The 144,179-nt window shown below is 28.7% G+C and overlaps 4 protein-coding genes and 1 long non-coding RNA gene across 11 annotated transcripts in view; 2 read left to right on the forward strand and 3 right to left on the reverse strand.

Annotated features, from left to right (window-relative positions):
* Positions 1–7,910, forward strand: part of LOC136089234 (NACHT, LRR and PYD domains-containing protein 9B-like) — a 63,504-nt gene extending 55,594 nt beyond the window's left edge. The window contains exon 4 of one of the 2 annotated variants that reach the window (XM_065815039.1): positions 7,245–7,910. In XM_065815039.1, the coding sequence (XP_065671111.1) occupies positions 7,245–7,837 (593 nt within the window). In that variant the 3' untranslated portion in view covers positions 7,838–7,910. The remainder of the gene's footprint in view (positions 1–7,244) is intronic. The other variant, XM_065815040.1, reaches the window with a different exon arrangement.
* A 6,040-nt stretch (positions 7,911–13,950) lies between these two features.
* On the forward strand, positions 13,951–87,533 carry LOC101237122 (zinc finger BED domain-containing protein 4-like). Of its 6 annotated transcripts, XR_010642881.1 has the most exons (5): positions 13,951–14,090; positions 35,379–35,648; positions 56,521–57,921; positions 65,400–66,842; positions 66,943–67,498. XR_010642881.1 is itself a non-coding variant. In XM_065815043.1 (4 exons), exons 2-4 carry the CDS (start codon positions 35,381–35,383, stop codon positions 87,404–87,406), a joined length of 2,262 nt encoding a protein of 753 aa, XP_065671115.1. In that variant the 5' UTR covers positions 13,951–14,090; positions 35,379–35,380; the 3' UTR covers positions 87,407–87,533. The 6 variants fall into 6 exon arrangements, 5 of the variants coding, with proteins under 5 accessions (XP_065671115.1, XP_065671117.1, XP_065671118.1 ...); XM_065815043.1 differs by lacking the exons at positions 65,400–66,842; positions 66,943–67,498 and adding an exon at positions 86,814–87,533; XM_065815045.1 differs by lacking the exons at positions 65,400–66,842; positions 66,943–67,498 and adding an exon at positions 82,732–83,034.
* Positions 27,865–28,500, reverse strand: LOC136090056 (uncharacterized). Its single transcript, XM_065816164.1, has one exon. The coding sequence runs from the start codon at positions 28,498–28,500 to the stop codon at positions 27,865–27,867; it is 636 nt and encodes a 211-aa protein (XP_065672236.1).
* On the reverse strand, positions 82,395–85,746 carry LOC136089237 (uncharacterized). The gene is made up of 2 exons (XR_010642883.1): positions 85,582–85,746; positions 82,395–85,454 (listed from the first exon to the last, which is right to left on the reverse strand). It is a non-coding gene; the product is annotated as an uncharacterized LOC136089237 (long non-coding RNA).
* Positions 87,534–98,474: 10,941 nt separating the features above from the next.
* Positions 98,475–105,674, reverse strand: LOC136090057 (uncharacterized). Its single transcript, XM_065816165.1, has 4 exons — positions 105,457–105,674; positions 104,611–105,313; positions 103,153–104,400; positions 98,475–98,621 (listed from the first exon to the last, which is right to left on the reverse strand). Exons 1-4 carry the CDS (start codon positions 105,672–105,674, stop codon positions 98,475–98,477), a joined length of 2,316 nt encoding a protein of 771 aa, XP_065672237.1.
* Between the last annotated feature and the right edge of the window lie 38,505 nt (positions 105,675–144,179).

Consider the following 144,179-nt stretch of genomic DNA (forward strand, 5'->3'; position numbering starts at 1 on the left):
AGAGAGGTTTTGAGTGAGTAAGACGATCTTTGAAATTTATAAGATGTGCAACGTACTTCTGTTGACAATAAAGAGGATTTTAATTTACTTCTGTAAGTGCGTCCCCATGCAATATTGGCAAAATTAAATTTTACTACATAAGTTTCTGATGTGAATTTTCCAAGATAAATTTTCGTATATAATAATACCTAAAACGTTTGTCGACATTACTCGTTTTATTTGAATATTAACATTATAAAGTAGAGGCATACCACTTGGGGGTAAACGCTTTTTTAAATGCTAATTGAAAAGATTCTATTTAGTCTTTTCAATATTGAGCGATAGTTTGTTTTATTTGAACCAATTAGAGATTGTTGTTTTCAATGTTCATACCATTAAAAAGTTTATTGATACTATTAACTGATGAGACGAGGTATTATCAGCAAAAATGATTGTTCGTAATTTCTTCTCCTACATTCCGGATGAGGGAATTACTTACATTCAGAGTTAAGAAATTACTTCTCCTACAGCACGATGCTCTCGGTGACTGGTGATAAAACTTAATTTTTCAGCATATCATTACGTAATAATTTAGATCTTCTTATATTTATGAATAGCAATGTACACGATGGGTCATGTACCCTTAATCTTCTTGGATAAACTCTTATTTTCGATCTTTCTTGGAAACATTATATCAGAACCATTGCAAAATTTGCATCTGCTAAGGTTGCATCTCTTTATCGTGCTTGATTAGGTGTTTTTAGATTGCGTGGAAAAACGCATTATAAACACAGTTAGACCTGCTTTTGCAACTAACATTTAGCAATTGTTAGATTGTCGTAATGTTGTTTCTCTTTCTCTTTTTCCGAAATACAACAATGGGCTGCTCTAAAGAGCTAGCATCGATTGTGCCATCTACTAAAATTCATTCTCATGTTACTTGTCATTCAATTAAGTTTCATCCTTTTACTGTGACTGTTCCAAAGTGCTCCAAAAATTCTTTTTTGTCTAGTTTTTTTTCTCGAACATCAGTTCTTTGGAATTCGCTCCCTTTATCTTGTTTTCCCAATTCATATAATTTGCAATCTTTTAACTTGTCTAATAATCGTTACCTTGCTTTATAAATTTCATCTTTTCTCTTCCAGTCATTCCAAATCTAATTGTGGTTGCTTGCAGCTTCGTCGGGAGTGAAGATGTTTAGAAAAAAATAAAATAAAATTGCCTAAAATTAATAGCAAGTATTTTTAATAAGACTACTTTAGAAAGTGAAGTTTTATATATAATTAAATAAAAACAATATTTCAAAGGAGTATAGATACCCTTGTTATCAAATATAACATAAATATTTGTCATCGAACATAAGATAAATACTTGTCATCAAACATAACATAAATACATGTCATCAAATATAACATAAATACAAAAACCGTTAAAAACAAAACAAAAATAAAACAAAAAAATTCACGGTCTTATTAGTAAAGTAAATTTGGCAGTAAAGTTGCACTGATACAATCTACCAATATTGAAATCTTTGTTGATTCACCGTATGAAAGACAAGTTGCTTGCAACAACTTTTATCATTCTATACTCTCTGCCCAAGACATCTGCCAACCTCTAAAATCAACAACGCTCGTTTTCCCTAAGCCTTGGATGACACCACTTATTCAAGGCCTTATAAAAGAGCGTCAACAACTCTTTTTCTTCGGGTACGACAAAGAGTGGAAAGCACTTGCAAATCAAATTAGTAAACTAATTACCAAAAGAAAGAGAATCTATAACAGGCGTTTCACTACTGGAAAAACAGATTTTTGGCGTGAAAAAATCAAAACTAAAATCAAAGCAATAATTTCTTTTTATTTAAAAATTGAAAGATTGGTTTCCAAAAGGTAGTTGTAACGTAACCTCCGTCATACTGATTCAGACCGCCGTCAGAAGGTGCACAATGATGATATCGTATTTCATGTGCCTCCTTCAATTTTCGGTTGAAATTATTGCCTTCAACTTTTAGAGTGTTTTTACTGTTACATGCAAAATTACCATGCAAAATTACCACTGTTTTAATATTCCGCTACTACTGAAATTTCGCATTTTACTTCGTATTTTTTTGATGCTGGTAAATACAATATCAGATTTATAATTTTGTTTCACAGATATAACATTTTTTGCAGAAGCATTCAAGTTTGTATACACATGGATAAGAACTTATAGGAAGAGGAGGTTTATTTTTATGGTAAGTATAAGTTTTTTGGTGATTTAAGGATTGGTGTGTAGCCTACTTTTTTGAAAACTTTTCTTAACTTTGAGCTTATTTCTTGAACCCACGGTTAAGATACAATATTTTTTGATGAAATGGATAAATTTTTTTTTTTAATGATAAACTAAATTATTTGTTTTTTGTAATGTACAGTATTGGACAAAACATTTGCAACCAACATCGAACAATGCTAAAAAGTGTTCCTAATTTTACATGTCTTAAAAACGAAACGAACTATACTACCACAGCAAACAGTTCAGGAGTCTGGAGTCATAGCACGCCATGACATGAGCAATCAGCTGACAGGTGACAGCACACAGGCAGAGTTTCGTTGACAAGTGCTATTTTTCAGCGGACAAAACAAGTGCAACTTTTTCGGTTTGTTTCATTTTTTTTAAGTCTGGTCTGTGTCAAAGTCACGGAAGTTTTTTAATAATTGAAGGAAGTATCAAGAAGTTTCCAGAAGCATGCAGAAGTTTCCAGAAGAAGCATCTGGAAGCATCCAGTAGCATCCAGAAGTATCCAGAAACATTCAGAAGCATCCAGACGCATCCAGAAGCTTCCAGAAGCATCGAAAAGAAGCATCTAGAATCTTCCAGAACAGGTTCACACAAGTTCATTTTACTATATAAGAGACATGTAAATCGACATGTAATTCACTCAGTATATGGAAGTCAATCAGTCAGTATTATCAAGACAGTTTATCGAAGTGAGTTTTATCAAAGTGTTTTATTGAAGAACATCAATACAAGAAGTGAAATACAACAAGTGTTTTATTACATCAATACAGTCCACATCCAACCAACACGTTGTGTTCCACAGAGCATTATTGTATCATCACAAGGTAAATGTAACACGGTAAGCCTTGAGAAGCGTGATTATTTATTTTTATTATTTTTATGACTTCAAGTGCAAAAATGGCTCCCGACAGTCTTGGGTTGGAACTAAGAAAGAAAATTATTGGCGATTACGTAAGTGGAATGTCACAAAAAAGTATTTGTGATAAATATCGCGTGAAAAAATGGTCCGTATCAAGACTATGTTCCAAATATCGTTCTACGGGGAAGTTGGCAGCAGACAACAAAGGTGGAAGACCGCGTTCCACCACTTCTAGAGAGGATTCTATGATCGTCGGATCCGTCAAGAAGGATCCCTGGATATCATTAGTTGAGATACAAAAGCAATTAGAGCTGCCTGTATCGGACCGAACAATCAGACGACGTGCTGTTGAAGCCGGATTGTTTTCTCGACGCCCTGCAAAGAAACCGCTGATTTCACTAAAAAACCAGAAGAAAAGACTCTTGTTTGCTACATCTCATATTGACTGGAATGTGCAGAAATGGCGAACTGTCCTGTTCAGTGATGAATCGAAGTTCAACATCATTGGGAGCGATGGCATTTGCCGTGTACGTCGACCGGCCGGAAAACGCCTCAATTTACGTTACAGCCATGAGATCGTGAAGCATGGTGAAGACAATATAATGGTCTGGGGGTGTTTTTCTGCTAACGGTCTAGGTCCAATACATCGAAACGATGGAATAATGGACCGTTTCATGTATAAAAATATCCTGAAAGATGTTATGTTACCTCATGCTGAATGGAATATGCCAATAAAATGGGTTTTTCAGCAAGACAACAATCCGAAACACACTGCAAAAGTAGTCAAGCAGTGGTTTCAAGACTACCACCTATCGGTGATGGATTGGCCGCCTCAATATCCGGATCTCAACCCTATCGATTACCTGTGGGGATCGTCAACCGCAGAATTAATCGTGAAGGTGTTCGTAATAAGGATCAACTGTTTGAACAAATCCAAAAGGCCTGGGCAGGGATTCCACAAAGTTTCATTGATCACCTGATTGAATCTATGCCTCGAAGATGCAAGGCTGTGATCAACAACAAAGGATTCGCCACGAAATATTGATAGCGAAATACAGCTTGGTCAACATTTTGTCGAGTTGCACTTGTTTTTTCCAGAAGGAAATCAACTTTTTTTAATACTTTTGATTAATTTATTAATTTTCGTGTACAAATAATGAACATTGTGATGAATAAAACTTGAAAAACTTTGTCTCTAAACAGTTACATAGTTATTTCTCTAAATTGAAAAAATGCAGCACTTTTATATAAAGAAACTAAATCAGCATTATTTGGTTGCACTCGTTTTGTCCGATACTGTATATTTTCTTTAGAGATTTTATAATTACTTCCAGGCTTGTTTTTTTTTCTATCCTTTATCTTCAAAAATATTTATTAAAGATAATAACTCTTTCTCAAGATAATTATTATAGGATAAATATAATACCCTATAAACGAGTCCTTCGAAGACTCCAAAAATAATTTTTGAATCACGGAATGAATTACGTTTGAAAAGGAAGTTAGTAATAGCATCTTAAAGGTAAATTTTAAAATCTTACCTACCAGTTTTATTTTTAATAATAGTTATGTCATTATAGTTTTGCGTGTTATTTTCATTTTGGATTTTCTAGGTGTACTGAATATTTTTATTTTAATTATTAAGTAATAATAAAAAACTTTTCGCATATTCAGTAGAGTTAAAACGAGAATTGTAGACATTGACATATCTTTTAAATGACTTAACATGAATATTATTAGAAACCGCTTGTGCGATAACATTACTTTCGTGAAGCTGGAAAAAAACATTCAGCAACTACTACCATAAATTCAAAACAAATAGGTCAAGAGTATTCTAGTTCATAAATATTGTGTTTATATAGGGTGTCCCTAAATTAACGCAAGATTTGAATTTGTTGCCGTTTGTGCAGTAAAGCTTTGGCAACCCTAAAAAAAAAACACTTCGACAGCTGACAGTTTAGGGTTAGTAAAAATGGAGCGTTACACGATAGAACAACGTGTCTCCATTATTAAAGAATATTTCAAAAATAATGAAAGGTTGACGGCCGCAGTTCGAAAATTTCATACAAAATATGGTCGGAATAGCGTTTTAACTTCGTTAACTATGAAGAGATTAATTAAAAAATTCAGGGAGACTGGATCCGTTGGAGACGCCAAACACACTGGTTGTCCAAAAACAAGCCGTTCAAATGTCAATATCGAAGCAGTGCGTGATAGTGTTGGATACAATCCAGGAACCTCAATTCGGCGTCGTGGACAAGAATTGCAAATTTCAAGAAGTTCTCTTCAGCGTATACTCACTCAAGATCTGTGTCTCAATGCTTATAAATTTCAATTAACACAAAACTGAAGCCTAATGACCATGCACAGCGAAGAGAGTTTGTTGAATGGATTATTGAACATTAACAAATGAGTGCTGATTTTTTTAGCAAAATTATCCTAAGCGATGAAACACATTTTCACTTTGATGGCTTTGTTAATCGCCAAAATTGCCGCTTTTAGGGTTCCGAGAACCCACATGTGATTGTCAAAAAACAAATGCATCCACAACGTGTTACTGTTTGGTGAGGATTTTGAGCTGGAGGCATAATTGGACTATACTTTTTTGAAAATGAGGAGACTGGTTAGGCAGTGACTGTTACTGGTGCTCGATATCGCGACATGATAACACAGTTCTTTCTACCGAAATTGGATGATATTGATGTGGCCAATATGTGGTTTCAACAAGACGGTGCCACACCCCATACAGCCCGTGAAACAATTCAATTAATGCATGAGACATTTCCAGGTCGTGTACTTTCTGGTTTTGGTGATCAGAATTGGCCCCCTAGATCGTGTGATTTAACACCATTAGGTTTCTTTTTATGGGGTTATTTGAAATCGCAGGTCTATCTCAACAAGCACCCTTGCATTAAAGGAGGAGATTTAACGCTGCATCAACGAAATTCAGCCACATTTATACAAAATGGTCATGGAAAATTTTGACAAAAGAGTGCGTATGTGCATGCAAAGCCGTGGAGGCCATATGCCCGATGTGTTATTCCATAAATAACCCTATCCTTTGTACTTTATGATTCAATAAAAAAATAACAATCAAAAGACTAAAAACTGTGTTTTCTATTTAATTCAAATCTTGCGTTAATTTTGGGACACCCTTATAAAAAATGAAAACGGGAAAGGTATATAAATAAAAGTATTTTTATTTCATCAAAAGTAAATTTAATGTAAAACTAGGATCATTTCCTAGGATGTAATGCAAGAAGCGAACTTAAGTCAAGTTAAGTCAAGTTAAGTCCTTTACATTGTAACCAATAGCGGCAGAGTATTTTTTAAGGGGAAAACCCAGACTCTGCCGCTATTGGTTACAATGTAATGTTAAAGTCGAACCTGACTCAAGTTCGCCTCTTGCATCCCACCCCTAATTTTTAATGGAAAACGGATATATCTTTATGCTATTGTCTTTCTTGATCTCATATTAAGCTTTATGTTGTTTTTTATCTTGGTAAGTTTTATTGACTTAGGCATTTTAAAAAATAATTTATTTATTTTTTTAAATGCCTAATATAACATATAGTTTTAATACATATGTTTTAACATATATTTAAATATAACATATATTTACCACAAAAATAAACCTCCCATCCTATAAATTGTTATCCAAGTGTATACAAAATTGAATGCTTCTGCAAAAGATGTTTTATCGTTGAAACAAAATTTAAAATCTCATTTTGTATTTACCAACATTAAAAAAATACAAAATAAAATGGGAAAAGTCAGCAGTAGAAGAACATACAAAATATTGTCATGGTGATTGTCATGGTAGTAGACGCCCAAGTTAAATGTAAAAGTTTTAAAAATTTTTTAAAAATTTCCAATTTTCTTAAATTACTTTTTTTAAATTTTTTATTTGAACTTGTTCTCACATTTGCATTATATTTGTTTAATAGGGTATTTCTTCAAAAACTTCAAGTTTTTATTTTAAGATATTTAATTATAGTATTTTTTAATAGTATAAAATTATATTTTTCAGTATTAAGTTATTAATAGAACAAAGTTATATTTTTTTAATAGAATTTATTATACAAATTGTTATAATTTTTATTTTTATTTTTTTTACTCTATTTTTTTTTTTTAGGTCTTATACATTATAATTGCTCGAGGTATTACAATAATTTATTTATTGAGTGTTTTTATGAAAGTCAATCTTCATTTACAGATGACATGAAACCAACTATCGATAAACGAATGTGGGGGATTTTGATTAACGATCGAAAATGTTATTACGAAACTTTTTGCCAAAATTACTTTGTTAATCATTTAATAAATTCTGGAAGACAGTTATCGAAGTTAACCGTTTGTAAAAATAATCTAAGCGATGAAGAAAAAGATCTTTTAATTCAATGTTCGAGTAATGTTCGCAGTTTAATCTTTCGTTGTCCGATAAAATTCGAGGGATGGAAACGAGAAAATAATCTTGAATGGTTGAGGATACGCATTTCAAATTATTTAATATCAGAGATCGATTTTAAAGAATGTTTTCTTTCGTGGATGAAAGTTTGTGAAAAATTAGAAGTTTGCCTTCATGACGAGATTGAATTTATTGACAACTTTTACAAATGGATTCATAACTTGAATATTCAGTGGTTGTTGATCAGTTATCGTGCAAATCGTTTTAACCTTGAAGAATTTAAAAACTTTATTACTTCAAAGATTTTGTTAAATGAGTGACAAAAAGATTTTTGCAAATAATAAATCCATAAAAAGTTATAATAATAAGTAGAATATTTAAAAATTTTATAAATATGTTTTAAAATATAATAAAATAATAATTAAATGATAACACTGGTCAACAGAGAAATTGTAACAAAAATAGCTAAAATGTGCTAAATCAAGGGACACTGAGGGGCGCTGAACACAAATCTGATATTAAAGTTTTTTGTTTGGTTCTAGTTTCAAAGATACAGTTAGAGGTCTTGTAAAATGGTTTGATAGTTTTTCATTGAATGTATTGACTTCTTCTTTAATTGTGTACATATGTTTCATATGTTTTTCATGCAACTTAACTATTTTATCTGTTTGTTTCAGATTTTATTATAAAATATAGTGACATTATTTCATTAATTTTAATCAAACATGTCAAAAAAGTGTGTCAATAATACGGATTTGTTTTGTTATATCTGTGGCAAAGTGACATTGATTTCTCAGAAATGTACATTAATCATAGCAGTGCTTACGTACTAGTGTGATAAATGGTAAGCTTCCTTGAATACTAGTAATCAAGGAAGCTTACCATTTGTACTTTAGTTGTAAGTTGGGAGATGAAGAACAACCCTAGGCTCTCTAATTTGTAGTATTTATTGTAGTGCATGGCTTTCAAACTGGTTACATGGCAAAGACGAGTCCTACCATTTTTGGTACCAATGATTTGGTGGGAACCATTTTACCAACTGTTAGTTTTTCATGGTACCCTCTATACATCATGGCATCACAAAGAAGAGGATACAATCAATACAATATCCAAATATTCCAAGTGCCTTGAGACCAGTGCTCCACGGTGAGGGTCTTCCTGGCCAGACTATACTTGAATTATGCTAAATTCAGTATGCTAATGAAGAATGAAAACTGTTCATAAACTCGTCCAAAAAAAGTCTCAAGGCTATATTCTTACACAACGGAAACACTCTACCATCAGTTTCCATAGCTCATGCATCTCGATTGAAGGAAACATATGACAATATGAAGCTAGTTCTAGTCAAGAACATCAGTGTTATGGTGACCTAAAAGTTGTAGCACTTATTCTAAGATTGCAGCTCGGTTATTCAAAGTTCTGTAGCATTCACTGTATGAGGGCGAGAGAGGGTGGATCATTAAATTAAAAGGGAATAACCTAAGAGACAATCTTTTTTTTTTTTTTTTTTTGCTGTTTCATATATTTTTAATAAAGACATGATTTTCAAGTTCCCTAAGTTAAATCTGGAGAAAATCAGGGAGCTAATACGCGAGCTAATGGTGAACATTCAGTTTGACGACACCCTTGAAGGAGATAAGAAGACTGCTTAGGGGAATTTTAAATCGGTGGTGAGAAATTTCTTGGGGAAGCACAGAACTCATAATTAACATTTAAAAATTGACAGCCTTTTGGACTCATATCAAATACTGGGCTCCGATATGTCATAGGAGCTACACTTTAACGCAATGCGCTTTCTAACTTTAAAAGTTGATAGTCACCTTTTTGTACTTGATTTCTAGCGTACGAAGTGTTAACTTTTCCATGCCGAGTATATTTTTACATGTATATTTCTGCTGTTCAGTCTAGCTCGGTTCATCTTTATGACAGGCAGCAGTAAACATCCGCCCACATTCAATGTTATCTCTTCAAGAAAGCACCTTATTTTTGCTTCGTTCTTGTACTATTGCAACATTATGGTGGGAGGCTTTAATGTTTTCTGAGGTAAACAAATCTTCGGAAACAACGTCAACAGCATCATCTGCTACTGCTCCTTCTACAGCTAATTGAATTGCTTCTTGGTCAACGATGTCATATGATTGTCGACCTGGTTAGTGCGCGTTAAGAGTACACAGAGACAAAATAAACTGGAACAAAAAAAACTTATAGATAAATTTGTTGGCATGTTTGGTATCAATAACAGACAACTCCAATTCTTGTTTAAAAAATAAGTTTTATTTCAAATAAATGTAGTGAGTTTTTTCGTGTGTGCTACGTTAACTATATACATTAATTGTATCATTAAAATATTACTGCTACAGTACGCCGTTGTTAACTACAGCGTCCTGTCCGTACGATATAAATTTATGTTTAATTTTGATGAAAATAAAAAGCATGAAAGTGGCTTGTGGTCCCTGGACCCCCTCCCCCCCCCCACACACACACACACCCACCTCCCCGCCTCTCGATGGCATCAGCCATGCATATACTAGAGTATAAAACAAATAAATTTAAGTCTGATAAAGTTAAATAAAACGTTGAGCAAACGTAAAATATAACGTAGAATCAACTTAAAATACAACGTTGAATTGACGTAAAATATTACGCAAAGCCAACTTAAAATAAAATGTTGGGCCAACGCTGTTATTTGGTTGTTGGCGGCGTCGCATTTGCAACCAAAGTTATATAAAAACAACATTGGCGGTCGATGTTGGGCCAACTCAACGCGCAACATTTTTGTAACTTTTTATCAAATTATTTTTATTTTTATTATGATTTCAGCATTTTGGGTGTTTACTTAATATTAGTTGTTTTACTATTTGTAAATATCTAAGAATGTAATATCATTCTTCAGATGTATATAATTGATTGATTCATTGAGGAGCTTTGATTTTAACTGTTAGAATTTTGGAATGTGACCAATCAAATGACGGACTAATCAAATGTCAATTTACTATCTATAAAACAAAACTCTGTTCAAAAAATTCATTTTTAATTGACCAAATTATAGGCTCGGTATCGGTAGACACTTTATGCTTTCGCAAATTGTACAACTGACAAAAATGCAACTTTTCGCTTGAATTTGTTTTCTCACTTAAAGGAGATTTGAAATTTAACTTTTTGTTTTACTTTCTTGGATGCAGTAAATTAATGTGCACTCACTAATGTGCACCTACTAATGCACCTACTAATGTGCACCTACTAATGTGCACCTAATAAAAGAACATTGCTGTTGGATACCAAAAAAAATTTTTTTCAAAAGTTAAATATCTTTTATTTTTTATTTTTTTTATTATTTATTTATTTCGCCATTCAATAACTTTTACAATTTAAAAGTTTATAAATAAAGACACTGGCGGGGCAAGTAGAAGACATTATTTTGTCTTATCACCCGAGCCCCAATCGTACGTATTTACAATAGCCGTATAATATATTTATACTTTATAAACTATTTATTGAAAATTATAAATGTAAAAATAAATAACAATTAGTTTAAGAAATACTTCAAGGACAATATTCATGTTAAGAGTAATAATCAAGTAAACAAGAAAAACTGAAAAAAAAGTAAAAAAGAAAAACAAAAAAAAATAAATTAATTAAAGAGCACGTATTTACAAGAGCCACATTATATACATATATTATACATAGTATTTATTGAAAAATATGAAAATAAAACTTATAACACTTTGTGATAAAGTAATACTTAAATAAAGAACAAAAAATTCAAAATAAAAGAGTACTTAGTTTAAAAAATTTGTTTTATATATGTATATTATAAAACCAATTTAATTAAAAGTAAAATAAATAACAATTCATTAATAGTTAAATAGTAAAATGTTCAAGAACTAAGATTTCAGCAATAACTTTTAAGATTAGAGGAAACACCATAACTGAAATAATAAAAGAAAAAACAAAAAAAACAAAAAACAAAATAAAAGTTGATAAATTCTGAGACATATTTTATATGATTGAATATTAGTTTAAAAGATGCATTTAAAATCGGATATGTTAAAATCCTTAAGTAACAACACCTGTTTCGATTCATTTTTAAACTGATGTATACTAACTTTTTTCGTATTTGCAATATTAGGAATCTTTTTCCACAAATAGGGTCCACGATATTGAATTGAATATGCAATTTTTTTTGAATTATATTTAGGGACAATGTAGTTATTATTTGAAAATTTTGTCGAGTATTTATGCACTACTTTTTCAAAATAGGACTGAAATATTTTAGGAGATAGTCCCATTTTTGTTTTATACATGAACATTAAAACTTGATGTAAGTTTATTTTATAAACATTTAATGCGCCCAGTATAGGCATAAGAGGCTCGCATGGTACAATTTTATCAGCTCCAAACAATATTATGCAGGCATGTTTTTGTTTACTATACAATTTTTTTAATTTTGTATGATTTGTACTTGCCTATGCAATGTTACAATAAACCAAATAAGAATGAATGAAAGAAAAATATAAACTTTTTTAAGATTTATTATTTAGAAATGGTTTAGCCCTATATATCATGGCAATATTTTTTGATAATTTTTTCTAAATGCTTTTTATATGATCACTCCAATGTAAATGTTCAACTAATATTACGCCCAAAAAGTTAACTGAAGTTTTTCTTTTAATGTTAACGTTATTAATTATTAGATTTAGCAGTTTAAGGGAATATTTTCTAATTTATTTACTTTATGAAATAAAATAAATTTGGTTTTATCAACATTTAGAGACAGTTTATTATTTATAAACCTTACCCAACTCTTCGTCATCACCATCAACCTTACCCAACTCTTCGTCAGCTGTTTCAAAAAGTGTTTTAATATCTCTGTGAGAATAAAAAAGATTGGAGTCATCTGCAATTTAAGAAATGTGCTACTAAATTTAAATTATTTATGTATACTAAGAATAATAAGGGTCCTAAAATGGAGCCCTGGGGGACACCACAGTTGTTACAGCATATGGAATTGTTTGTTTTTGCGCATATTGGATAAATTGCTTTCTATTGGTCAAACAGCTTTTGAAACAAAGTAAGTTTTTATTTTTTACTCCATAATATTCAAGTTTTTTAATTAGTATGTTACGGCTTACAGTATCAAAAGCCTGACAGATCAATGAAAACTCCTAATGTAAAGTAGTTAGAACATAATGCGTTTGTTATTTGATTGACTATTTCAAGCACTGTATGTTGAGTGGAACATTTTTTTTTAAAACTAAACTGTTTTGAGTACAACATATTGTTTTCTGATAAATAATTAAATAGCCTGTTGTACATTATTCTTTCAAAGCAATTTTGAGAAACACGGTAATATAGATATAGATCTATAATTAGAAATAATAGAGTCATCGCCAGTCTTAAAAACCGGTGTGGTTTGTGCAATTTTTAATTTTTCCGGGACAAAACCTGTTTTAAAAGAAAGATTAAAGATGTGAAACAATAGAGGTTTGATTATATGATAAACAGATTTTACAACATTAACGTAAATTTTATCAAATCCAGCACTTTTATTAGTTTTAAGATTATAAAAGGCGGTTCGCAATTCAATTAATTTAAGATGAGGTTCATCCATAACTTTATCATAATTTTTTAAATAAGACTCAAATGAAGTTAAATTCAGAGAAATTTTTGATGCCAAATTTGAACCTGCAATAATAAAAAAACTGTTCATTTTTTCATCAATAATTGATTTATCGTAAATATCTTTATGTTACATTCTGAATTAACCGTGATATAGAATATATTTATGCAAACTGCGTTCTGCTAACATACTATAGGTAATACATAGGTTACTATAGGTAATACATAGGTTACTATAGGTAATATATAGGTTACTATAGGTAATATATAGGTTACTATAGGTAATATATAGGTTACTATGGGTAATATATAGGTTACTATGGGTAATATATAGGTTCCTATAGGTAATATATAGGTTATTATAGGTAATATATAGGTTACTATAGGTAGTATATAGGTTACTATAGGTAATATATAGGTTACCATAGGTAATATATAGGTTACTATAGGTAATATATAGGTTACTATAGGTAATGTATAGGTTACTATACGTAATGTATAGGTTCATAATAACTTTCTATAGTTAATATAGGTTCATCAATATAACTTGAAAATAATTTTTAAAATTTTTTAGAATAATAAAAATACTTAAAACATTTTTAAATAAGTTTATTTTGATGCAAAGTTTTTTATATTTTAAAGAAAATAAATTTATAAAAAGGAAATACGGCATAATTTACTTTTTTAAAAACGCCACGGTTAAAATTTTGCGGATAAAAGCTTTAACTTGAAAGGCTAGTATTTTTGAAATCCGAAACCATAACCAAGTAGCTTATTCAAAACTTTCACAGATTTTTTTAGCCAATTAAATCTCAGATAAAATAAAGTTTTGTTGATAAACTGAGGGGTTTTTTTTATTATTTAAACTTCTTTGATATACTTTGTTCATATTCGTTACGCTTTAATGTCTTTCTTCATTTCTCTTTGTAACAATTTGAAAAATTAATGCAAGAAGTAAGTTTTTTTATAAGATATTCTGATTTGATAGTAAAAAAGTAATTTAAATAATAATTTAATTTAAGTAATTCATATTTTCAGCTTATTCTCGTTAATTTATATTTTTTAAAATGAAACCAAAATTTAAAAATTAAAAACTATATTAAATTGATAATCATTAATTCAACCACTTGCATATTTCAAAGGGATGGATGGATTTATCTTCTTTCGTAAATATTTTGATAACGATCTCCTTTAACTTAGAGTTATTGGATATTGCTTTTGTACTGTCTTGAGCATAAGGTTTATTGTTTCATTTGATTAAGTATGAGAATGAAATGTATTCTCCTAACTAAGTTCATATTTTTAGTGATGTTAAAAAATATTAAAAACTGTTTCATTAAGAATTTGTTTAGCATTTAATTCTTCACCAATGTATTAATTTTATTTCTTGAACAATGTTGTTATTTAATATTATTAAAATAAAATTATTGCGCTTAAAATAAACTCAATTTAATATTAATATATATTTTGTAACATGTAGTGCAATATTTAATGGTAATAATTTTGAGGTGTCAAAAAAAGAAGAAAAAATCCTGGCAATAAAAATTTTACTAGACAAGTTATATAAATAAAAATTAGATTTAATGTGTACTAAAGCTTCAAAATAAATATATATATATAAATAAATAGCAAAGATTTTTATAGCATAATACTTTTAGAATATAACTTGATATTTTTTGACTTGGATTGATTATTTTTTATAAACCATGCCTATTCCTCTGGGTGTAGGTTCAAAAAGTTTAGAACTGCCCTCAATAAGCATAGGAAATTCCCAGCAAAATTTTTTCAAAATTTGGGAAAATCTTAGCAAAGTATTTTAGAATTAGGGAAAATCCCAGCAAAACTTTTGTGCATAAGAAAGTCCAATCAGTTTTTTAACATTTAATTATACATAGTTTACGGAAATACGTAGTTTAACAATAAGATAACAATAAGATAATTCTTATCTTGTCGTTACTATTATTATTTATCGTAATAATACTATAATATTATAATATTATTTATCGTAATAATACTATAATATTATTACGATAAATAATAATAGTAACGACAAGATAAGAATTATCTTATTGTTATCTTATTGTTAAACTACGTATTTCCGTAAACTATGTATAATTAAATGTTAAAAAACTGATTGGACTTTCTTATGCACAAAAGTTTTGCTGGGATTTTCCCTAATTCTAAAATACTTTGCTAAGATTTTCCCAAATTTTGAAAAAATTTTGCTGGGAATTTCCTATGCTTATCTAGGGCAGTTCTAAACTTTTTAACCTACAATATAACCTACAATACGATAAGATAATATTATCTTATCATAAACTATTGCATTATTTTATCGCAATCTACCTAAATTAGGTAATATTTGAAGTTAATGTTGTTGAGGTTTTTAAAATAAGTTTATTATGTTCTTCTAAATTTGAAGTAAAACTAATTTTGTTTTCAAATTTTGATATGGTTACAGAGAAAATAGGCAAAAATTATATTTCGTATGTAAAAATAATACAACTTAATTATATAAAAAGAGAGCTCTAAGCCCTGGCAATCTTCAACCTACCGTTCGTAAAAAACTTTCAAAAGTATTTTTGCAATTTTATTTTTTGTAGCTTGATATAAACATTTAAATTTCTGCAATTTCTCTGTTAAAATTTTATATTTTTTTTACTCTCTAAAAAAATGTAAAATTGGCTCCTCTTCTTAAAGACTTCATTTAATGTCTACATAAACACTTAAAACACTTTTGACACATTTGTTCTCAACAAATTTCTGATTAAACTAGCACATGACACCAATAGATAAGTATTAAAATTGTACCTAGAAAAATAATCAAATACAGTTCAAAGTTTAACGATATATATCTATAAATATATCTATATATATATATATATATATATATATATATATATATATATATATATATATATATATATATATATATATATATATATATATATATATATGTATATATATATATATATTTATATATATATATATTTATATATATATATATATTTATATATATATATATTTATATATATATATATATTTATATATATATATATATATATATATAGATATTTAAACAATCTTAAAATGTATTCTACAAAATAGAGTGTTCAATGTTTTTAAACAAACAGAGCAATTATATATTAGTAAATAATCACTTAACGAATATTTTTCTTATTAAACCCTGTGTATTACTTATCAGAAATGAATGATCAAATTAATAAAACTTTAATTTATACCAAAAATTGAAATACAGGAAGTCGCAAATGTCTTAACAACTGTAAACTTTCACACATTTGTGGAATTTGCTGACACAATCATAAAACTAATTCTTTGGAAATGATTACCTATGCTTTTTTAGAAAAATATTTTTAAAAGGGGGACTTAATGTAATTATTATTTGGGCCCATTTATTTTTATAGTTTTTTAGGAGAAACTTATTTTCGTGCCTGCATTTAGAAATTAATTCCAATTTTTTGTTTAATAAACATTCTTGGTTTGCATGTGTAATTATTTCAAATTTTCCTTGAAGACAGTATACATTTTTTGGAATTATTGTTATGTGCAGGCGCTGTTTTAAGGAGGGACCAATTCAGAATAAAATCATCAATATTTTTGTCTTTTAATTCCCAAATATATGTTGACAGCATGCTTATCGACCAATTTTAAAAACACTTTGCCTATGTTTTTACTAACATAGGAAAAGTGTTTTTAAAATATATATATAAAGATAATAGTAACAGATATATGCAATAAAGGGGTTTTAAAATAAAATTTGATTTTTGTTATTATATTACTTACATAATTAACTCCATGATCTTTGTTTGGTTTTTATAAATTTACTGCATCAACTAGTTTTTTTTTTCAGTAGGCTTGTTATTGCCCAATATAGTGTTGTTAGAGTTTACAAATGTTTCAAAAATAGCTTTTTATAGTTTGTTTTTTTTTGAAGCCAAATTTAAGACTGCTTTTTTTTTTAATTTATTTACCGTTCGTTGCAACTACAACAAAAAAAATAAATATTGTTGTTCAAAACTTGGTGGAAACAAGAAGAAAAGAAGTTGTCTTATTACCAGGCCCCTTTATTTATTATTTTTTATGTAATAAAACTTTTATCACATAATAAATGATAAATAAAGATAAAATATTCACACAAACATTAGCAAAATAAATCAGCGATTAAAATAATTGTTGAAATTTTTTTAAAATATAACTATTAAAACTTTAATTAGTAAAAAAGTAACTGCTGAATATATATAATGAAAACACAAAATTAGATCACTTAAAAAAATGAAAAAATAAGATCTTATTTGATAGTGCTCATGCATTTTTCGAGGGATAACTTACAAAATCTCTAAGACAGAAAATAAGATGTTTTACTGGAAAAATTCCCTAAACATTTGATAAATAACAATTCATCTAATATATTGCGAGTTAGAGCCCTAATAAAGTTTTAACAAAAAAGTTTACTTAACTTTGGTCTTTACTTAACGATCAGTTGATGAAAAATAATGTATATTGAAAAAAATATGTTTTTTTACACTAACAAAACCTACAAAATCTTTTCATACTGTTATAATATTAAAGTTGTGTAAACATAAATATAAAAAAAGCTCTTTCTTGACAAATATTTGCCTTAAAAAACATTGTTTTTGGTATATAAAACGATATTTATTTACGTATTGTTAACAATTATTTTGGTATTTATTTACGCATTGTTTATCTTAAATTTAGCAATTTCTATATAAAAAAAGAAAAATGTAAATTTGGCACAAAAAACGCAGTTTGGTCCCACTGTGCTTAATAAGTTTTTGCTTTTAATTCCATAATTTTTTAGTTTTTTTTTTGAATTATTTCATGGAATACTGTGTCGAAAGCTTCGGGTAAATCGGTAAAAAAACCTATGGTTTAACAATTTCTATTATATATGTGTAACTATTTCTATTATTGAGTTGTCAGTAGAATGGCTTTTTTTTCTAAAACAAACTCAGTAATTTTATATCATAATGCTTTTAGTTAAAAAATTTCAAAGTCTGTTATACATTCAGTCATACATACCTTCAACAAGTTTTAAAAAATAAAATAGGTCTTTAGTTTGAAATATTAATCTTGTCACCAGATTCGAAAACTAGTGTTAATTTAATAATTTTAAATTTATGCAGAAAACCTAACTTAATTTGAAGGATTAAAAATATGAAATAATTAAGGTTCGATAATAATAAAACCGGATTTAATTGCATTAAAACTAATTTTTCTTATATAAGAAAAATTCTAAATTCAAAAAAAAAAATTCAAAAAAAAAAATTCAAAAAAAACTTTTTCAAAAAAAAATTTGTCAAAAAGTTTGTCAAAAAATTTGTCAAAAAATTTGTCAAAAAATTTGTCAAAAAATTTGTCAAAAAATTTGTCAAAAAATTTGTCAAAAAATTTGTCAAAAAATTTGTCAAAAAATTTGTCAAAAAATTTGTCAAAAAATTTGTCAAAAAATTTGTCAAAAAATTTGTCAAAAAATTTGTCAAAAAAAAATCATTCAAAAATTCAAAAAAAAAAATATCAGTTATATAACTGATTTTTTTTTTTTTTTGAGACAATTAAAGCATTTCAACGTTCAGTTCGGCACTAAGTTACGTTCATACATCATTATACGAGTCGTTGTAAAATATGATTCAAAACATTTTTAACCCTGCTGCTAAGTTTAGAACAACATCAAGTATGGATCTGTATGTAAGGATCTGTATGTATGGGATCTACCTGTCACGAAATTTATTGATATTGGAATCTACAAAAATTGTTGAAACAACCGTAATACATATAAGAATTTTTTATTTTAAAAATGGGCTAATTTGGCGTATTTGCATTCGTATTGTGCTTTATAAATAAGTTCTTAAATATTTATATTTGTATTGAACTTGATTTAAATGTATATGTAGATCCATAAACTAGGTTAATAAGTGTTTTATCGGGATAAATATAAAAGAGGCTCGTTTTTTTTTCATTTTTTACACTAAAATAAATTAATAGAAGAATTGTTATTAAGGGGTACTTAATAGAAGAATTGTTGTTATGGGGTACTTAATAGAAGAATTTTTATTAAGGGGTACTTAACAGATGAATTGTTACTAAGGGGTACTTAATAGAAGAATTGCTATTAAGGGGTACTTTATAGAAGAATTTCATTCTTCTAAATATTAGCTTATTTTAACATACTCGTCTTTCTTGAAAATATTACCAATTTTTTCTTAACCTAAATTACAAATATTTGTATTAGTATTTGCATTTGGAAAATGTAATATTGAGCAAGCAGTACAGTTCCTTCCAGAAAGTATGAAAAAAATTTAAATTTGTCTTTACGTGGTACCTTATCCACACGAGTCCCAAAATGCAGCCAATCATGCTAAACCTATGAATGAATTGCATGATCGTTGGAAACTACCAATGTCTGCAGTATTATTACTACTACGGATGTAGAAAATTTTTAACCATTTTTTGACTTGCCCATTTGGTTATCGAAGACGGTTTTCTCAACAATAAACACATTTTTTCACTAATCGCCACCTATAGAAAAATTGTGGAACATTTTAAGCATTCAAAAAGTTCTTAAAAACTTTTGCTAAAATTTCAGGAGATTTTAGGACTGCCCAAATACAGCATCATTCATGATGAGCCAACTGGATGAAATAGCATCGCTCAAATGCTAAACCGTTTAATTAAAATGGTTGTGCGTTAAAAGCTGTTAATGAAATTTATATTATTATTTATTATTTTTATTTATCATGCGGTCATTTTTGATTAACTTATATCAAATTAATAAAAAATGACCGCATCAGAAGTTATTGCAATAAATGCACTTAACGTCAATTTATCGCATCAAGGACTATAGAGATTTCAAAAGATCACTGTATAAATCTTTGCATTGACGTTGTGGAGACTGCGAGAAAGTATCCATATATGCATTTGCAAAAATATTAAATCCCATATTAAAAAACAACACCTTTAGGAGCAAGAAAGGACTGAATAAGCTGTAATTTTATTTATTGGCGAGTTTAATATCTTGAAGATCTTGAAATTGCAGTTGCCGAAAATCAAGAATGCAACACATCTGCTCCAGGTGCTGTCTAGTTATCATATAACTGATGAACAAAATTTTGTAGTAAGTATTATCAGGGCTTCTGTATTTTTATTCTACTTTAAATACGCCTATGAACTGAATATCTTTTATAAACTTAGATTTGCACTCCACATTGCACAATTTTCTACTTGCAAGTTACAAAAACGTGCTTGAATACGCGAGGAGATCCAAGTTTACAATTATAAAATTACGAGCAGAGACAAATTAAGAGGTCTCTTTCAACATTATCTTTGGAGCGGTTATTAAGTATTGCAGAGCTTATTTACGACCGGAAAAGAAGCCTTTTAAGTTTCAAAGCAAGTGCAAATGCTAAGCGCATCTAAATACTAAAAATATAACATTTTTCTATCTGATCTTTTCTACTATTACGGAGGCTATATAATTTGTTACTTATTAATAATAAGTTGTATACAACATACATTTTTTGTCACCTGTCCCAAAAGAACCGTTGCAGATTTTTTCACCATTAAGATTTGTATAAGTATGAAAATAACAACGCGTTTTTAATTACCACTAATTAATTATCATTTTAATTGCATTAATACAGTTAGCGTAATTAAAATATTTTGAATCGTCAAAGAATCGGGATTGCAAAAGAATTGGATTTGCAACAAAGAATCGGAATCGGATTCATAATTGGTAATATTTGGAATCTCGAATTTTCTCCCTAATTGATTCTTTTTTATTATTATTGAACTTTCTATTTATAAAAAGTTTTGTTTTCCCAATTATTTATTTAATGACAGTCTGTGTTTCTTGAGTAGGCTGGGTGAAAAAAAAAAGCAATTGCTTTTACTCAGCGTTTTTGGAGCTCATCTTTACGTTAGTAAAAATTTGAGCAAAATCGCTCAAATTTCACGTAAAGCTGAGCAATATTCTCCAAAGCGCTGAGTAGAAGCGAATGCTTTTTTTTTAATCATCCAGCCTAGTGCTTCCTTTTTGTTTTTTTCCAGCATATTTGCATAATATTTTAATTTTGACCGCTTTTTAGATTTTTCAAATAAATTTTCGTAGTTTTTTTTAACTATTTTTTATACTTTCTTATTAGTTTTATGTATAAAATTTTAAGTAGGTTTTATATATTAAATAAGCGTAATCATTTTTTACCTCGTGCGGTTGTTATATAATTTTAATCAACAAAATCATTTGATAAAGTTTGAAATTGGCAATGGAGTTTTGATTGAATTGCCTTAAAGGCACTAGGTCTAGTCAGTGTTATTCATTTGAAGGGCGTTGCACTACAAGGCGTTAAGATGCAAGTAATTAGAAATATCAGAAGTGATCAGTTAAGTCGGTTTTGATTACGGCCGTTTTAATATATATACATATATATATATATATATATATATATATATATATATATATATATAATATATATATATATATATATATATATATATATATATATATATATATATATATATATATATATATATATATATTTATATATATATATATATATATATATATATATATATATATATATATATATATATATATATATATATATATATATATATATTAGACCAGTTCAAAAAAAATATTTTTTAATGATTAAGTGGCTAGATGTTTAAATGTTGTTAATTGATGAAAAAAAGTAAACCATTAAAGTTTCAAAGCATTATTCCAATATTTTGTAACAGCTCAATTAAGTTTACTTTTCAATGGGGTCCTAAAGTTTAAAAAAAAAAGTTCCTTAAAAGTAGGTCAACCTGGTACTCAAAAGAAGCAAAATAATATATAAATTTCAAAAATAATAATTGTTTTATAAAAAATAAATTAAAAAATTTTTATTTTTATTAAAAACTTGTAAAAATGTACTTTTATTTATTTCTAGTTAAACCATAGTTTTTGTGCATTTAAATCTAAAATAATAATTGTAGTATAAAATTATCTTTTTTTTTTTAAAATTTTTAAATTTTTAAAATTTTTAAACTTCGCTACTTTAAAAACACAACATGACATGCTTTTGAAAAAACCTTTTTTTTCAAAATAATAGGGACCTGTTAAAAAGTAAAGTTAATTGAGCTGTCCCTAAAACACATTATTTAAGTTTGCAATTTTGATCTAATTTTCCTGACCACAAACCACATCAAATCAAAGGGTAGCCCAAATAAAGTTCAAAAATTTTATATAAACAATTTTGAAATGGTCTAATATATATATATATATATATATATATATATATATATATATATATATATATATGTATATATATATATATATATATATATATATATATATATATATATATATTAGGGTGGCTCTTAAAACAACATTTTTGAAAAAAACCTGTTCCTACCCCTTTACTTTGTTATATATAATACTAAAACACTAGGTTTAAAATTTTTTTGAACAAAAAATTATTTTAGGGGTAGCTCAAGACCCTTAAAAATTTGACTGGTCCCTAAAATTTTGAAAATAAAAGTTCTTCTAAAGTATGTCAACCTGGTACTCAAAAGAAGCGAAATTATATAAAAACTTCAAAAACAGTAATCACTTTACAAAAAAAGCATGTTTAAAAAAACTATTTTTTTAAAGCTTGAAAATAATGACTTTTTTTATTTTCAGCTTAAAAACAATAGTTTTTATGCATTTATTTTAGAAAAAAGTTATTTTTTTGTAAATTGATTATTATTTTTAAAGTTTTTATATAATTTTGCTTCTTTTGAGTACCAGGTTGACATACTTTAGAAAAACTTTTATTTTCAAAATTTTAGGGACCAGTCAAATTTTTAAGGGTCTTTGTAAAGTGATTACTGTTTTTGAAGTTTTTATATAATTTCGCTTCTTTTGAGTACCAGGTTTACATACTTTAGAAGAACTTTTATTTTCAAAATTTTAGGGACCAGTCAAATTTTTAAGGGTCTTGAGCTACCCCTAAAATAATTTTTTGTTCAAAAAAATTTTAAACCTAGCGTTTTAGTATTATATAGAACAAAGTAAAGGGGTAGGAACAGGTTTTTTTCAAAAATGTTGTTTTAAGAGTCACCCATATATATATATATATATATATATATATATATATATATATATATATATATATATATATATATATATATATATATATATATATATATATATATATATATATATATATATATATATATATATATATATATATATATATATATATATATATATATATATATATATATATATATATATATTATAGGTTATAAATATATATTATGTACTTTTAAAGGTAAAAAATTGCATAAATATAATTCTCGTTCCGCCCGGAATTTTTTTAACAAAATCTGGCAGTTTCGGTTCCAGCCGGAATTTAAAATTTCCAATTCGGTTTAACCCTACTTCAAACACTTTCGCTTCACTAATGCTTCAACACTTTCGCTTCACTATTGCTTTAACCACTTTTGCTTCACTAAAGGTGGAATGCAAGAAGCGAACTTGAGTCAAGTTCGACTTGAACTTTACATTGTAACCAATAGCGCTTCTTTTGAGTACCAGGTTTACATACTTTAGAAAAACTTTTATTTTCAAAATTTTAGGGACCAGTCAAATTTTTAAGGGTCTTTGTAAAGTGATTACTGTTTTTGAAGTTTTTATATAATTTCGCTTCTTTTGAGTACCAGGTTTACATACTTTAGAAGAACTTTTATTTTCAAAATTTTAGGGACCAGTCAAATTTTTAAGGGTCTTGAGCTACCCCTAAAATAATTTTTTGTTCAAAAAAATTTTAAACCTAGCGTTTTAGTATTATATAGAACAAAGTAAAGGGGTAGGAACAGGTTTTTTTCAAAAATGTTGTTTTAAGAGTCACCCATATATATATATATATATATATATATATATATATATATATATATATATATATATATATATATATATATATATATATATATATATATATAATATATATATATATATATATATATATATATATATATATATATATATATATATATATATATATATATATATATATATATATATATATATATATATATATTATAGGTTATAAATATATATTATGTACTTTTAAAGGTAAAAAATTGCATAAATATAATTCTCGTTCCGCCCGGAATTTTTTTAACAAAATCTGGCAGTTTCGGTTCCAGCTGGAATTTAAAATTTCCAATTCGGTTTAACCCTACTTCAAACACTTTCGCTTCACTAATGCTTCAACACTTTCGCTTCACTATTGCTTTAACCACTTTTGCTTCACTAAAGGTGGAATGCAAGAAGCGAACTTGAGTCAAGTTCGACTTGAACTTTACATTGTAACCAATAGCGGCTGTAACCAATAATAGAGTTCCATGCAAAAAAAAACAAAAACGGATCCGTTCATTTCAGAGTTGAGTATGGTTGTGTAAATGCATGATTAAATTAAATGGAACTTAAAGAATCATTTGCAGCTTTACAATTATTTATCACAACGTTTTTGGAAAAACCATCGCTGCTTATCATTTTTTTGCATAATTTTCTCCCTTCGTGATGCGCCACGTTTTTTCCCAACTGGCACAATAACGTTTAAATAATCTTGGAATATAAAGTTGACAAATAAGGTAGATAAATGGTTAACTTCTCGGTTAAAATGGTTACGCAAATCGACGTTAAAACATGACGTTAGACTGATGTTGAAACAAAATGTAAAATAAAAGACAATTTTCAATTGATTTAATCAACTAATATAAGAAGGAATAAAAAGTAGAAAACACAACTGTTGCTTTCAATTTCCACTCACTCACAATATTTCTCACAAAAAATAACACAAACATTATTTTAAAAGATGTTGTGGCAGAATCACTGCACGTTTTGTTTATTAAGGTTTTTCAATTATTGTCAAGGTTTAAATGTTCACAATACAACGAATAAAATAGTGGAATGTATATATCTTTATACATTTTTACAAATCTTGGACTTAATGATCTACCATGAGAAAGAATGACTAATATATTTGTCATTCTGCCTCCTTCTTCAAGAATTATGGAAATATGAAAACGTTACACCACTTTTTAAAAAAGGAGACAAGAAGGATCCGCTTAATTACAACCAATCTCGACAAGAAAGGTATATATGGCCCACATGTGGCCATAGTGTAAACAAGTGGAACAAAAGTGCGAAACTCTATTCCAGTTGATGATTGACATATATGCTGATGATCAGTGTGGCTCACATGTGGAACGCATAATGCATTTACATAATTGTTCCATTTAGTGTGGTATAATCCTTAAATAAATACGTGCTAAATTTGATGTGGCTATCATACGGACCACACATAAAAAACACAATCTTGCCTCATTTTGAATTTTAAATTTTACCCAATTGTAAACTACGATTCCATTGAAATGTATTGTAGTAAACTCTAGAATATTACATGATATCATGTAGGTCACAGTTTTTATAATTTTCAATTCATAGTTGTAAGTATGTTTGAGCGGCTTTGTAATGAATATATTTGAGAACTGTTATTCAAAATAAACTTTAAATAAAATTTGTAAATCAAAGTTAGGCTTGACAAATAAAAATTTGTTGTTATACTTAACGATTTATACTTCTGTTATACTTATTCTAAACAGAGTTATACTTAATGATGTAAAATTGTCACCAGAGTTATACTCAACGAAGATAAAAATATCTTAATATGTTGGGTTTGCTACCAGAAAACAATGTTAGGTTTTAAAATGGCAGGCGATGTTAGCAAGCTTTCGTTATTATTGATTTTTTTCTCTCAATTTTGTTGGTACATGGATTTCATATAAAACTATCTTTAGCTACTGTTCGAAGACATTGTAAGAACGCCAGATAAAGAATTTGACGAAAATATTGCATCTTCATTGCATGATTCATCAGATTAGTTTTGTGTACAGAACTATTACAAAATAAATTTTTTAAATTTAATGAAAAGTTGTTTTACGTATTTATTTTTCTGTGAATAAAATTATAAATAAAAGCGAAAAGTATGATGTTTTTCCATTTAAGTTTTTTAACAGCTATTCCTGTACAAATAAGTATACATACAGTATGATACTTATTTGTATAGGTATATATATGCAGAGGCGTAGAAAGGAATTTTTAGTGTTCGAGATAGGTAACTTCCAGACATAAGTATAAACATATAAATGTTTGGAGCAAACTCCAAACATTTATACGTTAATACTTATGTCAAATAATGAGGGTTTGCAAAAAATGGCAATGATTGGAGGCTGGGAACAAAAAAGCCCAAAAATTTTCGCCCCCCTGCCCCAAACATGAGAGCAACAAGTTGATGAAGTATTTTTTGTACTATTCTTAACTAGACTTATATTCATCGCTAATTTTAGATTTTATTTTAAAATATTTTAGCGTTCAAAAATTATGACCATATAAAGTTTAAACCCCCCTAATAGATAAAATCTCGAACACCAAAAAATTCTTTCTACGCCTCTGTATATATGTATAATTATTTGTATATTCTATTCAAAACAAATCTACTGACTTGTTTAAATATGATATTTAAACAAGTCAGAAGATTTGTTTATCTTTATGTTATAACTTTCCTGTAGAAAAATAATGCGAATTTCGTTCTTATTTAGTGCGGTTTTATTCGGATAAACATTAAAGCCTCATATGGAACGCACCAACGCAATCCCATAAAGGAGAGTGATAAATATTTGGCTAACATATGCTTACCACACGTGGGTCACATTAAACTTTCAAGCAAAAATGAAGTGTGGCTTTCTTTCTTATTTAGTGTGTTTTTAGTGGGATAAACATTATAGCCACATATGGCACGCACCAAAGCCATCCCATAAAGGAGAGTGGTAAATATATAGTTAACATGCAATTGCCATATATGACCCACATGAAAATTTCTTGTCGGGATCTCTTTAACATTGATACCAAGAAAATTAATGAAAAAATAAATAAAAAAAAACTAATAATTTATATAATAGAAAACAATATATTAACAACTCAACACAATGGGTTTGTACAAAAAAAGGTGCCAAACAAACTTATAGAAAATTTTGATATTACTACAACTGAAATTTAATATGGTTATCCAACTAATATATTGTTCCTAGATTTTGCAAAGGCATTTGATAAGATGCCCCACCATCAACTTATATATATAAGACTTCAGACTTTCGAACAAAAGCACTGTTTTAAATCGGATTAAGACTTTTTTTAAAAAACAGAAAGCAAAGAGTGATAATGAGTTAAGTTATATCAGATTGTCGCGAGATTTGTTGTTGTGTACCATAGAGTTTGAAATCAGGTCCCTTTTTCTTTCTGTCACATGACAATGATCTTTCTGAATGTATCTGTTTAGCTGAAAACTATATGCAGATGATACTAAAGTCAAATCTGTTATAAAAGACGATAACTATGTAATTAACATGCAAAATGACATTGATTTGTTAACTGAATGGTCAAATCTATGATTAATGGAATTTGACATACGTAAATGCAGTGTTATGCACATCGAAAATAAATATCAACTACAACTATGCAATCAAACAAAACAATCAAAGTTTTTTTCCAAAAACAACAACAAAAGAACTAGACTTGGTGTAATAGTTTCATCCAATATGAAATGAAATCATTAGGTTCAAGTAGCTACATCTAAAGCACAAAGAACCTTTCATTGGTTCAAACACAGCACGGTCTAGTGGCACGGTCTAGTATCGCATGAGGTGGTAGGGTAATAATATGAATGTTATTACTTTTAGCTAATTCTTGGGCAACATATGAAAGATGACTTTCATAGCTGTCTAATATTAATATCACAGGGTAGTTTTTAGTTGGCCAATCATATTTTATAAAATGGCGTATAACTTGAAGAAAACTGTTACTGGTCATCCAACCAGAAAGACGGGCAAGTCCAAGAGAGCCTTCTGGTGATCCATTTAACATGAAGTTTTTAAACTGCTTTCTTGGAAAAATAAAAACAGGTGGTAAAGTGTTGCCGGTGGCTGAAACAATGCAGCACATTGTCACAAGCTCACCACGTTCTCCGGAGGTAACTTGACCTATTTGCTTACTTCCGCGAGGAGCAATTACTTTAGGAACTTTTTGCACAATCGTCACACCAGTTTCATCAATATTGAAGATCTGCTCGCCGCTGATATTTAGTTTTTTGAAAGATTCTTCCAACAAAGTGAAAAATGTGTTGACATTGAATTTGTTGAACGCTGTAGCCCGTGGCAGTGATGTGGCTTCTGGCTGTCTGAGTGAAAGTTCTGGATGGCGTATCATAAATCCAAAAAGCCACTCTCTTCCGGCCATTGAATTGGTAATCTATGATGCAGGGCATTTTATGTTATTCACTGTAGCCATTTTAAGGGCAAGAGCACGAACATTTTTTGTTGTTAGGCCATAAAACATATTTGAGCACCTAGCCAGGTATGTTGCTAAACAATTTTCTTGCTCTGCAGTAAATATCAGGCTGTGCTGATAGTTAGGACGCAGGCTAGTTTGTTTACTTTTTGCCTTTTTAATGTTGTTAATCAGTGTTGATCGGGCAACGTTAAATTCTTTTGCCGCTTGTCGAACTGTCATGCCCTTCTCAACAGCAGACACAGCATCTATCATAACTGACTCTGGCACTTTACCTTTGTCAGTTTTCTTTATGTAAACTTGAGGCATTTTTACCTAGAAAAAAAAAAAAAAAAATTTGTCATTAACTATGTTTTGACTTTTAAAAATCTAGATTAGATCCAGAGCTAGATCTAATTAAAATAGAACCAGCATTAATAATTAACAGATTTATTACAGTAAAGATAAGACATACATCTATATAGATTCAAAATTCTAATTATAAGCATATCATTCCTATAAAAATCTACTGCCAATCATGAATCAAATGAATGGGGAGAAACGGACCTCTTGTGGACCATTCCTCCCCACTGGTACCTGAATTGGTTAAAACACTATAAAATTTTTGTTTATTAAATTTGTAAAGGCGAAAGTTATAAATTATTATAAAGAAATGTTGGTTTCACAGTAATACAAACTTACCTTGAACTCTGATGTAGATCCAATGAAATATAGACGTGCATATTGGTTAAGAAAATACTTGTTTTGTGACTGAAAAATTTCCGTATGCAAATAAAAAACGTGCATAAGAATTACGGAAAAGGAAATGGTTTTTTAAAAACATCTCATGTTACTAAAGTTTTTTTATTGTGGTCCAAAACAATATGGTTCACTAGTTTTTAAAAAAGCAGGGGGTGTCCATTTTTCCCCACTCTCCCCTATTCCGATTTCGGGAACTCTTCCCAACAAATGCTGTTGTTTAATTTACCCATCATCTTGTTCCATCATCTAAAACTCAATTTTGTGTGACTCGTCTCTCACCAAAGTTTTATTTTTTTTAACTTGAGCTGCTCTTTTATGTTCAAGAAATGCTTTTGTTTAACAAGATTTTTTCACAAATGATATTGCTTAGACTTGCTTACTCTCGTTACTCTATTATTAAGGACTCCTTAAGAAATGTTAAAATTGTGTCTAAAAATAATTATCTTAACATGCTGTTTTGTAAAAATAATTATTTTAACATGTTGTTTTGTAAAAATAATGATAATTTAGGAATGATTGTAGGCATTTGTTTGAGACATTTTGTTATTAAATTATTTAAGTTTTTTTTGCCAAAACGTGCATGAAGTAGATTAGCTACAAATAACATTTTCACAGAGTTCTATTAACAAATTTTTCTACTAATACATAATAGCTAAATACAAAATAAAACTTTAGTTAATTACATGAATCAGTGAGGAGAGAAAAAAATGTATCATTGTGAGAAAAATATATAATGGTGAGAAATAAAATAATAATCAAAAGTAGTAAATATATATATGTATATAATTTTTTAAATAAATATGTATATAATTATGTAATAAATAAATAAATATGTAATAAATATGTATATAATTTTTATTTGATTTCATAACTGAAGTAACAAAACACACCTGTTATTTCTTTAATGTTTTCTTTAAACAATTTCTTTAATTTTAAACTCATATTTTCTTGATTTGACTTGTTGAACTTAATTTAAGATGGTGAAAGAATCAGAGTTGGTTGAGTCTTAACACTTTAAAGATACCAAGAGATGTTTGTAGGTAATGAAGACATTATCAGGGTTTAAAAGTTCAGAAACTCTTGTTTCACATACACTAAAATGTATGCATGAAAAAGTTCTTTAAAAACATTAAATAAAAGTATTATTGTGACTCAAGTAAAAATATTAAACATTTTACGCTAGAAAAATATGTGTAATTTAATAAAAACTATAATAGACTTTAAATAGTTATTCACGAAGCTTTTATATTCTAACCCATATAATATAGGAGTTTTTTTGATATAGAACTTTTAAAACGTAACAAAATAATATTTTTATTTTATATACTTAAAATTTTTAATTTTTTAGTAAAAAAGAGAAAACATTTTATGAATTATAATTTTAACATAAAAAGGTGGGTTAGAGATGATTATTAATATCATTAAAAGATGTTTTTATAAATACATTTTACAATCAAAACCATCTCATAACAAATAACCATAGTCTGGACCAGCGTAATTTGCTTTGTAAAGACGGTTTGTGTAGAAGAAAATACAATTCTATTAAGTTGGATGAAGAAAAGTTTTGTCTATTGACCAAATTGATATGTTAAAATCTGAAGTAAAAAAAATATATGAGCCAACAGGTAGTAGCTCTAAGTTTAAACTAAAATGTGATAAATTTTAATCATTTTAATATATTATATAAAAATGATTACAACATAACAGTATTTACTTGTTAGAGTAAAATACCATAAATTTTCTTATTTTTTATAATTATTGACTGCAGGGGCGGATTAGGCTTTTGAAAAGGCCCGGGAAATGCTATCATGAAAAAGGCCCACCAAGTGACCTTTTTTTTTAAATCGTATTCGCTTGTAACCCCTCACTTTTAAATACTTTTGTAACACTATTGAACAATAAGGACTTGTATACACTTGTTTAAAACCAATAAAGATGTCATTTAAGTACATGTGTTATATTTGTATTATAAATTCATATTTACATCACAAAAACTAAAAATCATAAAAACAGTAACTTTTTTAATTCACCACTCGATTTAGCAAGTTCATCAATAATTTCATCGTTGGTTATGTTACTCAATATGTCCTTTTCAATGCACATCATCAACAGTGAGTCCAAGTGATCTTCTGTCAACTGACTTCGCAATCTTGTTTTGACACATTTCAACTTGCTGAAACTCCTCTCACAAGCCACTTGGGTAATTGAAATTGTGAGCATGAATTTGTAAGCCCTGTGCAGCATGCAGTAGCTCTTGCCGTAAAGATTATATTTTCGAAGCACATGGTAGCAACAGTAAATGCACGAGCGAAACTTCTTTAGAGGGCCGCATTTATGGTTGGTGGCGTAATCTTCATTTTCAACCTCATCCTCATCAATCGTGATTCGATCAGAACAATCGTAACTCTCTTCCAATGTTTTTTTTAAAACTGGCCACTTTTTTGCAAAGTCCAACAGCTCAAGCAACAGCTGCGCTTCTTCGCCTAAAATATAAAAAGATAAAGATAATCTTATAAATATTCAAAATAAAGAACAAAAGAGATAACCTTATCTAATGCTAATTAAAAATTTAATGAAGTTTACCAATTTGGAAACAAAAATACTTAAGCAATTACTAATAAAATTTAACAAGAAACCAATCAGTTATATTTATAAGTAAATTTACACACCTGTTGCCGAAATATGACATGAGATTTTCTGAAGGGCTTTTTTTGGAATATTACATTCCAATAACTCAGAAAATCCGTTAGGGTCAAAACAACTCATATCAGAGTACAGTTCACCGTGTGATGCAAACCGAGCCGACAGACTTCTTAACACTGTGTCTAGAATACCATTGTGGACCTCTACTTCAAACTTTTTTAAAGGATCTGTAAGTGGATCATCATTTGCTAATTCTCCTGCCATTACTTTTCTTATTCTTTTGGGTACAATTGGCAAATCTGTCTGTATAACATAATCACATTCTTTCTCGTCAAGAATGGTTGCGGACACATTAATGAAATGGTCTGCAGCCACCTTAACTTGATCAAAATTGCGTGATTGAGTCTGAATTTCTGAAATAGTTACTTTAACCATCTCAAACGCCTTTATAAAATTCAATCCAGACGTCTGTAGGTATTTGGACAGTGGTGTGGTTGACTCAATTATTCTTAGATATACAAATCCCGTCAGTACAGTCTTACACTTCAATAAGGACGTTAATAGACACTGCGCATCATAGCGTGCTTCAACACTTAATTTAGTGGAAGAGACTGCTATTTCCAGTACTTGAACAACGTCTGTGTATAATGCTCCTTCACCGTCGCGAAACGTACCAAAAAACTTTTGAAGGGCATTGTGTTTGGACCCCCATCTAGTCGCACCGATAACACTTAGTCGTTTGTGAATGTTTTGGCCATTTTTTTCTTTCATGTGATCAGTCCAAAGGTCCATTCTCAAGTAGGACTCACGAAAAAACATAGCAGCCTTTTGAAGTATACCAAAAAGTGTCATTAAAGCTTCATTACTGCTGGTGGCGTCACATACGACCAGATTTAAAACATGTGCATAACACCATGTGTGAATGTGTCCCGGAGACGCTTTTTCTAAGAATGTAGTAAATCCATTGTATGCCCCGGCCATATTAGACGCGCCATCAGTACTATCTGACACACGTTTAGTAATATCAATGCCATTTTGTTCCAAAACATTTGACATCAATTTGCACAGATCACTGCCTTTTCCAGAATGTGAATCGACAACACCAATAAGTCGCTCCTCAACTTTGTCGGTAACGTATCGCAGGACTATCGCACATTTATCCGCTTGTGTTACATCTTGAGTTGTGTCAAGTTGCACTGAGAATATTCCCGCTTGTTGTACTTCTTCAGCAATGGCACTTTTCATTAATTTAGCGATTCCTAATATAATTTGGTTTACAGTGGATTTGGAAATGAAAGTATTTCTGTTAGCTCTATTCCACTTATCCTGTTTATCATTCAGCATGCCTTTGTCGATAATTTCCTTCAAATGCGCTTTTAGAATTTCATCGTACTTCGCAACAAGAATCACGATTTCAAGAAAAGTTCCATGATCCACTCTGTCGTTAGCCAAAACATTGACGACTTCGCAATCAGCCTTACCTCGATATGGCATACCACGTTTACCAATCACTTTGACAATTGACACTACTCTGTCCACGATCAATCTACGATGTAAAACTTGCTGTTTTCGTAGACTATATTGCTGACCTTGTACAATATCTCGAATGGTTCGATTAGCAGAGAAATGTAGATAAGCCTCGACACATTCTTGGTGTCTCTTTGACGATTCGTGTTCCACAATACGTTGATGAATATGAGTCCAACTGTTAAAACCTGTTACAAACGAACTTGGTTTCTGCTTCTCATTTCCATGTGCCAAACAAACACTGCAAAACAGGCACTCTTCTTCTTCTGAAAATGAAAGAAACATACGCTGCATACCATCTTCAGGACGATAATAAACCATTTTTGAATTAAAGTGACGTGTTTCAGGCTGATGTGGGTGATATTTATAGAAAATTGTCAGTTCATTCAGGTGAGGCTTATTAAACCAATCATTCACTCGGGTAGTAGTTTTTTCGTTATCACCAGTAGGTTCAACCATGCTTGAAGAAGCTGTGATGTTTAGAATGAGGATTGGTTGGGTCATTTCATTAGTGTCAGTATGAACGCCATCTTCATCATCAAGGTTTGTTTGGGTCTCTTTAGCAACGTGAGATTGAACCTCATCAACAGGCTCAGCATCAGCATGGTGTTGCGGGGTATTTGAATTCAGTTTAGAAAACATGGATAGTAGATTTTTAGTTGTTTTAGCATCTTCTCGCAGAAGCTGAATGTTTTTCTCACGTAACTTTTCATGTCCACTTTTTCGCTTAGACATCACACCTGTAAAAAAATAAAAAAATAAACATTTGTATTAGCCTTTTAACTACTATGATAGTTTTTATTGATTATTTTTAAATAAGTGTTATGAATGGAAGACCTGCGACTGTATTGTTATTTGTGTGAAGTTTGTTAATCTGATTATTTTTAAAGAATATAACTTAAAATTTTAGAATATACTAATTTTAATATTTTTTAAAATAAACCTACATTTTATTAAACCTACATTATTATTACCTACATTATTATTAAACCTACATATTTATTAAAATAAACCTACATCTTCATTAATAATAAATCATTTATATTTATTTTTATAAACTGTGTAGGGATTTCTTGTTAATATTATACATACTATATAAAATATAAATAGATTACTTTTAATTTTTAAATAGTAAAATACCATATTAATAAAAAACCAATATTTATATAAATACCTAATTACTTTTTTTGTTAGATATTTTATATTATATTTATAATATTGTTTTGATTTAAAAAATGTTTATTGAAATAATAAATTATAAAAGAAGCGTTACATTAAATTAAAAATTCTATATAAGATATGTATAATAAATTATTTAACGCGTTTTTATTTAACTCGTTTTATTTAAACAATAATCAATAGTGAAAACAAAGTTGAATAAAGCAAAATCTGAAGAAAATTTCAACTCACAATTTTTTATTACTATTCTAGAAATTTATTAAAAAAATTAAAGAAAATACGTTTTAAAATATTATAAAATTTTAAAATGTTGTATTGCTGACGGCCCACCGGGAAATGTCCCGGTGTCCCGGTGGCCTAATCCGCCCCTGATTGACTGTATCATTTACTAGGGATTGGTATGATAGTTTCAAGTATTAGCAAGAAATTAGTTTGTTTTTGATTAGTAGTAGTCATGGGAGTAAGGTTATGAAACAGTTGTATCTGCATGATCTTATTCTTTGGTGACCAGGAAAAATTAAATCCATATTGACTATCAGAGTATAAATTGTTGGACTTAACCTGAGATATTATAAATTTTATAATTTAGATCTTTAAGACATTTAATTTGCTAACAATAGAACATTCAAAACTTATTAATAAAACAATGTCATGTGACATCTTAACTACATTTAGCAATTTTAAACTTAAATTAATTTAAACATTATAAAAGCATTTTCATATAAAACTTTTTATAGAAATGGATACCGAAGTTATAGAAATTCTTGTGAACAAAGTGTCTTCTGAATGGCAAAGATTTGCTTTTAACTGGTTTCCTAATATTGAGTTAGCAATTCCTATTATCGAACATATAAATGCTGATCAATTTACTCCAGAAAAGGAACCAAGAATGAGAAGTTTATTAAAAAAGCTTTATGAACATTATCCTTATGATTATAAATCAAAGATTATGTGTTCACTGAAAAGTTTGAACAGAAATGATGTTCTAAAAGATATAGCAAACTTAGGTATGTTTATTTTTGTCAGTTGTTGATTTTTTCAGTTCTTGTTTTTAACTTAGGGCTACAAACTGAAATGAATTAGTATATATATATATATATATATATATATACTAATTATATATATATATATATATATATATATATATATATATATATATATATATATATATATATATATACATATATATATATATATATATATATATATATATATATATATATATACATATATATATATATATATCCTTCATCAAAATGACTTGACGTGGTGATTGCAGTTGGGATATATACAGACACTGCCTACACTTATGTTATATTAAAGTTAAAAAAAAAAAAACTTTCGTATTAATATTAGTAAGCAACTAATAAGTAAAGAATTAGATTTAAAAAAGTTATGTATATTTTACATTTAAAAGTATAAATGTCACTTTTATTTCTGTAAATCGTTAAAAAACATTGCAAAAGTAGTATTTAATTAAATACCTTTTTAACAGTTTTAAATGTTTTTAAACTGTTTTTTGGATATTTTAAAGCTATTATAAGACAATTTATATTAAAAGTACTTTATAAAATAAAATTTACCACTTCCTTAAAAAGATAAATCAGATAAGAAATTATTTTCATATTTTAAATATAAAACCAGATTTGTGTTATTAATGTTTCACAACTTTAACATATACTCCAAATTCTATTAAAAATATTTAAATAAAAAATTTAAAATTGACGCATCTTACTTCATTATAAAAAATCGCAGATTTATTCAAAGTGCTCTTAACTATATTATTTCCAAAAAAAATTTAAGTTAAATTCAAAAATAAGCAATCAACAAGCTAACTGACAAAAATTATAAAACAATATCTCAGCAAACAAAACAAAGATGATAAATTAGTCTGCTTAAAATACCAAAGTCAAACATCTGCATGTTGGTTAGGGTGTGTCATTTAAAAAAAAAAAAATTTAGATTCATAAAAGTTATAATTAAAAAGTATTAGGATTTTACTTAAAAATAAAGAAAATAACATAAAGTTTTTAGTATTTTATCGCTAGCTACATTTTTTCAAGTTTTAGTTTTACTATTGATGACTAATATAGAAATTACTAAATGCGCACCCATAAAGAAATGGTTGGCAGTTTTATTGTGTAAATTTACTGAGAAACAAAATAATTTCCTTCATGTTTGGTTAATTTCTAACTATTTTATTTTTATTTTGTGTGAAAATTGATAATTTGCCGAATAGATTGCAAAAAGATGATAATAGAGATGCTTTTGAAAATAATGAAATTGCAGAAATATTTAAAGAATTCTTCATAAATATAGGGAAAAAACTAGCCAGCAAAATTCCTAAAATATCTTGGAAAAATCAGATTCCTTCATGGATGAATCAGAGCTTTCCATTTATGAACTTCGGCTAGCGATGAGAATGCTGAAAACAAATAAGAGTGCAGGACAGGATAAAATTAACCCTGATATTGTAAAAGCAGTCTCAGATGTTATAGAGAGACTTCTTTTTAAAATTTTTAGTTTTTCTCTAAAAGACGGCATTTTTCCTGACCAGTTAAAATTAGCAAAAATAATTCCATTATACAAAGGCAGTGGTGACACGATAAAATCTAACTATAGACCAAAATCCATACTTTCCTGTTTTTCTAAAATACTAGAGCATATTATTCACAATTATTTTTAACAAAATAATATTTTTTATCATTTGTACAATTATCTTTAACAAAATAACATTCTTTATCATAAACAGTTTGGTTTTCTCAAAAACCAATCCACAGAACATGCAATAATTGATCTTGCAAACCAAATTTTGAATGCCTTGAAATCAATAGTTACATATTCGGAATTTTTCTCGATACTGTCAATCACAAGATTCTTATCTATAAACTGCGTAATTATGGAGTAGTTCACTCTAACTTGAAGTGGCTGTAATATTATTTAGAAAATCGTAAACAAGGAGTACCATTTGATTTAACATACGCACAATTTGAATCAATAGGTTGCGGCGTACCACAAGGATCAATACTTGGGCCTTTGTTGTTTTTTTAATTTATATAAACTATATTTATTTGTCCTCAAAAGTACTTAATTATATTATTTTTGTTGATGACACTAATGCTTTTTTTTCAGATTCAAATTTAAATAATACTTTTCGTTATGTTTATACGAATTTAATATAACTTAAGGTTATATTAAATCCGTATAAACATAATGACACTTAAATTGGAAAAGCCAAATAAAGTTACAAGAGAATAAAGTTTCAAAGACTTTGGGGATTATGTACAAGAAAAAACATCTTTTGAACAAAATATGTTTAAAAAGTTTATACTATTCATTTATGCGTAGTCATATTAACTATTGTAATATTGCATGGGCAAACAATCATTCATCTTTCCACAAAAATATTTGTACAAAACAAAAGCAAGCAAATTAATTAGTTTTGGGCGCAGATAGGTACGAAAGTGCTGAGCCGTTACTCAGGGGCGGATGCAGGTTTTTAAGGGTGGCTAAAGCAAGGGTGGATTCGGATCATGAAGTAAAGGTGGAAGGGGGGCCATTTTTTCAATTCGGTTGATCCGACCAATTGATTTACTGGTTTAATGATTTTTTAAGCAGACAGGCGCAAAACAAACATCCTCCCAAATTTACCTACATTTTTAAACAATGTACTCAATGTCTCAAAAAAAAAAAAAAAAAAGAAAAACATCTAAGGAGGATGGAGGAGGCAATCACTCCAATAGCCTTCCCCTCATGTATCCCTTTAAACCTTCCTGGATTTAAAGGGATTTTCTTTCTATTGCAGCGAGAAGCTCTTAGTTTTATTTTAAAACTTTTTTGTCAAAAAGTTTCTTATTCAAAGAGTATCGAGCTTTTATAAAGTTTTTTTTTCTACCAATTTAGTATGACATATTACAATAATAAATATATAAACCAACAAATAATTGTTTCGCTCAATATCAGGGCTCATCAGCATTTCTAGGAATATATTTTATTCCGGACATGGACGATCGGAAAATGAAAAATTAAGAACAGAAAAGAGAAAGATGTAAATTCAAACAGATTTCTATACATAGTTAAATAAAAGGTAATACATATTTTTATATTACAAGATTTTTAATCAAATGAAAAGAAAGGTAATAGTTTTTGAAAACAATTACAGTAAAAAACTGGCAGAAAAACCTAAGAAAATTATTGGTTTGATTGAGAGAAAATGTATTTAAAATAATTTTTATTTTTTTTATTTTATCGCTAAATTAGAAAATAATAGAAATAAATTCTCAATGTCAGAAAGAGAAGGTCAGTGTTTGCCTGAACTATGACCATAATCATATTGCTAATCATAAACAAAAGTGAATGGTTACTTTTTGAAATCAAGTCGTCAATTTTTTATAGAAAATCTGATAATAACATTATCAATACAAGGAACAATTTCTTGATGAATATACATTAATGCCAAACTGTTAATTCGAACTTCTGACATTGTTGTTCTTGAATAATCTTTTAACAGACGCATAACAGAAAAACTCCTCTCACATTAAGTATCCTTAACCTATTTTAATATTTTCAAACCAAAGAAATGATATTGATTTAAGAGTTAAGGACATATTGTCAGGAAAAGCCCTAGAGAAACTTTCCCAATATTTTTCCCAAAGAACTAGTTCTCCATTCATGACACTGATATTAAGAGAAACCATTTTTATAAAAATCACAGAACATTTTAAACTGACTCCTTAATGCAATTGCGTTTTGGGTCTTTTAAGAAAAGAAATCATAATAAATGAAATGATTGCTTACCCTTTATATGCAGCCATAGATTCTGGTTTAAATCTTTTAGATACAAATGTAAATACATGATCTATAAGAAGGATAGTAACAGCTCTTTTGAAGTATTGTGAAACAAACTCTGATGGAACCTTAGAACAACTTTTTTAAATAAAACAGGTTACTGGTTTCAAAACCAAAATGGCAGCTGAACTTGAAAGCAAACATATGGTTCGTAGCAGCTATTTTAAAAATTATATATAATTTCTTAAAAATAAATGTATATATTTATTTTTAAGAGCTGTAATAAGGTACAAACACTTTTGATGTCTAAGACATCAATAGTTTTTGATTGCAGTATACGAGTAACACGTAAAGTAAAATCAAAGAAACGTGATGTCACAACTAAAGTAAAGATTAATTGAAAAGTGCTAATGAAATTTTAAAAAGTAGAGGATTTATTATGTGCGCCTTTTTTAACAGAACTCTCAGGGAAAGCATATTACATAAAGCATGGGAAATAATACATAAAGCATGGGAAAACGATAAATAATGTTCAAGAAAAGTGTTTAAACTATCTATACGCTCAATCCACCTAGTTCTACAAACATCCTTTAATTTTTAATTTTGCGCTTGAGGTTCAAGCTCTAAAATACAAGCCTATAAAAACTTTGTCTGCTTTCTGAATAATTAAAAAAATAAGAAAGTTCACAAACTTTATCAAAAACCTCTGAGATTAATTGGACATTACACGATTCACAAACAAATAAGTTCAGTTGATGGCTATGACAATGTGTATACAGAGCCTTTAATTTTATATCGTGAACTTGAGCAGAAAAACCATTTATATACCCAGAGACAGACCTGGCTTTATCATATCCTTAACCCCTACATTTTTTTTATCTGCATATAAGTTGCTTACACAATTAACACAGATTAACTTATTGTATTAAAATATAATAAGATAATTATTTTTAAAGAAAAAGTAAAGTGACTTACCTCAGAGCAATGGAATGCTTTTTGTTAGTTAAGTAAGACGGGATACAAACTTCTGCACATATATTTTTCCATATTGAAAATAATATATGTGCAGAAGTTTGTATCCTCAGAGCAATGGAATGCTTTTTGTTAGTTAAGTAAGACGGGATACAAACTTCTTACTTAAAAACAATAATATTGTGCCATCAACAAAACGACTTAAAGGATCTTCATTAGTAACCATTTTGTTATTGTTATTAATAAATTTATCCAATAAAGTTTCATAAAACACATTTACAAAATCCTAAAACAAGATCGTCGGTTTTAGAGCATCTTTTTAGAACATCTTCTATTAAGTTATAGGCCATGCTTAGAAATTAAAATTCGAAATCACGATTTAAAGGAAATACTTTGTTGATAGAAGTACATAGTTGGAAAAAAATGAAATATTTCTTGATGTCATGACCCAGAAAAATCTTTTTGGGGTATGATTGTACTATTATTGGTGGTTATTGGAATATAAGTCTAGTTACAACGTCTGTGGAAGAAAATCCATTTTCAAATGTGCATAAAATCGCATTGAAAAAACTGCAATATATTCAACTGCAGAGCAATAAAACTTAATTTTTTATAACTGATACTTTCATCCACTTCATAAATTTTGACAGTTTGTGTTAATTAAAATGTCTTAGAAAGAAAATAAATAAAAAATTACAGCTTTTTTTAATTTAAAAAAGAATATACGAGTTATTTGTACCAAAAAAATTTTGAGACTTATATTCCAATAATCATATAATGGTTATACGAGTTATTTGTACCAAAAAAATGCAACAAATTCTGAAGCAACCAATTGACTTTAATGATTCAAAAGTCCCAACTGGAATTTGTGAGCGTTGCCGCTCCAACCTTAGGAGGCTTGAGGAGGGGAAGCTTCAAACCCAAATACAGCTGTTTGACTTCTCTAATATCAAAGTCCGTCCGGTTACAAGAAATTCAGTTTGTGATTGTTTGATTTGCTTAGTCGGTAAAGCAAAGCACAATTCTCCACATCTAGTCTTGGCAACCCAGAAACTTAAAGCAAACCAGAACTCAGTTGAAAAACGATGTTCTCAATGCTTTTCAATAGTTGGCAAGGGTGTTCCACCCAGTTGCTAAAAGTCCACTTTGAGAAAGAATTTAGCAGAAGTTGTGTCAAAAGACTCAGTTGCAGCTAAAAAAGTTGAAGCATCAGTCATTGCCAAAAAGAAAGCTTCAGCCCATGGAACTGTTTGTCTTAGTAGACCAGAGAGAATAGGAGGCCACTTTATTCCAGTTCTTCCAGGTAACATTGAATTAGATATTTAAAGTTTTAGCTTCATATTTTAAATCTATGTAATGCATAATAATGTAAAATCTTCCTTAATTATTTCAAAGATTCATCTTCAAGAGTAAGTAGACTCTTCAATAAAGAACCAGAACTAACAGTAAAAGATCTTGTTTATGTGCAACACAACACAGGGCTGTCCAATTCTGGTGTGAAAAAGCTGGTGTCAAAACTAAATCAAGTTGCTTCAAATCGGATTGTAGAAAAGAACTTCCTCTCCAAGTTTGACCAGTTAAGCAAAAAACTTGAAAGTCATTTTATCAAAACTTGGATCAAAGTTTCAACTGACAAAGGCACAAATCAGGTGGATAAACTTGTTATTCACTACAAAGACTCGAAAGCTCTTTGTCAGCAAGTTCTTGAAACTAAAAACCTCTCTGATGACTGCATTATAAAGCTGGGTGTGGATGGTGGTGGTAGTTTTTTAAATGTAAGCTTTGGATTTAGGGAAAAAGTTTCAGTTTTACAATTTTTGCTATCAAAACGACCTCTCACCAATTCTCTGGCCAAAGATTATGGTGTTAAGCCTCGGTTACTGATTGCCATTTCTGAAGATCTCCAGGAAAACTATAGCAATCTCAAGCAAGTTTTTGATCTGCGGAACATTGAAAAACTTCTTTTTATTTTGTCCTGTGATATGAAGCTGACAAATATCATTTGTGGCCTACAAGCACATTCTAATGCACACCCACGCTCTTGGTGTGACATTTCATCAAAAGATCTTACTAAGTGTGGATCTCTAAGAACTTTTAAATTAATCAGAAGAGATTATCAGGCATTCTATGCGGCTGGTGCTAGCATCAAGAAAGCAAGTTTATTCAGAAACTCTGTTCATGAACCCATCATTAATGCCTCAAATAAATCTTTTGTTGTTGATGATCTTCCATTCATGGTGCTTCATCTGTTGCTTGGGTCGTAAATCATCTTCTACAGTCTCTCTCAAATTTCAACAGCAGCCATTTTGTGGTGGACAACTGGCTGGAAATGAGTACAGGAAGCTTTTGAAGAATGTGGATGTTTCGGAGAGATTGGCTCAGCAGCACTCCTTCTTTCCAGCTGTTCCCTTTATTGACACACTAAGAAAATTTAATGGTGTTCTCCATGCTTGTTTTGGCAATCCTCTTGATTACAGCTATGCTAAAAAAATTAAGTAGTTCAGAGTCTCCTATTTACAACTTCAGGACACCATCATCACTCCCAAGGTTCATGCTGTCATTTACCATGTTCCATAATTCATCCAACGCCACAATAGCTCTTTGGAAATTTATTCAGAGCAAGCAACTGAAGAAATCCATCATCTTTTCAGTAACAATTGGCAAAGGTACAAGAGACCAAACAACCACCCAGAATATGAAGACAGGCTGCAAAGATACATTGCAGACTTCAACAGCAAAAAAATTTATTAGGAATATTACAAATCAGTTTAGACGTTTTTCTCAAGAAATAACAATTAGAATTGAAACTTTACTTTGAACGAATTGAAGAAAATTGTTATTTACCAGTGAATTTACTGCATAAATCTTTTTGGGATAAATAAAAATTCTTAAAACCGACTTTGTAAGTTGCTTATCAACTATGTATTAAATGGGATTTTATGCTAAATTTAAAAAATAGATTTTCTTCCACGGACGGTGTAACCAGATTTTGGGACTAGTAACCACTAATGATAGAACAATCATACCCAAAAAGATTTTTCTGGGTCATGAAATCAAGCAATATTTCATTTTTTTTAAAATAGTGAGTATTTTTGCAACCAATCAAAAAAGATTTTAAAAATAGTTTTACTTTTAAACGAATCAGATTACTACTTTTAATAGCATAAACCAATTGCCTTATCCAATTTTCTCAGATCCTACAAGGTATAATTTACATTAAAAAATTTTATAAAACAATTCTCTCATATCCTGCAAATTATAGTTTACATCAGCAATTTTATAAAACAATTATTGCAACCTCTGCAAAGCATAGTTTTCACTGTGAACTTTTTCCTAATTGTAATTTCAAAATATAACAAAATATAACAAAAATATAAAGATCGGCAAAGAGATTTACGTGGGTGTTAGACGTCATAATACCAATATTTATATTTATTTTTTTTACCCCGTCAGTACTTGATGGGGCTTAAATCCGCCTCTGGTTACTCAAGGAAAAAAATGCTCTAAATGTATATGACCTGATTATTTAGCATAACTTGTTATTTATGTTTAAACTTGAAAATGAAATAATTCCAAAATATTTTTATGAAAATTTTTCTCTTATTAATCATAAATATGGAACAAGACACTCAATAAGTAATTACTACATTCCACTAACATCACTATAAAAATCTGACTTCTCAATTACATGTACAAAAACCAGGTTCCACGCTTGTGGAGCTTGGTTTTTGACAAAAATATAAAAAAAAATAAAATCTATGGATATATTTAAAAGAACTATAAAAAAATACTAAATTTTAACAAAACATATACTCTTTCATTTATTTGAAAAATTTTATTTTATAATATATCTGTCTTGTTGTTTTTGTCTGTCTATTTTAATTTTGTATTAAAAATATAAGTAGATGAATTTCAGTCTTGAAAATGTTTTGAATCTTCTTGCATTTTAAATCTCTTTTAAATATTTAAATACATATAAATATATATTACGTATTGTATTGAGTATGCGGTTGTACCCTAATAGGGGATACCCTATTAGGGTACAACCATAGGGCTGTTAATAAAAATTTTAATAGCAGTAGATTTAAGATTGCACATTAAAACTGGTTCTGCAACATTATTGCTAAAATCAGGTGTTCTTTGATGCCTATGACTATAATCAATAATATTAGTTTGCTTGCATTCATTTCAACAGAGTCTAAGAATAATCTCTGCAGCTTGAGCTATTTCTTCTTTTTTCTTGCTACATATCATTGTTTGCAAAATAGCTTCTGAATGCGTGTACCAAGCAGATCTTTTCACAATACCATTGAATTACAATTCGAAGAACTTGAACTTATTTCTTCTGGCTTTTAAAAAGTTTCAAGTGGTATTAGGCATGTCTTGAACCCTCAACCCAACATTATTTGACTTTTATGTTGAACAGTTTGGAATATAAACACCTATTATAAACTCAGCAATGCATGTAATATTTTTCAGGTTGACAACAGATAGCACACGCAGAGAAACCCATATTTTGTCAAATCTTAGGACTGTTGTAAACCATCTGCTATGGCAAATAGGTCCTATTTCTAGCATTATTAACTGCTCAGGTATATTAACAGACTTTATTGTGTTGATTATTTAGTAAGTATAACTTTGACCACTACTCAAACTTTTGATAACTTCTTGGATAAGAACAAGTTACGGAGGTCCAATATCAATCTTTTTAAAACAAGGATTGATTTCAAGATTTGTAGTTGTGTGGAACAATTTTCCAAAACACTTATTTCGACATTTGTTTAGCAATTCAAATTTATAATTAAGTGCCGAAACCCTAACACATTGGTTTAAAGATCACAAAACATTCCACAATAATCTCCTTCTCAATTTTCTTTCTAACAACTGCATCGCACCTCTCTCATATCCAGCATTTACATTTGTGCTGTTCCTCCAATAGGTTTTAATTGCATTCCTAAATTTCTTTGCATCAACCAGTTAACCAGGTGGTCTGCAATTATCTCAGCATTATTTCTCTGATCACTCTTATCTGAAACAAAGTGAAATAGATATCTACCACCTAGTTTAGTAACTACAGAAAAATGTTCTTTCTCAATAAAACAAGGAAAATATCTATCTTTAAGTTTTGTTAATACCTTTGTATTATCTTTCCTGCCATAAAAAAAAAATACAGGAAACCTCATTTTTCTCAAGATCTTTATCAAACTTATTATTTAATTCCAATGCTAATTTTACTTGTTTCCTTTTACCTTTTTTTTTTACCTTCAATAATTAGCAATGTTTTATTCTTTGCTATAAATCTAGCATCAATTAGAACTGCTGTTGCAATTTCCACTGTTTCCATTAACCTTGTGTCATTCTTATACTAGCAAATGCAACGTTTATTATGTCCATCCTATTTTAAACTTTTACAACATTCTTTGAAGGTTCTGGATCTCTAGAAAAATCTGGTTCTGATTGCTCTTCATCTGTTTTTTCAATCTAAAATTTAATGCAATATTTCATCTTATTGATATATTATCACTGCTCATAATTATTAAGTAAATGTAGTTTTTATAAAAAATAGTATTTTCTTTAAGTATACATTTACATTAATAACTTCATATTTAAAAAAGACATTCTATAAGTAATTGTTTAATATGTACTAAGAGATTATAATCTTGCTAAATTTTATATTGATCTCCTCTTCGTTTACTTTACGTTTCTTTGCTCTCTCTCTTTGCAACGATGCATCTCTTTTCTTTTTATAACTTATGCTCTTTTTGTTGACTCTTATATGTTAACACAACCAATATGGAAATGTAACAACCAATATTTGAAACTACCAATTTTATCTCTCTGTGATAAAACTGAGTTCTAATACAAGAATTTTTTTTCTCGCACACATGCATTTAACAAATGCACTTGCCTTTTAAAGCCATGGTTACAACCATGACTGAAAAAAAGCGTGGGTCAAAACATTATTTTACAATTTTTTTTTTATTTTTTATTTTACATTATTTTTTTTCTTCATACAATACATATAAAAAAAAAATTCAAATGAGTATATCAATCAAAATAAAAACTAAAAAAATGAGGAGACGCATTTTTTTGTTTTTATTAATATTTTTCTTTTTTGTTGAATAAAGTGAATTCCATTGGAGGAAATCAATTTTTTTGTTGAATAAAGTGAATTCCATTGGAAGAAATCAAATTTTTTGTTGAATAAAGTGAATTCCATTAGAAGAAATCAAATTTTTTGTTGAATAAAGTGAATTCCATTGGAAGAAATCAAATTTTTTGTTGAATAAAGTGAATTCCATTAGAAGAAATCAAATTTTTTGTTGAATAAAGTGAATTCCATTGGAAGAAATCAAATTTTTTGTTGAATAAAGTGAATTCCATTGGAAGAAATCAAATTTTTTGTTGAATAAAGTGAATTCCATTGGAAGAAATCAAATTTTTTGTTGAATAAAGTGAATTCCATTGGAAGAAATCAAATTTTTTGTTGAATAAAGTGAATTCCATTGGAAGAAATCAAATTTTTTGTTGAATAAAGTGAATTCCATTGGAAGAAATCAAATTTTTTGTTGAATAAAGTGAATTCCATTGGAAGAAATCAAATTTTTTGTTGAATAAAGTGAATTCCATTGGAAGAAATCAAATTTTTTGTTGAATAAAGTGAATTCCATTGGAAGAAATCAAATTTTTTGTTGAATAAAGTGAATTCCATTGGAAGAAATCAAATTTTTTGTTGAATAAAGTGAATTCCATTGGAAGAAATCAAATTTTTTGTTGAATAAAGTGAATTCCATTGGAAGAAATCAAATTTTTTGTTGAATAAAGTGAATTCCATTGGAAGAAATCAAATTTTTTGTTGAATAAAGTGAATTCCATTGGAAGAAATCAAATTTTTTGTTGAATAAAGTGAATTCCATTGGAAGAAATCAAATTTTTTGTTGAATAAAGTGAATTCCATTGGAAGAAATCAAATTTTTTGTTGAATAAAGTGAATTCCATTGGAAGAAATCAAATTTTTTGTTGAATAAAGTGAATTCCATAGGAAGAAATCAAATTTTTTGTTGAATAAAGTGAATTCCATTGGAAGAAATCAAATTTTTTGTTGAATAAAGTGAATTCCATAGGAAGAAATCAAATTTTTTGTTGAATAAAGTGAATTCCATTGGAAGAAATCAAATTTTTTGTTGAATAAAGTGAATTCCATTGGAAGAAATCAAATTTTTTGTTGAATAAAGTGAATTCCATTAGAAGAAATCAAATTTTTTGTTGAATAAAGTGAATTCCATTGGAAGAAATCAAATTTTTTGTTGAATAAAGTGAATTCCATAGGAAGAAATCAAATTTTTTGTTGAATAAAGTGAATTCCATTGGAAGAAATCAAATTTTTTGTTGAATAAAGTGAATTCCATTGGAAGAAATCAAATTTTTTGTTGAATAAAGTGAATTCCATTGGAAGAAATCAAATTTTTTGTTGAATAAAGTGAATTCCATAGGAAGAAATCAAATTTTTTGTTGAATAAAGTGAATTCCATTGGAAGAAATCAAATTTTTTGTTGAATAAAGTGAATTCCATTGGAAGAAATCAAATTTTTTGTTGAATAAAGTGAATTCCATAGGAAGAAATCAAATTTTTTGTTGAATAAAGTGAATTCCATTGGAAGAAATCAAATTTTTTGTTGAATAAAGTGAATTCCATTGGAAGAAATCAAATTTTTTGTTGAATAAAGTGAATTCCATTGGAAGAAATCAAATTTTTTGTTGAATAAAGTGAATTCCATTAGAAGAAATCAAATTTTTTGTTGAATAAAGTGAATTCCATTGGAAGAAATCAAATTTTTTGTTGAATAAAGTGAATTCCATTGGAAGAAATCAAATTTTTTGTTGAATAAAGTGAATTCCATTGGAAGAAATCAAATTTTTTGTTGAATAAAGTGAATTCCATTGGAAGAAATCAAATTTTTTGTTGAATAAAGTGAATTCCATTGGAAGAAATCAAATTTTTTGTTGAATAAAGTGAATTCCATTAGAAGAAATCAAATTTTTTGTTGAATAAAGTGAATTCCATTGGAAGAAATCAAATTTTTTGTTGAATAAAGTGAATTCCATTGGAAGAAATCAAATTTTTTGTTGAATAAAGTGAATTCCATTGGAAGAAATCAAATTTTTTGTTGAATAAAGTGAATTCCATTGGAAGAAATCAAATTTTTTGTTGAATAAAGTGAATTCCATTAGAAGAAATCAAATTTTTTGTTGAATAAAGTGAATTCCATTGGAAGAAATCAAATTTTTTGTTGAATAAAGTGAATTCCATTGGAAGAATTCAAATTTTTTTTTTAATTTGAGAGATAAAGGAGATCATTAGATCTTGTCGCAGAGAACCGCAAAAAATTTTAAGAAATAACAAAGTATCTTGAAAATAATAAAATCAGAAAAATACATTTTTATAAAAGCATAACATAAGAATTTGATTAATTGTTATGTTATATAATATATGCCTTTAGAATTTATTTGAAAAAAAAAGTGATGAAAATATGCCTTTGGCAGAAAAATTTTTTTTTAGATTTTTTTTCAATAAAGTGTATTTCCATTATAAGAAACCAAAGTTTTTATTTTGAAATTTGAAGGATAAAATAACAACGAGTTTGTCAATTTTTGAAATGAACTTCAGCTTTGTTAGTTTTTTAATATTTCCAAGACTAATTTTAACTTAAGAATTAAGTATGTACTTGATAAATAATAAATTGGCATAACAGAGGGTAAATGGAAAAAACGTTTTGCTAATCATAAGTAATCTTTCAAAAAGAAAGTATTCAAAAGACACCATGCTGTCAAAATATATATGATAATTATAAGGTAAAACTATTGATGACTTGATACAGAATTTTTTTTTTTTTTTTGCTATTCACCTCCTCAAGGCCAAGAAGGCCACTATAGATGAGGAGGCAACTTAATAGTGGTTATAACCCTCTCTTAACTCTATAACTCCGAAACACGAACCTCGACGAACAATGCCGCTGCGCGGAGAAACAAGTCGAGCGCGGTACTACCAGTGACGTGGTGGGGATCGAACTCGGAACCTCTCGCTTATGAAGTGAGCGCTTTACCACTATACCACTACCGCATTGGTCCATCCTTTAAACAGCGCCTGCATATAACAATATTTCCAAAAAATGCATACTATGCCTACAAGAAAAATTTGAAATAATTACTCATGCAAACCAAGAATGTTTATTAAACAAAAAATCTGAATTAATATCTAAATGTAGGCACAAAAACAAGTTTCTCCTAAAAAACTTTAAAAATAAATGAGCTCAAATAATAGTTACATTAAATCCCTCTTTTGAAAAACATTTTTTTAAAAAAGCTTAAGTAACCATTTCTAAAGAATTCTTTTTATAATAGTGTCAACAATTCCACAAATGTGTGAAAACTTACAGTTAAGACATTTGCGATTTCCTGTAATTTAATTTTTGATATAAATTGAAGTTTTATTAAATTGATTATTCATTTCTGATCAGTCTTTAATGATGAAACATAGTGTTGAATAAAAAAAAAATTTGTTAAGTAATTTTCTACTAATTTATATATATATATATATATATATATATATATATATATATATATATATATATATATATATATATATATATTATATAACTCTAGCGATTTCTCCTACAACTCTACAGATAAAAAATGTAAGATTCACAATCGAAGGTAGAAAAAGAAAACCTTTAATTTTATAATCGACATTTATTTCAACGTTTTAAAATGTAATTGTAATAAATAAGCAGGCAAGTGATTTATATAATAAACTGATAACATTTCTTTAGTTACTGATAAATAAATTATATAAAACTATTATATAAATATAAATTTATATTGAGTATAAATTGATATATATTGTTTACAACTTTATGTATGTATATATATATATATATATATATATATATATATATATATATATATATATATATATATATATATACTAATAATTTTAAATGTATCCTTTAAAATAGAGCGAAACTTTTTTCATTTCAGACTCATCAGAAACCTTATATCCAGTGGTATGACTACTAAATCCAAGCAACCCATCCCCCTCTTTCAAAAGGACCCCAAAATTCTTAAAAAATTTTTTAATAGATAATACAAATTTAAAAAAAACTCCTTGCATTTGTGGGCCCATAAATTTGCAAATGAGAACCCTAGGCACAGCTCTGCTTATATATAAATGTATATATGTATATATATGTGTATATATATACACACACAGGGCGTAAATCAGAAACAAATTTGATACAGCGTTTTGACGAAATTGGATCTCAAAATAAAAATAATTCTAAATGAACCCACTCCCTTCTCCCCCACCCTCTCCCTGCCCCGCCGAGATTAAAATGTGTTTTTGGGGTCTTTTTATTTGCCATCCTTTTCTACTAAAAAGCTGCAAATTCCTCAAACATAACCTATTTGTCACAGGGTTCGTCTGCTTTTTAAAACCTTTTTAACTAAACCAATTTTTATTTGTAATTTCAAAACAATTATCACCTTCATTAACTGAAACAAAACATTTAAAACCTTGAAAATTCAAATTGTAAACAGTGTCTTAATGCAATGGTTACTAATCCATCAAAATGAGGAATACTAAACTTCTGTTTATCTCCTTGTACGTGTTTTTTTTTTTTTTTAAACATCTTTGCTTCCAACAAGGCTGCAAGCAACCACTAATTAAAGTTGGAAGTTACTGGAAGAGAAAAGATGAAGATTGTAGAGCAAGATAACGATTGATGGACGACTTAAAGGATTTCAAATTATATGAATTAGGAAAGCAAGATGAAGGAAGCAAATTCCAAAGAGCTGATGTTCGAGGAAAAAAACTAGACGAATAAGAGTTTTTGGAGCACTTAGGAACATTCACAGAAAAAGGATGAGACTTAATTGAATGACGAGTAACGCGAGAATGAATTTTAGTAGATGGCACAAAAAACGCGAACTCTTTAGAGCAGTGCCCATTATAGTATTTGTAGAAAATAGAAAGAGAAACAACATTACGACGATGTGATAATGGTTGGAGGTTGGCTGCAAGAGCTGGTTCAACTATGTTTACAATGCGTTTTTGCACCTTGTCTAAAAGAGAAAGAGCATCATTAGAAGATCCGCCCCAGATATGGCAATAACAATTGGCTGAAAAAAATTGAGTTTTATCTGAATTGAAGTTCACCAGCCTCTGTGAGCCCCATGCTGTAGCAGAAGTGAGATCCTTTTCAAGCTTAAATGCCCCCTCCAAGCAATCAGAGAGTGTTGGCTTCTTATCACGACAAGAATATATGGTAATATCATCAGCAAACAATGTCACCTTAGATTTGAGATTATCTCGAAGATCGTTAATGTAAATTAAAAAGAGTATAGGGCCAAGAATAGATAACGTTCCTTGAGGAACGTTATACTACGATTGGAAAGGAAAGATTCAATTATGGAAATGATTACTACGATTGGAAAGGAAAGATTCAATAATAAAGATGTTGCCAGATACACGGTAAGAAGAGAGCTTATTGAGAAGACTAGCATGCCAAACTTAATCAAAAGCTTTTGAAATGTCAAGAGCGATGGCCTTAACCTCTCCACCTATATCTAATCACAATAAAACCTATTTATTATTACTGTTAGCGAACCAGCTGTAGAACGAGACGATCGAAATCCATATTGATGATCAGAAAGTAAGTTATGAGAATCAAGATAAGAGCTTAAGTGTTTGTTAATTAAAAATTCAAAATCCTTGCTTATGATAGGAAGAAGACTAATGGGACAATAGTTAGGCAAATCAGATTTCTCCCCAGAATTTTCGAAAATAGGGATTGAAAATGCCGCTTTCCAGCAGGTTGGAAAACAAGACTCTGATAAGCGCTTGTTGAATAGTTTTGAAAGTATAGACGACAGCTCCGGAGAACACTTCTGCAAGACAATAACAGATATGTTTTCCGGGCCACAAGCTGTAGAAGAGTCTAAGCAGGAAATCACTTTAGATACAGAAGCTGGAGTGATGCAAATGTCAAGCAATGGATCAACCTGTTTGACAGCTATATCAGGTAGAGTGCAACTAGTGGAATATAGCGATGATATTGATGAAAAGTTTTTTAGCAAACAATTCGGCTTTGTCTTTAGGTGAGGTGACAAAGTCTGCACCTTACTAGAGAGGTGGAATTACAGATTTGCCCTTATTATTGATACTATTAAAGACTCTCCAGATGTCACGAGTGCCTAACTTTTGTGATGAAATACGAGATTTCATGACCTGAGAATAGCAGGCTTTAGCGTAAGACAAAACCTTTTTACAATGGTTTTTATTACTAATAAACAGACGTCTGTTTTCTGGAGAATTGTTTTGCTAATAGATAGCAATTGCAGCAGCACAATTTGAGAAAAACCATGGAGGAGAGTGAGGCTTGACCTGGAATTGTCGAGAGGGAACAAAAGATTTCGTGCCATCCTGATACCACAAAGTTATGTAAGAAGCACATTTGTCGACAGGAAGGGAAAAGATTTATACCCAAGGGCCATCACGAAGAAAATCACGGAAAGAATCCCAGTCAGCTTTAAGGTAGTTGTAAGAGGTACAATGACATGAGGATTCAGATGATGAAGAAGAATGAGATATTAGTTTTAGAGAGATCAAACTGTGATCAGAAGCACCTAAGGGTAAATGTGGAGAAACTGAGCACTGACTAGGATCAAAAACAAGACATAAGTCGAGTAGAAAAGGTGAATGATTCGGGTTGTCTGGAAAGTGAGTTGGAAAGATGAAAATTTGAGTTAGGGATTGAGAAAGGCAAAAGTTGTGGTATTTGATTTGATTCATCTTATTTGATGTATTTGATACATTTGATGTATCTTTGATGTATATTTGATGTGTTGATATATTTGCTTTGATGCATATTTGATGTATTGATGATTACTTTGATGTATATTTGATGTATTGATGATTACTTTGATGTATATTTGATGAATTGATTTATTTGATGTATCTTATGCATTACTGCATTTTTCTTTTGCTTCTTTCTAAATTTTATAGGTGAACTTTATTAATGTCTGATTATCTATCCATTCAACATCTCTAGTAATGACTATGTTCGTAGAACCTCAATGTAAGTTTTAAGTTTTATCATGCCAGTTGTTCAATGTGTTCGGGTTGTATAGGTTCACTATCAGAACAATAAAACAAACTGTGACCGCTAGCCTTGCACTTAAAACCTGACTCCCAAATTAAAACCTGCAATCAATCATTAAATAAACAAGTTAACAATTTTCAAGTGTCGTTAACTTAACGGTGTAAATTATAAAGTATAACGCGATATGCAATAAAAATATAACAAAATAGGTGTGTAAGTCAGAATTTTTCATTTTATCTTACCTTTCACCATCTCATCTATGCTTCCTTTTCATGGCATCTTAACGTAATTGCTTTTTATTAGACTTTCGAGAAAACCTTTCAATAGATATAAATCTCATCTGCACAGTACCCAAACAGAAATGTATGTCAAGTGTAGCTATATAATTTTTTAGTTAATCACTTTACTTCTTAGGATTTTCAATCCTCTCCAGCTTCAGATATTGATTATAATAAGAATTATTATATATATATATATATAATAATTCTTATTATAATAATTCAAGAGTCAATACATATAAAACACATGTTTGTTGATATATAACTGTTAATCTGACATAAAATTGATTATTGTATTCTATAATTGTTAAAAAATGTTTACCCTCTAATAACAACTGATGGTAAATAATATTAAATAAATCAACAAATTTTTTATTATGCTATCAATTTATTTTATACTAGATACTCCTGAAGGAAATAAATTTAGGAAAAAAAAAATTAATAAAATGTATTTACTACTTCCAAATTTTATGAATAATTTGATTATGTAATTTTTGGTATAATTAATAAAATTAAGTGTTTTTTTTTTTAATTTTTGTGAATACCTCTTGCATAATAATATAAAAATATTTGATACTCTTTCCTAGCTTGTAATACCAAAGCTTATATGTAACTGTACAAAACTGTTCAGTAGAAAAACAAATAAATATTATTTCTTATGTTAAAAGTTCAAATAGATTATTGATATCCAATTGTCGTCCTGTTATAAAATAATATTGTTCTGTTTTCAAATAGATTATTAAATCCTATTGTCACCCTATTATAAAACTTAATATAAGTTAAAATATCCTGCTAAACTTTTTTATTTTCACAAAATGTGTTTAAAGGATGTTTGTTAGAGTAAAGTAATGAAAAATTTTAATGTACTCTTAATCAGCCATCTCAAAATTTAGGTTAAAAAGTATCATCCTCAGAGTTCGTAGAATTACATCGAACGCGTAAGCTAGTTCTGTGAAACAGCTGTAAAAATTTTCTTTTTACAAAAATAAAAATATCTAACTCTTTATAATAAAAAGGTTCCTATAAAGGTACGGTAACGAGCTTAGGGCAAGTTCTGCTCCAACTTAAAATTCACATATGCATACTTTAAGTACTTTACTAGTAGTCTGGTACAACTACATATAAACTTTGTATTGAGTATGTCTCTTAGAACTGGGACACTACATTTGACGAGAAACACATTTAGAAATCTTTTCACATTTACAATTTAGCTTAATGTAGCTTATACATATTTATTTTGATATAGTAAACTTATTACCTGATGGAGTAACTCTTAACATACCACATCTAATCAGAGAACCAAGGGTAGAAAAAAGAAAAATTGCACACATGCAAATTTAGGTTGAATACTTCAACAGTTTATACATACAAAACACATATTATAATAACAAAAACACATAGCATGACAAATGACTTTGTTTTTTTTCCTAAAAAAATTTTTGTCTTTTCTTCATAACTTTTTTTCCATTTCCACCTTTATTTGGTTAACTTACTTGACTTTTACTTGGTTACGCCCATAGCAACCAATCGTTTTATTTGTATATTTATCTAAGAACTAAATTTTAAATAGTTGTTTTTATTTTTTGGTTTGTATAATTACTAAAGCAGGCTCGTAGCAACGGGGAGAGGGGGTTCAGGGGCATTTCCTCCTCCTTCCCTCCTTCTTCCCCCTCTTCTTCAATAATTTTTCAAATAAATAATTTTGAAATTAGTTTTTAGAAAAAAGCAAACAAATACAAATTAAGATATAAAAGGAAAAAAAAGATAAAAAAGACCTAATTTGTCATCCGTATTTTCGGCATAAGTTCCTTTGACAAAAAGTTTTAACTTACTACTATTTGACCTACTACACTCCCTCCCTCCCTCCCCACATTGGCAGATTAAGGGGCTAGGGAAGGGGCTATTTTTTTGGAGAAAAACTGACGAAAAAAAAAAAAAGGTCCTCAAAACTATTTTGGGGTCCCTTAATCCAGCACTTCCCTCCCCCCCCCCCCCACCTCAATATAATTTTTGTTCCTATGGGCCTGTAAGCTACTTAAGAACCAAAGTTGTAAATCTGATAATGTTGTTAGTTAAAATGAGTCTATGAAATTTTTAATTAATAGATTGTTTTTAAACTTTGAAACTTGATTTCGTAATTGCATTTTTTGTCTGACTGCGAACATCAAATCATTCATATCTTTTTATCCAGATATGCAATTCTATTTTATTGATTTTTCTGCATTTAATGCATAAAAAAAGGTAAATAAATTTTAAATTAAGTTAAGCATTAATTAGCCTTGTTACTAATTTTGGTATGTAGAAAAAGTTAAAAATCAAAAAATATTTTTTTTACCATGTAACCACTTTAAGGTTTTTTTTATCAAATACTGTTTTAAAGCAAAACTCAGATTTAGCAGTTATTGGAACCATGTAAAATTTTTGGAGCTATAATTGTAAAATTTTTGGAGCTACTGTTCAACAATAACATCTTATTTTGATAAAATTTGTTAAACAAGCAATTATTAAATAAGCTTATATTTGCATTTTGTTATGTATCTTTTGAAAAATTTCCTTACATTTTATTGTGTATCTTCTAAATAAGTTATTAATAATGGTAATGATAATGATGATGATATTTAAAATATCCTTTAAAAATGTATTAAAATATGTACTACAAATATATTTTATTTTATATTTAGATAAACTAAAGGGATCTGTGGCACTAAAAAATTCTTATATTCAAAGGTTTAAGGAAGTCGATGAACCTCAACCGCCACTAAGAACATCTTCTAATCTTAATTTGTTTAACAAATTTATCGACCTGTGTATTGTTGATGCCGTAAATGTAAAAAAGGATACTGCATATACCGTTGAACGAACGGAATTTCCTAAGAAACAAATGAACTATAAACCAATACCTTATGAAGAAGTATTCAAAGATGAAAAATCCTTGTTGTTAATATCAGGCATAGCTGGTATTGGCAAGTCTTGGTTGCTCAAAAAATGTTTACTTGATTGGGCAAATAATCGTATTTGGGAAAAAGTCAATTTTGTTTTTTATTTTGAATGTAAATTTTTTAATCTTTATGAAAATATTTCAAATATAAACGAATTACTTGATGTTTTTTACAAAGATTTTGCGAAAGATTTAGATGTTGATAACCATAACATATTATTTGTGATTGATGGTTTAGATGAGTTTAAATATTTAAATGAGTTAGTTAATTTAAGTTCAAGTTGTAAACATCCGATTCTTAAAGCTTTAGCAGAAATTCGAAAATACAAACATGTAGTTGCTGGTCGAGTATATGCGACAGATCAGTTCCAAAATTTGGATACAGAGAAATGCAACAAGTTAACTATTCAAATAATGGGGTTTAACAAAGATGGAATAAATAATTATATAGAAAATAATGTTAATCAAAACAAAAAAGAAGATGTAAAAAAAATAATAAAGGAATCTAAAATTGCAAAAGCTATGGCATCTGTTCCATTTTATTTATCTTTAATGTGTAAAATTATTATAGAATTCAAACAAATTAACACTTCGTTTTTAACTATGACTGATTTGTATGCAAGTATATTCTTTTACTTTTATCAAAAGCATGTCAACAGGACCAATGAACCAATTTACAAGATGATGGAAAGTAAATATCACAAAAAGTATATTTTGACTATTTGTAAAATTGCTTATAAATTATTCGTTAAAAATAAAGTCGTATTTTCCAGAGAAGAGTTTCGAAAGTTTACTAGTGGCTTGGGTGAAGTAGACAATCAGTTTTTTAGTTTTATTGAAAGGATTGAAACAAACTTTGGTTATCATTATCAATTTTCACATTTAACGTTGATGGAGTTTTGTGCTGCTGTATACGCATATTGCAAATTTAGTGGTGAAGAGATTATTTGTAATGAAAAGCTAAATAGTTGTTTATCAATGATTTGTGGGTTAACAAATCTTAGTCAAAATAGTTTAATAAGGTTTTTGGTAGATTTGAATTCAGATCAATATTGGTTTTGGAAATGTCTATTTAACTTTAATGACTTTAACGAAAATCTGATATCAATTAACAAAGATAAGATGTCTATGATTCATGTTTGTAGTAAGTATTTAATGACTTTATTGTTGTTTTTATAAATTATTTCAGGTAAACAGCTTTTCTAAAAGATTATTAGAAGCTCTAAATATTTGTTAAATAATTGGTGTAGGAGCTAATTGTTTTAAATTTATTTTTTAGGTTCTGTTCTAAGGCATTAGCTTATGTTTTAATTTTTTTTTTAGGCAGTAGTTAAATTTTTTGCCAAATTATAAATTACTTTTACATGGTAGAGTTCTTGATATGTAACCAGATCCAATCTTTATATCCAGATCTTGCCTTAATGTCTAGCCAGATCTAAAATTAGTATTGAGCCCGCAGTTTAATACCTAGTTTTATTTACATATCAAAAAGAATTTACAACTATTTCAATCTTTGTGTGTCTATTAAAAAAATTCCATGCAATAAGTTATTGTTGAAATGAACAATTTAGAAGAAGCTGGATAACATTACTTATTTAAAAAAAAAGTTTTTGCATAAATTTGATGGCATTATTGAGTTTGATCAAAACAGGTGTTGCTAAAAACTCATAACTTATAAATTTTTCTACCAAAAAGTTTGCTTTAGAAATAACGGCTTCTAATATTTGGTCCTCCAACTCTTCAATGCATTTCTAACTTCATTCGAACATTATTAGAACAATATATTCAATTCTACAATGCTCGACTAACCAGATTATTAGAACATAACATTCAGTTCTGCAATGCTCGATTAACCAGGTTCACTTTAGAGTATTTGATTTAATTAGTTACCATGCTTTATAAATATATCCCATTTTTCAAAAAAAAAGCTATAACTCAGTGTTTTATATGTGATGTGCTTTTTCATTGTGAAGAGTTTAAATGAAATTTAAGCTCATATGTTTAATATTTAACTGCTGAAGTCTATTTTCTATTTAAAAGCTCCCTAACAATATTAAATAAAACTCTTAAAAAATAAGGTAGCATGGTACACATATGAAGCAAAATTTTATAAAAACTCCAGAAATAGTAACTATTTTTAAAGAAAAATTTATATTTAAAAATATATTTTTAAAACACTTGTGAAACTTCACGTTTTTCAATAAAAAAATTAGTTTTGATGCAATAAAATCTAAAAAAGTTAATATAGTGAATTTTTAGTAAAATTTTGCTTTATTTGAGTGCAGGTTGAGGGCAGGTTAACCCATTTATAAAAAACTCTTTTTACGAATATAATATTAACGGTCAATTTTAATGCTTGCCTATTTGCTAAAATTTGCCAAATGCTTAGTTGCTTTGCTCATTGTTGATATGTTTTTTATTTAATTTTGTTTCTATGTTTTATTTCTAGATGATAGTTAGAAGTTTATATAAATAAAAATAAACGTTAAAGCAATTTATAAATTTGGCAAAATAAAAAAACCAAGAAGTAAAACATCTAGCAGAAATTTTTTACATTTTACATTTTTATTTCTTGGTTTTAAAGTTATCTCTTTGTCTAGTTTGGATTTATAACTCATATAATTGCTTTCCTATATTATAAAAACACACTAAATACAGGTAGCTCCTGATAAAAAATGGTTTAAATTTCTTTATATAGATTTAGTGGTTGCAGATATGTCTACATAATAACTTAGGCTTACTCATGCATTTTCGTTTATGGAATAATTCTACTTTTTTACGCAATATAGAAACACAAAATTAAAAAATACTGGGTTTTAAAAACAACCGGCATCAGTTGATTGTTTTAAAAATCAGTTTCTAAAATTTCTAAAAATCTAAAAACATTTTTTTTAGTTTATTCTTATACTTTCTAGCGTTTTTTTACTATATTTTTTTGCCAATAATTTTTTAATATAAATGTTTATCTTTTTTAAAATCATTGTGAAAAAACGCTACTTCTGAAACCCAGGTTGACATACTTTTAAAGAGGTTTTTTTGACAATATTAGGGACTTTACCCCAAATATTTGGGATTTGAACCCCATTATCTTTAAAACTTGACGTGATAGAAGAAAAATGATTTGCAATCAGAATGAGGAATATTATAAGAAAACATATTGTTTGTAAAAAAAGTATTTAAAAAAGTAAAATTTTGTAATCCTGTGTAATTCTTGTCAAAAATTGTTTTTTACAACTCCACTACACAATGGTTTTAAAAAAATACATTTAAAATTTTATGAAAAGGAAAGAAAAAACAAGATTTAACATTCAACTTTTTCAACTCCACAAGTTTGTTTAAAAAATAGCATGTTAAGTGTAAAGAAAATGTGTGAAATGAAAAATGTCTATTGAAGTTTTTACTTCATATTTAAAGTTAATTCTAATTACAGTATTCATCAAAATGATAAGGAAAATTAATTATAAAAAGTCAAAGCAAATAGCTACGATGAGTGCTCTAGATAACCAACCAAATGGTGTTGATAACCAACCAAATGATGTTAGTAATACTAAATGGTTAGTTATTATATACTTAAAAAAGATCTAGCCCATATTTTATTAGCATCACATACATCTTCTGTACTTACATCTTCTGTACTTTTGGAGAGATTGTTTTTTGAATATGGAAATATTTGAGAGAAAAAGCAATCGAGAATGATACTTTAACGCGGAGAAATGCTATTGTTTATACATAGTAATCAGGGTTGGAGTCAAATACATTTGATCAAATACAAATAAAAATACAAATACGTTAATTCTAGATTTCCAAATACAAGTTTAAGTTCAAATATACGCACGCGACATTTTCCAAATGCAAATACAAAACAAATATTTTTACTTTAGGTTAAGAAAAAATATATAGATTTTTCAAGACAAGACTGATAAAATGATCTACTACATATAAGTATGTAAGCAAAGTTTCCTTGAACAAATACCCCTAAAAAGCAAATTTTAGTTTCTTTTAGTTAAAAAAAAACAAAAAAATAACGAACCTTTTAGTTTTTTTCCAAAAATTACAGGTTAACCAAGTTTATGGAATTGTAAACACATTTCAATCATATACAAATACTTAAAAAAATTTTAATCAAAAACAAATCGCCAAATGAGCCTATTTTTACAAAATAAAAATACAAATGTGTATTTGATCCCAACCCTCATAGTATTATATTTATGAGAAAAAGCGATTAAGGCTGTTACCTCAACGCAAAGAAATACTGTTGTTTATACATAATAATGCAAATAAATTCATAAATGAGTGATAAAATTTCTTGTACCCAGATAATTCTTATCTATTTGAACTATAAAACTGTAAAACTATAAAACTATAAAAATTTTTTTTTTGAATCTACTAACATTTTATTATTTTAAAAGATTAACACTTTAGAATTTGTGTTTTAAGTTATCTTCTTCTGTGTGTTTTAGGTTGTCTTCTTCTGTGTGTTTTAGGTTATCTTCTTCTGTGTGTTTTAGGTTATCTTCTTCTTAGTGTTTTAGGTTATCTTTTTCTGTGTGTTTTAGGTTATCTTCTTCTGTGTGCTTTATGTTATCTTCTTCTGTGTGTTTTAGGTTATCTTCTTCTGTGTGTTTTAGGTTATCTTCTTTTGTCATTTACGAAATGGTTTGATCAGGTCGAAACAACCCTTAAGCTTCTAACTGCTTCTTCTTTAAGACTGCAGTAATAACTAAAATGAGTGTTTTTTTTTTTATTATTTATTAACATGAAATATCCAGGGTAGCCAAACGGATTATTTTTTTATCTGGTCTGATACCGGATAATATACAGTTTTGGCCCGGATATCCAGCCAAATACTCTATCCGGGACACTACTTTTAAAACCGACTATTTTTCAAATCATTTCCAAAAAAATCATTCAAGAGCTTTAAATTAATACTTAATGATGTCATTACTTTATAAAATGTTTTAAATTGTTATATGTCTAGTTTTAACACTAATAAAAGTTTCTTATATTTAATAAGTAAAGATCTAAATTATTTTCCTTTTTTGCCACTTTTAATAGATTTTGAGCTACTGTTCGCCGAGCTGTAAACTTTAATTGTTTGAAAAATTTCTAAAGAAAACAGTTTTAAAAACGAACAAAGAAAATTGTTTTTTCCTATTTGTGTCATAAGATTGAACGCTAGGACATATGATCAATATTTAAAATATCAAAAATGGTTTAAGTAAAACTAATACTTTTTCAAAAATCTTCAACCAATACAGAAATTACAAATTACAAGAAATTACAAATTACATAAATTACAAATTACAGCTATTACAAATTTAAAGCAACTATAAAACAAATTACAACAACAAACTTGATGAAAAAAAAACACGATAAGAAAATACAAAATAAATTTGTATGCAGTACCTCAAAAAATAAATACCATTAAAACTGATATCTATTTTATACTCTTTTATTTGTAAAGAGTATAAAACAGTCAATTCTATTTTTAAGTGTTTTCATGACGTTTTGATGACGTTTCAATGACGTTTCTAATAATATAATATACATTATTAAGTTTTCAATAAACAAAAGGATTTTCCCTGAATAGAGCACAAAATGCCCAATTTATAAAAATAATGGTTAATCAAATATCTCTAATAATAGACCTATTAGTTTTTATATTTCCAAAAAAAATTTTCACTTGTAGTAGTGTATTGTAGAGTCTCAAACCGTTTTACTAAAAACAAGTTTTTCTTAACAAAACAGTTTTTTAAAAAACCATTCCTTTAAATTTACAAGAGTTACAAGTTACAAGAGTTGAAATAGTAATAAAACTTGAACTTCCGCTGAAAACCGAATTGTATGATGTATAATAGACACCTAAAACCAAAATAGTAGAAATAGCAAAAAACAGGTTTTTATATATTTAGGTGTTGAATATGATTCCTAATAAAATTTTGATCTTGTAAAAAAATCAAGAAAGCCTTGTATGCTCACCCCTCAACCCCTACTTAATACTTACTGTGAAACGCTTCATGTTGATTTTCTTATAAGCGAAACTAGTAAATATTGCAGCAGCAACAACGTAACTGATTACTAATGTTCATTAGATGTAGAAAAAGTCTTTGATTGTTGTAACGGCACAACTACATAAGATAATTTTGGTTAATTAATAACTGGGGTGCGCAGTGAGCCGAAATAGCCAACATTGAAATAAAATTAATAAATAATTCAACATTAGTACTACATTTATCAAATTTAGTGTGTATACCAAGGTGAAGTTTGCGCTTCTTATGAAGAGGATATTTTTCATATTTAGTTGCTATGGATAACTAATTTTTTGCAGAAATAACTTATTTTTAAAAGTTAAATATTCTTTACTAATGACACATTCACCAAATTTGACATAAGAACCAATATGAGGCTTATGGCTCTTATAAAGAACTTTTTTGAATAATTTGTAGCTATGGATAGGGTAAACAGTACTGTTATTGGACACTTGAACTATTACAGGTAAAGAGATCTCAGAATGTTCGGTGTTTTTTAAAGATTCTGCTAAGCTCCAAATATTTAAGTAAATCATTTAATATGAGATATATGATTATAATGTTGAATAATATAACTATATTTTTATAATAACATCTTAAATAATGTAGCTATATTTAATTTGTAATGTAGTTGGAATTTGTAGAGCATTTGGTGCTTAAGTTGTAGGACTATTTGGATGGTTAAGTGCCTAACCTGTCTATACAACAAAGTTGAAAAAAATTAGTTTATGTTAAGAAAAGATTTATGTAGAGTTTTTTTGCTAACACCAATATACTATCATTAAAATTTTCAAGTGCACTTTGTTTTTACTTTTGAGAGTTAAAAAAATACTCCTGCTAGATTACCAAAAAAATTTAGTAGTTTTTTAATACAGTTTTCATGTGTCTTTAGATAAATATTTAGGACATTCTTTTTTCATTAGGAACCTTAGAATGTCAGATTAAATAACAGGTAGTATTGTTGCTAATATTGCTTAGGTAATTATGAATTTCTGCATATTTTATTTATTTTCAATGCGGAATATATTTTTAAACGTTTGGTTCACTTATCTTTAATACTTTTTGCATTTCACACACAATGCTAGTTTAAGGGATCTGAGAACGTTAGGTAAATAAAAGATAATTAAAAAACGCTAGGTAAATAAAAGTTATTTAAATTAAAACCAGAGGTGTAACGGATATGGTTTTTTGTGTATCCGGCCGGATACGGATGCCAGATATTTATTTTTATATCCGGCCGGATATGCCGGATATGTCGGTATTATGCTGATATTGAATATCATTATTTGCCTAATCAGAATAGAATTGAGTAAAAGGAATCATTTTTAGTGAGTTATTTTGTATACAATATCATTTAGAGTGACAATAGGCATACTCAATGACAGATTAAAGGGGGCAGCTTTCCCCGGCCCTCTAAAATTGGGACTCAGCAGGGGCACCCAACTTTTTTAATATATGTTATTACAGTTGCGGGTCTAATCTAGCCTTTCGTAAATTATGTCCCTTTTATTGTTTCATTGAATTATTATTATCTAAACTTTTTAAGCGAAATTTCTAATATTTTTAGCTGTCATATACATACTTTCATAATATGTATATATATATATATATATATATACATATATATATATATATATATATATATCTATATATAGATTTTATATATATATATATATATATATATATATATATATATATATATATAAATATATGTGTGTATATATATATATATATATATATATATATAATATATAAATATATATATATAATATATAAATATATATATATTTATATACACGCATATATATACATATATTTATATATATATATATATATATATATATATATATATATAATATATAAATATATATATATACACGCATATATATACATATATATATATATATATACATATATATATATATATATATATATATATATATATATATATATATATATATATATATATATATACATACATATATATGTAAAATACATATATATATATATATATATACATACATATATAAATATACATATATATAATATACATATATATATATAAAAAATATATAAAGGTATATATATTATATATACATTGCAGATAAGAAAAAAAAAACTTGTTAAAAAAAATGCAAATGTAACAAAATATGTTTCTTTGAATAAAATACATAATTTGCTATATTTGCAAAAATAATAAAAATATTAGACTGAATTTCTTAAATGCATAAAAGAATTTCGCGGAATTAATACTTCTACATTATTGGAATTTTGAAATTAAAACGTTTCTTTGAATGAATATTTTGAAATCATTTTTCGAAACAACAAATTTTTATTACATTTTATTATCTTCTAATTGAGTTTCGTAAGAAGTTTTCATTCATTATTTTTAAACTAACGTTCTATTTGTTCTGTAATAAAAGAATAGTGTAAACGATATAACGTTATTATCTATAGTATAAATAATAACGTTATATCAAAATTATCATTTATAATTATAGATTCTATAGCAACAAATATTTTGGTATCAAATGTGTGTATTATAGTTAAATATTTAATATCAATTGTGAATACGTATAGTTTTATATTTCAGGAAAATTTAATTATGAGGAGCTTTATCTGGTCATTATATAAAATAAATGACGCAAGTGATGCGTATGCAACCTGTAATATCTGTAAAAAAAACAATTAAACGTGGAACTAAGGAGGCTGGGCAAAAGTGTTTTAGTACGACACCTCTGCATAACCATATTAAAATAAATCATCCAAAAGAATATCGTAAAGAGAGAAATAAAAGTGAACAGAAAAGAACAGCTCAGCTCACACCGGCAGTTTTCTCAACTGGTACAACAGAAAGTGAGGAAATCGCTTGTGAAACTTCTAAGCAGACTTTAATAGATGAGTATTTAAAGTCAAAAAAAGTAAGGAACATTAATGATTCTAGATCCCAAGCTATTCATCGTAAAATTGGGTTAATGATGGTCTTGGACAACCAGCCGTTTACTTTAGTTGAAGATACAGGTTTCAATAATTTAATAAATCATCTAGAACCTAGATATTCCTTACCAAGTATAATATATTTTTCCCAAACAATAACTCCTAAACTTTACATGGAATTAAAGAATAAAATTTATATTAAGTTAAAAAAAGCAAACCACATAAACTTTTTTTCAGATATATGGACATGCCCGATATCTCACGAATCATTTATTTCATTGTCAGGCCACTGTAATGATAAAGATTTTAACAGAATTGATGTGGTATTACATGCTTCTCATTTTTCTGAAAGCCATACAGGAGTAAACATATCTGAAAAGTTAGAAAGTATGTGGGATAGCTGGAAAATTCAAGTTGAAAGACGACATCTTCTTGTAAGAGATGGTGCTAGCAATATGGTTGAAGGGAGTAATCTAGCCGAAATTCCATCAATCCATTGTACCATTCATTTACTTCAATTAGTTGTTTCAGATTCAATCATGAGTGAAAATATTGTAATTGATGTCCTTGCAAAATGTCGTCGACTTGTAACTCATTTCAATCATTCGTCCCTAGCATGTAGCAATTTTAAGAAAATTCAGCAACAACAAAATCTTGACAATCTTTGTCTTGTTCAAGATGTCCCAACAAGATGGAACAGCACTTATTTGATGCTTGAAAGATTAAACAAATTAAAAATTCCAGTTCAACTGACTTTTTCTACTTTTGAATGGACACTTATATCAAGCATTATTAAACTGCTAAAACCTTTTTTCCAATTAACTCGGGAAATGAGTTCAGAAATAACAACTTTGTCCTCTGTTATTCCAAATATATGCACATTAAATAAATATATGTCCAAATGTCAAGTTGATTTAAGTATTCAAAAAACTCAGAGTCAACTTAAAACTTCTTTAAAAAATCAATTTTTTGCAGAAGCAAACGATGTAAAGTCTTTGCACATCACGAAAAATAGATGCTATGTTATGGCTACATCAATAGATCCCAGATATAAGTTTTCTTTTTTTAAAGACGATACCAAAAAACAGGCTAAGTATTGGTTAATAAATGATGTTTTATCCTTTGAAAAAACAATAGTTTGTTCAGAAGAAGTAGATTTTCATGTAAATGAATCATCACAATTATTTTTTTTTTTTTAGGTGCCCCAAGAATTCCTAACGGTCTTGTCACAGAGCACAGCGGAAATGCATTTAACCAGGAAGTTCACGCCTCCTTCCTTACCGTGACGCAAAAATTTTCCAGAGCTCGTTTCGAACCTCGATCTCCTGCTTATATAGCAAGTGCTCTAACCACTGCGCCACGGCCGCACACAATTAAAGGTTACAGTAAATAGTGAAAAAGAAGAAGACTCACTTGAACCGTGTTTTAAAGAGATTATAAATGCAACATCTGAAAAAACGATACCTTCCAAAAAAGGAAAAGTAGAAAAAAAATCGAATGAGATTTTGATTAGAAAAGAAATAAAAAAATTTATTTCTGAACCACTGGTAGACAGAAAATGCTGTCCATTGAAGGCTTGGATGCAAGAAGAACGATTTCCTCTATTAAACGAAATTGCTTTAAAACACCTATGCACTCCGGCATCATCCGTATTTTCAGAAAGAATGTTCTCAGAATATGGTAACATCTATGAGAAAAAAAGATCTACATTATTACCTAAAACAGGAGAAATGCTTTTATTTATTCATCACAATGGTAGGAAAATAAATTAACTCTTTTATTTGCATTTACTCATTTGAAATTAGTTATTTGTTGAAATTTTGTTTGTTATTTTCTATGTATTTTTTCTTTCTTATGTAATATAAGACTTGTTGCTTCATAAAATTTATTAATTGGAGTTACGAGCCATCCATAAAGTATGTAGACACGCATGGAGTGTGGGAATACCAAAATATCATATCCGACCATATCCGGCCGGATAAATAATATATTCGGCCGAGTACCGAATACCGGATTATCGGGCATTTTGGCCGGATAATCCGGCCAGATATCATATCCGTTACACCTCTAATTAAAACACACTTTAGTATGTTTTCTTTGTTTGTTTTTGGACAAATAGAAAAATTAAACTAAGTGTGTTTACTAAGGTGGAGTACAAGCACAAAAGTGTGTTTTGATTTTCCTTTGCAGTAAAGAATAAATAAGAAATGGGAAACTCATTTAAAGTTAAAAAAACAAGCAAATCAAGATGAAATGTTCTAAGAGATGTCATAGTGATGAAAAGTAAGCAGTTAAAGGAAGCAGTTGAGTGGTGCCAAATAAACAAGAAACGTCGTTGGGCTGCAATCAATTCAGGAAGCTTTCCACTAATTAAAGATCTTAAAACAATCAACAAACTGATTGATGGTGTTATTGTAACTGGAAATGAGAAAGGATATTATTCAATTTTTACAAAAGATGAAGAAGAATCGTTAGTCTGTTATATAAGAAACAAGAATAGGCAATATGAACACATAATTGAGAAGTGAAAAATGTTATAACCTGTAATAAAATTTTGGTTTTACTATTGTTCATTAAGAAAAATGTTGAATATTTTGGGAGTAAGAAAGCAAGTCTGTAGAAACCTCCGTGGACGTCAGATTACTAAGCTATCAACAAATGCTCAACGACCACTCCAAACAAAGAAGCTTAGCAAGTCTTTTTGGAAGCGTTGGGATGCAAAATATCAAAAGATCATTACCAAAAAGAGACAAGGAACTGTATACACAATTCGTGCCCTTAACTGCACAAAAGAAATGGCATGTAACCACCTCAACGAATTAGCTGAAGAACTTATAGGATGTAATATTTTCAAGAAAATTCAATTATCAACAGCAGAAACAATTTCTTCTCCAAAAGATGTTCGCTATAGCTCAGCAAAATATTGGAAACATAAATACGAAAGTGCCGTGGAAGCTTATCAAACGATATCTGATAAATCAATATCATTGGAAGAAATACCTTACGTGTTGCCTGTAACCAAAGTAACACCTAAAATAAACAAGGAGAAAAGCTAATAAAGGATAAAAGGAGAAAGCTGACAAAACTAAAAAGGAGAAAGCTGATAAAGAAAGGAAATCCAAGCAACAACAACAAATTGAGATATTCTATTAATGTAAGGAACAATGTACGTGTGGAAAGAATGTTTTTGCAGCAACTAAGCTTCGATAATGCTTGTGTTGCCATAATATTTTAAAATCTACATAAAGCATCATGTCGAGGCGAAACAGGCTTAAAACCGAAAATGTTAAATCATTTTGTAAAGTAGGACCCAAAAAATGCCTTCAGTTTGAGTCTGATGAAGATAATGTTCAAGACTTTATTCCAAAAACTGATTTTATCCAGAATACAACCTAACATTCTCTATTCGCTGATTTTGGATTAAAGTTTACATGAGTCTTATTTTTATATTTTTTGTTCATAATATTTTTTTTTTAGTTTGTTAATGTTATTAAAAAAAATTATAAAAATTAATTACTTAAGTTTGTTAATTAGTTTTTGATTTGATACCTTAAAACGTAAGGTGCAATACCTCAAAATGCTAGGTATTTTAAAAGGCGATTTTAAGAGACTTGGATTTAATCTGCGCGTGCATCTTTTTAGCACAGTTTTTGGAGTCTTGAGACAACATCTCTGAAAAGACTCTGCAAACTTATGCTTAGAAGGGCTTGAAATATTCAAAATTATTTTTAAAAAATGTGCTAATAGATTGTAGACTTTTTTCAACGACTTCGCAATTTAGGCTATTTTTTAAGGACTACATGTAATATTTTTTTATTTATGTCATAAACATTATATCCTTTATTCAGATTTTTCAACGCTTTCAAAGTTTATTTAAAAAAATTGAGTTTTATGTTGTTTTACTTCCAATCAGGCATTCTGAGGTCCCACTGCATTCTGAGGTCCTTTTTACCTGTACTCAACATCGTGTGGGTCTTTCATACATAGTAAATAAAAAACGCTTTGAAATTCAATAACAAATTCAATAATATTTCTTTATTATTTTAACAATTGTGTTTGTTTTATGAATTATCTCCGTTATTTTATGAATAATCTCACCATTTTACAAAATATTTTAACAAAAAACACGCTGAAAAGTATAGTTATTGAACACACGAACGATTAGTACCATAGATTATAATTGTTTAAAATTCATATACTTTTTATAACTATATTTTGTAAATATTTCCAAATAAAATATTATTAATATACTTTCGTTTTAAATAGTTCCTCTCTTAACCAATTTTGTTAGAAAATTCGCTTTTGTTGTTCTTGTTGTTGTTGTTGTATAATAGCGAATTTTTTTAATATAATGCACACACAGTACAGCACAACAAAACAAGTACTACATTCACTAAATTAACATAAAAATAAGTGTTATATTCACTGAATTTGGTATGAGTACCGATGATGAGTGCTGATGATGAGTACCAACCGATGTGAGGTCTACACTTCTGATATAGAAAAAAAATTTTATCAGTCGCTTTAGATACCTCGTTTTTTATAGCTATAACTTCGTTTTGGTAATTGCCATTTTTTATTTGTTTTTTGTTCACTATATTCAACATATAAGTCACTGTTTCAAAAAAAAAGCTTTTTTATAATTGGTTACTACAGTAACATAATTTTTCAAAAATTATGTAACCGTAGTAACCAAATATAAAAAATACAAAAAACTAGATAACCATAGGTATTTAAGTAAAATGTATATTATTTAAATGTATACTTTTTTGGCCTAATAATGACTTGTTCAGATTTTATTCTTATGATTGTGTGATACCAATAAAATCCGAACAAATATTCAAAAAAAATATTCAAAATAGAAAAAAACGTCTAAAAAATTAAAAAAAAATTTTAAGGGTCTTACCTGAGTCAAAGGGTAATTTGAGGGAATCTTAGCCTATTAAAGCATTTTAGATGCCCGTTACAAAAAATTAAACAAACTTTAAATTATTTAAAACAACTTAAAACAACAAAAACATTTAAAAAACTTATAACATTAATGTGTATATGAAAGTATGAATCTTTGAAAATGTTTAGAACAATAATGTATATATGTCAAATAAAAATCGAATAATTATCCTTCCAGCTCTAAAGCAATATAAAAATATTGCTATACGTTTAAATCTATTTTATGTAGGTTTAGGTTTAGAATGAAGTTTTCACATTACTTAGCAAACTAAGTTGTCTTATCGATTTCAAATGTTTTTATAAGAGTTTCAAACTTTAAAGCTCTTGTGCAAACTTTTATCTAATCTGTTATCCGGTCACCAAATTTTTTTACTTATATAAACCAGTGGCTGTGCCTATCTTAACTTATGTAGTGGATTTTGAACTGTGCTTTTGGGTTAAATCAGATTTAAATGACGACATCGAAAAAAAGAAAGTCATGGTGATAAAGGAAAAAATGATAACTTTTAAGTGCTTCAAAGAACAATAGGAACTGTATAGTTTTTCCATTTAAAATCCGTAAAGTATCAAAATGTATTCAACACAATTACCAAACTATTTCCCTTTGTCTTTAAAGCATTAAACCAACCTAAGGCATTTTTTTTTATATATACTCTTAGTTTAACACTCTTTTGTTGCCAATATCAAGGAAAGCAAATAAATTCATTCTCAGTACAATTGTGTAATATAGTGGAAAGTGTCAAACAAGCATGCAACTGGGCCTGATAATATAAATGGGAATATTATAATTGATTCTTTTGATGTGATTAAAAATATTCATTAAAAAGTTTTTAAAGCATTTATTACTCAAGTATCTTTCCCAGAGAAAATAAAAAAAATAACTCCAATCTTTAAAACTTGTGATCCTATAAATGTCACAAATTATTGTCCTATCTCAGTTCTACCAGTCTAATCAAAAAAATTAGAAATTATCATGTAAAGCAAATAACTTTTACACTTATCTTACTGGAAATAAGTTTGTTTAAAAAAATTAATTTGGCAGAGAAAGAAACAGTTCTACTAAAAAGGCTATTCTCCAAGCCACGCGCATTATTGCCCATTATTTTAAGAATTCTCTAGTCTTCTAAAAAGTTCATTGCACAAAAAGATGACTCTTAATGTTGAGCCATGAGGAGTGTAAAAATTTTGTAGAGTGATTGAGAACAGACCTCTTTTTACATATGCAATCTAAAAATTCTGATTGGTTTCGTCAGCCATCTACCATGGTATAAGTTTCATGGCATTGTGTTCTGTAAAGATATAACATTGTCGCTAGCTGTATAACCTTTCTGCACAGTTAGTTATGCTCTAAGAAGATATATATGATCTATACTTAGTTCATAATTAACCCTCATCATTTACCTCGAACACTTTTCCTACCATAGCTTTAAATCTTTCAATTAGTAAATTCTTGGAAATCAAAGTCTAGTGCACTCGTAACGGGTGATACGGAAGTTATCGGACAAATCCTAATTTTATTATTTGAGCATAATAATTAGTTTTTGTGGTTTTATGCGAAGGCATAAACGTTCTATAAAATATAAACTTTATTATTTGAAACACAATTATTTAAAATGAGGTTGAATGTAGCTGAACGAGAATCTTTTCGAAAGCGACTAAAAATGTTTTTTGTAAATAAACCTAATATAAAAATAAAAAAAATCGAAGTACAATATATGATAACCTAAAAAGACTTGAAACTGTTCAATCGTTTTCTGATAGAAAGCACCCTGGTCGTCCGACATCCTGGACTAGAGAAAAGAAAGCCGAATTAACGAGACTTGTCAACAATCGAAAAGGGGTCAGTCAGAGAAAAATAAGTATTAAATTCGGTGTAAATCAATGGACAATTGGTCGTCAGTTAAATAAAAATGAATATTAAATATAGAAAACGTAAAAAGACTCCAAAATACACTATAGAACAACAAATAAAGGCAAAGAAAAGAAGCAGGAAACCAGTTAACCAACTCTATAACACAAAATCGCTTCTAGTCATCGATGACGAAAAATACTTTTGTTTTGCAGGGGACAACATGCCTGGAAATTCTGGATCCTACACAAACAACAAAAAGACATGCCCAGAAAGTGTTCGTTTTTTAGGAAAAGAGAAATTTTCAAAAAAATTATTAATGTAGATAGCCATATCTGACCGTGGTATGTCTGAGCCATTGTTTCGCACTTCCAAAGCTGTAGCAATCAATTCATCAATCTATTTTTAAAAAAACGACTTCTTCCATTTATTCACAAGTATCATAGAGACTTTAACTATTTATTTTGGCCAGATTTAGCAAGTTCTCATTATTCTAAAGATTCTCTAAATTGGATGGACCGATATGTCTATTACGTTGATAAAGAATCCAATCCCCCAAATGTGCCTCAGGTACGACCAATTGAAAATTTTTGGGGACATTTGGCACAGAAGGTTTACGAGGGAGATTGGTAAGCTTCAACAGAGCAAGTTTTGATTGATCGCGTTAAACTAAAACTACAAGAAATTGATTTAAACTTTTTACAGTCGCATATGAAAGGCGTCAGAGCAAAATTGAGATCAATTGCAGATGGTGGTGTTTTTTCATATAAAAAATAATATATTTTTATTAAAAAATAAATGCTTTATTTAAAAAAAATATAATAGTAGTTTGTTTTTTTATTTATAAATAAGTTATTGACGTTTTTATTTTGTCCGATAACTTCCGCATCACCCGTTAATTGCACCATTGGAACTACTACCTCTACCTCTTATACATTTTTCATCAACAACATAAATATATTTTCAAAATTTTATTTCATTAGCTTGCAACAAGCCATTACAGTAGTGTTGTTATGTCTTCCTCTAGTTTTCAAAACTCAACTCTTCTTTTGCCTCTATTGTTTACTGTGCCGTCACAAAGTACTGCTTATAGTGTACTTGCTAAATTTGTATTTGCAATTTTTGATAATAAGTCATTTGCAACGTCAGCTGCTTTACCTATTTCTGGAACTATATGATCAATGCTGTTGTTATTTGGAAATAATGCAGTAACATAATGTTCTTCCAACGTACAACAGAATTCTCAACAAAAGTTGCGTTTTGTTTCCCATCAAATCTTATACAAATTAGTTCTTGCATCTCGGCAGTATGCTTGCAAACTTGTTTTTGCCATCATAGACTTCTCTGGCGTTTAAGTTTTTTAGGATCTTATATAGTTTTTGCTGAAAACAGCTGAAAATATATTTATCAAATTTCAAACTTTTGACAGCTCTTTTTTTTTTCAACATCTTAGTTGTAGCTTTTTTATCTATAGCACCTATATAAGTTTTCCGTTCAGTTTTTTGTTTCAACCGGAAAGATCATTCTGTAAAGCGGTACTTTATGGGACGGTGGACAAATACATTGAATTCTTTTTTTTTTAACCACTGTCAACACATTTACTTATATTACATAAAATTTGTAACGATTTCAAACAGTCTTGGTAAGTGATGGATGTCTTCTTAGACCTAGAATACTTACAAGAATCCTTAACTTTATCAATCAATTTCTTTATAGGGTTCCACATCCATTCACCATTTTCATACATATATGTATATATAAATATATATATATATATATATATATATATATATATATATATATATATATATACATACATATATATATACATATATGTATGTATATATATATATATATACATATATATTTATATATATATATATATATATATATATATATATATATAAATATATATATATATATATATATATATATATATATATATATATATATATATATATATATATATATATATATATATATATATATATATATATATATACACATAAATTATGTTAGTGTATTCCACAAATAGAGTGCTCAATGTTCTTAAAGAACTGAGGAATAATAAATTAGTAAAAACACTTATCTAATTTTTTTCTTCTACACTATATGTTACACGATCAGTAAGTTCATCAAGATGCTTCCTGATAAACCTACTGATGGTGGAACAATTTGAAGGAGAAAAAAATAATATATCAGTGTTTTTAATAAATTATATAAATTTACATATATATATATATATATATATATATATATATATATATATATATATATATATATATATATACAGATAGATAGATCCCCTTCAAATTGAGGTTTATTTTATGTAGTCATAACTGTCATAATTTGATATCCCTTCAAATTGAAGGAGGTTCAAACTTTATATGGTCATATTTTTGAACGCTGTGCACGATTAGCACAGATCTTAATAATACTAATCTAGCTGACCCTAGAGCGCTATTTATTTGGAGTAATACCGTACACAACAAGGTACCCTTTGATGAAAAATTTGAAATCTTTTAATTTTGTTTGTGGAAATAATTTAATTTGAATTTTCAAGTTAAATGAAACTTTGAATTTATAGTGTGACAATAAAAACACCTGTAAAATGAGAACCACTACAAATAATTGGATACAAATTGTTGCAAATGTAGCATATATGTAGCATAAATGTAGCATATGGCCGCACCAAACTCGGGATAAAATTTTAGTTGGATTGGTTAGCTGGTTAGGGATTTATGGTAGTTTTAATTTAAATTTTGTTAGTTTTTTGATGCTTATACCTCACACGCTACCGATTACTGTGATATACGATCACAATTTCCAAAATGGTTACATGAGTGTTATACTATTTTATACCAACAATTTTTATTATAATTTTTTTATTACTACCATTTTCATTTTACAGAAAAAAATATTGATTTTCTATTTAAAACGTGGTTTGATTTGGCTTATGGATTTTCTGAAAATATCAGCATTTTCAAATGTCTAAACTGCTGTCAAAATGCATGAAAATGTTAAAAAATTGTCGAAAAGTTTTTTATTAAGATGCTACATAAAAAAAAAAATTAAATCTTAGATAAGAAAACTAAAATTAATGACAAACACAAAGTTAAAAGGGCCGGTCAGGGAAATCTTATGAAAGGGTGAATTGTCCTTTGAAGAGCAGTAAAAATCTTTTGTAGGAATACGTCATCAAATAAAATATCATCTAATTGTCAAAAAGTATGACAAGCGTCATGTATTTAAATAGCTAACGGGAATGAAGTTATGCTCCCTTCTTTTGTTTAATTTCAATTCAATACAAGTGAGACTTAAAAAACAAGAGGCACAATGTGTTATGCCATGCCTGCCTAAATGGTCGTTCAAATCTGCAAGAAAAACATCCTCTTGGTGAGCAAACCACCATTAAGAAAGAATTAAATATACATTGCAGGACATCACTCTGCCTTTTAGGAAAAGATTTGTCCCATTAATGCTCTAAAATAAGTTTCAGAGAAAACCTTCAATCTTTAGCAGCAAAAGATGCCATAGCAGCCGAAAAAATTGCATTTCGAGTTACTTCCAGTAAAGAATTTTTCCTCTGAAGAAACTATTCGACTTGCGAAAGCATTTGGCAGGCCTCGACTTACAATTATCCCTGGTAAATATTTATACTTATAAATAATTTAAATAATTTTTACTTATAATTAATTTTTACATATGTTCAAAGAAAATCTTTAAAAAAAGAGACAAGATAGGTTTCAGGAAGCATATTTTCAAGTTTCTAATCTTTTTAAAAACGAATAAATTGAAAGTTTAAAATAAACAATCTGAACAAAGTTTAATATAAAGATAAACTAGGTATGTTTAAGTTTCAGGTCAATGTAGTGCTTGACCACAATCCACCCACAGTCAAGCGCTTATTGACCACTATAGCTCTTGTAAATGTACAATTAAATACGGGACTATCAAACAACGGATTAAAGAAATTGGTCAGAACTGTAAACCAAAGCAGCATGATGGTAGAGTCAAATTTTTATAAGAATTTCTTAAAAGCAGGTCAACATTTGAGTGATTTCTTTACCGGCAGTGACTTAAAAATGACCAACGGAAAAAGAGATTCTGCAACAGTTTGGGTTTTGCTCACTGCATGGATTTATCAAGTCTTGTGAATCATCTTATTCAATCTCTCAAAATTTCTATTAGGTATTTTGTTAAGCTTGGAATTGATGTTGGTAAAGGTTTTCTCAAGTTTTTTCTAAGCGGTTGATTCCAGCCTCAAAAACAACCTCTCACTCAATTGACTGACAAAGACACTGGAGTTAAGATACAAACCTCGTATCAGAAGATTTGCCAGAAACTCATTCCCACATTAAATAAATCTGGTCTCTAATTAATGCAAATGGAGTTAAACTAATATTTGCTTGCGATATGAAATTCGCAAATATAATTTGTCGTCTTCAAACTCATTCAAGAAGCCCTTGTACATGGTGTGACTTCAAATCCAAGTATCTTTCTAAATCTGGAAACATGGGAGCACTGAGTTCAATCAAATCTAGCCTCGAGTTTTTTCAGCAATCTGGCCGGATTTTTACTTGTGCAAAGTTATTTACCAATATTATTTGAATTCCAATCATCAGTGGGCCTGACAATTTTCTGATTTTGGAAATAATCCCACTGATTGCAGTTGCTTATAGGAGTTGTCAATCATCTTTTCAAGATACTTAAAACAGATTGGATAAAAAATGTGGCCAGCTGACTTCCACAAATGTGGATGTGCTCCAGCAACTTACTAATACAAACTTGGTTCCTAACACCCAAGTTTGTATCAGCAAGTTGCTGGAGTAACACCCAAAAGTCAAACCGTCGTCTACCACATAAAAGACTTCATCATTCGCAAAGGATCCCCATTAGGGCCATATAGTAAACAAACTGTCGAAACTTTTCATCAAGACTTACAAACAATGGATGAGATATTATTGAAATAATAATCAACCTGAGTACAAAGAAAAATTGTAATGCAACATAACTGATCTGAACAGTAAGCATTTCTAAAGAACTCCTGACGTAATTAGATTTATTTAACTAGGTAGCAGAATATCACAGTTTTTGGTTTATAATGAACATGTTAACCATTTTAATCCCCAACTGTTGTTAGTAATTATGAATGTTAATATTGCATGTAAAAATATTGAAGAGTATTTGACTAAAAGGGTATATTAGGCTTTTTTTTCTTGTAGAGAAAATCAAACACTATGTCTTACAATGTAACCAGATGCTATTTGATGGTAATAAAATATAAAAAATAGGGTTTATAAAGTTATTTTTTTACTTCATTTTGAAAGTCAATGTATTTAAGAAGGTTTTAATGGCCAATAAAAATTCTTTTAACAGAAAATTTTTTTTACCAACTGATGGTCCTTTTGCCAGGTTTTGGACTTTTTTTAGCTTTTTTATTTCCATTTTGGCAGTAAAATTTGGATAAAATTTTATACAGAGTTTTGTGTGGCCATTTGCAAAAATTTTATCCAGAGTTTAGTGTGGCCATTTGCAACAATTTTATCCAGAGTTTGGTGTGGCCATTTTCAAAAATTTTTTATCAAATTATTTGTAGTGGTTCTCATTCTGCAGGTGTTTTTATTGTCGCACTATAAAGTCAAAACTTTTTTTAATTTGAACATTCAAATTAAATTATTTTCCGCAACTTAAAATATTTTCCGTGGACAAAATTAAAATATTTCAAAATTTACATCACAGGGTACCTTGATGTGTACGCTATCATCCCATATAAGTGGGTCAACTTATCTGGCATTACCAGGATCCGTGCTAACTGTGTCATACTTTAAACACCGTAAAGTTGTCTAAGTTCGGTCAATTAAGCTATGAATATTCATATCTCAGGCATATATAAAGGTTATTTAATTTTTTTTAATTATAAAGACATTTATATCGTTAATTTATAATGTAAAAATAAAAAACAACATTCAATATTTTGATTCAAATTAGAACAGCTAGTTTGACCGAACATTCAATACGTCATAAGTTCGGTCATGTAATCATTCATACCATCTCATAAGTTCGGTCATAAAAAACATTACAATCAAAGTAACGTAATAATACAAATTTAACTTCCAAATAACACATCACTATATCACAAATTTAATATCCAAATAACATACCATAATATCACGTATCAAATTTAACATTACAAATTATTAAAACTAGTTTTCTGGTGTTATTTTATTGTAAAATTATGAAACAAAATTGTTTAATTCAATTTTTAAAAAGATTTTTTTTTAGTAGACATTTTTGATTAAATAAATTAGTTAAATTAGGAAAAATTACTTTTAGCAAACAAATTTATTTAGAAGACTCTTAAATATACAAATGCTAATTTTTGTCATTACTTCAGAGTTCGCTTAATTAAAGTTTTAATAATATGCACGATTTTGAATTTTTTATAAGCAGACATATTGTTTCAACGCGGTGGTATTAAATTATTTTTTTGTAATTGGCTCACACGTACATACATTTTTTAAAATCAAAGTTTAACGACATTTCTGTCAATTGTTGTTCTCATCGTTTAATGACGCGTTGTTGCATAACCCATAAGTAACCAAAGTTATAGTACTTTAAGATTTTACTGATTTTGAAGAAAAAGGGTATGTAATATTTAAAAATCATCAAAAACAAATGATCAAAAACTGTTAACTTGGTAATTCCTAATAATATTAGTGCTTAAGTTAATCCTTTTATTTAATATTTTGCTCATTTTAAGTTTCGACAGTATGCATGACTTCAAAAGTCTTGTTATGCAAACAAATTATTTCATCAGGTTTTAAATAAACAATTTTTTTATGATTCTTAGACGCGAAGTGATAACAAATACCATTAAATAAAAAAAGTTTTTAAAAACTGAAATACGCATGATTTTTTGCTATTTATTCTTAAACGACCAAAGTTACATTTAAAGTGACCAAACTTATTTGGTTTTACGGTACCATCTTCAAATAAAACTCTTTAGTCTTAGATAACCAATAAGTGCATAGATAACTTAGTCACCATTTTCAACTTTAACAACTTTCATTGATAAATAAGTTTCAGCATAAAAGTCTTCAAACTATTTTTGCTTAGATGGAAATTTTTTATCGTATGTGCGTTAAGTTTCTTGTTGAAAAGCTTTTATCCTTTCTAGCTGTCTTATTTTTTGTTTCGTTGGAAGCACAATATTTTATATAAAATGACTGCCATCACGTCTTGAAGTATAAAATTTCTGAGGACTAAACGTTTTTTACCATAAATTTATCATTTTTTGGAGGATTTCTTTATAAGGTCACACACTTTGTCTATTGTATACAGCCTATCGTGTTGGTTTAGTTATTGCTTTGCTATGCCAAAAACCCGCACGGTAGGAAAAAGTGCCTACTTATAGGGTAAAATTGCTAAATCTATTCTATTTTTTTTTTAAATTTGTCATGGTTAAAGATAACCTTGATAATGAATGATTCTTATTTTATCTCATCAAAAACTGCTGCTCTAAATTTAATAAATAGTTATATAGAAGGGAACATAGTACATCTGGACCATTGCCTGCTATCCCTTGTTGGTAAACAAAAATGTTTTGATTGTTACTTTTATTAATATGAACACACAAAAAATTCACTGAAAGTTGCCATAGATAGATGGCTTCTTGCACTGGTATTTTTGGGATCTGTATGTTATGTATGTCTAAATCATAAAGTTTAACTATTGTTCTTGACATTGATGTCTTTACGTTTCAAATATAAAATTTTGTAGATTCGCGTTTCTATATATCAAGTTCAGCTTGAGCACATCTCTTTGCTGCCTCATTAAAATGAGGACTTCTAAACTTTAAATTGAGTTCTTTGCAATTGCAACATATGTCAATTTGCGGCCTTCCAAAGGAAAAATAATAATTTTCTTTACAGTTGTTGAAACACTTTGTTCCGTCAAATTTTATTTAAAAGTATTTTTTTACACAGGCTTATAAGATTTAACATTTAAAATGGTATTTAAATAGCATGTGATGGAGATAATGGTTTCATAATTTTTTTTGGAAAGCTTTCAATATGCTGTCTATTACGAAGTTTGGTTTCTTCAAACAATGTTTGTTTTTTATGACATCCTCTTTGATCCACTGGGCTTTTCCCAACTAAAGCTCCCGATTTTTAAATTCATTTTTTTGAAACCGCATGTAATCTTAAAGACATATACCTGCACTCGAGAAAAACTCATCATAAAATGATACTTAAAGCCCGATAAATTGGTAGAGTATCAACACTTATGTGTGAGCAGATAAAAAAGTTTATAAGCATACAGAAGAAAAATAGCAAAAAACTTTTTTTACTCTTTTGGTCCGAAATAGAAAAAGTGCCTGTGCATCTTACTCAACTGCTTTCCAGCAATCTTTTGCTGCGCATTGTGCTAACATTCTAATTCCCTAACACTTATCCATTAGATGTTTTGTAATGTGATGTAGTTTCGAGATATTTTAATTGCCCAATATGCTCAACTATGCTCAATTAGCCTTGTTCCACCGATGCAATCATGCAACTTTTATAAAAATTTTTTACATCGAATACAAAATAACTTACCTGCAGGGGAAGCAAATGCATTTTTTATGTCCTAGGTGGTCAACAAGTTCTTCATCTTTGATTAAAGCAACCTTTATAATGTTTTTTTTTTCCAAAGACTTGGATACGCTTTCTTTTTCATAATTGAGTTTTTCTTAAGAAACTTGTCACTTTTATCTAAATACATGATCTAAGAGCACAACACTGTCTTGAGTTAATTCCTATTTAGGTTAATCTATATAGTAAATTACCATAAATAAAATACCAGTTGCTTCATATCTGTGGCATTTAGTTGCGTAGCTACGCCTGCAAACGGCATAAGAGAAATTTTTACTCTAAAAGGGAAACAGTCATTGACTCAACTCCTTGTAGCACAAATAGCTCTACAATCGATTGCAGTTACTGTGGTAACCAAGCATCTGACATTTCTCATTTTATCACAAATAATTGAAACCTATTCTTGAAACCTATTCTTGAAACCTTAAAACCATTATTAACTTAATTTGTCAATTTTCTGACTAATCCCCTTGCAGCATGACCCGAATCAATTGTTCCTTTTGACAATCCATTCCATTGAATCAGGTTTAGCGAATGGCGTTTCTTATGAAAAGCTATTTCAAATTTGGCCTCAAAGAAGGCCCCGAAAAATGACGCTACTAGAGTAACATCAATGTGGTTTTAGCTTTTTTACGAAAATAAACAAAAAAAAAAAGGAATACTAATTTGTTAACTATTTATTATTTTTGGTCTAAATGTTGTTGGCCATATTCGGCAATACTTTAAAAATTGGACAAATTTTTGTCAATTTATTTATTTTTGTACAATGTCATACTTTAAGAAGCTATATCTGAAGTATTCTTTAATTAAATAAGTTTTGTCAACTTATTTGTAAAAGCCAGTCACAAGTTTTGCTATAAAAATAAAAAATAACAAGTTATTCGTTGTCTAGAATTCATAGCCTAAAGGTAAAAAAAATTTGAAAAAGTATGAACTTTAAGCCGAATGAACTTGAAGAATTTTAAGCCGTAACTATTGAAGCCAACATAACAACGTATTTTTTTACATCAGATGATAGATGTGGGTCAAATCTTCCATTAAAAAAATAAAATTACGCATTGGCATCTCAAAAAATCAGCTGTAAAAAACACGATTTTGAATGGAATTGTTTCGACTTTGAACCGATTTAAAATCTAAAGTTATAACATTTGAAAAAATATTGATTGGAAATATGTCCATAAAAGTGTAGACTGCCATATAAAAAAAAAAAAAATTACATGTAATTTATTCTCTAGAAAAATCAATTTGAATAAAGATAAAAATCTGATTTTTATTATGTTTACATAATTTTAACATATAGAAATTACTGTACAGCATTATATAAAAACTAATATATAAATGGTAGAATAAACGAATAAAAATTTTCCACTTATTTCCTATAAAGAATTAACTCAAGATGTTAGCTTTATCAAAGTCACTTGTAGGTACAGTGAAATATGATCTTAAGTTTATTGGAATCAGTAGTACAATTTGACATAAATTTTTTCTTTCTTGTAGTTAAAGATTTGCTGTGTAGTTAGGCATTTAAAACAGTTTTTATCACATTTTTCTAGGTATTCCATGGACGAAAAACGCTAATCTCAATTTATTAAATTGAAAAAGTACATTTAAATAAAATAATGTTTATACTCGGAATTCCAGAATACACCAAATAAAAAAGATTTCCTTTGTGACTATATATGGATACAATATGCTGTTATGTTCCACAGCCATCTAACTGTCTTTCTTAAACGCAGCAAGCTCACCAATAAAAAGCGCACCTGAATAAACAAATGCACTGATAACAGAAACAATTCACTGATGCTAAAATGTATTAACAAATTCATTGATACTAAAAAAATAAGCTTATAATGAAATCAGAGAGTTCTTTATTGCTGTCATTTAACTATCTATGTCGGTACTTTATTTTAAATACTCTTATAATATATTATATTATAATATTCACAGTGCTTGTATTGCTATTTGAAGTTCATTTACATCATTTTGATCATTATTTTCAACATTTTTACCATCACTGTTATCGTAATTGTGCTTATTATTCAATTCTATTTCGTCAATTGGTTTATTGTTAGCTGTTTCTACCGGTTTTCCTAAAAGTATTTGTTTATACTTTTTAGACTATCTTGAAAGAAAAGATTTCATCTGCTGAAAGATAACATATTGGTTGGAATTAAAATCTTTACGAAGTTATTTCTCCGCCTCCTCTGGACTTATTTTCTTATCAGTCGGTTCACCTTCCTTTATCAAAATACCTTGCTGTATAAATACTTTATATTTATACAGCAAGGAATCTTTAGCATAAGAAAATCTAAAAGTGTTTCTTAGTGCCTATCCAACCCTTTACTGCAAAGACATAGTAGGAAATTGTTTCCATGCAGTTTTAAGAGTCACATCAGGTATAGGAAATATGTCTCTCAATATCAGTAAACGCAGTTATGAAGATGATTTAATTTTTGATACAAACATTTTTTTAACTTTATCCATTGTCAATATTATTTACGAAGAGTGGCAAATACCAGCTAACATGTACGTGTTAAACTCAACACTGTCAATAAATGATGTCCTACGACCACTCTCTTAACAAAAAATTAAGTGGCATAGTTTTCTGCCTTCTCTTGCTTTTGACTTTTCAAGATTTGTCTTCTTTGAAGTTTATCTCTAGGACTATATGGAAGAATAGTTTAATAGTCAGATATAAATGAAATACTACTATATGGTTGATTAACACATTTTTCTTAATGCTGTATAAACGTTTTCTGCAGTTTTTAGTTTGTTGCCTGAATCAATAAAACTGTTAATGATATTTTTTGCTGCCACACTCTCACAACTGCATTAATCCTTAACTTTTGTTGGCTTGTTGTAATCTGTTCTTAATAATTGAAGATTCTCGCCTTAACTGATGTTTTATAGTGACTCAAAAACTTCAACGACTTAAACTAGCATTATTAGACTGTGAAAATCTTTGATATTACGGGATTACCTTTCTTAAATTATTTTAGAACACGTTCAGATATACAAAGGCTAGTTGCCATTCCTTGATTAGTGATCAAGTGTTGTTGTTATGATCACATCGATAAATTACTATAAAAAAACTTGTTTGGTAATTTCATTATAACTTTATTTTAAAAAATACATCGACGTGCTTACTCATGTCCTTCTCTCCAAAGTAGCCTTTTTGACCTTTTTAAATTTAACCTGGATTATCATTTGGCTTAAGCATTTTAACCAAAACAAGTTTCTTTATCTAGATTTACAAAATACCTTTTTTCTGCTGTGCATCTTGAAAAGGTTTAATGGAATTCAAAATACTATTTACTGCGATTGATGTGTTGTGCAACATATCTTTGTCATCTCCGGTTTTAATTGCATCTAAAACTGTTTAGATAGATTTAAATGTCTAAACAATCAGCACCGTGGATGGAGTGTAGGGTGTGAATACTTTAACAAGAGAGGTTACTTTGAATGCTCCTACTATTTCAATTTGTTTCATCCACCATAAATAAAAAATTGCGCGTATCCTAAAAAATGTTGCGTTTTCTAAGCATTTGTTTTTGTTTGGGTGATACTTAAACACATTCAGAGATATTGTTCACCAAATATGACTTGTGGTTAATGTTCAAAAAACCCCAAAAATATTTAAATTAACCTCACTTCACAGCAAGTACTTTGTCATCTATATGCGCAAGACTATCATATAATATGCGTAAGATTATCCTATGATTTGGGGTTTGATGTGTTTGATAAAGCAAAGGATGTTGAATGTCAATGCACCTCCAAACAAGGATCAACACAACAAATAGGAGAGCATATTTTCAAATAACATTTTCCACGTTTGAGAAAATCAAATACACCTTTGTGACAAAGGAGTGTCAAATATCATCAAATCAGTCCCGATGGAAAGATTAATGTTATTTATGATAAATATTGATGTCAACAATGTTATAGGAACTGGTCGTGTAGTCGGTTTTGCTTGTTTTAGTTGAACATGGTTCGGATGCCAACACTTTTTAGACGCTTTCTATCCGATACCATTGGTGAACCTGTGATATAAACATAATTTTCCGCCTTTTATTTAAACTTTTCATAAGCGTTATTTTAATTAATTTGAACTCATTCCATTCATAATTTGTCACATACAGTTTTAAAGTGCTTTGATACATCTCTACCCAACTGCTCAATGGTGAATAATCTGTCAATTACATCCCGGCACAGCCTATACAGATTGCAACCACCTTTATGATTCAACCTGGGTACTTCATGATTCATTATATAAGTTCTAAAATTGAAAAGAAATAAAATAATCGTAAATAAAATATTCATTATTTTTAAATTACTGTTAAATAAAAAAAAACACAACATAAAAAAAATAAAATAATATAAGCCAATTCTAAATTCATTCTTACCAATAATTATCAGGAAAAAAAATTGAGACGTAAATTACAAAAATTACTTATTTGCGATGTGTTTACATTCTTACTTATTTTTCTAGCTAATTCATAGTGTTTTGATTAACATGAGCATTTTATAAAGTCTTTCACTACTTAACGCAGTGCCATAGCACTGTTAGCAATTTATTTAAAATAATATCCTCAATAACAATACACCGAGGAAATGTATTGTTTTTAAGGCAATCAAAAATAAATCAACGTGGATGTCATCAATATTTGTCAAAGCAATCATAAAGTAAATGTTGGGGTTCAATCTGTACGATAATGCTAAGAATGTTGAAATAAAGGTAGTTATTTCCTCGATAGCATAGAATACAAAAATAAAAAAGAAATATACTTCTTTGAAAGTGACCATAAAACAATCAAAGTATGATGTCCTAAATATGTATCCTTACAAAATTTTTTGTTGTTTATTCACTTTTCAAATTGATTATTCTAGAGAGTAAGTTGAGATTGCGCCTAACTATTTTTTCTTTTTTGTATACGACAGCGGTCTAAAGTTGGAACAGTTTTTTTAAAACGTATTTTTTACCGCTGAGCTTTTGAGATGCCAATGCAACAGCAAGCAATTTTATTTTTTAAATTGAAGACCCAAAACGAACAACTTATTAAAAAATTTAAAACTAAAATAAATAAGGTTCCATTAATAGCTTCATAAAGTATGACATGATACAAAAATAAGCAGATTGACTAAAATTTGTCCGGTTTTCAAAGTACTACAATAGCCGAACGAAAAAGTTTAGACTGTATATGTCGTTGCATCTGTTGTACAAAGCAAATGTGTAAAAAAGAACTAAAGCGGTTCGGGTAAGTAAGTAGGGTAGGACCAAAAAGAAATATGATGGTTTTTATTTGAAATGATCTCCAGAATGTGATAAAAAACGGATATTTACAGAAAATGGCACAATACTGTGTATAACTAACGTTGTATAACTGACGTTGGTTTATTGGTTATAGTAAGGTCAAATTCTGAAAATAAATAATAGACCAAGGCGTGATGATGCATCCATTAAACATTTGGACCCGGTGAACACAAACCTTTGGGCGGGTCTGATATATGTGTCGGCGGGCAATGTATATAATATATAGTATACTACATTTTGTATACAACATATGGTATTATATTTTTAACTATTACTATTATATTTTAATTGTATTATTTTATTTTGATATTTAACTTTTTTTAGATTTTATACATAATAATCGTTCAAGTAAATTTAATTACTTATTCATTGAATGTTTTTATGAAAGTCAATCTTTAATTACGGAGGAATTGAAACAAACTGTCAACAAACGAGAGTGGGTGATTTCAATTAACGATAGAAAAACCTCTTACGAAACTTTTTGCCAAAAATACTTTGTTAATCATTTCATAAATTCGGGAGGAAAATTATCAAAGTTAACTGTTTGTAAAAATATTTTAACTGATGAAGAAAAAGATCTTTTGGTTCAATGTTCGAGTAATGTTCGCAAATTAATCTTTCGTTGTCCAATAAAATTCGAGGGATGGAAACGAGAAAATAATCTTGAATGGTTGAGGATATGCATTTCAAATTATATAATATCTGAGAACTATTTTAAAGAATGTTTTCTTTCGTGGATGAAAGTTTGTGAAAAATTAGAGGTTCGTCTTCACAAAGAGATCAAATTTATTGACAATCTTTTTAAATGGATTCATAACTTGAATATTCAGTGGTTGTTGATAACCTATGGCGAAAATCGCTTTCGTCTTGAAGATGTTAAAAATTTTATTTCCTCAAGGAAATGTCCCGTATCCTAAATACATATACAATTACCAATGGTACTATAATAATAAATAAGTTTTTTTTTAATGTAGTAATAAAATAAAAATGTACCAGAAAATAAATTACTTTTATTTAAGTATATTTTAAAATTTATTTTGTACTTAACACATGTTTTTTGATTTAACACATTTTAATACAAAACAACCAAGAGTGAGCCCATAAGCTCACAGACTGTTTTTTCCTGAGAGAAGAATATATATATATATACATATATATATATATATATATACTAGCTGATCGGAACCGTAAGAATACAGGGTCTTTGTAAGCCGAACTTTTCTATATTTTTTTTTTATATATCCTAGCTTCTGGATCCGTAAAATATGGGTCTTTACCATACCTACCAATTCTATACATATCTATTACACACCGATTATTTCTATACCTATTTCTTATTTACTTGAATAATTTTTAGTAAAATAACTTATTATGAAAAAAAAACTTTAACAGCAAAAAACTTAACATGCGCACAGTGTTTTTGCCTACGTAGAGCTTATAAGAAATTTATAATTTTTGTTTTCTGCTAAATGCATTTTATTAATAGCTCAGTGGTTTAGGCTGTCATCAGGTGTCATTTAGACTGTCATCAGGTGTCATTTAGGCTGTCATCAGGTGTCATTTAGGCTGTCATCAGTGTCGTTTTCAGTGGTTTAGGCTGTCATCAGGTGTCATTTAGGCTGTCATCAGTGTCGTTTTCAGTGGTTTAAGATCTCCTCTTAGCGTAATAAATTTTGAAACTTTTTCAATATATATATTTTATATATTTATAGCAAAAAAATAATAATGTAGCAAAAAAGATTTCTAAAATTTAAAATAAAATTTAAAGTTTTCTCATTATATAGATATATTATACGCGATATAATGTCTGCAAACTCAACATATGCTAAAGACATTCACACTCACAGACGTTTGTATGTAACGCTATACATATGGAACTAAGAAAATTTTAGACCACTAAAACAGAGTCATAGCCCTTACGGAAAATTTCCATGGAAAACCCATGAAAAAAACCATTGAAAAACCATGGGTATTTGGAACAAGTTTTCATGGAAAACTCATGAGTTTTTTATTGAAAACCCATAAGTTTTTCATAGAAAAGTGTTCCAAATACCCATGGAAATTCCATGATTTTCCATTCATGGAAAAACCATGCAGTTTCCTTAGGTATTACGAACACCTTTCCAAGGAAAACTCATTGATTTTTCAAGTTAAAATAGCATGTTTTGGTTTCAAGTTTTTTTGATCTAATGTTATTTAAATTTTCTTATAAAATTATAAAAGGCAAATTTTTCTCTCAAGTCGCTAATATTATTGAGTTCTCTTAATCTATGGGACCGCTTCGCCGAATAAAATCAATAAACAAAATAAAATTTAAATCTTGTTGAGTCCTTCAAACCTTTGAAAAATAATAACTATAATGCACCTAACACATTAAAACTTCCCCCACAAGATTTAACACATGCTTATGTACATACTGAAAAATAAAACAAAATTTATAAGTAATGTAATACTATAAGTGATATACATAGGGATAAACAATTGAAATAGATTAAGAAAACAATTTTTACAGAAAATATATCAATTTACTTGTTTATTATTTTATATCAACTGTTTGATAAAAATAGTGTATATAAATTTGATAATTAATAACTTTAAGTTTCAACAAATTAAAAAGAATCATCGCTACAATATTCATTCGAAAAAAAGCATCAAGCGATTTATAAGTGCGATTGCACTGCCAACTGTATCTGTAGAACCATGTAAACGTCAAACGTAGTACCATTCACATTTTGATATTCATTATTGTTTTCACCAGAGTATGTCACATTGTCCATATCACCAATCAAGACAACATATCATACAACTATTATATACATACTAATTTTCTTTATTTACTAATTCATTTTACTTATAATTATTATCTATTATAAATTACTTTATAATTACGCATTATACACATTTATAAAGGTTGCCAAATGTTGAATAACATTTTTATAGAAAAAAGTAGCAAAAAAGTACCTGCTTATCATGCAGTAATTTAAATAAAATGATTAAGTTAAAATAAAAGAACTTAAGCGCACACTGTTAAATTCAAAAATTTATTATATTTTTACTTTACTATTTCAAACTTAACAATTATAATAAATATGCAATCTATTAAGTATAGTAATGTAAAAACATAATTAATATTAAAGTGTGTCCATAAATTAATTTATTTTTATATATTTTTTAAATATAAACAAATAAAAATAATAGTATTATAATAAATAATAATGTATTATTTATAAACATTACTTTTATATGCTTATATTTAACTGTGAAGTAAAATCTGTGCATTAATTAACTTCCCTTTCTGATATTTTTAAAACATTACCGTAGTTTTCCTTCTTCAACTAACATGTTCTTGGAACATCTTTACAAGTTGTATCCCAGATATTACGTTTATATCTTTTCAGGTTAATTTAAACTCAATTCACCATTTTATTTTTTTTTTTTTTTTTTTTTTTTTTAGATTATTCACCTCCCCAAGGCCCGAGAGGCCACTACAGTCGAGGAGGCTACTCATTTTTTTGTGTTTTTTTACTTTTTAGTTGTTATTCGTGGTGAAACCCTCTCTCAACTCTTTAACTCCGAAACACGAACCTTGCTGAGCTAGGCCGCTGCGCGGAGAAACTAAGTTGAGCGCGGTACTTCCAGGGACGTGGTGGGAGTCGAACTCCGAACCTCTCGCTTATAAAGCGAGCGCTTTTTTAGACAGCTTTTGAACTATTAATAAAAATATTAAGTGCATATAAAAACTGACAATGTTATAAGCGATATAAATTACGAACAACATGGTTTATATCGCCAGTCAAACCTGTCGGCTTATAATGTAGTAATTTAAATAAAATAATAAAGTAAATATAAAAGAATTTATACACAAACTATTATATCATTTACATATTCTAATAATTCTAAAGAAAAAACATAATAAATATCCCTACTAGATCTAGTCGCTAACTAAATGCCAACTTGAACGGTCGCGTCAACAAAAAGACAAAAATAAGTTAACAGAACTAAAATTAAATAAAAAATTTATGATGAAATAGAGTTTTTTAATACTGAATAAACATTTACCATACAATAAAGTATTTTAACTTTTTTATGCAAACCAAAAAAATTAAAAAAAAAGCATATATAAAAACATTTTTATGCAAACCAAAGCCATTAAAAAAAAAGCAAAAAAGATAGTAATCTTTTGTGCAATAGTTATCTAATCTTATCCGATACACTGCTTATATATTAATATATTAGATAGCGATTCCACGGCGCTACAAAAAACATTTGACATTTGCCCAAAAACACGGAATTTTGCCCTTGATTTCTGATGTTTTTTTATTTTATTTCGGTGCCATTTCACGCCAAATTTTCCATACTTAAGGAAAACACGTTTTGTCAAAAAATCATCAGAACTTTGGATCCAATTAGGGAAAAGGCGCCTATGATGGCATACTTAACTTTGAAGCTTCATTATTCAGTATCCTGTAGACCATGAACAAAAGTTTTGATATGGATACATTCTTTGTTACATGTAGAACAATAATTACCCCAAGAGTTTTTACCAGTTTTATTTTTATATTAGTTGTTTTTATTTAAAAAAAAAAAAAAAAAGCACAAGTATGCCGTCATAGGCAACTACTGCTCCTATGATGGCATAGGGGATGATGGAGCTGGTTAGCATCAAGGGTAACTTGACAATTTCATTTGAACCTAGAGTCTTCCCTCAGAAATTATGCGTAATCATCCTTATTAACCCTTTCGTGCCACGCAGCAGCAGTGTAGAATTTCGCGCATGCGCATAAGAGATATTGCGTTTTATGTGTTTTTTAAACCCAAAATTTTTTAGTGAAGTAAAAATTGCTTTTCACTTCACTAACAAATATGTTGTTTTTATGAAAGAAAAAAGGTTTTCTTAACTCGTCAATATTGCAACACACCTAACTCGTCAGTATGCCATCATAGGAAGAAGTCATCATTTTTATTTAAACAATCTGTCTTGTTTAAATGAAATACCTTGTTTAAATGTCTGCCTTGTTCAAAAGATAAAATTAAAATAAGTATTCTACTAAATGCACAAAACTTGGAAATTAAATGCATGAAAATTTCATTTCTGCAAAGTTGATAATAAAATCACAATCTTAAATATTTAAAGGGATTAAAAATACGACAGCACATCCCAAAATCGATTTTTGTTGATTATAAAAGCAAAATTTGTGCATAAGGGACGTATTTTTACTAAAATTAATGTAAAGTTAGTATAAGCATGTTGGTTTAATCACTTTTTTGCCATAACCAATATTTATGAAAATATGACCGGTATGCCATCATTGACGCTATGCCATCATCGGCGCCTTTCCCCTAACTTCTAAAGTTAAAAGACCCCCATTTTTTAAGATTTTTAAGCTCTATAAATTATCATATAAAATTATTAATCATATAGAAATAGATTGACAAAAAAAAATTGCCTGGAATGGCTATATTAGATAAGTTTGCTTAACATATTAGATAAGTATAATTAAATAAGTTTCATAACAATAATTATATTAGCTTTAATGTACATCAGATAACTAGTGCATTAATGTACATCAGATAACTAGTGTATTAATACATTAGTTATCTAAGGTACATTAAAACTAAAAGTTTATTTGTTGTAAACCAAATAAACATTAGAAATCAAACTGATTTACTTGACATATTTGCTATATTATTGCAAGTTATGCAAAGTAAGCAAAGCTACCGGCAATAGCTAAAATAAGTATATGCATAAATAATATATAATTAAATATATAAATAATAAAAATATATATGCATTTTATAATGCATTATAATATGATAATAGAGACGTAAAAACAGTATAGACCAAGATATTTTGATTCAATACGAAGACTAAAAACAAGGCAGCTAAATGAATCTCGAGACGTCTCGGGACCAACATTTCTGATAATATTATATTATGATGCATTATAAAATGCATACATTCATCATATTCTAGCTATTGCAAATATGTCTAGTTGTTTATGTCTGTATATTTAGTTTGAATCGTCTTAAATGTAACGCATTATAAAAAACACATTATTTATAGTCTTATTTAATGCAGAAAAACAGAAGAATGCAATAAATATTATTTACTTGAGTTAGAAATAATTTAACTCTACAAGTTACGATTGCATCTTTAAAAGCGCATTCGTACAACCCATGGTGCAACATGAGCTATAAAAAAAAAAACCATGGTTCACCTAAAAAAATTTCATGGGATTTCAATTTTCATGGAAACTTACCCATCCGTTTTCCATGGGAAAACTATGGTTTACTCATGGAATTCCATGGATTTCCATGGAATACCCATGGAATTCAATGGATTATTACCGTAAGGGACGGGCCATCCATAAGTAGTGTCAGTAAGTATAGAGGGGAGGGATACTAAAAATTTTGACAATAATTGACAATGGGAAAAGGAGGGGGAGCGTTGAGACCAAAATGATATCAGATTAAAAAAAAAACTTTATATGAACAGATTTTAAAGCTATTTAATTTTTATACGTCTACAATGTAGTATAGGAATAGTATATTTGGAATATACAATTTGGTAGTTACAATGCGGTATAGGAATCTACATCTACAATGTGGTTTAGAAATGGTATATTTGATATATGCTTCCCAGAGACATTAAATAGATTGAAAATTCATTAAGGTTTTATTATTGTATTACCATTTGACGGCAAATCTAATTTTTTACAAATCGTCAGCCCGGAATACAAGTGTCGTATTCGACATTTTTGAAAAAAATGACTTATATATGCAAACTATAAATTTTTTGTGGACTTATTTCTAAAAAATTATCCGATAGCTTAATTAAATTTTTTTCTATTATAGTTCAGTAGATCATTTGTTGTAAATGAACTTTTTATACGAGATGCTCCACGTACATTTGTTGTACTTAGCGTAGACCAATAGTAGCGTTCTATTTGCTCACGTGACTTTAGAATTAACTATGTATATTCACTTTTTTACTTTTTAACATGCTTTTTTTAAATAAAAAGGAATACATTCCATTTACTTTTTAATATTTAATTGTTATTTGTTTTCTTTGAATTGAATTGAAATGTTCAGTAAATAAAAATTACTACTCGTAATCAGAAGAACTAAACAGTATTTATAACTATATCGTTTTTTTTGTAAAGATAAGTAAAAAATATAGAATATTTTATAACAAATATGGAATATTTTATGGCTTCTGATGCTGATAATCCGATGTCAATAGTATTACAGCCTAACCACCAAATCAAGGAAGAAACTCCTGGAGATGTAGCGGAAGACCCTACAAATTTATCTTTTTCTTCTACTATCATTCATACTATCATTCCTAACAATATAAATTTTTATTGTTAGAAGAAATGATATGAAAAGTAAAAGATATTTTATATTTACTTAAGTAAATATAAAATATTTGTATACAAAGATTCCATTACAATATGTGTTGTGCTCATATTGTAAATATGAGCAGAACAGTTTTAAAGAGATAATTATTTTTACATTCTAAACAAAATTCTTGAAACTTCTTTTAGAAAGTTCAAGAATTTATTTAGAATGTAAAAATTCGTTAGAAGCAGAATTTGTAAATTATTCTTTCTAAAAGCTTTAGATATCAGAGAAAGAAAAATTTACTATGATTTTAATAACATGGTAAATAAAGTAAGCGGACTACCAATGTCCCCAAAGAAAGGAAAATGGTTTGTAAAAAAACTCCAAATCAAGTCTAAAATAAGATCAGAGAATGTATAATTAATTTTCCATAGTTGATTCACACTATTGCAGACAGAAGACTAACAAAAAGTATTTCGAGTCGTAATTGAGTACAATTAAAATGTACATGTTGTTTACACAAGCTTACCCAGAGTTCAATGTAAAAAAAGTTGTTTTTTATTCAACTTTTAATACAGAGTTTAATTTAGCATTTCATAAACCAAAAATAGATTTGTGTGATTTATGTCAAGAGTATAAAAACAAAGAAGATTATCAAAAAGTACTGCAGCTTAGACAGAGTAAGCTATTAACTAGACAAGAAAGAAAATGTGACCATAGCTAAAGTTGCAAATCACATGTGACGTAGCTAAAGTTGCAAATGGAGATTACAAACCACAGCAGTTATAACTTTTGATTTAAAAAAAGTTTCCCCCTCCAATTGCTAATACTTCTGCATTCTATTATAAACGAAAACAAAATTGCTATAATTTCTCAGCCCACTGTTCATTGAATAACAAAACTTGTTGTGCACTTTGGAATGAATCTATTGGCTGGTAGAGGTGCAAATGAACTTGAAAGTTGTCTGTATAAACTATTGAATTCCTAATATATCAATTAATTGATTTATCTTGTGGTCTGATTCTTGTGTTCCCCAGAATAAGAACTTAATTGTGTCTATGGCGATAAAAAATTTTCATAATGAAAGCGGAATACCACTCATTAAACAGAAGTATAGTGAACCTGGTCATAGTTCAGTACAGAATATTGAGACTGCACATAGTGTGATTGAGAAAAAATTAAGACGTTATGAGATTAACAGTCCTCCTACCTAATTCAAATTACTGTCATCTATTGAAAAAACTACAAATGTACAGAGATAACTTAAAAAGCTTCAAACCTGCTTCCAAGTCTTTATATTTCCATAAAGTGCCTTTTGCAAAAGTAAAACTAATGTGTCATGAAAAACATCTACCTTTTCATATTAAATTTAAAAAATTGTTCTCAGGTCTGCTAATTGAAGAAAGATTGGTAAAAAGTATCAACAGAAAGTTCTGAAAGAATTTCCTTCATTAAAAAATGATTCAACACGTTTTTCGCTTTCAGGTAAAAAATATAATGGTTTTGAATCAACGGTAAAATATTTTGTTGGTGATGATCTTGAATTTTATAATACTCTTTTTAAGTCACAAAGTCTGCGCAATTAAATATATCACTTTGTAAAATATTTTAATAAACATTGTATATATTTATTTCTTTATTGTAAAAAAAAGGGTACAATAATGGAAATGATTGTTTTTTATATTTAAGGTTTAACTTATTTATGTCATTTTTCACAGACAAAGGTTTGTGTGATAAATAAGTTATTCTATTATTCTATTATTCGAAAATAAATAATATTAATAAAAATTGCTTAATGTAAAAAAAGAAAAATTTGTTGATATTTAGTTATTTATAAATTAAGGAAGTGAAACCTTACATCATACTCAATTTATTAATAGGTATATTTGTTTAAGAAGCTTAATAATTTTTATATAAGAAGCTTGCAGAGTAAAAACCGTATATTTCTAAATGTAATGCCGATAAATTGGTTACCGGAAATGAATTAAAGAAAAAAATGCGATGGACAGTTAAACTAAAATTATTTTAAAATTTCAAGTCATTTTTAGTTACAGCATGATTAAATATGACCTTAATTCACCTACTATCAAGTTAATTGCATGTATGACAATTGTATTCCGACAAAATTTTCTGATTTCAAAATACATTTGTCGTATTTGAAAAACAGTGCTCTTATTACGGGGGAAATTTTTTTTTATTTGTTTTTTTAACAATTTAAACAAAGTTTTATATTGATTTTAGTCAACTTTGTTAAATTTCAACATATAATTAAATTTACATATAGAGATTTCGTACTTTAAACTTTGAATGCAAATTTCTCAATTTAAACACCGTGTCGAATATGACACTTGTATTACTGGCTGACGATATATATACATATATATATATATATATATATATATATATATATATATATATATATATATATATATATATATATATATATATATATATATATATATATATATATATATATATAAGTAAGTATATATCAAATATATGTATATGTGTTTATAGATGTATATATATATGCATATATGTAGAGATGTTTATAGATGTAAATATATATATATATATATATATATATATATATATATATATATATATAAATATATATATATATATATATATATATATATATTTATATATATATATATATATATATATATATATATATATATATATATATATATATATATATATATATATATATATATATATATATATATATATATATGTTTAGTGTTTACATGGAGGCTATGACCCTGCAACAAAGAAAGGCTTTTTAATTCCAGGTCGACATCGTGACGCGGCAACATTGATTCCAATCATACATGAGTGGATCCTTCCTACACTACCATCTGGAGCGATATGTGGGCAGCATATAATGGTTTGCAAGGCTCATTATATCAACACGGTACAGTCAACCACACTTACAACTTCATTGATCAACAGACAGGAGTGACAACAAATCGCGTTGAAGCTATGTGGTGTAGAGCCAAAATAAAATTTAAAACAATGATGGGTCCAACTAATTGTGAAATGATAGCAGATTATTTATCGGAATTCATTTGGATGCAAAGATTTAGTGAACATCATTTTTTTCATGTTTTGGACCGGATTGTTACGGCATGTCCTGTGAGATCAAAAATGCGCTTACTGTGTGCATAGAGAACATCGCATGTATTACAATTTATACTCTGGGATCAAGTAAACCAAAAAAACGGCTGTTTTCATAGCCATACAAATTTATTTAAAACAATTTTTGCAAAGAACAGTAGTTAAGGTAGGGAGAAGGTAACCAAGATTAAACTAATTTGATCAACTCATTTAATTATTTTTGATTTCTGTTAGTGTCAAAAAATAAAGTTAATGCATATTTTTATTATGATAATATCAAAAACGCCTTTTTTTTTCTGTTAGTTTAAGTGTAGATAAGCTAGATTTGCCAAAAGCAATTAACTATAATTAGTTAAAAAGGGGGTCAATTGCACCCAACAACCCCCTACCCCACGGTATAAGCCTGTATATAAGCTTAACTAACTATACTTGTTATATAGTTAGTTATATAAACGCAGTAAAACCTACTTGCTTAATTATATAAAGTAAATTATTTTCTTTATATAATTAATTATATAAAGAAAAAAAAAACTAGAAAATTTAAATACTCTATGCACTTTTATGCAAACAAATAGCTTATAAATTACGTTCAAATTAAAAATGCTAGTAGATAATTATTAGTATAACTGAAGATATTTTTTCACTAATAATAAGATAATTTATACTGTAATATATTAATTAACCCTTTATTTTTAATTGCCACATCAACAAGTTTTGTTTATTTGAACTGCCAGTTCAAAACGTCTTTTATTATCATATAAGGAGGTTGTTAATGTAAAATGTTTTTGTTTTACTAATAAATTGACAATAATATTGATAGTTAAAAATCTAGTTACATTAAAAACGATTGGGGTATCTTTATACCCTATGCAAATTTTCTCATTTTTTAGTTAGTAAATCAATAAATAGCTATATGAGTTATGTCTATTTTAACATTTGCTTGTGTTTTAGTTGTTTTTTAATAGGTATGAGGTTTTACTTATCTTTTTTTAAGAGTAAATTATACCATATATGAATTTTATATATGCAATCATTGTAACAACAATAGAGTGCTTATGTTGCAAATATTTTGTTTTAATGCCTAAAATATTTGTTGTTTTTTTTTCACATATTTTGTTTGATAAACACTGCAACGATTTTTTAGAATAAATATAATTAATATAATCAGTCGTCTAAGAAGAAATTCTGCAGTCGAAGCTAATAATATTATTTTTGGTTTAAATGAATTATCTTCAAGTGATGACTTAGCTGACGAAAACCTAACAGACAATGAAGAAGATATTTTTACAGCTGATAATGAATCTCTGATAAAAGACCAAACCTTTTTGGGCTTTTATCATCTCTGATAAAAGCCCAAAAAGGTTTTGCAGCTTAGGTTTGCGATCAAAGTGTGGATACTGCCTTTAAACTCTTTATAACACCAGAAACGATTAGAATTATTGTTAACCGCACTAATGCTGAAGCTCGTAGAATAAGACTAAAAGGATTGGTTGACATGACAGTAAATGAGATTTTTTGAGTTTATTGGAGTTCTTCTCCTAGCTGGAGTATATTTGATGGCATACCAATATTTTCGGCTTCAATGCAAAGAAATCGATTTGTTAACTTGCGACAATGTATTCGATTTGATGAGAGAGAAACAAAGACGGTTTGAAGACAAATTTGCATCTTTAAGAAATATAATGGATATGTTTACTACTTAATGTAAGAGCACCTACAATCCAAGTGCATATCTTACTATCGATGAGCAACTAGTTACATTTAGGGGACGTTGTCCATTTAAGATGTTGATATCTACTTAGCCAGTAAAGTATGGAATGAAGATATGGATATTAAGTGATGCTGAAACTTCTTACTGCATAAACTTGCAACGGTATATTGGTACAGTAAATGGAGTACGTGATGTTGGACAAAGCACATGAATAGTTACTCGAGTACTTTGTTCAACATCAGTACTTGAACTAACTGATCACTTAAATGAAAGTGGTAGACTCATAACAGCTGATAATTTGTTTAAAAACATTCATCTTGCACGTGCATTACTAGGATGTAAAATGACATACACTGGCATCATTAAAAAAAATAAAAGAAAAATACCGAAAAATTTTTTGTCAGCCTTACATTGACCAGTTTACTCTAACATATTTAGTTTTCAAAATGACTCTACTTTAGTTTCTTATGTACCTAAGAAAAACAAAGCAGTAATATTATTATCAACCTTCCATCACAGTAATGACATTGTTATGGACCATAATTAAAAACCGCGGTATCAACTCAAGTTTAATTATATGAAAAGATAATAATATGAGGCAACATTACCTGAGCTGTATTAAGAATGGTAAATTAGAGATGTTTCCTTTCGTTTTTATGTTAGACTGTCATAAAAGGTGTGCCTTTAGTACCATCATTGCTGTGAATGTATCCTGTTATTTCTGCTGTTTTTTTGTTTTTGTTTTTATGACTTATTTGAATATTTAAATTCGATCAATATATATAAATAAGCTTTTTTGTTTTTAATTGTTGGTTTGTTTATGTACCTTATGTTTTAGCTGATAATTTATTTTTATAAGTTGTTCATTATTTTCATAAGTTCATTATTTATTTTATTTTTATAAGTGTCTTATTGACAAAAGAAGTATTTAAAAATGTATTGATCAATGCGATTATTAAGTACTCTTCTCACAAAAGCAGGTATTTATTTATTTTTTTTTTTCATTGCAATTTTATGATACTATTTATGTTATACTATAATTTTGTACTACATAGACTTGTAATTCCATGTGGAAAAAACGAATTTCTTTCGAAAATGCCCAAATTTCAACCAAGTTAAATTTTTTCAAAAGGACTTTTTGTTTTTTATATTGTGTAAGGATATTTTGATCTTATTTTCAAAATTTTAGTTTAGCATGAAGTGTATCGTTTCTTTAATGCCATTTTTATTTAAAAGATTCGCATAGAAGGAAATAGTAAACTAAGTTTAGGCCACGTTTTATTATTATTGTGCTATATACATAACACCGCCAAAATCTTTGAACAACACTCGTCTAGGTTGTTATTTAACGGTAATGCAATAGTGGTTTAGAGGTAGAGCACGCGCCTCATAACCGAGCAGTTCTGAGTTCGATCACCACCACCTCCCCGGTAGCACCGCGCTCAACTTGTTTCTCCGCGCAGCGGCCTTTTTCGTCATGGTTTGTGTTTCGGAGTTTTAGAGTTGAGAGAGGGTTGCGACCACAACTAAAGTAGCCTACTCGATGTAGTGGCTTTCTCGGCCTTGGAGAGGTAAATTAACATTATAAAAAAGGCTAGACACAAATTAATAAACTCTCTTTCGTTTCGCTGCGAAAACATCAGAATACTTTCCTTACTATTTATCTGCGTACAATCATGTAATAATTACTTTTAATCAAAAAACCTTAATTTTTAGTGAGAACTTCAATTAAATTTTCTTTCGTCTTTAAGATCACAAACTTTTACAACTTTTAGATTTAGGGCTAACGATAAATAATTTAACGTGAAATATTTTGCTAAAATGCGTAGTTAAATTATTTAGGAATACAGTAAACTTGATTGTAAGACGACTCTGATATCATTAAAGTATCATTTAATATCATTAAAGTATGTCTTTTATTTTAGTATACTTTTCCATATTAGTATACTTGATCTAAAAAAAAATGAAGCTTTGTCTTAAAAAAATGTTTTATATTATACTATACTACAAAGATATAAATTTCGACTAGAATGTACACCGTGAGTTTGTATATTATCGCTATAAAAATTCCGTAAAATAATAATAATTCGCATGACAAAGTAAATACATACACCGAACCATGCGATAACCAATTTTTTGTTAACAAAAACGTATGTGTTGTTCCTTTGGGTTAACAAAAAATGCCTTTACTGCTTAATTTGTCTACTTATTTAAAGACCAACTTATTTAACGTGACTTTTTTTTTTTTTTTTTGCTCGTTTACATTTGTCGTATTTTACAAACAAACAAACAAGGCATCTGAAAGAAGATCATAATGATCTTATCATCAGAACCTTTTACAGCTTCAGACATTTTACAGCAAAACAGAATAAAAAAAATTTCAATAAACAGTGTAAATAAATCTGTAGATGCTATATAAATAAAATAAAATTTCGTGTAAAATAAATCTGACGTTACTATATATAGAATCTATATCATTTATATACAAGATAAAAACAAAAATTAAAACGTTTCATAAAGCGTATTTTACAATAAAATAAAAGTTCTAAACAAAGATTGCAAAGTATCAATTAGAAGTATTTGACTACGTCATCAATAGATAAAATAAAATTTTTCAGTTTATATTTGAAAGTGGGATAAGTGTGAAATATATCAAAATTTGACAAAACAATCTTATTCCAAAGATACGGTGCGCGACAAGCAATGCAAAACTTATTAACCTTGGTTCGACAAAAAGGTTCATATGTGAGAAAATTATTTCTAAGTGTATATTTATTTATTGGTTTTTCATAAAAGAGATCTTTAAAGACAGATAAGGATAAGTCATTTTTCCACAAATACATAAAGCATTAGATATTAAACACATTAAGCTCATATATATTGAGAATTTTCATTTCAATAAAAAAAAGGTTTGGAATCAGTGTATCGATCCGCAAAATTAATTAAACGGATTGCATGCTTCTGACGGCGGTAAAGACATTGTAACTTACTTTTTTCTGTGCTTCCCCATACAATATTTGCATAATTTAAATAACTATGCATAAATGAGTAGTAGAGTTGGGTTAAACTTTTTTTACTTAAATATGTTCTGGATTTATATAAAATTCCAATGCTTTTGGAAATTTTTGTGCAAATATAGTCAATAGCTTTCCATGTGATGTTTTCGTCAAGAAAAACACCCAAAAACTTTGTGACAGTGTCTTTTTATCTCAGTATCGTCAATAATAATTTTGGGCAAATTTGGGGGTAAATAAGCTTTTTCTGAGACAGGATGGAACAGAATCCATTTTGTTTTGTTACTGTTTAGAGTTAGTTTATTGCATTTAAACCACTTGAATATATTTTTAAGTTGCTCGTTCATTCTAGAGAAGAGTTTGTAAATATCATTATTGGAAAGAAATAAGTTGGTATCATCAGCAAACATGATACTCATTAAATTTGAGGCTTTATTTAGGTCGTTTATATAAATCAAGAACAACAGTGGTCCCAAAATGGAGCCTTGGGGAACGCTACATGAAATATTTAGAAACTCATTAGAATAATTATTATTTCAAAAAACAAACTGCTACGGTTTGATAAATTTTTTTTTTTTTTTAGTTTAGAATATATTTTGCTGTTTAATAAGTTACATAAGATTATCACGTAATAGAATATATAAACAAATAAGACAATTTAAAAAACAGACCGGGACTCAAAGAAGATATGGGTGATACAATACCACCACAATCTTTCCATAGAGCCCCTTGAAAAAATAAAATGTCGTCAAAATGTTCAAATAAACTGCAGATAAAAGTAAGATGTAAAAACTTCAAATTTAAATACTCAAGGATTTAAAATATATACACCATTGCATAAATAACTACAGAAGATATGTACAATTAATTTTTCAAAGAATAAAAAAGTAAAACTATTTTGATAAAACTTAACGGAGTTCTTGTAATTCCTCCGAATTAAAAATGTGTTTTTTTGCTAGCAACTTAAATGAGTTTAATGATTTTACCATATTATCTTTTTTAGCTTCTTTTTTTTTAAATAGTTCCATATTTTTGGTCCGCAAAATGCTATTGAACACTCTGTAAACTTGTTTAGTTTCTTAGGCAATTTAAAGAAATTTGATTGGTTCGTTCTAAGGAAATACTTTTCATTTATATTTTTTTTAAACTTACAATTAAAATTTACTGGAGTTAGGTTATTTGTAAACTTATACATAAAAATTAGGTGTTGATAAATATTTATTTCATAAATATTCATCATTTTCATGTCAAGCATTAAGGGTTTCGTGTGCTCCGTTCTTTTTTTTCCGTATATAATTCTACACGCATGTTTTTGAACACTAAGTATATTTTTAAGTTTAGTAGTTTGCGCGCTGCCCCATGTATTATTGGCATAACTGATAAAACAATGAATTAAAGAGATGTAAATTAATTTAAGACATATAATATTAACATAAGGACGAACTCGGTACATCATGCCGATGGCTTTACTAACTTTTGATTGTAAATATTTAATATGGGGAAGCCAAGATAAATGCTTGTCCACAAGTATCCCTAAGAACTTTAAAGAGTCTTCCTGTTTTATTTCTTTATTATTTAAAAAAAGATCTGGTAGTTTGAGGGGAAGGTTTACTTCTTGCGACTTTTTATTAAATAATGTATACTTTGTTTTTTTAACGTTTAATGAGAGTTTATTTGCTTGAAACCAATCATTTATCTTATTTAATTCAAAGTTCATGTCAGCATAAAGTTGCTTGATACTATAGTTGGAAAGAAAGAGATTTGTATCATCAGCAAACATAATTGGGTTTAATTTCACTGATGCATTACTTAAGTCGTTTATATAAACTAAGAATAAGAGAGGGCCTAGTATTGATCCTTGGGGTACTCCACAGGGGAGCTTAAGAATTCCGTATTCTTTTTTATGAACATATTGTGTTCTATCAGTAAGGTAACTTTTAATCCAATTGAAGTCCTTATTAATTACCCCATAATACTTTAATTTTTCTAACAAGATGGAATGATCAACAGTGTCAAAAGCTTTAGTTAGATCAATAAATATACCTAAGGTAAATTTATTTTCATTAAAGCCATTATTTATTTGATCGACTAATTCAATAATCGCATGTTCAGTTGAAAGATTTTTCTGAAATCCGAATTGTTTTGGATAAAAAAAATTGTTTTTTGTTAAGTGGTCAAAGATTCTATTATAAATTACACGTTCGAATATCTTTGAAAATACAGAAAGCAATGATATAGGTCTGTAGTTAGAAACATTTGCATGATCATTATTTTTATAAACTGGAATTACTTTTGCGAGTTTTAGTACATCAGGAAATATTCCTTGGCCCAGTGAAAGCTTGACTATATAGAACAATGGTCTACTGATGCTTTTTTTATTTGAAATTAGTATATTACTGGGAATACCGTCAAATCCTGATGAATTTTTATTTTTTATCGAAGAAAAAGCCGTTTCAAATTCTTTTAATGTCAAGTCGAAATCATACAACGTTTTATCATTTGATGGTGTTAGGTAGGTTTTATAAGAATTAAGGGGTGTTGTAATTTTGTTAGCTAGATCAAGTCCAACATTTGTGAAATATGTATTAAACTCTTTGGATATTTCTTTAGGACAGAATATATCATTATTATTTATATTGATTCGTTTGGGTAGCGAAGAAGTTTTATCTTTATTTTTTCCTAGTATGCCATTAATTACAGCCCATGTTTTTTTAGTATCCAGCTTACAATTAGTAAATTGTTTACTGTAATAATTTTTTTTAGTTTTTTTTAAAAGATCGATATAAAAATAATTGTATGCTTTATAATTTTTTTCATTAGTTGTGCTTTTATTTTTAATTTATTATACAGTTTTTGTTTGGTTCTAGAGCATTTAATAAGTGTTTTATCCATCCATGGATTAGCAAGTGTTTTTTGTTTTTATTTTTAATACTTCATTTGGACAAGCTTCATTAAAAATCTCTTGGAATTTGTCTAAAAATAAATTACATGCTTCATTTGCATTTTGACTTTTAAAAACATCACTCCAATTCTCTAAATATAATTTGTTCGTAAGATTGTTTTTACTATGAGTTGAAAGGTTGCGTTTATTTATATATAAAATTTTTGGTTGATCATTTGGAATAACTTTTATATTTTTTATGGTAATGTATATTGGGAAATGGTCGCTAATATCCGTCTTAAATATTCCTGCCTCAAATGATGTTTCTAAGAGATTGTTAATAAAAATATTATCTATTGCAGTTGCAGAAGTTCTATTAACCCGAGTCGGTTTATTAATTACTGACAAAACATTGTACTTATATAACATGTCAAAAAAAGATTTTGTTTTTGGAAATTTCTGGTATGTTAGTGCATTCAAGTTTATATCCCCAAGGATAAATAATTTTTTTTTCTCGTTGTTTGTTTTTAAAATACTTTTTTCGATAAAGTCTTGAAATGATCTAATTTTACCACTATGTGGTCGGTACACGCATCCAATTATACTATTTTTGTTTTTTGCATTAATTACTTCAATAAAAAGACTTTCATAATTGTTATTTGCTACACTTAATTGCTTTTTTATTTTAAATTGATACTTTTTAAGTACGTAAACACCCAGTCCTCCGCCTTTTTTATTGCTTCCTCGTGGTTGGCTAATTAGTTTGTAATTTGCCAAACTATATTCGAATTCAACTCTAGAGGACTTTCTGAATCATGCCAAGTCTCTGACAGAGATATGACGTCGAACGAGTAATTTATAATAAATAAAAATTCTTTAAATTTTTCAAAATTTTGCCGCATGCTTCTTATGTTTAAGTGTAATACAGAAAATGAGTTTAAATCTTTTTTGATTTTAAATTCATAAGGATCAAAATATGGTGTTTTAATTAAACTCATTTGAGTTTCTAAAAAAATATTTAAGTTGTCATCAGAAAGATTGTTCAAAAGAATATCTTCAAAAGGATCATAATTTAATTTTTCAAAATCTAATTGGTCAAACACATTATTCGCCATTTTTGATAAAAAAAAGAAAAAAGTAAAAAATTTAAATAAGCAAAAAAAAGGTAAATAAATACTCATAAGAAAATAGTATATTAAGGACATAAAATACTTTCCTTTTCTTTCCAATCACGTACGAGTAATTTATCGTACGATATGTATGCAAATTTCCCCGACTCTCTTTCCACTTTTTTTTCACGATAAATAACTTCTGAACCATTTTATGACTTTGTAATTTAATCCATAGTATTTCAGTTTTTGTATCAAAATTTGATGATTGTACCATAATTTAAGTTAAAATTAAGTTTTTGTATCAAAATTTGATAATTGTATCAAAATTTAAGTTAAAATTAAGTTTTTGTATCAAAATTTGATGATTGTATCAAAATTTGACTTTAAAATACGTCGTAAAGTTAAATGAGTATCCGTAAACTAACGCATGCGCAGAACATAGGTTTGTCTAATTTGACGATCTACTTATTTAAAGGCCGTTTTCCACAAGACAAAATATTCGCGCAAAGCGAATATTTCGCTATGACGAAATGCTGTTTTGATTTCCACTTACCGTCTTTTGCGCTTTTTTTTTTCGCTGTTAACAATAAAAATGGCAGGAATAAGTTTACGCTGTATGTTTACCTATAGGCATTTATTACTTTTTTTAACATACTTTGAAGTTCTACTTTGAAGTTCTACTTTGAAGCATGTGGAAATTTTTTTCCATGCATTAATTTTAATATTTCTGTCTTTATATGTAAGATGTGATATCGTTTTGTAATATAATAATTTAATATAAAGTTTTCTATAAGAAATTATACGAAAATAAATGCTAAAATCTGATATGAACATTTCTGTGACTTCAAGAATAAACAATAGGTTTAACTCCATGTAGGGTTTTTCACAAAAAGGTTTGTCTTCGTGTGGCCACTTAAAGATAAGCCTTTTTATAAAGTGTAACTTTCGGAATAGACAGTGTGCAAATTTACATTTGTAAATTCTTGATTTAAACCTTGCTCCTTATTTGATGAATTTACTAATGCTTGCTAATGTTCAGAGTGAGTTCATAGAAAATCAATAAGAACGCCAGATTAAGAATTTTGTTTCTTTACCATTTTAAAAACAACCAGCTTTCGCTTTTTTTTACTGTTGTATATGACATTTTGTTACTGTTGTATATAATATTCAAAACTTGATTGGTTTTCGCTTATGGCAATTCGCTAAAAGTCGAAATGAATTCTTTTTTTGCTGCAGCGAAACGCTGTATCAACATAAGTGCAAAAAATGTTTTATCTGCGCATGCTTATCAACAAAAAAATTCCCATTGCGCGAGTATTTCGTCTGTGGAAAACAGCCATAAAAAGACTGTCTGTCTTTTCAAATCTCTATTCCATCGTTGAGCATCCTTGACGTCCAAAAAACTATTATTTTAAGGGCATAGGCATAATGGGATATATATGGATAAGCACATTGCAGTGTACATACATCAACTGATTTATATAGCCATAGGAACAGTGAGTGTGCATACATTGATTGAGGGTTTGGTTTCGGGCAGGTTGTCTTGAACTGAAAGATTAATCTTTTTTATGTTTGTGGACTTAAAGAAGACCGTTGGAATAGAGGTTTGATAAGAGAGCTTACCATTTAACTTTATAATAAAATTTATTTTAAATTTTAATTTGTGTATTAATAATATACATAAGTTTTTTCACAAAAAAGTTATAAATCATATAAATTTTATATTGTATATTTACTATAATATATACAATTTATAGTTTATTTGTAAAAAAGGTAAACGTAATTGTTTACGCTTTTTTTGATTGGATACCATTTTTATTTTTCCAAATGTAATAAAAAATTCCTCCGATAGCATTCTTAACAAAAGGGTATAGCAATTACTGCTATTATTTTTTAATTTTTTTGGTTTGGTGGCTTTTGTTAAGAGCAGAGTTGATAATGCCGCCCGGCGGCAAAGTAACTTTCTGCCGAAAGGCCAACTTTTTAGGGGAGCGGAAGCTGTTGGTGGCAGCCTCCCGATCAATTTTTAGTGGCAAAATGTTCTTTCTTCCGCCTCCAGTGGCTCCCACTTTTCTAATGGCGGCCGCAGCCAGAGTTCTTTTTTGGAGACAAAATGTTTTGGAGGCCGACGCCAATAGAGAGGCGGAAGTCAATGGTGACCGCCTCCAGAAGATATTTTGGAAGCAAAGCCATTTGGAGGCCGCCTCCAATGGCTTCTGCCTCCTAATTAACTGCGGCCGTCAAATTGAAGGCGGAAATATTTGCCTCCCGTCGGCAGATGTAATGAAAAATAATTGCTTGTTTGGTTTAAAGCAATTAAATATTAACTAGAAACCAATGTTAAATACTCGACATTATAGTTTTGTTTTATTTGGTTTAATGACTATTTAAAAAAATTTTGAAAAAAAAATTAAAATTTTGTCAGAGCGGTTGCTTCTCTAAGACTATCGAATAAATTAGTAATTTTTATTTCAAAACAAATGTTAAAAATTAAAAATTTTGTTTACATGCCTTTAGCAAGAAAGTCAAAATAAAAAAGTTAATGACAAACAATTAAATTGTCAGCTTTTGATCAATGTTTGATATTTTGTCGCCCTTACGTCACGCTAAAACTTATTTTTGGACCATAACATTATATTATTAATTTTAGTCATTATATAGTGTAATAATATTTGAAAAACATAACATCTTTTAATAATATTAAAAATTGATAAATTTAATTTATTTCGATGTTGGTTTGAGTTGAACTTTTTCAAATAATCCAAACTTTAACAAAAAAAAATTTTATTGATAGTAAAATTTTTTGGTATAGAATTGAAAATGAAAAACGCGCTTTAGGGACTGTGCATACGGATAAAAATCATCCCGCCTAACTGGGATAAAAAAAAACAACTGAGATCTAGCCTCTACTTTAAAACTCATACAATTTTAATATTGCATTTGTATGTAAAATTATTATCTTGCCTTGGCGAGGTTTCGCCTATGAATCACAGGGTTCCCGCTAAGGTCGGTAAAAACCCTTCATATGAACTCTAGCTAAAACTTCGGTTGCAAAAAAATCGATTTTCAAAAAAAAATTTAAAGTAAAAATTTTTATAATTGGAAAAAAATATAATTCAAGCTGACATCAAATTAAACTAAACTTGTTAATTTTTTATGAATGAAGTATTTTTCAATTTTTTTTACAATAAAAAATGATTAAATTTTAGAATTTAAGGAGGATGACCGCAAAGAAACAAAAAAAAATTCAGATCTGTAACAGAAACTTAAAAACCACTATTTGATTCAAATTAGTTAATATACATCTTAGAACGTAAATATCGCTAAATATGTGGATCTTTCATAAAAAAGCAGAACATTGTCAAAATCGCGTTAAAATAAGGCTTTAATATCTACACTTGCAACACAAAGAAGTTATAGTTATGCTTAAGCTTTAAAAGCAATGCTATGTACAATGCTGCTCAAAAATTTAGCACACATAAAATTTAAGTTTAATTTTTCTTCTTTTAATTGAATTTTTAGGCGGTAAACTTCTTATGCCATTTCAGTTTGTTTTTTTTACAGTTAATTAAAACATACCTTATATAGAAAAAAAAAGGAAAAAAAAATTACGTTAATTTAACCATCTATTTTTAACTTAAACAGAGACCGCTAATTAAAGCGGTGTAAAAAAGCTGCTCATGAGTTTAGCACACTTGCACTTCTATTGTCTTTTAACTGCCGCTCTTTACTTTTTGACGACAAATTTTTACTAAAAAGTAAATTTAACTATCCATTTTTACATTTTAACTGAACTAAAGCTTCTAAGATGTACATAGTATGTATTATCTCATTTGAAATAAACTTGGTATTTTTCGCTTAAATTTTGTCCATAATTTGACCAATAAGATGGGAAAAAAATCAATTAGCTCTGAAATAAAACAGCGTATTGTAGGACTACACCTTGGTGGTTTCAACAGTTCTGAAATTGCTCGAACTCTTAAGTCTGTATCTCGTTCATGTGTACTCAGAAAAATTCAAAAATTTGAAATAACTGGCACTACTGCAGACAAAAACCGATCTGGACGACCAAGAATAACAAGTATCACCGATAATAATAGTATCTATAGAATTGCAAGAAAAAACCCTAAATACTCAGCCAAAGAGATTGCACAAGAAGTAAATTTGGCTCTAAAAAATCATATCTCAAGACAAACTGTAAATAGAAGATTGATTGATCGAAAACTTTGTTGCTACGTTGCTGCTAAAAAACCACTGCTTAAACCAATTGATCGGTTAAAACGTATCAAATTTTGTAGAGCTATTTTAAAAATGACTAATTATGAACTAAAAAGAATAATATTTAGTGACGAATCAAACTTTACAGTTATTAACCGAAAGAACAGAGTGATTATCCGAAGACACTATAATGAGAAGTTTCGTAGTCGCTTCATTGTGCCGCGACTACAAGGTGGTGGAGGTTCTGTAGGCATATAGGGTTGCATCACTTATGACGGCCCAGGTCTCTGCTACTTATACGATGGTCGTATGGATCAACATAAATATATAGAAACGCTTGAAAATCATTTAATCCCGACTAGAGACATCTTTTTTAGCAATGAGTCGGAGTGGCAGTTTCAACAAGACAACGCTCCTTGTCACAAGGCGAAAACGGTGACTATTTGGTTTCAAGAAAACAACATTAAGGTACTTCAGTGGCCAGCTAGATCACCTGACCTTAATCCAATCGAAATTATATGGACTGTACTGGACCGCAAACTCACTAAAGCTCCCGTAACATCAGCTGAACATCTTAGGGAAAGTTTGAAAGAGTCGTTCGACAGCTTATCAACAGATTATTGCCAAAAACTTTTTGATTCAATTAAAAGAAGATGTGAACTATGCATAAAGAACAAAGGTGGACATATCCCTTATTGATTTTGCTATTAAAGCAAACTTAAATCCAGGTGTGCTAAACTTATGAGCAGCTTTTTTTTAACTTTTTTTTTATATACTAACTTTGATTAAAGATATTTAGTGGCAGACATTTGTTTTTTTTAGTTGTTTTTTTCTTAATGTAATTAAAAAAGTGAAATAAATATTTCGTTTTTTAAAAAACCCTGAATTTCTTATTTTTTACTTTTATTTCATTTTTAAAAAAAAACGCAACTTAAATCTAATGTGTGCTAAATTTTTGAGCAGTATTGTATAATTAGCATGATGTTATTATTTTAACTTTGACATCATCTTTTTTAAGCATAACTTTTAAACGATTTCTATCATTTTGATGAAACGCCAATAAACTTTTCAAGTCAAATTTTACATTAAGGAAATTAAAAACTCTGTTAAAACCGTATTTACCGTCATTGAAGTAAAGAATTGAAGAACTAACACCCACTTCAATCAAAACTCTTGTAACAAAAATATTTTTTGATCCTAACTGACATACATTTAATTATTTGTTATAAACTCTTCTTTTCAAAATGTATAAAAGTTTTTTTTACTTCTTTAAATTCCGATGTAGTATGAGATTTTTACTTTGTTTTTTATCAATGATAAATTTTTATTACCTAGTAAAAAATTTCATTTTATATTTTTATTCACCTATTTTTATTTTTTTTTTATCGAATTTTTTTCACTCTTTCTCACCTATTTTTATTTAACAGTAAAAAACATGTTTTAATTTTTTACTTTCTTGAGATTTTGACTTCCCACGTAAAAATGTATTTTGCGACCACGTTGTATTTTGTCAATACTATTGACTTAATAGCATTGAATAAATACTACCTGCCTTTTGTAAACAGGTTGAAACAAACAGCAATCTTTAAAATGTTTAAAGTATTGAATTAATAACTGTTTTTTTGTTACGTGACTCCGATCGACATGTTTGATATACCTCAAATATTTGGATGTACCGTTAACAAACCGCGTCATATTCACAACTAAATACAATCATAAGTGCTTTAGATTTTAAATTGATTTTAATTTTAACTGATAATTAAGATTACATAGGATGTATATTATTATGTAACCTTTATCAACTACGATAATTTGTCTAAAATTATAGATAAGGTCATTCATAACAAGAAATAAGGACTTTTTTCCTGAGAATTTATTTACAACAATTTAAGTTGCATATAGAGTAAGATGCAAAACAAACGAGTTAAAGAATATTTTGAAGTGACTGAAAATAAGAAATGGAAATGCAAAGTGTGCATAGAAAAAAACTTAATTCTTGCCGGTAATGTTTCTCTCCTCAAAAATCATTTGCATTCAAAGTACAAGGATATTGCCATCGAACTTGGAATTTTTGAAAGAAAAAGAGTTCAAAACAAAAATCATGATAACGTTAAAAAAGTTGCTATTTTTGTTTCACTTAGAACGGTTAAGTATGACTTTGATATTAACGATACAGTAAGAGATTTTATAAAATCAATTCTAATGAGAAATTTGCTAATGACGGTTGCTGATGACATGGGGAAGAATGAAATATTTAGAAAAGCTTTTCAAGCTTTTGGTGTGACATGGAATCGTCAGAAAGCAAAAGAATTTATTCTTAAAGCTACTAATCAAATTTATGAAATTATTGGAAAAGACATAGAAAATGTATATCCATCATTAATGTTTGATTCAGCGTCTCGTCTCAATACGAATGTTTTTTTTGGAAGTATTAGGTTTACAAAAGACGGAAAATTGTATGATCGAACTTTGGAAATGCTCACACAGCACGGACGACAATTTGGAACGGTTTTAGCCAATCAGCTGGTTACTATGCTTCGAAAGTAGGGAAAGGAGTAAACGATATTTACTCAACTTGTTCAGATCAAGGTAAGAATATGATCAAAGCTTCTGATAGTATCAAAGAAATGCAAAATCAAATGATTATTTGTAACGAATTTGTCGAGGAAGCACAAAAGTTTGATTTTGAAGATTTTGATTTGCTTGATCGAGTCAATCTCGAAGAAGAAGTTGTTGTTGAAAATTCCGAAAATATAGATGACGAAAGCGAAAGACAATCGCAAACTCTATAACATGGGAGAAGGTTAAATGTGTTAGAAAACAATATTGGTACAATCTGCACCATGCTGTTTTGTGGAGCGCACTTTTGACAATTTTTTTTTTTTTTTTTTTTTTTTTTTAAACATCTTCGCTTCCAACAAGGCTGCAAGCAGCCACTAATTAAAGTTGGAAGTTACTGGAAGAGAAAAGCTGCTAAAGACGTTACTGAGAACGTTAAGAGAATTAGCTGCTAAAGACGTTACTGAGCCGTTTGAAGCCACTCTTTCTGAAATAACAAAATTCATAAAGAATACACGAGCGCCTAAATATGATGCAATTTTTGCTATTCTTAAGAGACCACGCAAAGATATTGCTCCGAGGGTAGTATGTATATTATGGTTTCAGACATGTTTGAAAAACTTGCTATATATGAAAAGATTGGGACGAATCGAAATAACCGCGACCTAAGATTAAATGATGAAATCTGGAAATTTATTGAAGAATATACAAAAGTATTTGAACCAATTTTTTTTTGCAATGAAGGATTTTCAATGATCAGACTATACCACGTCGGACTTCTTTTTACGATGGATGAAAATGGTAATAAACTTGGAAAAAATTCCCGATGGAAAAAATAATTTCAAATTTAAACTTCTCGAAGCTTTAAATATACGTTCGCAAAAATTTTTTTAGTGCGGTGTTTTCATTGCTGCACTCTTATTGGATCCTCGTTTCGCATGGAGTACTGTTGGTCATGAAGTCTTCAACGATTTATTGAGAAGTCGTGGAGTAAATCACCTACTTAAAATTCATTATTTTATAAACTAACAAATAGAATTTGCTGAAATTGCTCGACAGGATGAAAATGTATGAGATAAAGATGAAGACCGTTTGACTCAACTTTCAGGTATTTCAATATTATTTGATAATTGATACTTAATCAAAATTTGATATATAATGATTTAAATGAAATTTTTATTAAATAGTTTCCATAAAATTTTTAGCATTCAAAAGCTTTCATTGTAAATCAATAAAAATCCAATACTACCTACTACTTTTATATTAATAACTTTCATCATCAATAGAAAATTAATAATGTCAAGGGTTAGGGTCATAAATTCATCTTTTTTTTCTTTTCAAAAATCAAACTAAAGATAAGTATAACATTTTATTGATTTAGAAGTAAGTTTAGTTTTCAAAGCTTTTGTATGTCTTTATAATTTGATTGAATTTAATCAGATAAATTAGATAAAATTTGTTGCTTCATAAATAACTAATAATAAATCTATCTTCTTTGAGGAGGAGGTCAACGTCAAACCATTCATGTTAAACCAAATACAAGAATTTATCAGTAATTAACAAATATTGTGTATAGTGAGCCACGTATTGGGGTAAATGAAAATTTTAATATTCTTGAATATTGGCATTTAAAACGTGATGATTATAATTGGAAGGAACTCGATAAGATTTCTCAAGTTGTTTTTGGTGCTGCGTTTTCTCAGGGTAAAGTTGAACGAGATTTTAGTAGTTTTTCAATGGTCTACACTCATTTGAGAACTCGACTTTCGGATGAAACATTAAACGCGACATTAGACGTGAGACAAAATTTGAACTTGCTTGACAAAGAGAAATTCTTTTAACAACGTTAACCTTATAAAAAAAATTAACGTACGTAACGCTATTTGATTTAAAATGTAAAACAAACAATTACTTTTTCTAAATAATAAAACAAATCTTGTGTTTAATTAACGGTTGTTAATTTCAAATCCAGTGAAATTAACTTTTTTAACAGTATTCAAATTGATTTTTAACTATTTCAATTTAAAATAAAATGAAAAAAGTTACGTATGAGAATTCTAAATTTTTTTAATTATAAAATTCATTGATACTTAAATGAATGTTCATTAAAATTTGGTGTAAATGTAAAAATGCTAGTTTATTCGACTGTTTCAGAAAAAAACCATTCTCTGCGGCAAAATCGCAACATTTTTTAAAAATAGTCAAAGGTTGGCAATTAATGCACAATTTCAATATAAATTTTCGTCAGTCGGTCAAATGCGAACGGTAAACTTATATATAAGGCTGTCGACAGGTATCTGTCAACAGGTACCTACTCATTGGTTACTGTCGGTAGCATTATTAAATGACGAGTAACCGAAATTTGAAAAAATTACATTAAATTATAAATAATGGCTCGCACAAAGTTTATATAAAGAGAAAATATTGAATTCAATTTAAAATACGAAATTTACTTTAAAAAAAATTTTACAGGAGATTTTTTACCTGAAAGTGAAAGTTTAATACGACATTCTTATTGGGTAGTATATAAAAAGAAAAAAAAAACGCGGGAGTAAAAACCATACATGTAATACCCAGTGGGCACGGTAGTTTTTATTAGGTTTAAATCTAATAAAATTGTGAAAAGAACGTTTAAAAAACGAACTTTGCCCACTGGGAGAGGTAATGCCGTAGCGGCCTAAATAAATTTATTTTTGCGCTGGTTCCAAGGGACTTCTTAAAATCATCTTAAATTACTTTGTTGAAATATTTTAACTGTTGTGCATATTTTATTTATTAATAACAACAATAATAGTTATTACTTGTATTATAAATATATAAATTATCATTATGAATAATAATTATTAATACGTTATGAATATGTGTTTTTTAGACTCATCTTTTTTAAAAAACAAAAAATAAAATTATTTTTTGCGTCTTAACGTTCACATTACTGTTCTTTCTATAATTAATATTTATTAAGAATTTCTTTGTTTTTATTTTTCAAAGTTTCTCAGAATGCATACACATACATACATCGACTAATATAGCCGCAGTCGCAGTGTAGTGTACATATATTGACTGACATAAATAGAGGGTTTAGGCTTTGGCAGGTATCTTTAAACTAAAAGCATTTCAATCTTTATTTAAATAGGATTTAGTTTGTGGTTAATAAAATAATATAATTTATATTAAAAGTTACTTAGTTAAATTATGGTGGATTTTTTGATGAAATGGCCTTAATTAATGGTTATAATTTATGTTCAAATAAGAAAAAATTATTTGAACGCACGCAAATAATGCAAAAAACGCAAATAACAAATAATGCTTGCAGGCATTTTAATGTTTTAAACTTACAACAAGAAACATCGCTGAAGCAATTAAAATATTTAAAAAACTCAATTTAAATATTTTAAAACTTTATAAATTCAATTTTCAATTCTACCTATTTAAACGTTTTAAATTTTGAAACGTTTTAAAAGTATTGAGTCTCAATTTAAGAATTTTATAAGAGTCTGTTTATAAATTATTATTTTGTTGTGGTAAATTGGAAAAAAAATTAGCGTAATACAGCGTCGCAATTTTTTAATAAACATTCGCATATAATATTTTAATAACTTTTACAAAATCCAATTATTAAAAATAAGTATTTAACGTTATGGTAAATGATAAAATAGATAAAAATTTAAGCATGTCGACTTGTTTTAAAAAACTTTTTCCAAAATCAGTCAATTAATTACTTATTATAATTTTTTTATTTTATCAAAAAGATTTATTCGCCAATTGCATAGAAGTAAAATTTCCAACTTTTGACTTTTGATTTGTATAATTAAAATACTTATTTATTCTACTTGATTTATTAGTTTAAAAAAAAGAGTTTTAGTTTAAAAAAAAGAGTTTTAGTTTAAAAAAAAATATTAGTTTAAAAAAAAATTAGAATTTTTTTAAATACTCAAAACTTTTGCAAACAATCATATAAAATGAAACTTGATGTCAAGTATTTAGCATTTGTTTTTAAGTTAATATTTAATTGCTTTAAAGCAAATGAGCAATTATTTTCCATTACATTCGCCGGCAAGAGGCAAATATTTCCGCCTTCAATTTGACGGCCACAGCCAGTTAGGAGGCAGAAGCCATTGGAGGCGTCCTCCTAATAGCTTTGCCTCCACAATTTCTTCTGGAGGCGGCCACCATTGGCTTCCGCCTCTCTATTGGCGTCGGCCCCCAAAACATTTTGCCTCCGAAAAAGAACTCTGAGTTAAGAGCTTTTAAATTTTGCGTCAAATTATCTCATTTCAACATATTCGTCGTATCCACGGTGATTCAAGCATAGGTTTTTATTGTTTTCCGCCTCTCTATTGGCGTCGGCCTCCAAAACATTTTGCCTCCGAAAAACAACACTGGTTAAGAGCTTTTAAATTTTGCGTCAAATTATCTCATTTCAACATATTCGTCGTATCCACGGTGATTCAAGCATAGGTTTTTATTGTTTTCCGCCTCTCTATTGGCGTCGGCCTCCAAAACATTTTGCCTCCGAAAAACAACACTGGTTAAGAGCTTTTAAATTTTGCGTCAAATTATCTCATTTCAACATATTCGTCGTATCCACGGTGATTCAAGCATAGGTTTTTATTGTGAGCATGCGCATTAAATTAGCTTTTAAAAGAAATGGCTAAGCGGTTTTCCGTAAAAACTAATAACTTAGTGGTTGATTTCTTTTTTTAATTTATGTAGTTAGTCTTCGCAATCAAAAAAAGAAAAAAAGTTTTTGAATTATATAATTAATAAGCTCTTTACTAAATTTAAAAAAAAAAAACTTAAGTCGTTAAGAAAGAAAATTTTTTGTGCAAAAAATAAGGTTTTTAGGTAAAATAAAGTCCAGCATCACCTCAATTATTTAAAGAATATTTTGCGAATAAAAATTTTTTGGATAAAAAGCAAATTATATTCTTACTTAAGATGCTTGTGGCTTATTGAAGCAATGAAACAGACCGGGGCTGATTAAAACAGTGGGGCACAACGGTACAATTATGCCTGAAGTCTTGTATCTCAGCTAAAAACTACTTTTTTTCAAAAAAATTTTTGATAAATTATTTTAAATTATTGTGCTTTAGTTTTGTGAAAAAAAAAATTTTTTTTAGAAATACTAAAATACATTAAAAGTACTAAAACGCATCAATAAGTTTGCGAAAAATAAATTTTGCGAATTTTCTTAAGCGATACAACGACAAAAGATTTATCTTGGACTATTGCTTATTTGCTTTATTTATAAAAAGTTTATATTATTCAGACAGTATTTTTTATTCTCTTTTTGAATCTGGTTTTAAAAATATCTGGAATTAAACTTTTTGAATAGTATTAATTTCAGTAAAATGACTGAAACTATGGTGAAAATGTGGTGCGTATGGGGACAACAAGTTATTTATATAATTGACTATATTACTACCATTTTGTGATGCTGTTTACAGTATAATGATTTAATTATTAAACTAAAGTATTATTTTCCATATTTAGAAAAGCAATTTTAGTAATAAATCCAAAGAAATTCTTACTTTTATAATTTAACCTTGATTATTAATAGTGTTTGAATTTAAACAAAGATGGTAAGAAATTAAATAAGAATGATCAATCATCCAAAATGGGATGAAATGCAGTTTTTGCTGTGAGTAAAAAGGATCACAGAACCAGAAAAGCTGCTGATAAATATGATAAATATGATAAATATGGCAATTTTAAGTTTGCTTTACTTTAGCATATTGCTAATAAATAAGCCAGCTCATCAAAAATGTTGCCAAATCTTTTCAGGATATTTTTTGTGAGATTCATGTGACTCATAATATTTTTTGTTTAATTTTGAATATAGTAGTAGTTACCAATTTAATAATATATAGGCTAGAGCAGAGCGGAGTTATTTTATAACAAAACACTTTTCTTTTTTTTTTCAACATTTAGCTTTAGCAACATTTTAAGCTTAGTTAGTAACAGTTTAAAATTTAAAATACCAAACAAAAAAATAGCAATCTAAATTCTAGCAATGATCATCGGCATCATATAAAAATTAAACTTTGATTTTGAATTAAAACGCCGTACTCATAATAACTTATAAAATATATATATTTAGCTTTTAAGTTATAAAGACATTTTAATTCAATATTAAAAAGTCCCCTCATATTAACTTTTAAATTTACATTGCTTAAGGGTTAAAATCAAAAAGATCAAAAAAGTCATTAAACTTAATCATCCTATTTTGTACAAAATTTAAAAGCAAGTTTTATATATTAATTTTAATTACGCGTAAATTTAATGAATAATATTTTTATTTCAATACAATACCTTCTCTTTTTTTTCTCAATTCATGATGAAGTATTTCTGGTTTATATTCTTTTAAAACGTCTGCACTTTATGGCTCACAAAAAATAATATTCCAAATGTATCATGCAGAAGAGTAACTTTTTTCAAGATATTCTGTAATAATGCTATTCAAAAAACATGATTGGACATGCTTGAAAATGCATTTGTCAAATTCTGCTTTACCAATAGTTTTACTTTTTAATGCAAATTCTCGAGCAAGTTTTATATCAATTAAATGACATTCATCTTCTAACATAATAAAAAATTTCAAGTAGATTTGCATTCGATTGTTAGACATTTTACCCAATTATTCGGAGCTTTGAAAACGTTGTTTCAGACAATTAACTCTATTTTTGATGTTTCTAAGAATAGTATAACACTTCATATTCATTTTCTCTTGATAAATACTCTGAGAATCTTTGATATATTTGTTTCATATATTTATATATTTGATCAATTTTACTGTCACTTTTTAAGTTGTCTTTTCCTAAAAGATTTCCACATATTCAACTTGCTCTTGATAACTTTTGTTGATGATTACTCGCCATTATTTGCCAACCTATTTTTTTGAAAACTACCCTATTCAAAACCATTATATTTTTTTATAAAAAAATGACAGGTAATAGAGATTACTATTTTCGAAAAGATAAAAAGGAGGAGTATTATTAATAACTTGCCAAAATCTCACAAAAATTTTAGTTCTTCTAAAATATAAATTAATATAATGTTTTAAATTTGGGGGTGTCTAAAATGCGGCGCCGCTCCACCGCGTGCTAATAGGCGGCGCGGCTTGACTCACTAATGCTAATGTACTATAAGCCGGTTCCAACCGCCGGCGCCTTGTTACAGCATATCAGAAACCTTTTCCCCAGCCTACGTTATGTGTAATTAACACAATGACGTCACTAAGTATGAATAGTTATTATTTAATTTGTTTTTGTTACGTAATATACAAAAAATGCGTAATAAGAAAATCTAATTAATAGTTATATTTAATATATAAGCTATACTGCTATGAATTGCTTTTGTATATTTTCTAGATGTTTTTTCAACAGTTTGTGCATTTCCAGGAGGTGGTTTCATTCCAGGCTGCTTCCGGAATCTGTGGATGGCGTGACATATGAAACCACAGTTTACATTGCTCACATTCAATCATTGGATTTTTTTGGAAAAGGTCTTCTGTACGTACAAATAGTTCAACTTGCTGCAGTGGAATATCTTTGCCTGGACATCTTGCTCCGGATGCTGACGGGAATGCAGTAACTACTCCATTGTCACTACATTTCTTCACGCGTTTCAGATTGTAAAATGTAGTTTCACAAGGACTGATACCAAGAACCAATGACGTAACATTTGCCAATGCGAACAACCCACAATTATACCCTTCTTTTTGCATTTGAGTATTTATCCACATGAACTTGGCATATTTGTGTAGAGTACGTAAAATACCACATACTGCATCAATCTCTCTACCAGGTAATGGTTCTGCTCCCATGGTATCATATACATCTACAACTAAAGTATCCAAATTAGATCTGTTACATATCACTTATCCGATGGGGGAAATTACTATCCAATGATTCAGATTTACATTAAAGATTTATAAAGTTTCCCTACCATCGATGTTGAACCACGCAGGATTGCTGCTATGAATGACATCCTGTAAGCTAGGTGTGTGTGGAAATGAATGTTTCATACGAGAACAGAAATCGTTGATCATTTTTTCATCCAACAAGGTTGTCTCATTTGGAGTGGCTTTATTGTTGTCGGTTGATGACGTTTCCGGAATTTTGTCTGGCTGATCTGGCTTGTGAACTTCAGAATCTCCATGTTTTTCAGAATTTTCATGTTTTTCATTATCAATATCTACGTCAACTGGATCATCATCAAACCCTTCTCGGCATCTGGTGCACTGTTGATTTCGTAATCTCCAAAACGTGCCTTTTTACGGCCTGCCTTCTGTCCGTGCTGACGTTTATTTTTACGTAACTGAGTGAGATTGATGACTCGTTTTCGATTTTTGATTTTAAGACCTATGGACACCTGAACTGATGATACATGATAACATGTTCCATGAGGGTGACATGAGCACGCCGGTTTGTTGCCTAGTTTTACCATATAAACAGTATAGCCACGAACAAGAAAATATCTCATCTGGGCCTCAAATTTGATATTTCCGCTGGATAGAGCTTCTTCTTCCTTGTATCTATAGTAGTTAGGATGTCTTCACTGCCATCAGTATCAACTGACAAGGCATAACAAAACGATTCAATGCGCTTCTTGACTACATCAATGATGTCATCCGGTGGTATCGTTTTTTCGAATCGAACATCGTCTTCTGATAAAGTCATGTAGCTACATTCATCTGTACCAATTTGTACCGCTCAACATCGTTTTTAATTATAATATACAGATAAATTTTAAAATGTATAATGACCAAGCAGCGTATATGATCCAGTGTTGCACAATCCCCGCCTCCACTCGTTCAAATAATATCCCTGTAGATAATAGAAAGACAAGACACGCATATCCAAAGCTGCTTCTTTCCAATTTTACAGTCTACAAAGTACAGTGTTGAATCCCTCGGACATATTTTGAATAACTCGAGAATACGGATTGTAAATTCTCAACTTTTCTAACACCCATCTTCCCATTATCGCATTTATATGTGGATGAAATTCTGTCATGAAATATTCAAGCAAAGCACCGCTCCATTTCTTTGATTTCTCACTCAATAGGACTTTGTAATCTTTTTCTGCATTGTAATGAGTCTCTAACATCCTGAATATACACGGCAACCGGAATATATACGGTACCTGCATGATTTCTAATCCAATATTTTATGTCAGTGAATATGTGATTCCAACAATGAAGTTGTGTAATCGTGGCAAAGGCTAACTTAAATAACTCAAACGATTTCTCTTGGTCTGTAACCAACGTAACATTACAGCGAGGCAGTGACGGCACCTTCTCAGCAAGTACGAAAACTAATTTTTGATGTGTTATCTGAAGTTTACGTTCATGTATTAGAAATATGGTACGGGTGATTGTTGGAAACATATGCCACGAAATAGGAGTACGGATACATAAAAATCTTCAAACTGGAATGTTGTGTCATAAGACAACAGTTGAGTATTTATTGATGTGGAAATCTAAAAAAGTCAATCCAACTCATCTAACATTTCTTTCCTACCGCACGCCATTACAAGGTCTGGATATGCTTCTATACTCTAAATAAAAGTCAGTAGATCGTATGCCAAGTTGTAAAGATTAACGAGTGTGTCGTTGGATAATCTACGATTCACGCTCAGTATAAATATGACATTCTGGACTTGTTTGTTATTACGTGGTAGTTTGTCAGCGGTGTTCCCTAGTATAAATAAAAGTACTTAAAGATAGAATTGTAAAAGTAAAAGGTTAGTGACAAATTTTTATTTGATGAATAGAGCACGAAATTCTAAGATATTTAGTTCATTACATCAAGCAAATTTATTTTTTTATAAAAATCATTGCTTACCGGTAAGCCACCTTGCGAGACTCAACAATCTGATTCGCGAGACTCAACAGATTGTTGAGTCTCGCGAATCAGCATGTTAAATTTTATTACAACGCAAAAACTCAAGTAGCGATAGTAATCTAGCTATTTAATCTTTAATAAAAAGTCTTTATATGCATAAGTTAAAGTTTATTAGTTAAAATGTTCTTTAGTTAAAATGCGAACTTTGTGACCTCCGTTGAAAGATATTATTGCGCCATTTTCACTTCCGCATTTTCACCTCCGTAGAAATATATTTTGCGCCATTTTCATTTCCGCATTACAACCGAAACAAATTATGAATTATGTAACTCATAAATTTGGTAGGTCAGACAAATATTTCTATTAACATTTAAGTAGCGCCGGAATTGAAGCCGGTTATTAGTAGACCAGCTTTAGCTAGTTAAGCCGCGCCGCCTATCAACACTAACCGTTAAATTTGCTAATTACAAAGCTCTGTTGATCATAGTAAAGCGAACTTACAACTTCAAAATTTATTAAATCTTATACTTAATCAAGTTCATTTATGATCTGCTTTGCTTCATTTCGCAAGAAATAGTTTACCAACAACAGAAAACACAAGCAAACAAGCAAACTAATAAACAATATATAATAAAAGCTTAACACGTTTAACTCATGCTAACCGCAGAAAGGCAACAAGCCCACAAATCCGAAAGACAAAAACTTGGGGTTTTCAATTTTTTCCTAGTTATTCAACAGTATGTAGGGGTCTGAAAGTTATATACATAATTTTTTTAATGTATTTTGTTATGAGTGTAAGACTATTTTTAAACATGGACATGATCTCTTTTTGCAGTAAATGAGGTTTAAAAATAAAAAAGACCTACTAAAATCTTAACAAGTGCTTTATTAGGCAACACTAATTAAATAACGCCATTTTGTTGTTTTATTATCATAATAAAATGTACAGTACAACTTAAGAACGTCATTTATTCAGTTGGTTGACCATCTTGAATGGACGCAATAGTTACATACCATAACGTTATTTCATTCCAAAATTGGAGCTTTTTATCCGGAATATAAACCAAAGTTTTCTTTATATACACAATTTTTAAGTGGTTGATGGATAATACAGCTGAATAGGCTTTATTAGTTGGTAGTTCAAAGTACCCTGTGTTTCGTAAAGTGTTTCGTAAGTAAAAAATATCACTTATTAATCCAGCAAAATGCATATTTTGCTGGATTAATAAGTGATATTTTTAATCAATATTTTAAGATTGAAAATGTTATTTTGTTGGATTTTAGTACATTTTCCCCATAAGAGTCATTGCTTAAGCATGTTCTCTTGTATAACTTGGGCCACCATGATCCATAGTCAATGAAATCTTCAAATGACATATTTTAAACATTCCAGGAACTTTTGAAAAAATGTTAATCAGATTAATTACTTCATCAGTTTCATAATATCTCTCTACTTTTTTTAGTTTTTTTCTTACAATTCCAAAATCACGGTCATTACGCATAAAAGAATGTCCCCTAACAGGAAACAACAAACTTATTTTTTCAAACCTCTTAGTTTCACAAAGAGCCATCATAAATCTAACAAGGGTGTAGTTCTTGTTTTGACCATCACAGTTGTCACCAAAAAGTTGAAAAGTTTAAATTCATCTGAAGTTTTGTTTTTTACGTGCCACGTAAGCATAGAGCATACTTTGTTTGAACCTTTATCTTCTTCGCCTTCATGATAAATAAAAACAGTTATTTTTCGGGAAGCAATGTCGTGAATTCCAAAGACGTTTAATGTGAGTTACCTGAAATAATAAGTATCTTGTACTGGTATGTTGGGTAACGTCAAATTAGACATGTAATCTACACATAATCCAACTTGTTTAGGGTCTTTTATGCATTTCTCTGTGGTATCTTTTATTTTGTTGTAAAACTTTTCAGCCCACCTATTGTGAACCATAACCTCTGCTATTGCGTGTCTTTTCTCATTGTCATTAAGAAAAGGACTTTTTATTTTCAACTGGCAACACATGCGTCTTTTGCAGATTGACCGAAACGTAATGAGTAATTTTCTTTGAAATAATGCTAGAAAAATTTATATGACAGCCTTTTCTCACGGCCAAGTGTAGTTAAAAGGAAATATGTCTGTTTGTTTATAAACATCTCATAGCTGGTTCTTATGTCCAAATTAGCTGGTAAGTATTCTTTATCTCTTCCAGTTTAGTGTTCAGTTTCTATAGGGTATTGTTGAATATGAGCTCTCAAACGAGTGATTACAGTGCCAGGAATATAAACAACAAAAGCATTTCTGCCTCTTTTATTGACTGGAGTTTAGCTTAGCTGTAACAGATGCGAGAGCCTGTAACACTGTTTGGAAGTGCATCCGTATGATTTTTACATATCCTATTGTGTATAATATGGTACTTTATTACGAAAGATTTAGGATTTGCAGAAGAAGAACTTGGTCTAGATCTTTGACGGCTAACTGGGGAAATATCCATTAGTGACTGCAAGTAGATATCTTGTTGAGTTTTGGTCTCCATATCATGTAGCATGGTAAATATTTTCACCATGTCATCCGCCGTGTAAATCTTCAAACAGTTTTCCTTGCAACTGAAATAAAAAAGAAAAGGTTGGGCCTATCTATGTTTTGGTATATTTGTTTGAAAACACATAAGCTAAGTTTCTACAAAAAACCCTAGGCATTTCCTAATTAATTAGGAAATTAGACTAATAATTCGTTACATGGCTTTATTTATGTAGCTATAATTAATTCTAAGGTAGCCTAGCTTTGTTCAAAAATCATAAATGCAAAACTTTGTGACACATAATTAAACACAACGGTCAGAAAACTACAATTGTTGTGCATTTCCTTCAGCCAATTCATTTTCTCCAGAATATAAATATATTTTATACACGACATATAATAGTATTTTAAAAGCTTCCTTGATGAACATTACTGAAATATTATTACAATTAATACAAATAAATTAATAAAAGATTACCTGCAAACATTAGATGCTGGTTTCTTGGCTGGTATTGTTTTTCAAACCATGTTTATATGTTCTTTTCCTGCCACTTTAGTCTTCTTAATTACATTCGTTTTGGATCGGCCCGAATTAACAACTTCTTTCTTTCTTCTTTTTAAAGGATTGTCATCTTTATCTGAACAACTCATTTTTAACAAAGAATTTTTTAAGTTACGAGCAAAATTTTATTATTTTATGTTACTAATAATGATTGCAGTAAACGCAAAGGCCGTAGATATTGTTCCGGCACCCGATCCCAAAGTAATCAATGCATACATAAATTGACTGATTTACATGTAGTCACAGTGGAGTATACTGACTTGAATAGGGATAGGCACTGTGCAGTGTAATACATCGACAGACTTAAATAGGCATAGGCCCAGTAGCATTAGGGCTGTCCAGAAATTATTACACAACCCAGAACATAGCCTAGTGAAGTTTTTCCCATTATACTATCAATTCTTTATTGAAAAACATTTTTTACAGATTTATTTTAAGTCTTCTAGGGGTTGTTCAAAGCTCTTGAACATTTTAACTAAAATATAACAGAAAATGTATTAAAACGCTATCTTACTTTTGTTCTTACTTGGTCTTACTCAATTAAATTTATTAAAGTAATTTTGGAAATTGTTATTTTTTATATAATAGTAATATTATGCATAACTTGTGCATGTTTGTTTACGTTCTTCATATATTTCTGGAAAATAAATCAATATTTTTATAGTTTTTAAGGTCCAAAATGAGGAAAAATGTCGAAATTGTCACTTCAAGTTAGTAAGTTCAAGTTATTAGTTTCAAATGTTTTGTGTTTTTTTGTCAAAACTTGGAAACAGCTTCCGATGTTGTTCCACACCTTGCAATAGCCATGCTCTCTGTTGTTCATCTGTTGTTATTATTGTTGCAAAATCTGAGATTAGTTTGACGCCTCGTTCGGCTGCATCGTTGACAACTTTTACTGTTCGAACAAACTTTTCAGCAACTTGGAAGTCTTCATCTGCTGCCCATTGATTCACTGGTTTAGCAAGCCAATCTCTTCTGATGTTGAGATTCTGGAACAACAGATGTGACTTCGGTCCTAACAGACTCTTCAATGTTGTGTTGCGTTTGATTTGTCTGAAGATTGGTTTACCCATTCGGAAGTTTTCAGGCACTGCTATTGTCCACAATTTGTTTACTATTTCTTGCTTAACATGGTCACTCATTTTAGGATGATGACTAAATAAAGCAAAAGGAACAACTTCTTCAGTGAGGTACCATCGATGGTTGTTTAGTTTGGCTACCACAACATCTGCAATTTCTCTGTCTACATTGCGGAAATCCATCATGTCATGAATGAGTTCTAGATCGTTTACGGGAGCATCGGCTCCAATACTGGCTTGCATCCATGCTGAGGTGTAAAAAAGAGCCAAGAATCTGTTTATACGCTCCAGTTTAATCACGGTTTCCTTGTCGTATTTCATTGCTTTTGAAAACATAAACATCTTCCCAGCATATATGTTGCAAGCCATCCAACGAGCCTGATATATGGTTCCAGGTTTGAGGAAATGGGTACCACGAGGTGGTGTTTCACCCAGAACAATAAGATTATTTTCTGTGCACTCTCGGTAGTCATCCCGAGGAAACACAGATGATTCCTTGCTATTGAGCAGCATTTTTAAATTTTCAATGACTCGTTCTTTAACTTCCAACAACCATGGATTTTCAATTTTCAGCAACTGGATAGGTGATTGCTTATCGAGACCTGACCATGCCTCTTTGAAGGTAGCAAACATTTTGTTTTCTGGTCCTCTGATTTCACCAAACAGTGATTTCCAAACAGCGCTAGCTACAAGTTCAAGGATATGGTGACGACAAGCAAGATAAAATAGCTTTTTATCAACAAGTTCTTCGATAAGTTTAGCTGCACCCTTATGGACCCCACTGTTGCTTGCTGCAGTATCAAATACCAAAGCGACAACTGATTCTTTTAATCCTCATGCTCTAAGAGATCATATGAGGCATCAGCTTGAGTTTGTCCTTTAGAATCTCCTAGTTGTGGCACACCCAGCAATTTTCCCGATGAAAATTCTGGTGAACCTGACAGAAGAATTGCTAGACGTTCAAACTTATCACCAAGAGAGTCCTGCAGTAACTTTCCATCCCAGTGCATGGCACCAAATTGAGGTGGTTTTTCCTTTATTTTCTCCATTATGTTTTCTGCAATGTGCTGTCTGTTTGACATTCGCTTTCGACGCGTAGTTGAACGGAATACATCGAAGTCGTCTAGATTGCCACCCGCTGCTTTTATTATAGCTGAAACTATCATTGTAGTTTGATTGTCGGACAACTTTAACCGATTGGCTGTTGTCGTTAACTCGTCACATTCCATAATTTTTCTGGAAACTTGAAGTGTAACAAATTCTTGAAACTCTATTTTTTCAATAATGTGATCTGGCTCAAAATCCGGATCAATTTCCGTACAACCAACTTGTGCATCACCCTCGGACTCTTCAAAAAATTCATTTCCTTCTAGCTCTGCAGCTGCTCTTTTTTCTAGTCTTTCTGTTTCTTTTTCTTGTCGTTGTTGCTGCTGTTCAATTCCGGTCAGAAACTGTCAAGCCTTTGCTTCAAAAATTTTATCCTGGCCATTCATACTAGAGTTTCTTTCATGTTTCTGATCAAGATAAAACGCAATGTCATCATCTTTGTGTTTCTGAGATAGAAGTCTAGATTTTCTTATGTCATCAATTGCATCTGGAGCACCAATGTCAAAAAGCATATTAAGCTCTGAGATGAAGTTTTCTCGTTTGTTACCAGGGTCGGTGGCACGACTTCTATTTTTTTTTAAACTGGTCCATTCATTCCATAATCCAAGAACATCAAACATACAGTTTTGTTTCATGTCTCAGATATAAAATATACTTCATCACCTGTCTGCGTGTAGGTAACTTTGCTCCTGTAATTGATGAACATGGCTGACCAATCAACCAAAAATTTGTACTAGTTCTAGTGGTAGGTTTTGAAGATGACGGAGTTGCGGGAACACTCGAAGGTAATGGCAAAGACGGTATAATTGGGTTTGTCACTTTTAAATCTTTTCCACTCCTAGTCAACATTTTCTATTTTTTCTAAACAAAAATGCAAAATTGTATGTACCCAATCATAGCATGCAGGTAAAATAAATAACTATTATAACAAAAACATTATTTCCTATGTGTTTTAGAAAATGACATACAATTTGTTTGATTTGGGTCAAAATTGGGTCAAAATTGTGTAAAATTTTAAAAAAAATACTCACAATAACTTAAATAATCATCAACTTATTAATTGGCATCCATAACTTAATTAATCAATAACTTAAATTGATCAATTTCAACATTTTTCGATAGTTATACTAAAAATAACATAGCGTTTTTGTACTTTTTCTGTTAAAATTTACTTAAAATGTTCAAGAGCTTTGAGCAACCCCTAGAAGACTTTAAATAAATCTGTAAAAAATGTTTTTGAATAAAGCATTGATAGTATAATGGGAAAAACTTCACTAGGCTATGTTCTGGGTTGTGTAATAATTTCTGGACAGCCCTACAGTAGCATGTACATGCATCAACTGACTTAAATAGGTATAGGCGTTGTGCAGTGTACATACATCTACCGAAGGTTTAGGTTTGGCAGGTATTCTTTAAAACAAAAGAAAAGTTATAAATTAATATATTTTGTATAAAAAAACACTAAAGTTAAATTAAGCAAGAATTTTAATTCTTGATTGATTCAACTTTTACATAACCATTTTACTTTGGTATCCGGTGCCGCAACAATAACCACGACCAAACGCAAAATGTTATTATTTTAGGTTACTAATGTTTACCGCAAAAATGATATAAGTTCCGGACGTGTTTTCTTTCTGCGGTAAACGCAAAATTCAAACTAATGCCATGCCTATAATAATGATGACATGTTAATCCCTTTTAGCAGTAAATGGTGTGTCTACCCATTTAGAACTGATTTATGTTAAAAAATGAATTTTTGAATTTTGTGGACTTGTTCCCTTAGTGCAGTTAGCAGTTCAAGTGTTGAATTACCGTGTATCATCCATATTAAAAGGATTAGTAGAAAAATAAATAAATAAATAAAATATATATATATATATATATATATATATATATATATATATATATATATATATATATATATATATATATATAAATACCTTGTATATATCTTTTCAATACCTGGTATATTATTTTTTTAATATCTTGTAGCGATCCAAAATTTTAGCAATTAGTTTTAAATGGGTTGACCGCAAAGCTGGTTTAATATTATAAAGCATCAGCATTTCTTTTTTAAGCTTATTTAGGTGCTCCCAGAAGTCTTTGAGGTCTTATCACGGAGCACCGCGGAAGAGCATTTAACTAGAGGTTCACGCCTCCTTCCATACCAATGTTGCTTTTTGAGCTAGAGCCGGCGTCGAACCTGGGACCTCTGGGTCCTGAGCCAGAACTCTAACCACTGCGGCTGCTGAATTTTCCATTGGAATTTTAAACATTTCGCGCGATGTAAGCAAATTAGTTTTAAATAAACACATTGCGTAGCTGACTGCTGGGAAGGAAAAATTTGTTTTTTCCATCAATTAAGTTTTTTTTTTAATCCTTGTCAATTATTTACTTAAAGTATTTGACCATTTTAAAGTTTTGTAGTAATAAAAAAAAAATGGCACCAAATAGATAAATATAATATATTTAAAATAAAATATATTTAAGAAATATATTTTTGTCGTCAGAAGCGTAAACGGTAATTTGTATATATGGGTGTGGGTTGGCGTTTTTGTTGTCAAAAGCGTGAACGGAAATTTGGTAATTTGGCTTAACACACAGCGATAACCATTATATGGCTATCTAGGCCCTTTTGCACAAGCTTTTAAAAAATCTGGAAATGTATTATATTCAGTCTGGAAATGAGATTTTATTGATTATATTCAGTGATATATAGTGAATAATATATAGCGATAAACAAGATTCGGTGATTATTTTCGACAAATTAAGATTCAGCGTGTGCAAGAGATTTATCAAGAAATTTATGGACATTATTGTTCGCATGAGTCAGCTATTTAGAAGACACAGTAATTTGATTGATGCAAGCCGTAAACACCATAACAAAAGGAAATAACCATTAAAAAAAACGTTCTAATTTTTTCAAAAGCGGTTTCTCTGTGACAAGATTTGATGGTCTTTGAGTATCCGCGTTCTTTATATTTATTTTTATTTGTTATTTCTTAACGATATCTTGACTTGTTAGCTTTTCTTTTTTTATATTATTTGCGCTGCATCATAAATATTGTAAAATAAAGAACTAAAAAAAAAAAAAAGAAAGATTAAATAAATCCACTAAACTTCCTGTGTCGTAGCTGACTGCCAAAACTAAATAGTAAATGTCACAAATTTTTTTTTTTTTCAATGCGAATAATAACTCTTTCCAAAACATTTTTTATTTTATGCGAATTTGTGATATGTGACAACTGTAAAACTAAACTTGGGAAACTGAAAAGAGGACAAACAAAGGCTGTTCCTCAGCTTTTTAATTTTGAATCAATTTTAATAAAGCCACCGGAAAGACTGACTACAACATGTGACCGCTTAATTTATCAATTTGGCAAACTGAAGTCCTATGAAAAATATTCTTTGAGCAAATCAAAGAGTATGCCAGCAAAACCTGATGAGACAGTTGAAAAGCTATAGGTCAAATGCTTTTAAGTTCTTGGTAAGAGCCATCAACATCAGTGCGCTCTTGGAGCTCGTCATGAAAATTTGAGGATGATGGCTAAATCTAATTTTATTCAAGCTGAGCAAGAAGCACTAACGGTTGTAGCAGGCAAGAATACTCTCCAAATGATATCATTTGACTAAGTCAGAAAAAAATACCCTTACCATTAAAAACAGGTAAATTTTTTAAACATGGCATTAAAAGGTTTGTCTTTTATAAGCTATTGTTTGAAAAATTTTATATTCTATCAGGACCTTTATCTCCACAAAAACTGCTCTAGGAACCTCTGGCAGCCCAAAACAAGTTCCTAATTTAACAAAACATAGGTCTTTCCAACAACGTGATGAGGAAGTTAGAAAATGCAATGAACGTATATAGTCCGGTCAGATTTTGAAGCCTAACTTTTAATAGAAATTCACTCAAGCAGAGCAGAAGCACAATGGCTATTTTACAGTGACAAGTATTCAACTTAGTATAAGCAATACCACAAGTCAAGTTGTTTACTGTCGTGATCTCAACAAACTCAGTGAAATTATATAAGCGAGAAAAAATTCTGACTCTGCTGTTGTGAAATTTAATTTAATTTTTTTTTTTTTTTGATTTATTTTTGTTCCATAGTATACATTTCCGTGATAACATAATAAAGATTCGTTAAGATTGAATATACATATAAATATAAGAAATCACAAACATAAATAATAAGCAAACTTCTGTAATACGAACTGTAAAAAGAAAGCGGGAAACTTGCAGAAGACCAAAAGGTCTTATCATCAAGATCCGCTTTACATTGTCATTCATATATAAAAATAAAAATATTTACAAAATTTTTACGTTAAATTGTTACATGATAATTGTATTAAAATGTAAGATAATAATTATACAAACATATATCGTTAATTTTATTTAATATTACCACGTTTATTGCTAACGCAATGTTTGAAAAATATATTTAAGCATATTAAAAAATAAAAGTTTATATAAAAAGCTAGCAGTGAACAAATTTAGAAAATATTAGTAAGTAAATTTTAATACTTTAAAATACTCTTTTTAATAGTTTTTTTATAGCCATTTAAATTTTCAAAGTCAATAATATTTTGATTAAGTAGTAAAAACTTATTCCAGATATGACGTGTACGATAATTTTAAATTGCTCAAGCTTAGTTTTGCATGAAGGCTCTAAAGGGGTACTATTTGTGCGCAACAGGTATTTATACTTTGGCTTTTGTTTATAAAGATTATAGAAAATTGAAGGAGTTTTTTGCATTTTGCTGTTATACATAAGACTTAGAACATTATATATATTTAGTTCAAACAATGTTAGTAAAGATATCTGTTCAAAAAGAGGCTTTGTGTGTTCTTTTTTATTTTCAAAATTTTTAAATTTGAAATAGATGGAGGATGAAAATAATTTTGTTGTTTAATAAAATTTTATCTTACAACTACAAAGTGTTTACAAGTAACCAATCAGAGATTGGCGATAAAGATATACAAAAATAAATATTATAAACATAAAGCCCAAAGTATACGAAGTAAATAAAAATATAGTCGCTTGCAACTCCGAGTCATGCTTAAAATAAATATCTAATACAACAATATCATAATGTGAACGTAAAAAATAATCCAAGAAATATATCTCTATATTCTTACAATTAATATAAAAAATACAATAAATAAAAATGAATCTGCTAATTTTTGGAGTTGTGGTAAGATGTTTCACTATATATTTATTTACCACATTTCAAAATAATATTTGTGTTTAAATATGATAAAAACGAAATTGTATAAAATTGATAAAAATAATTACTTGTTTGTAGTTATAGCAAGATCGTAGAAGACTGAAGTCAGTTTTGTCGTTGAGCACTTTTATTTTGGACGTATAATGCATATAAAAAATCAGTTGCATGGTGATACATATGTATGTGTTAGATATATACCTCATTTTTAATACTATTATTATTTTTATTTTATTGTTTCCTGTTAAATTTTAGTTATAAATATATATATATATATATATATATATATATATATATATATATATATATATATATATATATATATATATATATATATATATATAAATATATATATATATACATATATATATATATATATATATATATATATATATATATATATATATATATATATATATATATATTTATTTTTGTTATTTTTATTTTTTAATTTTTAATTAGAATTTAAAAAAACTCCTAATGGCTTTTTAAAGAACTTTCGTTGTTTAAACTCATTTGTAATTCGTTTCAGGAAATTATTTTGTTAAACAAATAGGGACCACAATATGTATTTGAAAATTTAGAGAGTCTTGTTGTTCCAAACGATATCATAAAGTTACCAGTTACTTTTGTATTGTATTTATTTATATTGTTTTTAAAAAAGTGTGCTGTAAAATATTTCGGAACCAGGCTTAGTTTATATTTAAACATGAAAAGTATTTTTTGATAAATATTTATTTGAAATATATTTAGTGCGTTAATTTTGTCATGTAAGGGTTGAGCATGAGTAAATTTGTTTTTTGTTGTACACTAGTCTTGAAGCGTGTTTTCGAAGTAAGTAAAGTGGTTCTAATTTAAATTTGTGGATACTGCTATATTGGCATGCATAAGATAGCTATGTATAAAAAGTAAATAAGTTTTTGGCAAAATAGGTCTTGCTTTGTAGAGTAAACCTATATTCTTTGATTTTTTTGTGTTAATTTAGTTTATACGAAGTTTCCAGGAGATGTGTTCATCAATTAGAACCCCTAAAAGCTTTGTATTCAGAGCTCTTTCGATGGTTATATTTTCTATATTAAATGTTGTTAAGTTCAGATGTATTTTTTTTAATTTGTTGATTAGATTTATATAGTATGTATTTAGTTCAAAATTTGTTTTTTAAAGAGGTCTTCGATTGTCTTTAATGAGTAAAATAAGCTTGTATCATCAGCAAACATTATGGTTTTAAATTAAAAAAAAAAGTTGAAAAACTAAAATTGAAAAAAGTCTCACAGACGATTTCAAAAGAATTCAAAACCACTTTCAATGGACCTCTACTTGTGTTTAGAATCACCTCCTAAAATATCAATTTCGGGGTATTATATTAGCATTACTTTCAAAATTTGCAAACTGTGAGATATTAAGCCCACAATTGTCTTTGTTTTGACTTCACCCTAAAAGAAAGAGCTGAAGACAACGACATGGAGTTTATCTATATTTTCAATTCTTTCTTGTTTCCAAAACCCTCATTCCCCTCAACTGCACTATAACAGGGTGTAAAAACCTATTGGCAATTGATGCAATACAAAGAATACGAGTAAAACACGACTCTGGTTTCAAGAGAGTTCTAAAAAGAATCAAGATTACAATGATATCAATGGAGAGACTCATCTTGTACTTAGAAGAGACCTTGATTCTACTTGCTCTCCTAGACCATGACCTGTAAAACATTTCTCTCCTGTTCCTGGTCATTAAGATTTCAGCATTAAGAATTCAGTTTCCAGTTCTTGGTCAGTTTTAGCATTCAAAGAAGTCAAACTTGTTAAAAGAGCAACTTTAAACAAAAAAAACCACCTGGGCTTGCTCCATTGATTGTAGAGAACACTTGGTAATGCTATGTTGACCAGTTCAAAAAATTTTCCAACTTTGTAGTAAAATGAAAGTGTTGAACTATCGTTCACCATTTCTAAAGTGCAAAAATAAGTTTATAAACATTTTCGAACTATCGTTCACCACTTCTGAAAAGACTGTAAAGCTTGTATTAGAGTTTGTTAACAATGTTTACAATGAGGATTCACAAACTTTCACTAGCTATGCAGCAAAGACTAGATTAACGCCATTGATCAGAATTCAATAAGCAGTTTCAATTAGCCTATAAAGCAGCAATGAATGAAAATAAGTATCATGTTAATGTTATAATGATTTTAATATTTGTATTGCCAAGTGATATATTTTTTTCTAAAGAAAACAGTGTGATTAAATAATATAAGTTATAATGAAATCTAAATAATTTTGGAGGGTGTCCCACTACTAATAGGGGGTATACTCCCTAAAATAAACTGATGGGGGTGGGGGGTGGGGGGAAGCTATTAACATACTCTCTTCTATATAAAGGTTAACAATGCTTTGATATGTTATTAATTTTCAGAACTTGATCTAAATATTAAGAACAGACCAACGTCACTTATATATAGTAATGTGCCACTTCATGCAAATACCCGGGGTTTTTTAATCACTTTCTGTACGTCATGTTGAATAAAAACCCACATATTTTTTTCTGGTCCCTACTAATGATAACTAGCCTAATACGAACCATATACAAAAAAGTTGGCTTTCTAACTTAATTTAATGATCCCTGCCACATCTCTGAAATTTGATATGTTTTTATATACAAATTGGACCGGGTGTGTCTCTAAAATCATCTGACATCAACATTTTTGGTCTTAAAACAATTTAAGTATTGGTTGTTAATCATTTCAATTTTTTAAAAATCTAAAGCGGTTATAAAAAAAACAACATAGTTTTTAAAATATTTTTCATTTTTTAACTTTGTCCCCAAAAAGAACTAAATGCCTTGTCACAGAGCACAGTGGAAAAGCATTTAACTAGGAAGTTCACGCTTCCTTCCTTATCATTGGCGCTAAATATGCCCAGAACTTGCATCAACCCTCTGTCTTCTATAGCAAGCGCTCTAACAATTGCGCCACAACTCCTCATATGAAAAACGTGAATCACCCGAATATATATGAATATATATAATTATGTATAAATATATATAAATATATATATATATATATATATATATATATATATATATATATATATATATATATATATATATATTTATAAATAAGTATAAATTTATAAATATATATATATATAATGTATATGTATATAATGTATATATTAAATATATTTTATATATGTATATATATTATATATGTATTATATTAATATATATTATATATGTATATAAGTATACAATGTATATATATGTATGTATATATATGTATATATATATATATATAGAATGTATATGATTATATATATATATATATATATATATATATATATATATATATATATATATATATATATATATATATATACATATATATATATACATATATATATATATATATATATATATATATATATATATATATATATATACTATATATATATATATATATATATATATATATATATATATATATATATATATATATATATATATATATATATATATATATATGTATATATATATACCCCTAATATATATATATTAGGGGTAGTTATTTTGGGGAAATTTTTGAAAACGAAGTACATTCCCAGCTAAAGTTGGAGCAAGTATGCTAAAACTTTGTCAAAATTTTTTTAGGTCAATCGGATGACTTTTAAGTTCTCCTCAAGACAAAAGTTGCTAAGAAGTTGTACTTCAAAAAAGTAAAAGGGTGTGATAGGGTGTATGAAGGGGATTTAAATGAAAAAAATGTTTCAATTTTTTTTCTTTTTATGTTATTTGTTATCTATATTTTCATTTTAAAAGGATATGTTATCATGTTTTTTACATATTGTTGGTTAAAACGATATTTAAGAAATCAAAAAATGAAAAGTTTAAGTTACGCAAGTGGAAATCACTAAATTAAGTATTTTCATACTTAAAGTTCATTCAGATGGACAGCTAGAAAAATTGAACCCATTTTAAAATTTTTTTGTAAATTTATAAGTTTTTATGAAACTTAACCAGTCTTGGCGATGAGGGAGGATCGGGGACAGAGCCTTGTGCTCCCCTCAATACACACACTTTTTTTCAACTTTTTTTCCGCTTAAATCAACCAAAAAAAAACTATTAGTTTACCATTTAATAAAAATCTTTACAAACACTATCTAGACAAAAATTATGCAGTAATTGAAATAAGTATTTTAAAATGAATAGCAATTTCTTAAGTCAACAATTTATTTTTCTTTAGTTTAGATAGTGGCATCAGACTTTCTGGTAGTTTTTTTTGTAAAATTATTTTTTCCCACACCAAAAATCTTGAAAGTTGACCTTACTTTGTCGACAGTTTAAAGTCTGTTCTGCTTGTCATCTTCATTTTCGTATCTTTGCACAAACTGCTGCATCATTCCGATTGCTTGTTCAGTATGATCATTGACAACAATTACCATTTTTCAAAATTCTTAAACGAGGGCTGGTTGTGCCAGTATTGGGATGGAAGTGACAACCAGTCTCTCATACTCTGATTATCCAACCCTATTATTGAAAAAATAAGATATGAAAACTTATTAACCAAAAGAGAGAGGGTTGGTACCTTTATATTATTTATGATAATAATCTTATCTACTCAATCTTTGCATTTATGTTTAAAAAAATACGGATCTGGCATTTGGAAGGAAAGCAAAGCATCTACAAAAGAGCCAAGAGAATTATCGTTGAATCAAGATACCATGTATGCTTATAAAGATATGCTACCACAGCGTGCACTGCCTCCGGAGTGTAGCAAACTTTCAATTACTCTTTCATCTGAAAAATTGCATCAAGATCAGACGCAAGAGATTGAATCGCTTTATGTGCTTGAAGGTACCACCTCGTGTAAAAACATACTATGAATTCAAAGATGAGTTGCAAATCTTCGCGTAGATTATTATTTTCTTGCACAAATGTTAATTGTTTGCACAAAAGCTGAAATTTAAGGTTGTATAAACTCTTGCCTAAAAACTTAGCATTATGAATAACTCCAGTTTTCTTTAATTTGAAATGTGCAGAAGGAGATAAATGCTGCAGGTTAGTTCAGCCATCTCTCTTCGGCCATTCCTCATATTTCGTTTTTTAGTAATATAGGTTTCACAGTCATCTAAAATTTGCCTTGCAACTTCCTTCAAAAATAATCCTTCCACGGTTTTCCAATCAAAGAGGTCAGGTTATTTTTGTTGTATTTGAAGTTAGGGTTCTCAAACATAAGTTTGAACTTTACGAATAAGGGATTTTCAGACCCTATGCTATTCTCTTTTATCACTGCTTCACAGAAATGAACCATTCTATGCTCAATGATATGATGCCTACATGCTAGTTGAAGAAGGTATTTGTTTAACTCTCTTGCAATCCTAATAAGTGATTCTTTCTTAAAACCAGTATTACTTGAAGTTGTATCAAAGCATACTTTTGAAATGAATTCATATTCTTCTAGTATTTTCATGATTCCTATCTACATATCTTCATCTGAAGAAGATGGCAAAACAGGTACTGCAAGAAGATGAGATACTCTCTCAATGTTAACGAGCATTGCTAATCTTTCATTTTTCAGTCTATTTCACTGATTCATTTCAAACAATGTCTTTCCGTACAAAATGAATTTTACAGGAATAATACCTTTTTTTCGACGGCCTTTTTTATATCTAATTTAGCGATTTCTGAAGTATCCTCTGCAGTTTCTTTCCTCTTTTCTAATGCTGTTGAAGCACTGGCTTTGCATTTTGCGATATTAACTCCACAATCTTGAAGAATTGCTCCAGTTACTTTTTGTAAGACATTAAGCGAGATATCATTTGTTGTAGCTATAATAGATACATTTCCATCAAAAATATTCTTAGGGACTTCGGCAGTAATGTTACAATAATCTGCTCTTCTATGATGCTAAACTTCGGGTTCAAATTCTGAATCAGAATCAGCACTAGTGTTAGTGAAACTCAAGTCTAGTTCTGAGGTAGTGTCAATCTTAAGAGATTTGTCTTTTAGCCTTGTCTTCTTCATCACACCTTCAGAAACCTATAATTTGTTTTAAAATAGTATATTAACAAATAATAAATGTTAAATTAGCAAATTATAATAAAAAAAGTTAGATTAACCCACTAAAAACAGCATAAAACCTTTTCGCTAAATTTTCTTTCTTGTGATCCCAATGTGAAATGTCTCAGTACAATTTTTCTTTATAGTGTAATTTTATTTATAACAATTAAGTAAATACAAAAGTTATTTACAAAAATCAAATAATGTAACGCAATTTCATGTACTACTTGTTTAAAAAAACTTTTAGTGACTTAAAGATACAGTGCAGGATCTTCAGCACATTTTCTTCTGCGTTATTTTAAAATAACTTTTTTATCGTTGTCGATTTTCATAACCTCTTGCGTAACATAAAATTTTTATTTTTTCTTTTCGTAAATATCATTTTAACCAAGAATATGTAAAATACATGATGACATACTGTTTTAAAATGAAAATATTGATAAAAATAATAACATCAAAAAAATGGAAATAATTTTTTCATTTAAATCCCCCTAAAACACCCTGAACATGCCTAATTTTTCCTTTTTTGAAGTACAATTTATTAACAACTTTGTCTGGAGGGGGACTTAAAAGTCATCCGATTGACCTGAAAAAAAAAGTTTGACAAAGTTTTAGCATATTTGCTCCAACTTTAGCTGGGTATGTACTTCGTTTTCAAAAATTCCCTCAAAATGACTAAACCTAATCGTCGTCTGATTGTTCGGTCCAATACAGGCCGCTCTAATTATATTATACATGTATTATATATATATATATATATATATATATATATATATATATATATATATATATATATATATATATATATATATATATATATATATATATATATATATATATATATATAATACATGTATAGTATAATTAGAGCGGCCTGTATTGGACCGAACAATCAGACGACGTGCTGTTAAATCTGGATTGTTTTCTCGACGCCCTGCAAAGAAACCGCTGATTTCACTAAAAAACCAGAAGGAAAGACTCCTGTTTGCTACATCTCATATTGACTGGAATGTGCAGAAATGGCGAACTGTCATGCTCAGTGATGAATCGAAGTTTAACATCATTGGGAGCGATAGCATTTGCCGTGTACGTCGACCGGTCGGAAAACGCCTCAATTTACGTTACTGCCATAAGACCTTGAAGCATGGTGGAGGCAATGTAATGGTCTGGGGGTGTTTTTCTGCTAACTGTCTAGGTCCAATACATCGAAACGATGAAATAATTGACCGTTTCATGTATAAAAATATCCTGAAAGATGTTATGTTACCTCATGCTGAATGGAATATGCCAATAAAATGGGTTTTTCAGCAAGACAACGATCCGAAACACACTGCAAAAGTAGTCAAGCAGTGGTTTCAAGACAGCCACCTATCGGTGATGGATTGACCGCCTCAATCTCCGGATCTCAACCCTATCGAGAACCTGTGGCAGATCGTCAACCGCAGAACTAATCGTGAAGGTGTTCGTAATAAGGATCAACTGTTTGAACAAATCCAAAAGGCCTGGGCAGCGATTCCACAAAGTTTCATTGATCACCTGATCGAATCTATGCCTCAAATCTGTGATCGAGAACAAAGGATTCGCCACAAAATATTGATAGCAATACTTTTGATTAATTTATCACTTTTCGTGTACAAATAATGAACTTTGTGATGAATAAAACTTGAAGAACTTTGTCTCTAAACAGTTCCATAGTTATTTCTCTAAATTGAAAAAATGCATCACTTTTATATAAAGAAACTAAATTAGCATTATTTGGTTGTACTCGTTTTGTCCGATACTATATATATATATATATATATATATATATATATATATATATATATATATATATATATATATATATATATATATATATATATCTTATGTACTCTCGATTACTTGATAGAAGTGGTTGGGGCGGATGTTTATTAATTAATTTTCCCATCCATTACTTGCTTCTTACAAATTCGTTATACTTAAAGTTACTTTTTTCTGTTTTAAATACTAATTAAAATTAAAAAGCCCACTTACTAAACATCATCAGTGGTATTGCAAAGCAGTTCCGCTTACTCTTCATAAAGTATTTTTAACCCTTTTAGTTGATTTTTACCTAGTTAATTTAGTTTCTACAGTAATTCAATGATTTAATTAGTTCATTTGTTCATCTTACTAAGTAGAATTGTTTCAAATATGTTAAACTTTTCAAATTACGCGAAGCATAAAATAGTTATCAAAAAAATTAACTTTTTTATTTATAAAATAATTTAGCTTCAATAAAACTAAAACTAGCATTAGTTTTATTAGAACCATGTTGGACTTTTCGGGGCCGGGGCTATTTTTATTTTGGGAGCCTTTTTTATGTGCCACAGCGTAAAAATGACTAAAAAAAAGTTCTTCTTGACTATTTTTGGGTTCCTAACATTGCGGGGCCTGGGGCTACATCCCCTCTAACACCAACCCTCCTTAATCCAGCACTGGAAATAAGACACGAGTATATAAATAAAAATTATATTATACTATTTGATAAATAAAAAAAACAAAAAAAATGTTGCTTAATTTTATAAAAAAATTAAGCAACATTTTTAAAAGTTAAAATAGGTTTTTTTCCAACTACTCTACCTCTCTTGCTCTCTAATACGATTTTTGATTTTTGAGGAGTAACTATGATGTTGTGATCTTCTTGAATTTTTAAAGCTAATTTAGCTGCCGAAACAAATCTATTTTTATTCACATAAATGTCGCAATAACAATAAAATTTGTAAAAAGTATTGATTACTAATAGTATTTTTATTTTACAATATTGTTGATTAAAAGTAATTATTACTTTCTAATATTGTTTTTTAAGCTTTTTACAAATTTTTTTCAAAATTTTTTTATTTTTGGTTCATTTAGACTGCATTTATAACTTTATGAAAAAAAAAAAATTACAGTTTTGGATATAATTATTTATATAAAACAACACTTATAGTCTAATTTATTGTTTCATAAATACTAAAAATAAATATAAATAAAATTATTTAAAAAAATCTAAGAAATAATTTATTAATGTAATAATAATCAAATTAAAAACTTACCATCTTATTTATTTCAAACAACTCTTTATGAAACCGTTATTATTATTTAGATTTCAATGCTATTTCGTGATAAAATAGAAAACGGTGCACGCATTTAACTACTACCAAATAAAATATCTACGAAAAGTTAACCGTAAAACTAAATTTTTTTTACCGTTACTAATAAAACGAGATTTGAATTTTAGTTTACATGTTTGTTTGATCTGTGCTCTATTATGAAAAGGCACACTTCTAAATGTATTCGGAGCGTTCCGCGCTTACCAAAAAAAAATATTTTGGTTCCAAAAAGGTCTAGGACGTTCAGGACGTAAACCGAAAGTACATTGTACGTTTTTTGTATGTGTAGTATTTGCTGGGGTGCCAGATGCTTCAAATGTGTATAAACCTAATTTACACCAAGTTTTATTTTTTATGTTTAAAACAAAAATTGTCTCAAATCTTTCAATCTTTTTTTAATTAAACTAATCATAACTAGATAAAAATTTTCCAAAGTTTATTTTAAAATTAATTTCCTATTCGATTAAATACTCTCCATATGCTACACCCGTATAATTTCTATTTATTCATGTACCTACGATGCTTTTATTTTGTAAGGTTTCTGGTAAGTAATTATGATAATTAGGTTAATTAAGGAATTTTATTTCATTAATTTCTTATTCAAGAATTTTTGTTTATATATTTTTTAAACATTTTAGCCAATTGCAAGCAACCAAATAAAAACAGACAAGCAAAATAACAACTGAAGCAATATAGCAAAATAATCAATGAAATTCAAAATATAGCAAATAGAATAGCAAAATACTCAATAAAATTTAAGTGATAATATTCAAATTTTTCTAGTGATTATTTATGTTAAACACCCACTATACAAGAAAGGTAAAATAATGTTCCCTTCAGAATAAACAAAAAATCTTAAAATTTTTTTTTTAATTTCTTTTTTCTTTTTTTCTCAAAATTATCTATCAAACATGATCATCGGAGAATATTTTTTGAAAATGTTCTTGAAGATTTTTCGTTGTTCTTTTGAGTTCCAGCACTCAACTGCACATTTTAAAATTTGAAGATCCGTTTCCGGAATTAAATTTTTTAAGCCAATGGTTATTTTTTTACTTTGCATTATTTTCTCTCAATTTAGTTGACTATTGCACAAACTCTTGACACTATCTAAAAAAAGGTTGTTTTTGCTGTGTTTTGAAACGTTTATGAGTGACTTCAATGCGTTTCTTCCAAATATCTAGCATTTGCATTAATATTTTTTTTATTTTTTAATATTTTTTTTATTTTTTTATTTTTTATTTTTTTATTTTTTTTATTTTTTTCACAACGCTCAAGATCATAAGTTAGTATTGGAACAGCCAAAGTTTTATATAACTGGACCATAGAGTTTGGGTGAGCAAAACGGATTCCTGATTGAATTAAAGTCTGGATTATTGTCCAGCAATTGGTTATTCGACGATCAATATTTAAATATTTAAGTTAGGCAAAATGTGAACTTTTGTATCCCATGTAAAGCCTAGATGATTCAGTTTATCATGGAATTTTATTTGTTTGTTGTTGAGTGTTATTGTGCAGTTTTTAATTTGTTTTTTTCCGGAGCAAGAACTCGGTTTCGTCAGCATTTAATTTTGTGCAGTCGTCTTTAGTGTATATATTACAAGTATTAATAAACTTTTGAAGGCCAGAGAGGGTAGAGCTAAGAAGTTAATTGTCATCACCTTATGCTTCAACACCTGTATATTTTCTATTTATTCATGTACCTATGATACTTTCATTTTGTAAGGTTTCTTGTAGGTAATTATGTTAATTATGAAATTTTATTTCATTTATACTTTATTTAAGAATTTTTTTAAATATATCTTTTAAACATTTGAGCAATTGTAAGTATTTTAACACTTCTTAATTATTTATCATTTTTTATTTCTTCATTCTTTTAGTTATTTTTAAAATTTGGCTAAACGTTAAGGTAAAATGTGCCTTCTTCTTGTTCAAGCTAATAATTTTGATAAATGTATATGCAATGTAAACATTTTTTAACTGCGAAATAAATTAAATAAACATTCTTTAACGACAAATTACACATTCAAAAAAAAAAAAAAAGAAAAAAAAAAGATTGTTCATTAACTAAAATCTGATGTTGTATATTTTGTATCTCTTAAATGCAAATAACTTTAGTTTTCTTAATTTTACTAATTTTAATATTCAAAGAAATAAACAAAACCGTAACGAAATAATCTTTTTATGAAAACGAAAATGAAGTTTCTTGTATTTATATACAAAAAAACAAAACAAATCGATA

Source organism: Hydra vulgaris, chromosome 13 (assembly GCF_038396675.1).
Source record: "Hydra vulgaris chromosome 13, alternate assembly HydraT2T_AEP".
In the NCBI taxonomy this organism is placed as follows: domain Eukaryota; kingdom Metazoa; phylum Cnidaria; class Hydrozoa; order Anthoathecata; family Hydridae; genus Hydra; species Hydra vulgaris.

Coding starts and splice junctions, on each gene's coding strand:
- LOC136090056 (XM_065816164.1), bottom strand. CDS start 28,500: ATGGCCGGAAGAGAGTGGCTTTTTGGATTTATGATACGCCATCCAGAA.
- LOC101237122 (XM_065815043.1), top strand. CDS start 35,381: ATGGATACCGAAGTTATAGAAATTCTTGTGAACAAAGTGTCTTCTGAA. Junction 35,649..56,520: donor AAAAGATATAGCAAACTTAG/GTATGTTTATTT, acceptor TTTTATATTTAG/ATAAACTAAAGGGATCTGTG. Junction 57,922..86,813: donor GTCTATGATTCATGTTTGTA/GTAAGTATTTAA, acceptor AACTTTTTTTAG/ATTTTATACATAATAATCGT.
- LOC136090057 (XM_065816165.1), bottom strand. CDS start 105,674: ATGGCGAATAATGTGTTTGACCAATTAGATTTTGAAAAATTAAATTAT. Junction 105,314..105,456: donor TTAAACATAAGAAGCATGCG/GCAAAATTTTGA, acceptor CAAACTAATTAG/CCAACCACGAGGAAGCAATA. Junction 98,622..103,152: donor TTAAATATTTACAATCAAAA/GTTAGTAAAGCC, acceptor TATTTCTTAAAG/ATGCAAATTTGTCTTCAAAC.